We start from the raw sequence: 144,179 nt of genomic DNA, 5'->3' as shown, positions 1-144,179 counted from the left end.
GTCTTTCATAGAGGAGTTTCAGGCAACGATGGCTTCCAGAGGATTGGGTATTGCAGCTGCTGCCCCTCTTATAGGGCAAAGCCCAAACGGTAACAGTGAGCCTGCAGCTGGTATCGAGGGGCAGCTTTGTGGATGTTTAAAGGGCCACACTGCAAGAGTTGTATGAATTTATGGGATTTACTTACATGGATGATTGAGCATGCATCGAGATGCCCTTTGTGGTCACATGGCTAGTGGGCTATGCCGACTATGAAGTGGCACAGTCAGACATGGGAGGAGCCACTCAGTTTTATCAACCTCTTAAAAACATGGGGAGATGGTGAAACCGCTTCTCTGGTAGAGACCTCAGACCCCAACAGCTACTGAAATAGGGGGAAAGCATAATAAGTGTGACAGGAGTGAGCTGTTTCTGTCAGCCTCCTCTGGCGCTGCCCAATGAACATTCTGTTAGCTTTAGATAACTTTTTCCCCTTTACAAAAAACCCATCATTTAAAAACTGCATTTTGTATTTCCTTTGTCTAATATTAAAATCTGTTTAATAATCTGAAACATTTAAGTGTGAGAAATGTGTAAAAAACAAATCAAGAAAGTGCTGTAAAAAAAACTTGTTTTTTTGTACTGAAACATTTAAGAACTTTTTAGGGACCTTCAGCACAATTACCAGGATGTTTGCCTTCAGTTTATTTTCCTTGATGTGCACATGCAAAGCCATCGCCATCACTTTTATTTATATGTATTTATTTTGCTTTGTTGTGCACATTTTTCATCATTTTATTTTGCTTGAACACAGTGAGATTTTTCCATCTGCATCCGTTTTCTTTTTTGTGGAATTGTTTTAGGCTATGTTGATGTTTTGCTTCCCTTTTTTTGCATTTAGCATTTTGTGATATCAAATGGATCAAATATTGTGGCAAAAATAAAATGTTTAGGAAAATTCTTATTCATGGCATTTAAACCTAAAAAGTGAAAGGTTGTCATTACACTTTAAAAGCAGCTGTAAGAGAAGGAGGAACTTGGAGAACCTGTAATTCAGACAGCAGCCACTCGAGGTCGCTGCTGCATCACAGTCCTTTCACATACTGTCATTTTACTTACTGAAGTAAGTATCTAGTTCGAAACCACGTTTCTGTCCTACACCATTATTTTAGGGTCTTTATCTTTTAAAATAAAGGGTCTGAAGGCAACTGTTGACCTGGAAGATTTTTAGGACAATAACCTAGGTTATTGTCCTAAAAATCTTCCAGACTGAGCTCAGTCTTTCCTAATTAGAAGCAGGAAATTAGAGATCATCCGGTGATAGTTGGTATGAAAGACAGGAAACATTTGTCTTCCTGTGGTGTTGGGGATAGATTCAGTGTAAAACGCTGACAAACCAAAGAGCACTTATAGATCGACTTGCTGCTGTTGTTAGCCAAATGTCCAAGCATTTCAAATGAACGAAGTCTTTCTAGCATATGTACTTAAAGTCAGTGCAAACATTAAGTTAAAATATATCTGTCAACTCCAGCTCTGCCTCCTGCCCTAAACCATGCATCATAACATGTCTCTCTGCCATCTGTCACACTTCTGTCTTCTGGGATTTTTCGTTATTAATAAAAAGTTCGTTGTGACACGTGATTTCTTCACAGCATAAAATTTATGTGGATTAAATCACCTTAGATGCTGAACGAAAAGCGTGAAATTCATTGACACGACAGTTTAAATGGTTTTGAACTGAATGCTGTATAAACGCCTTCTCATGACGTCACGTTGCGTTAGCGTCCTGCTGCCTGTGGGAGCAGCGTTCAGTGAGGGTGGGAGAAGAGGGTTCTTATCGTCAGTTGGACTGAAGGACATTCTCACATCACATTTCACAGCTGCTATAGGACTGAGATATTAAACTGAATTTCAAAGAGTCTGTGATACTTGGTGTGAAAATAGGAAATATTTCCGTGGCTGTAATTTTACAGGACAGAAGCTGCAGCCTCAGCAGGCACCGAACTGCTCAAGATGTTTAAAAAACTCCTGCAATATGTTCGTACTGAAAAAATCGGTACCCCCGGGACAGTCATCGGGATGGTCGCCATGGCTTTCTTTCTGCGGAGTATGATGTGCGCTTGCAGAACTTTTGAATGCAATGAAATCGTCGTCGTGCCTGTTTTTTTAATATTTTTCCTGATGCTCCTGATAGACCAGACATTTCGGAGCACCGCGAAACATCCATCCACGTTTTTATGCCTTGTACTCAAGCGCGTTATCAGAGCGTTTCTAATCAGCCTGCTGTGGATTGTAGCTGTATTGATTTTCACAGACTGGTATGGTTGTTGTACCACTGATGAAAACACGAGTAAGCTGTTCTGTGAACCTGGGAGCCACACAGCTGAAGAAGAAGCTCAAAAAACTGAAGCGCAAATCAAGTCAAAGGTGAGGATTTCTTCTTGTATATATATGTGCTCTTATTCTACTTTTAATTTACAAATTTACAGCAAACACACATTAATGCTGTTATGTTTTGCATGTTTGTTGCTTCTTTTTCAGCTTGCTGGTTACTCTCTGCTCCTGGGCATGACTGTTGTCGCTTTCTTCATGACTTGGAGTGGGTGGAGAAAATGGTTTATAAAAAAATACAGTTGGTGCAACAAGAAAACTTTTTACTACAAACTGATTTTGGAAGAAGAGAAAAAGGTTCTGGCGGAGCTTTTGAGGAAAGAAGCAAATGAAACTCTGACTAAAGAAATCACGAGCAACATAAAAAGGAAAGACTGGGACGGCTGTTTTAACGTTGCTCAACAAATGATCAGTAAAGCAAAACATCAAAAACCAGAAGCAACCAACCAGCAGATCAACTGGATCAGTGAGGGGAGCTCCAGCAGAGGGGGACAGCATCATCAAGCAGCAGCACATCAGCAGGTAAAAGGCTCTGTTATATACAGATGTTACAGCTGCCAGACTCTGTCAGTCTAAATTAATGAAACTATTTCATTGTTGCATTCTGACCTGCACAGTCATCCAGGTCGCCATGAATCCAACTCTACTCATTATTAATAGCATTAACATGTGTTGTTGTTGTTTAGTTAACTATGAAACCAAAAAGACACAGATTGCTATGCTATCCTGATGTAACTCTGATTAATCTGGGCTTGAGACCATCATTAGAGCACTCTGTGTTTCCTGCCTGGTTGCAAATATGATCTATGTTTGCTCTAACTACTAACACTGTGCAGAAATACAATGAAGAGTGAACAATTAGTGCACAGAGATTCTGTTTTTTACTTTTTCTATCAGAGTTAACTTTCTTGCTAATTGATAAAAATCTTTTGCAGGCACAAAACTATGAACTTGAAGCAGTGGCACAAGGTAAACGCACCAACACTCCTTAATTCACCGTACAGCTCCCTTAACATCACCTAACTTCACTTTTACAGTGATAATACTAAAAACTGTCACTGATGTGAGGATGGTGGTCTGCATAGTTAGCACTATGCATTTTCTTGTTTTCACTGAGACTGTCTCACATTGAGGGCTTGCTTTGGCCCAGCTCCATGCAAAGCCTCTTTTGCATAAAGACACGACAGACTCTAAATGTCTAAATTTTGTCAGGAGCTGTAACTCAGTTTAGCCATTTACTTTAAAAACTAAAATGATAACAACAATAATAATCTCTTTCACAGGGTTGAAATATCTTATATCTCATAATGAGATTTTTAATATTGCACTGTTGAGGGTTGGAGTTAATTTTAATCACTTTAGAGATTGGCCACAATGTGTTACTGTATAAAACTTTCACACGTTGTTTGTCTCCTGCCCTCCTGCTGCACCATTTATGTTTTCATTTATAAAGTTGCTATCAAAGCTCAGAGTGAAGCAAATCTGTATTTAGCACCTCCCAGTCCTCTTATTTCCCCTTTTGTTTTACTTATGATGACTGATGTGATGATCAGTCTGTTGGAATCAGAATAAAATCTGTAAAATAAAATTTATGGTCTCCATCTTTTTAACAACTCTGTCGACAGTAATGCAGACGACAGACTGTGAGGCAGTTTCTCTGCACTGAAAACATTTACTGTTTATCACTGCAACAGTCTCTGGTTTACCCTTCCTTACTCTTCATATTCACAGCATTCAGGGTAGTTTGGACCCAGGCAAAGAATTCCTTCGTGACGAGAGTCTACAATAAATTTTTATCTACAGATATAATAATCTGACGTTATAATAAATTAACGATTCATCCTAAATTAATCTTTTTGAGAGCAGAGAGAATTCTGGGTCCTTTGCAACACTTGATTTTGGAGACATGACAGCAAAACAACCATACTAATATAAATATATAAAAGGTTAAATAGCAAGAACATTTTGGAACTGTTAGGATTTTTTTAACTGTGTAAATATTTTCCTGTCCTCACTTCTATATCATCATCATCATCATCATCATCATCATCATCATAATAATAATAACAGTTAACATTTTTAAAACTAGGCTGTGGATTGAAAACAGTGGAAACCTTATATGTGCAGGAGTTGCTCATGTGACATTCCCTGAAATGGCAGCTCAGGTGCTCTTACATGGTCAGAGTCCACTTGCACTGCAGGATGGATCCAAATATGATAAAAGTCTCAGATTTAGACAAAATGTCTCATCCTTCTAAAATTATACTGAAATATCTTAAATTGAGTGACTGACATGTAGATAGTTCTATAAAAGCTCAGACACGTCTCATCACATGTGCGCCTTAACTCATTAAACTTTACATCAATTAAAAACTTTTTGTATTTTTCTTCAGCTACACCTGAAACAGTTACTACAGTTGAAGTCTGACCATTAACAGTAACTCAGTAAAACATCTCTATAGCAGAGATGGTGTAAGACAGCCGTCATATATCAGTGAGGCAGAAATGAGATCAGATTGTAAATATTTAAACTGGGGACAAAACATTTTAACCTCCTAAGACCCGAACTCTTATATGGCATGCATTTTTAAATTCTCTTTGCTATTTGGGCTGTTTGGGACCTGATGAATGTAAAAACAAAGAATTTCCAGATATTTCTTTTTTCCCTATATCAACATATGAGGACATTTTCTTTAAATTTCGATAGAACAGTGTCAGTATAACATTCTCGTAAGTGGATATCAGGCCCTTGTGGAGTAAAATTTTGTATTTTGGTCTAGACATCCCAAAATCTGGCGTCCACCTAGGAGGTTAATCCAGTAATGACAGAAATATTGAAATGCTCTTAAAAACAGAGGTGTTATGTTTAAGTTCTTACTGAATAATTATTTAAAAAATGAAATAGTTTTTCAATAGTTTTTTATTTAATAAAAAAAAATCACCTGAGTTTGGATATTAATATCTCATGACGATGATGATGATGATGATGATGACCATGATTAAAAAGACTCTTTTATTCCCTCTAAATGACACAGTGTCACATGCTCACATTCCTCAGTCTATTAAAATGGAGGCTCTGTTTTTTTACATGTTGCCATGGTGAATCATGATATCAGAGCTCCTCTGATGAATCTTTTCCTCTTCTAGTCATCCATGTACTTAACTCAGCATGCTTCCTGTAACAGGGTCCAGAAGTACACAGTTCAAAGTACAACTTTAGAAGATCACAAAACACCCTGTACACGGCTCAGTAAATGACTCCTCAGGCTCAAGTTAAACAGTCAAACCATTTCCAGTATATCTTTGTTTTATGTTCATTGCTTGGATTTCATTTTTCAAGTCTTGTTTATTTTCATTCAGTTAAACAGTTCATTTTGGTTTTCACTCCAGTTTAAATATAATAAGTTTGCTCTGTACAGACACAATTCTTTGTTTTCTGACAAAAACATTTTTCTGCCCTGTAGAAAACAGAGACACCATGCCGTTATTTAACGAATCCACCTAAAAGAACATCAAGTGATGCAGCTCCAGAAACATCGCAAGTGACCACAGACATGTTATACACCTTGTCAGGCGACGTGAGGTCTAGAGAGAGAGAGGTCGGATAAAAGTTCTTAATATCCAGCCTTATGTGATTATAAATGGATTGGGATGAATCTGCAAAAAGGTTTTTGGAAAGGGAAGCAGGAGACTGTTGTTGTAGAGTAGATTGATGAGACTGAAGCTGTTCAGTTGCAAACAGAGAGTTCAGTTCCTTGCAAAGCAAACACGTTTAAAACAAGAGAAGAAAAAAGAAGAAAAAAAGTTCAAATGTTTTGTTCTAAATCTGTTGTGTTCTACAAATTATTCGAGAATTGGAAAAGGAAATAGGAAAAGACATATTTTTTTTGTTTTTGTTTTTAAATCCTATGCCAACTCTTTTTAGCTTTGTAAATATTAGCTATAATGTATGGATAACTCTTATTTTATTTTGACTTTATTTTGCAAATTTATTTAAATTAGGCTATCCTAGGATAAATGTTATTTTGTTGGTTCTAAAGATCTGGATTATTTTTTACTTTATTCTTTATTGTAATTTTTTATCCTGTTTTTCAGTTTTATTTTTCAAGACTTGGTGAATTGACCTTTATTTTTACAACTTGGCTTACACTTTTTAGTATGTTGGCTATAATGAGAAGTGTTTTTCAGTTTCTTAGCCCCCTTGACATGGTTGGGGGCGGGGGGGTTTGCGTGCCTCAATGACCCTAAGAGCTGGACCAGCAGAGGCTTAGTCTTCAGGTGGGACACCAACATTGGTCAGTTCTTAGGGTAGATGCCTGACAATCCAATTACATGACAAAAACAGTTATTCAGAGCACCCCACCACCACCCCACCCCTTTCCTGTCTCTGTTGCCATCCTTTGCCTCCTTTACATTTCCGTCTGCCCCCTCATATATGCCTGTCTAGAACCGGCCCAGGTTGCAAAATGTTCCATCCATCCTCTTTCTTCCACTTATCTGGGGCCGGGTTGTGGGGGCAGCAGCCCAAGCAGAGAAGCTCAGACCTCCCTCTCCCCAGCCACCCCCTCCAGCTTATCCAGGGGAACGCCTTGGTGCTCCTAGGCCAGCAGAGAGATATAATCTCTCCAGCGTGTTCTGGGTCTGCCTTCTCCCAGTGGGACATGCCTGGAAAACCTCGCCCAGGAGGCGCCCAAGGGGCATCCTTGTTATTATTGCAAAATCTTCATCCAGCGATTTGTTTTTAGGAGCCCTTTTTTCTCAAGTGGTGGGTTACCACCATCGCAGCTTTTGATATGTATCTACAAATTCAAATTGATCTTATATTTTTCATTAAATAATAAAATATTTCAGTTTAAATGTCTGATTCTGTGTATTGCTCTGAGTAAAATATGAGTTTGTGAGAGTTGGAACCCTGTTTTTATTTGCATTTTCCACAGCTTCCCAACATTTTCAGCACTGAGTTTGGGCCTATTTAAAGTTATTGTTTTTCTTCAGAGTGGCAGAGAAGATTTCATTATATATCTCTTGATGTTAGAAAATGACTTCTTAGAACAGTAAAACTTAAGTTCTACCTTATGTTCTAAGTAGAACTTCTAACTTCTCTAAGTAGAACTTAGAACATAAAGTATAGAAAAAGCAGCCGGATCAAATGAAGATGTGAAAGAAGTAAAGAACATAAATGAATACCAAAGACATCCACCCTCACCCAGGGAGAGGAAAAAGTCAAGATTGTGCAAAGATAAGATGACAGGACATGATGCACCAGCTTGAATAAATATTTGCAGGAGGAAACATTTGGCTTAGGAACCCTGAACCTAAACCACAAGTGTTCCTGTGAATGCACATGTGGCTGCTAAAGCTGGTGGACCTAAATGTTCACCTCCAAGTCCGTTCACATACAAGAGGGAGGGGAGTGAGTGAGTCAGCGCTCAGGGCACAGAGTTAAACACACAGTTTTAAAATTCGCTCCCACGGTCCCATAATCCCACAGTCCAGCATGTTGCTCTTCTGAAACAGGACAGGAATTTCTCTTTGGGATGGAAACCACGCCGGCCAGAAGAACAAGGAGGGGGCTACTGTCGCAGACATGTCTCCTCCTGACAGCGCGTCACTGCAGTCCCGCCCCACTCCACACCTGAACACGGCCTCCCTCGTAGCACAGCCACATGCAGGCAGAGGGGCACCCCTGCCCTGCTGTGAATTGCGGCCATCGCCACTCACTGTTGTTGTTCCTGCCATTGGGACTGGATCGCCGAACGACTCGTGGCCCCCCACAGTCAGGCAGCAGTTCCTCCAACACATGTGCGGGCTTACACGCGTTTCTTTATCTCCTGCTCACCTTTCGTGCGTCGCTCCTCTTGTCTCTGCGCTCACTATCCCCTTTAAAAGGTCAATCTGGCGGCTGATAGGCCACCTCGGGGAACGCCCCCACCTCACAAGTGCCTACAATTGTCCTCTTCGTCCACAGTGGATTAGAAGAATATTGTGCAACAACACTAAAATACATAATATTATATAAAGATGAGGATAAAACCATGCAATATAAATATCAATAAACAAACATGCAATATAAATTTCACAATAAATTCATGCAAATAAAATCAACACTATGTACCAATACACAGACTGATAAAACATAAAAACACAAATTTCCACTGTGTGACACACAGTTTGTGCATAACGTAAAATCTGTTTTTATTTTTTTTTTCAGCTTGACTACAAGTTTGTTGGTTATTTGTATCATCTGCTCAATGAAATAATTAATTTAAATGTAGAATTTTAGAAGAAAATAACAATTGTTAGTCTGAATGGCCAATAATCTTCACATTTAGTTCTTACTTTTGTCAAAACTAACTCTGTGTGTGTGTGTGTGTGTGTGTGTGTGTGTGTGTGTGTGTGTGTGATTTGAGTGTATATGATTTTACTGAAGAGCAGTCAGTGTCCAGTCAGCTGCTGGGCATTTTACTAAGGGTAATTTCATGTCCTTATTTAAATGTGAAGTGAAGGGAAGGAATCAGGAAAGTTATTTAAATAACACATTAAAAAACATCAGCTGCTGACCAAAGAGTCATATTTATAAAATCACGAGATAACATAAAGACAGAACAAAGTAAAATGACAGTATGTGAAAGGACTGTGATGCAGCAGCGACCTCGAGTGGCTGCTGTCTGAATTACAGGTTCTCCAAGTTCCTCCTTCTCTTACAGCAGCTTTTAAAGTGTAATGACAACCTTTCACTTTTTAGGTTTAAATGCCATGAATAAGAATTTTCCTAAACATTTTATTTTTGCCACAATATTTGATCCATTTGATATCACAAAATGCTAAATGCAAAAAAAGGGAAGCAAAACATCAACATAGCCTAAAACAATTCCACAAAAAAGAAAACGGATGCAGATGGAAAAATCTCACTGTGTTCAAGCAAAATAAAATGATGAAAAATGTGCACAACAAAGCAAAATAAATACATATAAATAAAAGTGATGGCGATGGCTTTGCATGTGCACATCAAGGAAAATAAACTGAAGGCAAACATCCTGGTAATTGTGCTGAAGGTCCCTAAAAAGTTCTGTAAGAATATTGTTCAGGTGATGCTTCATCCTGAGTAGTTAGCTGCAGCTTGTGTTCACTAAAGTTATAATCATGGGAAAACAAGCATGCTGTTTTTCAAGTAAAATTTCTCTTGTGATACTTTTAAAATTCAGCCTCAGAACATTTATATTTCTACTTCTGGTTATATTGTAGACTATGAAATGAGCGGCAGGTTCTGCAGTCCAAAAGAAAATGGTAACTTGACTACAATTGAGGACAAAAAACATTCACATAGCAGGTATTGACATAAAAATCAGGCAAGCAGTAGGACACATATGTACCTGTAATGAATGAGCAAAATTTGAACTGTTTCCTTTTTCAATTTATTTTCACAGCATTATTTACAATACTTATACTTCACAAGATGACCGGCAACAGAAGTCACTGTTTTGGATGAGAGGGTGGAATGCTAAGTTAGCTAGGCTAGCAAAGTGAATCCACAGACTGTGGTTGTTGCACAAACAGCACAGATCTCTGCTAAATAGTAGATAGTCTTGTTGTTTGTAGCAAGAACCCAAACCAAAATACAAAAGGGTGTCTCAGGGACCAGAGCTACACCACATGGCTTCAAGTAAGTTCCAACAGTTCGCAAAGACATGGAGTTTCACCCACACCGCTACTAGCCCCCATTACCCACAGAGCAACGGCCTAGCCGAAAAAAAACGTAGAACACAAGGCCAAAGCTGAACATAAGGACCCTTACTTGAGCCTATTGGAATATCGGAACACCCCTGTGGACAACTTAAAGTCGCCTGCAAAACTACTCATGAGCCAGAGACTCCACTCCATCCTCCCTGCAACACCAAAACAGCTGGAACCACAAGTAGTTTGCCAGCAAACAGTACGTGAGAGGAGAGAAGTCTGCCAGCAGCGCCAGCAGACTTATTTCAACAGGGCGGCCCGACCTCTGCCTCAACTACATCCTGGCACACCGGTCTAGTTCCCTCAACAAGAAGGTTCCTAGAAACCAGCTGTGGTCACGCGTTGTGCCGACACGCTCAGAAGCTACAACATAACCACAGTTACAGGACAAGTTTATCATCGTAACCGCCAACACCACCGCGAAGGCAGAAACAGTGTAGGAAGAGAGGAGTCCATTCAACCGACAGTCAACAGTCATGACAGCACTGTGGTATCCCAGCCTCCGCCTGTGGAGCCCCCTGACAAAGACACTACAACACCCAGATACACAACTCGATATGGACGTGTTACTAAACCAAGACAGGTCTTGGTATATTGTAAAGGGTGCAGGCGGATCACTGCCCTAGAAAAAAAAAAGAGAACAGCTGTTCATCTGTTTGTTGTTTCAATAATTCCACTAAATGCATCTGCTTATTATGGTAATAATTTAGCCAGTATTGAGACAAATGCTATGATAATGGATGTTGCTCAGGATGCTTATTGCTGTAATTTCAGTTGCCTGACAAATTTAACAAGCCTGAGTTGCTCTGTTGTTGATGTTTTTCTCGTCAGTCTTACAGCAGAAGTACCAGACACCATGAACTAACACAGCTGCAACCCACAGCAAAGCAATTAAAAAAGGCTCTGATAACGCGCTTGACAACAACAGAAGCGTCCCAGCGTGTTTTGCAGCACTTCGGAATGTCGTGTTTGTCAGCAGCATTAAGAAAAATATTAAATATTAAAAACTGCACACCTATAGCTTCAGTGCATCGGAAAGTTTTGGTGCTGCAACAGGAGAGGTACTGGTAATGAAAAAAACGACAATACCTACCAGGATGGGTCACGACGAATACATTGAAAGAGGTTTTTTTCGTTTTTGTTTATTTACCATCCTGTGTGCTGAGAGTGAAGCTTCCTTCCTCTAAAACTAAAGCAGTAAAATTATTTCCTGTATCTAAGTATCACAGTTTTTGTTAACATGGTGACTATTTAAAAATTCAGCCTCAGTCCTGTACTGCTGTGAAATTATCACGTCCTCCTGTCCAAGTGACTCCGTTTTCATCGATCCTCAAATTAAAAACTTCATGAACACGTGCGCCCCTGCAGGTACATAAAAGTGGTCTCGAGACATCCAACTCTACCGCTAATTTTCTGCTTCTTAATTCAGATCAAACTGAGGTTATTGTACTTGGCCCTGAAAATCTTAGAAATATTGTATCTAACCAGATTCTTACTCTGGATGGCATTACCTTGGCCTCCAGTAATGCTGTGAGGAACCTTGGAGTCATTTTTGACCAGGACATGTCCTTCAAGGTTTAAATCTGGGACTCCCCACCATTTGACCTTCTCGGATGAGAGGTGAAACGTCTTCAAGCAACTTAATCCTGACTGGCCCTTAAAAATGCATCCTTTTAAGGCCCTAGGGACCAAAAATGGTCCCGCCCCAAAAGTGCAATAAAAAGATTATATATTCATATTTTTTTCCACTTTAAATTGGTCAGTCTTTTAAAACTACTTCTCCCTGAAATATTCATATAAAGTTTTAATTATATTTTCGTTGTTTTAACCCTTTAAATCCCAGTTTTATTACATGAGCGCACTGTTTTTTTAGCCCCAAAAAACAAAAAAACTAAATATTTTCCAAAAAAAACATTTGAAGTAATATTTGTTTGTTATTATAATTAGGCCTTAAATGGACCAAAGATTGGCACCAACATTCATTTCGATCCACTTTTATTTTTTTTGCAGGAGCAGATTTGAAAAAAAATGCATCCACCTTTATGCCTAAGGACAATTCCCCAAAAAGTGCTATAAAAACTTTATATATTCATATTTTTTTTCACTTTAAATTGGTCAGTCTTTTAAAACTACTTCTCCCTGAAATATTCATACAAAGCTTTAATTATATTTTCGTTGTTTTAACCCTTTAAATCCCAGTTGTATTACATGAGCGCCCTGTTTTTTAGCCCCAAAAAACAAAAAAACTAAATATTTTCAAAAAAAAACAAACATTTGAAGTAATATTTGATTGTTATTATAATTAGGCCTTTAGATGGACCAAAGATTGGCACCAACATTAATTTCGATCCACTTTTATTTTTTTTTTCAGGACCAGAAAATGGTCCCCAGGCGGCCAATGCTGCTCCTCTAGGCCGAAAGGAGTGCATCTTCCCGGGGTAAGTCGCGACGATCACCGGGGCATGTTGCGTGGGACTCCTTTCTACAGCACACACGTCCGATACCACGTGACAACAAATACGTCATTTCCTGTTGACTAAAAAAAAAAAAGCACCCTCTCATGGCCCTAGGGACCGAAAATGGTCCCGCCCGATCAGCGGGCGAAGCCGCTGCTGCACGCCGGGAATGAGGCTTCCTTTCCCGCAGGTCTGTCTAAGCAGCCCGCTGTTTTCCAGCAGGGGTCAAATGTGAAGCAAGGGCGCCACCCGGTGGACAAATAAAAAAATTACAATTCTAAGGCCCCTAGTCCAAAACGAAACCGAAACTTAAGTAATCACCAAGACGTTAACGGTAATAATTCTGCAGTGAAAAATAGCGTTTATAATGGAAGTCAATGGGGCCGCAAACGGCCCCTAGGGCTCTAAGAGGATGTGTATTGTTAGCTTAGCCACTGAAGCTAATTTAAGGAAGTCAGACTTGAATTTTGAAATGAAATTATGCCAAACTTTTTTTTAGAGAATTTGGCTATATTCTATTCAACACAGTGCAAATGGCTTGTAACCGAAAAACTAAAATGTACAAAAATGGTCCCAGGGCCTCAGAAGGCAGAAGTCCAGACGCTTTTCTTTGCAAGATCCTTTGACAACCTATATTAAGGATTTATGATCACATTTACTCTTAAGTTGAATGGATGAAAAGAAAAATATGAAGATTTAGTATTTGCTACACTGACAGATGAATTGGTTGAAATAGGAACCTGTGGCATTTGGGTGGTTATTTGGTCATAGATCCTAGTATTTACACTCAACAAAAATATAAACGCAACACCTTTGTTACTGCTCCCATTCCCCATGGGATGGACTTAGAGACCTAAAATTCATTCCAGATACACAATATAACCATCCCTCCCAAACAGTGGTCACAAATCAGTCCAAATGTGTGGTAGTGGGCACATCTGCTATATTGAGATAATCCATCCCACCTCACAGGTGTGCCACATCAGGATGCTGATCTGACATCATGAGTAGTGCACAGGTGTACCTCAGACTGCCCACAACAAAAGGCCACCCTGGAATGTGCAGTTTTGTCTCACAGCAAAATGCCACAGATGCCACAAGCAATGAGGGAGCGTGCAATTGGCATGCTGACAGCAGGAATGTCAACCAGATCTGTCGCCCGTGCATTGAATGTTCATTTCTCAACCATAAGCCATCTCCACAGGCGTTTCAGAGAATATGGCAGCACATCCAACCGGCCTCACAACCGCAGACCTCGTGTAACCACACCAGCCCAGGACCTCCACATCCAGCAGGTTCACCTCCAAGATCGTCTGAGACCAGCCACCCAGACAGCTGCTGGAACAATTGGTTTGCACAACCAAACAATTTCTGCACAAACTGTCAGAAACCGTCTCAGGGACGCTCAACTGCATGCCCGTCGTCCTCATCGGGGTCTTGACCTGACTCCAGCTCGTCGCCGTAACAGACTTGCAGCATACTCACTGGACATGTCACCCATTGAGCATGTTCGGGATGTGCTTGACCGGCGTATACGACAGCGTGTACCAGTTCCCACGAATATCCAACAACCTCGCACAGCCATTGAAGTGGAGTGGACCAACATTCCACAGGCCACAATTGACAATCTGATAGACTCCATGCGATGATGTGTTGCACTGCATGAGGCAAATGGTGGTCACACCAGATACTGACCGGTTCTGGGTCCCCAGACCCCCAATAGCGCAAAAAACTGCACATTCCAGGGTGGCCTTTTGTTGTGGGCAGTCTGAGGTACACCTGTGCACTACTCATGATGTCAGATCAGCATCCTGATGTGGCACACCTGTGAGGTGGGATGGATTATCTCAATATAGCAGATGTGCCCACTACCACACATTTGGACTGATTTGTGACCACTGTTTGGGAGGGATGGTTATATTGTGTATCTGGAATGAATTTTAGGTCTCTACGTCCATCCCATGGGGAATGGGAGCAGTAACAAAGGTGTTGCGTTTATATTTTTGTTGAGTGTATAATCAAATATGGAGTGTGTGCTGCATATTGATCAGGTGTTTTTTTAATCAGTTTTTGCATTTTTTTCAATAAGTGTAAATACGAAGTATAAATACAAGCAAATATATTGAGATACCTACAGCTGTATTTGGTATCTCTGTTATCTGTTTATTTTCTATTATTTTTATCATTTTTATTAAACATTTACCTGACACTTTATTAGGTGCACCTTGCTAGTATCATGTTGGAGCGCCTTTTGCCTTCAGAACTTGTTGAGATGTTGAGAATCTCCTGTTCAACATCACAGTGGTGCTCTGTTGATTCCATTTTGAAAAAGCCCTTATTGGACTCCAGAATACTTTCAACGGTACTTTGAAGTATAGTTACTGAAACAAATTTAAAAGTGTCAATCTAACCATGATAAAATATTGATACTTTAACCACTCTTAGCTGTGACATAGAGGCAGCCAGCCACACCTAAATGTTTCAGATCCTTAAACAAATTTTAATAGTAGACAGTGGAAATCCAACTAAATGCTCCTAGCTCTGTCTGAAAAAGACTGCTTGTGCCACCGGTGGCCGCAATAGACTTCTTTGCTGAATTGCATTAATTCAGCCACACTGGAGAGTTTGAGCATGAACAGTTTTGGCAAATACAAAACAAGCTTTTGTGTTCCCCATTAGATGACCTCTAACTTCCTTAACTTCAATGAGAACAAAACCGAAGTGATAATGTTTGGACCAAGCGGCTATCCCAGCACCTCTAATTTTAACCTGCACAGTCTTGAACCTTTTGTCAAATCACATGCCAAAAATTTGGGGGTTATATTTGACAGCAATTTCACCTTTGAAAAACACATAAACTCAGTCGTACAGCGGTCTTTCTTCAAACCGAGGCTTTTATCTAAGGTGAGATCATTTTTGAACGGGTGATTCATGCTTTTATTATATCCCAGCTGGACTATTGTAACTCCTTATATGCTGGAGTCAGCCAGACTTGCCTGGCAAGGCTGCAGTTAGTCCAGAATGCTGCAGCTCGTCTTCTGACACGTAATAAAAGATGTGAGCACATTTCCCCGGTGCTTGCCTGTCTTCATTGGCTCCCTGTCCACTTCAGAATTAATTTTAAAATTTTATTGTTGACTTACAAAGCCCTGAATGGACAGGCTCCCGGGTATTTGTCTGACCTCTTGCAGACTTATACCCCCTTAGATCTCTTAGATCAAGTGATCTTTGGCTTTCAGCCGTACCAAGGTCGAGGCTGGTTCATAGAGGCGATCGAGCATTTGCAGTCGCAGCACCTAAGCTGTGGAATAATTTGCCCCTATACGTCAGACAGGCTCCTACTGTCAATCTTTTCAATCTTATCTTAAAACACATTTTTATTTACCGGCTTTTAATACAGCATGAGAGTTATTTGTTAATCCATATTTGGTGTTTGCTATCAATACTCGAAGTTATTTTATTATGTATGTTGTATTCTTGTTCAGCACTTTGGTCAATGCTCCTGCTGTAATTAAATGTGCTATATAAATTATTAAACTATTATTAAACTATTGTTGCTCAGAAGTCATTTTCATGTTGGAACCCTTGCATGTGTGTAGATTTTGCCCATTTTGTTTTTTGTGCTGAGGCCTGCAGTTCTTTTGATATTGTTCTGGGTTCTTTTGACCTCCTGAATGAGTCATTAATGAGTCATTATTCATTCTTTAAGTACTTTTGGTCAGCAACTATTAATGGAAAGTTTAACTGCTGTTCCAGTTTTCTCTAATTGTGGATAATAGCTCTCACCATGGTTCACTGGGGTCCCAGAGGCAGAGAAAGGGCTTTATAATCGTTTCCAGACTGATAGATATCGCAGACTTTGTTTCTCAGCTGTTTAATAAGATTTTGGCATGATGTGTTGTTGTTTGCTTCATTAGAAGGATTTTATATAAGTGATTTCTTCATTCAACATATCTGATATTTTGATAGAAAAATTTAATTCAAAACATGTTTTAGATTTTAGAGTCTTCAAAATATCAACCCTTTGCTTTAATTACTGCTTTGCTCACTCTTGGGCTTCTCTCATTGAGTTTCATGAGGTCGTCACCTGAAATGGTTTTCCAACAGTCTTGAATGAGTTCCCAGAGATGCTGAGCACTTGTTGGTCCTTTTGCCTTTACTCTGCGCTCCATCTCATCCCAAACCATCTCCACTGGCTTTTGGCCAGGTGACTGTGGAGGCCAGGCCATCCTGTGCAGCACTCCATCACTCTCCTTCTCGGTCAAATAGCCGTTACACAGCCTGGAGGTGTGTTTGGGTTCATTTTGCTGTTGAAAAATAAATAATGTTTATTATTCCAAACTGTGCCTTCAGTTTGGAATAAATTCAGCAAAGCACCTCCTCCTCCATGCTTCACGGTTGTGCATGAAAAGACTATCTTTTTACTTTTTCTGCATCACACAGAGACACGCCAGGTGGAACCAAAGATGTCAGATTTGAACTCATCAGACCAAAGCACACATTTCCTCTGGTCTAATGTCCATTCCTTCTGTTTCTTGCCCCAAACAAATCACTTCTGCTTGGTGTTTTTGACCATAAAGGCCTGATTCACACAGTCTCCTCTGAACAGTTGATGTAGAGATATTTCTGCTACTGGACCTCTGTGTGGCATTTATCTGGGCTCTGATCAGAGCTGATGTTAACTTGCGATTTCTGAGGCTGGTGACTCGGATGAATTAATCCTCTGCACTTCTGCACTCCACAACTGATGGTCTCAAACCTCATTAGGAAAGAAAGAAATTTCACATGTAAAACCTGACAAGGCAAGTGGAAACCGTTTCAGGTGACTACAACATGAAGCTCATTGAGAGAAGGCCAGTTTGCAGCGCTGTCAACAAAGCAAATGCTGGCTTCTTTCAGGAATCTAAAATATAAGACATATTTAGAGTTATTTATCAATTTATTCATTGCTACATACAGTAATTCCATATATCTTGCTTCATATATGTAATGCCTTCAGTATGTATCAACAATGTAGGAAGTAGTAAAAATAAAGAAAAACCTTTAAATGAGAAGGTGTGTCCAAACATTTGGCTGGCAGTGTACATATAAATTTTGAAGTAGTCTGATGTCCACATGTCATGTTCGGGGGGCTTTTTGTAATACCTTGGAGGCCAAAGTTTAATGAAGTTTTATGAATTTTATGAATTTTGACTTCTTTTGCTCCTTTCAAGAGTCGCCACCAAGGACCACCTCTGTCCATCTCAGAATGATGAAGTTTTATGGAGCTGTAAGGCTTTGTCCAATATTTCCACCTTTCCATCAATCCTGTCCACATGTCTAAACCTCACCAGCATTGCCTCTCTAACTTGTCCTCTGTTCCTCTGACCCATTCATTTCTAATCCAGTGATTCTGGTCACTTCAAATGAAAATCTTAACATCTCCAACTCTACCTCCTGTCTTTTTGTCCCGGAAACAGACAAACCATACATCATACATACAAGGTCTCACTCCCACCTTGTAAACTTTGCTTTTCACAAATTACTCCTTGCACTCATCTCAACTCCGCCCTACGTGCACTCTCTCCCTCCCATTCACACACTTATCTTCTGTCTTCATCTACTGACTCTCATTCCTCTTCTCTGCAGTACATGCATCTCCATCTTCCCTTCCATCTGCTGTCACTCAAACAACAGATCATAATGTTGTCTCCAAACATCAAATTTTGGACCTGGCCACCTTGCAGTATCTGAGACACCATCTCATATACTCACACTCAGTGGTTTTCAGGAGCCCATGCAGTGATCGCCATTACAGAATCTGTTCTCGATGCAGTGCAGACTGAAAAGCCATCCTTGTGAGTCTGTGTGCCACAACACCTGAAGGAATATGCTAAATATACATAATAATTGTTTTTGACAATTAATAATAATAAAAATATATATAAACATACAAAATGGACCAAAGTTTCCTGGATGATGAGGTAAGAATATTTGCACTTTGAGCATTTGTCCTCCAGGAGGCGCCAAAATAAGAGATCTGTCAGTAGATTCTTTTTTTTTTAAACTGATGATTAGATAAATACTTAAATATTGAATTCATCAGTTAGGACCTCCTACCATTTAATAAAAAAATAACTGACATAATAGCTGAAAACCATTGAAATCTTTTGGTGTCCAAAACATCTGACTTCATGTGGTCTGAAATCATCTCTTAAAAACCTCTGGAAACCTATAGATACAGATAACACAATTAGCAGAAACAGTTACAGTTCAGCATTACCTGTAACTTGAAGCATGAAAACATTTGAGGTGCAGAATGTCACCGCCGATCTCGTATTAAACCACAAACAGCACAAACAGCTAAATGTTCAGTGGAAAAAAGGAACGACAAATAACAAAATGCAAAGCTCATGTTTTTTTTATTCATTTTTACTGAAACACATATTACAGTTCAAATTGTGCATTTCATTTGAAAGTATTTATTAAAATATCAGCTTAGCACATTAAAATCCAAATCTCTGTTTTTCTCTTTCTAGACCCAAAAGCTTCATTTTTATGATTTCTGTCAAACCTGAAACTTCACAGCTTCTTTGAGCATGTTGTTTATACACAGGTGGCATTAAATGTTACAGGAACAGTGAAAACTATCTTATTAATGTCTTTAATAGGCTACTGGTAAAATTTGAGCTTAAAGAGACGGTCACACATAAAGCAACTAGAAACAAAATAGCCAACGTCAGTGTGAAGCCAGCAGGTCAAAAGTTAAACTAAACTAACAGAGTGATAAAGTGGCCACGAGGGAGAGTGAAGACTACAGCTGATCCAAATATAAAGGGAAAGTGTTCCCAAGCCAACCAAAGGCTACAAGATAGAGACAAGCTGTCAGCTACAAAGTGATGCACAATGACTCAAAGGCTTTCTGTAGAAGCTCCTTATAACATGCGCACATTTGTGAAATTCAAACAATATCATAGCGTAAAAATAGCACCATTAAAAATCTACCCTCATGTGACATAAAAAAAAAAACTTTGAAATATATGAAACATACATGTATCACCATAACATGGTATTTAGAAGCATAACATAACAATCTTACTATAGTTTCCTTTCACTTGTGACGTACAGACATATTTTTTTTCTGATAAACTGAAAATGAAACTTCTGAATTCTGATAAGACGGTCGCAGTGACGATAATTTCCTCACATTTCTGTTGTGCGTTTTTCTGAAACAGACTCCTCCATTAGTTTGCCCTCCTGTTTAAATTTAAAACACACACACACACAACTTAGATTACTTAAGTTTGAATAGAAAACAAAGAAAAACAAAGTAAAGTCAGCACAGAACAGACAAAGTGATGATAAAAATCTCTGTTCCTAATTTTATCTGTAATTAGGATCTTAAAGTAAAAACAAAAAACAAAACACGAGGTTGAAATAATACAGAATGTAAAACTGCTTTTGTAGATCCAAAACAAAATAGATAAAATTAAACGTGGAAGGTGAACAACAGACAGAATGATACATTTACCTCTGCCCCCTTATTTTCAAGAGGAATCTTGTCCTACAGAGACAGAAAAAACAGAGGATCATGTATTTTACTTGTTCTTCAGTCACATCTGGACTGAAGTGGTTTACATGTTTTTTTTTAAAAAGTCACTGGAGTCTTCATAGAGCAACATGATATTACCTTCTGTCCTGGTGGAGTTTCGTTTTCAATCAGCTTTTCAGCAACATCAAAACATTCCCCCCATCTTTCACTGTCAAGTTTCTTCTGCATTTCTTCAGTCAGCTTATCTTTTGCTGCTTTTCTTATCATCTCTTTGAGAACATTTTCTTCCTCTTCCAAAATCATTTGGTCGTAGAGAAGTTTTCTGTCGCAGCAACTTGGGCAATTCTCTCTCTTTTCACAGCATTTCTTCCATCCAAGTGGTAACAAAATGCTAACCACCAAAAAGCCAACTGAGAGTATACCCAAGCCAATAAGCTGAAGGAGAAGCAACAAAGACGATATTTTAAACTCATATTCTGAAATCACAAAAGAGGACATGTATTTAGTTAAACAGGTGATATCTGAAAGAATTGTTGTCTGTATTCTTTTCTTTTAACTCATCAGTTTCTCCCTCTTTTGACTCAGTTGCTTTGACTCAGACTCACCCGACCATTCGCCACCTAACAAACCAGAAGCATGAGTGAGTGATATCTCATCAATTGTAATTTCTTGGTGAAATTCTACCTTTACAAGTAAGTAAAACAATAGACAGTTTAAAAGGTGTGAAAATAATTATTTATGAGCTGTGTTACTGTCTTCTGCTTTTAATTGGTCAAGTGATAAAGTGTGAGCTCCACTTTAAAAGTTTGTTTGTAAAAGTTTGGTCTGGAGCATTTACATGTGCTTTATACAATGCTACAATCGTCCCAGCAAATTCACCCCAAATTCAGATGTTTAACACTCATCGAAACTGTAAAATACACAAGTACTACATCTCATACTCTAGAGGTCTGAGTTAGCATATTCAATGCTAAAGTTCACAACAGTAAAATTACAAAAGCCAGCATACCTGGTGTGCATCAGCTAATCAAGTCCTACCTATTAAGTTGCGAAGGTGAGCAGTGAGAGGAGAGAGGAAAAAAATGGAAGTGGACCAGAATAGAGCACAACAGCCTCATCAGCTAATGATGACTAAAGACTTCTGGAACAACATCCTTTGGACAAATGAGACCAAAGTCCAGATCTCTGGTGTAATGTACAGAGATGGGCAGTAACGCGTTACTTGTAACGCGTTACTGTAATCTGATTACTTTTTTCAAGTAACGAGTAAAGTAAGGGATTACTATTGCAAAATCGGTAATTAGATTACCGTTACTTTCCCGTAGGAACGCTGCGTTACTGCGTTACTAAAACCGTGATTTTTTTTGCGAGAATGTCTCATGACAGTGACGTAAGCAAGTGCGACGTTGGTGACAGCAGCTGTGTGCAGATCAACAATGGATAATATATCGAGTGCGGGAGAGAGTATGAGCGTGCAGCGTTTAAAGCGTGGAAGTACTGACCTTACTTTGAGTTTGATTCCATAAAAAGTGACAAAAACATTAGCGTCCATCGTGCGTGGGAAGAAAACTTCTTTTTATAGCGAAAAAAACCCCTAAACTTCCGAGCAAGCACCGAGTAGCTACGATGTGATGGGAAACTCACAGAGACACTCGCGCGGATTCTTCAACTGACCGCAGCACACCTACACCAGGGTAACCCTCCGCCTACCCTGCTCCTGCTTTACAGGTGAAAATAGAGCAAAAGGACCGCTGAGTCTTTGACTTTATTTATTTTCTGCTGTGTTTTACTTGCATCTGTTTGAAAGAGTGAGTGAAAACACAAAAAATATTTTATTTTATGTGCTGGAATGTGTAGAAAATAGGTTTAAATGTTAAACTAATTTATTCAAGTCAGAGAATGTTGCATATAATTAAATGTTTTGCTTGATGCATAAAGTTAAAAGATTAAAACTGATAAAACAAGTTAAAAAAAAGAGACTTTTCCATTTGATTACATTTTGTATGATGGATTATGTAGAAAAAGTAGAATTGGGCTGAAAGATCTATCACTTTATCACCTCTTCAGGTTGTAAATCGTGTTTTTAAAAAGTAACTAAGTAACTAAGTAACTAAGTAATTAATTACTTTTGAAAATAAGTAATCAGTAAAGTAACGGGATTACTTTTTGGGGGGAGTAATCAGTAATTAATTACTGATTACTTTTTTCAAGTAACTTGACCAACACTGGTAATGTACAGCACCACATTTGGTGAACACCTGAAACCAACTGTCAGGCGTGGTGGTGGAGGTGTGATGGTTTGAGGCTGTTTAGCACCTTGCCTGGCACCTTGCTTTGACTGAACTGTGAATTCCTCTGCATAATATAGTAGCCTAAAGTCAAAGACAAATTTATTTATATAGCACTTTAAAACAAGTGTTGACCAAGGTGCTTTACAATTAAGATAATCAAAAGAAATAAAAAAAAATATATAAAGACATGATAAAAATTAAGAAAAAGAATTATAAAATTAGAAGATTTGAGTAAGAAATAAGATAAATAAAAGTAATAAAAACTCATTCTGATTTAAAAGACAAGAAATAAAAGTGGGTTTTCAGATGAGTTTTAAAAGTTTCCAGTGTTGGGGAGTTCCTGATGTAAAGGGGCAGTTTGTTCCACAATTTCAGGGTAGTCACAGCAAAGGCCTGATATCCTCTGTGCTTTAATCTGGGACAGCCAGGAGCATTTGGTCCACAGACTTCAGTGATCTTGCAGGAGTGTACCAATTTAAAAGATCAGAAAGGTATGAGGGCGCTAACCCTCCTAATGTGAGGCCATCTGGCTGACAGCTAAAGGTCCGCCCAAACTGGGTCATATAACAGGAAAGAGATTCCAAGCACAGCAGCAAATTTCCAACAGATTGGCTGAAAAAGAAAAGAACCAACATGCTGCTCTGGCCCAGTCAAACTCCAGACCTCAACCTGACTGAACTGCCTGAAGAGAGCTGCTTATGGACAAATATATGTGAACCTCAATGAACTGAAGCAATGTTGTCAAGAAGAGTGGACCAGGAGTTTGGACCACAATGATATGAAAATCATACACAGCTCATTGGGTGTACTGTATAGAATCATGTAAAACATATCAAAATTTGCTTGCATCAGAGAACTGCTGAAACCATCCAGTTTCCCTGTATTGGTCACTGGACTCTGTAACCATCTGTAACTTGTAACCATAGATGTAACCATCTATGGGTTTATACTTGTAATTTAAAAAAAACACACCCCAAAAACTAAAATTTAAGCAAAATAAACTTAGTACAATCTCACTATACATTCAGATATTCAGGTCAATCTTAAATAAAGGTGTAAAAGACCACAATAACTCAAGAGAGCAACACAGACTGGTACTGTATGATGTGTGAAGAACAACAACTTTACTCACCATGGATTTGTTTTTCAGCTTCGCAATCAGGACTCGTTCCTCAGCTGTAATGTTTTCTTTGTCTTTGCAGCCTAACTGTGGATGTTCTTTATACGTATTGCAACAGCAAACAAACCAGTCTCCATCGATGAACACGGACGATACCCAAAGCAGACCAATGCAAACTGCCTTCATAATGTGAAAGCAAAAAACCAAGAAAAATCTCCACCCGCACTTACAATAAAAACAACAACAACAACAACATGTGGATGTAGACCATGAGTATTTCCAGACCCTCTTGAATGGCTCGTCTGTCCAGAGTTGTAAAAAAAATAAAATTAAAAAAGGTAGAACCAAGTAGAAAGAGCAGGTTTTTATATCAGCATCACAAGTGCAGTTTAAATCCTTATCAAGCAGATAATTGTGAACAAAAATCACAATCATTGCGACATACGTGCTGTATTGTTTGAGGGCAAATTTTGGGAAGAAGGTCTTCATCTTGGGTGCTGAAGTTGGCTTCTGCTGAGAGCTGCAAACTTAAACTAAATATTCTGAGAGGAAACTGTGCCCTTCCTGTACACAGAATCCTAAAACTGCAGAAGAGGAAATGGGGATAGCACAAAGATGAATACACAGGAAGTGTGAAACTGTATTCAGGGGGAACTATTCAGGCTGAGAACAAATTCGAACATATAAACCACAAGCGTTCATGGTTACAGGCGCACAGCTTTGTGAATGTTTTGTTTTTATTACTTCCTAAAGCCTGTTGTTTTCCTGCTTTTTTTTTCGAAGTTGCAGGAGGGGAATGGCTTTAACATCTTTACAATATGTCTGTGAACAAAGTTTTTTTTCCCATGCTGTTTGCACTGTGTATCTAATCATGCAGAGGGTGTGAAACATCAAATAAAAGTGCTGGTGTGACTGTACAGGGCTGAGTGTCTATATATGTGTTTATTTAGTAGTTCAATGGAAGGTTTCAGTTAAAAGTGAGAAAAACAAATTGCGTTCACATTTGCAGTTTTGTCTTGTGGTGGCAGATTTCTCATGTATTAATGGACTGAAGCTATAGAGATACTTGATGTGCCGTGGAATTTTCTGTGTTTAAGAGTGTTCTGGGAAGGTATAAAAGAGTTCAGGGCGATGGCCATTAGCAGAAATGATGTTTTGGCTGGGATGTTTCTCTCCATATTGCAATATGTTATTAAACCATTTCAAAATGTTCACTGGGAGTGTAGCAGGTCATTGTTAAAATTTCCATAACAATTTGGCGTTGTTGAACAGGATTCCTCGGGTGAGTTTCGCTAAATCACGGGCACGCGGTGAATGACAATTCTAAGGTAAAATTGCCTCAGTCTCACCAATCTTGTCTTTTCAAAAAAGGGGGAACCACGAGATGTGTTTCAGCGACTCACACATGCAGGAATTTTTAACAAACCAAGAGAGGGACTGCAAAGAATCTGCAACGGTGAGCTGTTTTTGACTTGGGGAGAGTTTTTAAGCAGACCACCTGGAGGGAAACCCTAAAAGAACGATGCTTAAATTAAGGACTGTCGTGGGAAGGACTATTTTGTCCTTGGGTTAATGGTTTTCAGCACTTTGTACCGAAGCAAAGGCTGCAGAGGGGACGCCTGGCTGCAATAGGTGCTGAGCTCAGCAAAGTGGCTACGGGAGCCATGGGGAAGTTGTGTCCCTAGAGGTGGTCCAGGTGAAAACGGTGAGCGGCTTTGAATTGGGAGAGTCTCCACCCAGACTACAAGGGGTGCACAGCCAAGAGAGCGCGGACTGATAGTCCAGCCTGGGGTGCGCGGATCTAGGATCCGGAGCTGGACAATTGCGTGAATTTATTGCTGGCAACGTTTTATTTCAGACTCTCAACGAGTTGGTTTTCAGTTGATGTATCCTGTGACCTCAGTGAGCTCTCTTTGGTGGATTTTTAACACTCCTTACAGCAGCATGCAAGCGAAGGGAGAGGAGGCTTTAAGGACAACGCTCCTGTTGAGTTGAGCTCAACCCCATGGTAAGGGAGCCATGGATGGCGTGGCCTGTGCTCTCGGTGGAAACTCCATTTTGATTGTGACAGAATGTGGTAAGTACGCCTAGAGTATGTTGTGTGAGAGATTTTGAAATGTTGACAAAAGAAAAGAGTTAAATTGGCTTATATGTGTGGGATGAATGATGGAAAGAGATGTGTTAAAAAAAAGTTCTGTCCTATCTCTCAGACAGAACTTTTATAATGAGTATGAATACATGCTCCTCTAAGATCCATAGAATGACATGTGGTGTGCCTCAAGGGTCGGTTTTAGGCCCTGTACTTTTTAATTTGTATATGCTCCCTCTCGGCGGTGTCATCAGGAGGCATGGAGTGAACTTCCACAGTAAGGTTGATGACACGCAGCTGTACATCTCTGTGTCTCCTGATGACACCAGACCAATGGATGCCCTTTTAACTGTATTTTAGATATAAGATCTTGGATGACAGAAAACTTTTTACAGCTTAACCAGGACAAAACTGAAGTTTTAATCATCGGTCCCGAGGCTCAGAGAGAGAAACTCTTGTCTAAATTAGAGGCATTTTCACTATGTCCTTCGCTACAAGTGAAAAACCTGGGTGTTATTTTTGACTCTGAGCTTGGTTTTATCCCACATATTAAACATGTAATCAAAATTGGATTTTATCATCTAAAAAATATAGCCAGAGTCCGCCCTATTCTCTCCCGGGCCAACACGGAGATGCTGATGCATGCTTTTATTACCAGTCGCATTGATTACTGTAATGCCCTGCTCTCTGGTCTCCCCAAAAAGAATATTTCACCTTTACAACTTTTACAAAACTCGGCAGCTCGTGTGCTGACGAAGACCAGAGGGCGGGCCCACATTACACCGGTTTTAGAATCGCTGCATTGGCTCCCCGTGTGTTTCAGGATCGATTTTAAAGTTCTGTTATTGGTTTTTAAATGTCTTAATGGTCTTGGGCCTTCTTATCTCTCAGATCTGCTTTTACCATATGAACCCTCGCGGACCCTGAGGTCCTCTGGTACTGGCCATTTGATTGTCCCTAAAGTCAGGACACATACTCACGGAGAGGCAGCGTTTCAGTGGTATGGTCCTCGTCTGTGGATCAGCCTGACGGAGGAGCTCAGGGCTGCAGAGAACGTACATGTTTTAAGAACAGGCTCAAGACCCACCTTTTTAATTTAGCGCCGAATGAATGAACCGGCGTCCGGGAGGCCATTCCAAAGAAATGGTCTCTTAGTGGATGTGAGTGTGGTGAGTGGTGTACCTACCTTGCTGTAGTTGCGTATGAAAAAAAAAGAGGACAGGAGAAGACTAGAAACTCAAGAACGATATTCCAGTCCTCCCAAGAACTAGTAAATATTCATTTAGAGATGAAAATTGTACCAGTTACTTTGTTCTGCGTTATCCATAAAGCTTCACTTTGGTCACATTCCCTACCTCTTCCAAGAAACTGAAGTAGAGCTTTGCATCAGAACATTTATGTGAATTTGTGCCAACGAAGTAATTTTAATCTTTTGTGAATTCTGAGTAGGTGATTACCTAAAGTCAAGAGAAAAACTAAAAGCATCACTGACCTGTGATACATCAGAGCTACAGACAGATGAGGATGAAGAGGGATTTAGGAAAAGAAATTAAGCCAAGGTTTGATTTTTAGAGATTTATGGCAAGTATCAAACTTAAAAAACAAAAACAAAAAACCCCCCACTTGGCTAGCCATTGATCAATGGCCTCCTTGACTCCGCACTCAAACTAGCGTTCCTCCCTGTCCAGGATGTTACATCCTCATCATTGAAGAGTAAACAGACTGCAGAGTCCTGGCCTGATGAGTTAGCTCTTCTGTGTTGTGCCATCTGCTTTGCCAGAGGTTGTTTGCAGCCATTCCCCAACTCTCTGTGAATAGTCCGTGGACGTTAATCAATGGTCTTTGATCAGTGGTCATGACAATTTGCATATTAATAATAACAATGGATTGGATTTATATAGCGCTTTTCAAGGCACCCAAAGCACTTTACAATGCCACTATTCATTCACACACACTGGTGGAGGCAAGCTACGGTTGTAGCCACAGCTGCCCTGGGGCAGACTGACAGAAGCGAGGCTGCCATATCACGCCATCGGCCCCTCTGGCCAACACCAGTAGGTGGTAGGGTAAAGAGTCTTGCCCAAGGACACAACGACCAGGACAGAGAGAGCTGGGGGATCAATCCGGCGACCTTCCGGTTGCAGATGCGCTTCCCAACCCCCTGAGCCACGGTCGCCCCAATGATCAAAGAACTGACCTCACAGCCCATTGTTCATTTGGTGGTGCTAGTCTCAGTCATTGTGCAAATGTGCTGTTTAAAAGATTGGGGAAACCTGCTGAGCCAGTCTGCTGAGACTTAATAAGTCACCTGGATGACTGATGAAATGTTTCTCTCACTGAAAACGCAACGTCCAGATGAACAGAATCAACTTTTTGGGATTTACTTACCTGGATGATTGAGCACGCATCAAGACTAATTTGTACTTACTCAAGTACACCATTACTTTTTGAACTTGAATAAATAAATAAATACATTTTCCAATCAAGACTTGGTCATGTGATTGGCTCATTCAGCACAAGGCAGTAGAACTATATATGTTTAATAATGTTATGAAAAAGGTAGGAAAAACAAATGCTTTGGAGAACCATCCTGTATCTACATGAATAGATACAGGTTGGGATGGCTATAGCTCAGGAGGTACAGCAGGTCATCTGCGAATCAGAAGGTTGGTAGTTTGATCTCTGGTTACCACAGTCTGCATGCTAAATGTCCTTGGGGAAGATAGCTACTAACCCCAAGTTGCTCTCTGATGCATCCATCAGAGTGTGAATGTTTGAATGTTGGTTTGGAAACACTTAAAAGCATAGAAAAAAAAGGATTGTGTAAATGTGGTATGTTGTATAAAGCGCTTCGAGTGCTCCCCGAGAGTAAGAATCAGTCCATTTACCATAAATTTAAACCAAACATCCCCAACTACTTGTTTCTCTTTTGGATCTTTTACTTTTAATGACAAACCTAGATGTTCAAACAGTTTATGCTTTGGGATGCATTTCATTTGTTATTTGAGGCATCAGCATGTTGAAGCAAGACAGGGAACACACCCACACACATAAAATACCAACCTATTGCTCCCACAGTTTTAGTCCATCAGCATGCTACTTTGAAAAACCAGCAACATGTTCAAGCACGACAGGGCGGCATTTTTTTTACAAGATGTGTGGCCTCAGGTCTTCAGCACTCTTGTGGAGCTGTGGAAGGCCATGCATCCGGGGTCTTTACCTGCCTCACTGGGGGCATTATAGCAGTCTATCACCCTCGTTTTCAAGAACATTCGCTGTCTTACACACACAGAAAACGCAGTGTTTGTTTGTGTACCTTTCTTTGTCTTATCTTTCAGGTGCTGTGTATGGTTTGAGTGTGTTTCGTTGAAGATGCAGCATGTCTCTCTGTTTCAGCCTCAACCCACCTCCTGCTTCTTTTCTCTCTTTCTGTCTCTTTGCATTTCATATTCCACACAGATAATATTATGAAAACAAGATTAAAAGATGAGCCTACAAAGAGTGGATAGTGCCATAGTGCTCCTCTTGTGAAAGAAAATGTGTTTGCATGACAAAGCATTCAGTCTATGATTCGGTTTGTTAGAACAGTTTTCTTTTTAAAAGGCCATGGAAGTGTAACATAGTTAAATAGAGTTCAAGTTAAATCCCGCTAAATGGGACATTGGCACCACCTACTGTTGCAAAAGTCACCCTGCAATATTTACAAAGGGTAAGAAATTCTGGGTAATCCTCAGAGCAGTGGAGGATTCCCGTAGAGGTAAGGAATGTGCAAATGTCGTGGACAAAACAATCATGTAACCTGTAACAGTAATATAAGTTGATCCAGTTATTTTTGGTGTCCCAGCGCTCTGAGTATAGTTTTGTATTCATGTCATGTTAGATTTGTGATTACGTGTTCTTGTGTTATTCATATTTAGCTTTTAGTTGAGGTTAAAGGCAGGAATTATTTATTATTGTGTCCTTGGTCTCTATGTTTGGGTTCTTGTCTAGTTTTATGTGTTTTAGGTTTAAGTTTGTGTTATCATGTCTAGTTTCCATGTTTCCTGTTTTATTTTGTGAAAAGATGGCGTAACATGACTGACTTTTTATTAATGAAACCGTGTTGAAACTAAAAATTCAGATCAGGAATGGATAAAGATGAAAAGCCCTGAACAGACAAACATTAAGCGGTTACAGATCATTCTTCTTTATCAAAGTACTACTCCAATACATATCTTACAATATAACTTATTTATGTTTTATTATCGAATTAACTCCGCAGATAAATTTAAAATGCACGCGTATTGTGTACAGCTATCTAAAATGCATTGGAATACAGTAATCTAGTCATCGTTAACGTTATGTCTTCGTATAGGCTACTTGTTTATTTATTTTTATCATTATTAGATTTTAATGGGTTTCAGGGATGTATTGACAAGTGTCCTGCTCCTGCAAGAGAAGATCAAATACAGGTTGAGCCAGCTGTCATTTTCCTCACACATCATTTGTCTTTGTGAATCCACATTAGCTAGTAACCTATTTATTTCCTGTCCAAGAGAGCAAAAAAATCGGAGGACACGGAGGAACACACAAAGATCAACAGGTAGGTTTATATTGTGAAGATATTTTCACCTCCACCAAGGTCACATAAATCCCCAGCATTTAAATATGAGAACATAGAGCACCGGTAGAACCTGTGTGTGCTCAGAAACCCCAACAGTAAAGACAAAGAGTGTTAGCGTGTTGAGCAGGAAACATACAGGGAGGTCCCCATCAGTGTTCAGGGGTCCTGTTGGGACCCAGCAGAGGCCAGAAAGCACACTTACCTTTACCAGTATAGACACAGTATTTTATATGATTGCATTTTTTTTAGAACAATAAAGTCAGAGTTAAATCTCAGTTAGGTGAATTGATCCAGAATTGATAAAATCATGCTATAATTAAATCTGAGTGAGGGATGAAAATAATACTTAGACTTTAGCTGTTGGTCAGTTTTCCTTTCAAGCAGTGGCACATTTGTCTAACAGCAGCAGCTCAGTCAGGTTTGAAAGTGATGTTTGATCTGGCAGAAATTTACCCCGGATGCTCTTCCTGACACAACTCCATATCACAGGAAGCCAAATGTATCCTGTTTTTCATACCAAGTATCACAGTCTCTGTTAACCCTTGAATTGTGTTCATGGATTTAGTTACTCAGCTAATGTTTATAGTTCTAGTCAACATTTAATTTAATTAAATCTTATTTAAATACACTTACAATCATACAATTTTACAGTTTTACCCGTATTTAATAAAGTAGAGTTTTAATTTTTTTTAGGTTCTACTGTTACCTGTTGAGTTTCATATTAATATTAAAGCCTTGTGAACTGACTGTATGGCTACGGCTCCATCCTATTGCAATAGGTGCCTCCCACGGGTCAAAATAGCACCAAATCACAACGACAGTTGCCTCAAGGCACTTTATATTTTAAGGTATAAAGTGTTGTAAGCAGTGTTTGGTGTAATGCGTTACTAAGTAAAGCGTTACTGTAATTAAATTACTTTTCCACTGAAAAAGTAGAGTAACTAATTACCGTTCATTTTTAGGTATTTTAATTACAGTTACTTAATTAGAATACGTTACATTGTAAAATAATTAAACTCGCTGAATATCATTGTTTAATTTCAATAATTTATCTTCTAAACGTAGAAGTAAACTCTTAACATCGCTGTAGTGCAGGTGCACGTCATTTCGTGCCAGTTTACAGATTTTATTGATTTCCCTTATTTCAGTGTCTCGGTGAAGTTAAATCTTGGATGGCCTCTAACTTCCTTAACTTCAATGAGAACAAAACCGAAGTGATAATTTTTGGACCAAGCGGCTATCCCAGCACCTCTGATTATAACCTGCATAACTAGAACCTTTTGTCAAATTGCATGCCAAAAATTTGGGGGTTATATTTGACAGCAATTTCACCTTTGAAGAACACATAAGCTCAGTCGTACAGCGGTCCTTCTTCAAACTGAGGCTTTTCTCTAAGGTGAGATCATTTTTATCTTTTAAAAACTTTGAACGGGTGATTCATGCTTTTATTATATCCCAGCTGGACTATTGTAACTCCTTATATGCTGGAGTTAGCCAGACTTGCCTGGCAAGGCTGCAGTTAGTCCAGAATGCTGCAGCTCGTCTTCTGACACATAATAAAAGATGCGAGCACATTTCCCCGGTGCTTGACTCTCTTCATTGGCTCCCTGTCCACTTCAGAATTAATTTTAAAATTTTATTGTTGACTTACAAAGCCCTGAATCGAGCATTTGCAGTCGCAGCACCTAAGCTGTGGAATAATTTGCCCCTATACGTCAGACAGGCTCCTACTGTCAGTCTTTTCAAATCTTATCTTAAAACACATTTTTATTTACTGACTTTTAATACAGCATGAGAGTTATTTGTTAATCCATATTTGGTGTTTGCTATCAATTCAATTCAATTCAATTTTATTTATATAGCGCCAAATCACAACATAAGTCGCCTCAAGGCGCTTCATAGATACAGAGAAAAACCCAACAATCTTATGACCCCCTATGAGCAGCACTTTGGCAACAGTGGGAAGGAAAAACTCCCTTTTAACAGGAAGAAACCTCCAGCAGAACCAGGCTCAGGGAGGGGCGGAGCCATCTGCTGCGACCGGTTGGGGTGAGAGAAGGAAGACAGGATAAAAGACATGCTGTGGAAGAGAGACAGAGGTTAATAACAGATATGATTCAATTCAGAGAGGTCTGTTAATACATAGTGAGTGAGAAAGGTGACTGGAAAGGAAAAACTCAATGCATCATGGGAATCCCCCGGCAGCCTACATCTATTGCAGCATAACTAAGGGAGGATTCAGGGTCACCTGGTCCAGCCCTAACTATATGCTTTAGCAAAAAGGAAAGTTTGAAGCCTAATCTTTTTTTTTTTTTTTTTTTTTTTTTTTTCCTAAATGACATCAGAAACAGCAGTATGCGACATTACGTGATGGCAGAGCTTCAGTTCATCCTTTGTCATTTTTTTTTTTTTTTTTTTTAATAAATAGGACAGGGGGAATGAATGAGAGAAAGAGGGGGAGAGAAAGAAAGAAAACCAAAGGGGAGAAGAGACGGTGAGAAGGGGGGGGAAGAGAGAGAGAAAAAAAAACAAAAAACAAAAAAAAACAAAAAAAAACAACTCCTGGGTCACCTGTATGGAGAAAAAACAAAAAAACAAAAAAAAACAAACAGAGGAGACAGCAAACAACAAAGAGCAACATAATAATAGAGAAAACAAAGCACCATCACAATAAACTAGCTAGTCATAGATATCAATAGTTACTAAATAATAAACGATATTGTGCAGCACGCAAGATAGACAGCGCACAGTGTGCTTTGAGGCAGCAGCCAAGAAAGCTTTAGTCCGCGTCTGTGAATACCCATGTGTGCATACCTGTGTGGATCAGCATGCTTGCATTCCAAAGGTTTCTCCATGTAATGATCTGCTAGGGAGTGTGGGGGGGCCACAGCCCCGTCCTCCAGGGTGTGAAGCGGGTATGGAGGAGATCAAAACTCCAGACATCCAGAGGCCCCCAGAACACAAGAGACCATGGAAGACCAACAGAGGGGCAGCCGCGCCACTGAAGCCTAATCTTAAAAGTAGAGATAGTGTCTGTCTCCTGAATCCAAACTGGAAGCTGGTTCCACAGAAGAGGGGCCTGAAAACTGAAGGCTCTGCCTCCCATTCTACTTTTAAATACTCTAGGAACAACAAGTAGGCCTGCAGAGCGAGAGCGAAGTGCTCTAATAGGGTGATATGGTCGACAATATCGAACGCTGCACTAAGGTCTAGCAGGACAAGCACAGAGATGAGTCCACTGTCAGAGGCCATAAGAAGATCATTTGTAACCTTCACTAAAGCTGTTTCTGTGCTGTGCTGAGCTCTGAAACCTGACTGAAACTCTTCCAATAAACCATTCCTCTGCAGATGATCTGTTAGCTGTTTGACAACTACTCTTTCAAGGATTTTTGATATGAAAGGAAGGTTGGAGATTGGCCTATAATTAGCTAAGACTGCTGGGTCTAGAGATGGCTTTTTGAGTAAAGGTTTAACTACAGCCAGCTTGAAGGCCTGTGGTACATAGCCGATTATTAGAGATAGGTTGATCATATTTAAGATCGAAGCATTAATTAATGGCAGGACTTCTTTGAGAAGTTTTGTAGGAATGGGGTCTAAAAGACACATTGATGGTTTGGAGGAAGTGATTATTGAAGTTAACTCAGAAAGATCAATTGGAGAAAAAGAGTCTAACTTAACATCAATGGTACTAAGAGTAGCTGTAGATAATATTACATCTGTGGGATGATTACTGGTAATTTTTTCTCTAATGATAAAAATTTTATTTGTGAAGAAGTTCATGAAGTCATTACTAGTTAACATTAAAGGGATGGTTGGCTCAAAAGAGCTCTGACTTTTTGTCAGCCTGGCTACAGTGCTGAAGAGAAACCTGGGGTTGTTCTTATTTTCTTCAATCAGTGATGAATAGTAAGATGTTCTGGCTGACGGACAGGAAGCAGCATGTGAGGCTGGGAAAGAATGTCTCGGACTCCCGGACCATCAGCACCGGCTCCCCTCAGGGCTGTGTTCTTTCTCCTCTGCTCTTCTCCCTGTACACCAACTGCTGCACCTCCACCCACCAGACTGTCAAGCTAATCAAGTTCGCAGATGACACCACTGTTATTGGGCTCATCTCGGACGGGGATGAGTCTGCCTACAGGAGGGAGGTTGAACGTCTGGTGACCTGGTGCAGCCACAACAACCTGGTGCTGAATGCCCAGAAGACAGTGGAGATTACTGTGGACTTCAGGAAGCACACAGCCCCACTCCCCCCCATCATCCTGACTGACACCCCCATCACCGCTGTGGACTCATTCCGCTTCCTGGGTACCACCATCACCCAGGACCTGAAGTGGGAGCCCACCATCACCTCCGTCATCAAGAAAGCCCAGCAGAGGATGTACTTCCTGAGGCAGCTGAAGAAATTCAACCTGCCAACACGGACGATGATGCAGTTCTACACTGCAATCATCGAGTCCATCCTCACCTCCTCCATCATCGTGTGGTACGCTGGAGCCACTATCAGGGACAAACAGAGACTGCAGCGTGTTGTGCGCTCTGCTGAGAAGGTGATTGGCTGCAGACTCCCATCTCTGCAGGATCTGTACACCTCAAGGACACTGCGGCGTGCAGCTCGGATCTCAGCTGACCCTTCTCACCCTGGACACAGTCTGTTTGACCTGCTCCCCTCAGGCAGGAGGCTCCGGTCCATCCGCACCAGAACCTCTCGCCATAAGAACAGTTTCTTCCCCTCTGCTGTTGGACACATGAACAATAACCACATGACTGTCCCCGCCACTAACACATGACCCTACGCTGTGTCACTGCATCATTTCATGTTTGGCACCGATCACCACCTGCACTCATGTATATATCTTTCTGCGTAGCACTCATGTATATATCTCATGTATATCTCATGCACATATCTTTCTTTCTACATAGCACTTTAATTCTTATTGTTTGCACTGAAGCACCGCAGCAATTTCCTAATGTTGTAAACCTCAACATCTGGCAATAAACCCCATTCTGATTCTGATTCTTTGCGGAGGGCTTTCTTATAAAACAGCAAACTATTTCTCCAGGCTAAATGATGATCCTCTAAATTTGTGACACGCCATTTCCTCTCCAGATTACGAGTCATCTGCTTTAGGGTACGTGTTTGAGAATTATACCACGGAGTCAGGTACTTCTGATTAGAAACCTTAGTTTTCACAGGAGCTACAGTATCCAGAGTCGTACGTAGTGAGGAGGTGAAATTACTAACAAGATAATCGACCTTTGTTGGGGTAGCGTTCAGATAGCTGCTCTGCTCTATGTTGGTACAGGGCATTGAAGATGATAACAGTGGGTGGATTATATTCTTAAACTTAGTTACAGCGCTTTCAGAAAGACATCTACTGTGATAAAGTCTACTCTCCACCGCTGTGTAATCAATTATTGTAAATGTAAATGTTATCAGGAAATGATCAGACAGGAGAGGGTTTTCAGGAAACACTGTTAAATGGTCAGTTTCTATGCATATGTTAAAACAAGATCTAGAGTGTGATTAAAGTGGTGGGTGGGTTCTTTTACATTTTGAGTTGCAGAAAGGTGCGACAAATAAGGTGCCTAAGAAATACAGCAAGCTGTCCATACCTGAGGCCTTGGAAACTGCCAAGCAAAGACTCACAGCCTTGGCCAGCCGCTTGAGGAGGTACACCAGAGAGATAGAAGGCAGGAGAATAAACCAGCTGTTCTCCACAGAACCAACAAAGGTGTACTCTCAGTGGCAAGGGAACAATAAGAGAACAGCACCACCAAGGCTGGAGACGGAGCAATACTGGAAGAGCATATGGGAGAAGGATGCAACCCATAACGGCAATGCTCAGTGGCTAGAGGATCTGAGGGCAGACCACAGCGACCTCCCTGAACAGGGTCCAGTAACCATCACAGTGGCAGATATCCAAGAAAGGGTCTCCAGTATGAAGAGTTGGACAGCACCAGGGCCCGACATGGTTCACACCTACTGGCTGAAGAAGCTGACTGCACTACACGAGCGTCTGGCAGCACAAATGAACCAGCTGCTAGTTAACGAAAGACACCCGGAATGGCTAACTGAAGGCTGGATGGTCCTGATCCCCAAGGACCCCAAGAAGGGACCGGTCCCCTCCAACTACCGACCAATAACCTGCCTCAGTACTACATGGAAGCTCCTGTCAGGTATCATATCGGCTAAGATGAACAGGCACATGGGTCAATACATGAGCGGGACACAGAAAGGAATTGGCAAGAATACCAGAGGTGCAAAACACCAGCTACTGGTAGACAGAACAATCAGCCGAGACTGCAAGACCAGACTGACCAACCTGTGCACTGCCTGGATTGATTACAAGAAGGCCTATGACTCAGTGCCCCACAGCTGGATACTGGAATGCCTAGAATTGTACAAGATCAATGGGACCCTAAGAGCCTTCATCAGGAACTCAATGGGGATGTGGCGTACAACACTAGAGGCCAACTCCAAGCCCATAGCACAAGTTACCATCAAGTGCGGGATCTACCAAGGAGATGCTCTGTTCCCACTGCTGTTCTGCATAGGCCTGAACCCCCTCAGTGAGATCATTAACAAGACTGGCTACGGATACCGACTACGGAACGGAGCAGTTGTCAGCCACCTCCTGTACATGGATGACATCAAGCTGTATGCCAAGAGTGAACGAGACATCGATTCACTGATCCACACTACCAGGCTATACAGCAATGACATTGGAATGTCGTTCGGACTGGAGAAGTGTAGTCGGATGGTAACAAAGAGAGGGAAGGTAGTCAGAACTGAGGGGATTGAACTACCAGAAGGCAAGATTGCAGACATAGAGGACAGTTACAAGTACCTGGGGATCCCGCAGGCAAATGGGAACCATGAAGAGGCCGCTAGAAAGGCTGCAACCACCAAGTACCTTCAGGGTCAGCTGAATGGTAAGAACAAGATCCGGGCCATCAACACGTACGCCCTGCCCGTGATCAGGTACCCTGCTGGGGTAATAGGCTGGCCAAAAGAGGAGATAGAAGCCACTGACATAAAGACAAGAAAGCTCCTGACCATGCATGGAGGGTTTCACCCCAAGTCCAGCACCCTGAGGCTGTACGCTAAGCGGAAGGAAGGGGGCCGGGGACTGGTGAGTGTCAGCACCACAGTCCAGGATGAGACAAGGAACATCCAAGAATACATTGGGAAGATGGCCCCAACTGACCGAGTGCTCAGTGAATACCTCAGGCAGCAGAAACCCAAGAAAGAGGGGGGAGACGAGGAACCATCATGGAAGGACAGGCCCCTGCACGGTATGTACCACCGGCAGATAGAGGAGGTGGCTGATATCCAGAAATCCTACCAGTGGCTGGACAAAGCTGGACTGAAAGACAGCACAGAGGCACTAATCATGGCAGCACAAGAACAAGCTCTGAGTACAAGATCCATAGAGGCTGGGGTCTATCACACCAGGCAAGACCCCAGGTGCAGGCTGTGTAAAGATGCCCCAGAGACAATCCAGCACATAACAGCAGGGTGCAAGATGCTAGCAGGCAAGGCATACATGGAACGCCATAACCAAGTGGCCGGCATAGTGTACAGGAACATCTGTGCCGAGTATAACCTAGAAGTCCCGAGGTCAAAATGGGAGATGCCCCCAAGGGTGGTGGAGAATGACCGAGCTAAGATCCTGTGGGACTTCCAGATACAGACGGACAAAATGGTGGTGGCTAACCAACCGGACATAGTGGTGGTAGACAAACAGAAGAAGACGGCCGTAGTGATCGATGTAGCGGTTCCGAATGACAGCAATATCAGGAAGAAGGAACACGAGAAGCTGGAGAAATACCAAGGGCTCAGAGAAGAGCTCGAGAGGATGTGGAGGGTGAAGGTAACGGTGGTCCCCGTGGTAATCGGAGCACTAGGTGCGGTGACTCCCAAGCTAGGCGAGTGGCTCCAGCAGATCCCGGGAATAACATCGGAGATCTCTGTCCAGAAGAGCGCAGTCCTGGGAACAGCTAAGATACTGCGCAGGACCCTCAAGCTCCCAGGCCTCTGGTAGAGGACCCGAGCTTGAAGGATAAACCGCCCGCAGGGGCGTGCTGGGTGTTTTTATATATGCAAGATGCTAGCAGGTGCAAGATGCTAGCAGGCAAGGCATACATGGAACGCCATAACCAAGTGGCCGGCATAGTGTACAGGAACATCTGTGCCGAGTATAACCTGGAAGTCCCGAGGTCAAAATGGGAGATGCCCCCAAGGGTGGTGGAGAATGACCGAGCTAAGATCCTTTGGAACTTCCAGATACAGACGGACAAAATGGTGGTGGCTAACCAACCGGACATAGTGGTGGTAGACAAACAGAAGAAGACGGCCGTAGTGATCGATGTAGCGGTTCCGAATGACAGCAATATCAGGAAGAAGGAACACAAGAAGCTGGAGAAATACCAAGGGCTCAGAGAAGAGCTCGAGAGGATGTGGAGGGTGAAGGTAACGGTGGTCCCCGTGGTAATCGGAGCACTAGGTGCGGTGACTCCCAAGCTAGGCGAGTGGCTCCAGCAGATCCCGGGAAAAACATCGGAGATCTCTGTCCAGAAGAGCGCAGTCCTGGGAACAGCTAAGATACTGCGCAGGACCCTCAAGCTCCCAGGCCTCTGGTAGAGGACCTGAGCTTGAAGGATAAACCGCCCGCAGGGGCGTGCTGGGTGTTTTTTTTATATTTAAATATATATATATATATGAAAAAAAAAACACAACGCCCCCTCCCCCAGTCCCACACAGATCAACACAACCATCAAACATATTAGAGGAATATAACAGTAACAAAAGTAGATTTAAACAGGCAATACCTCTAGACTAGCAAAATAAGAGATAAAGGGTTGCTACTTGTGAAAAAATTTGGCTGTGCAACCTCTCAACGTATATTTCATTTTTTCAAGTTTTAAAAAAAACATGACATCTTTAAGCCACCGGGAAACAGTAGGATACTTAACAGACTTCCAATGCAACAATATTAGACGTCTCGCTAATAGGGATGTGAAGGCTATAATATCCTTTTGTGTGGAATCAAGTGTAAGTGAGCGAACAGGAATCCCAAATACAGCAATCAGAGGACAAGGATGAAGAGTTACCCCAAGAACAGTTGACATAATAGCAAAATACTCGGTCCAGAAACCTTGTAGCTCAGGACACAGAAAAAACATGTGGCTAAGGTTACAAGGAGAACCGTGGCATTTATTACATTTATTTTCCACTTCTGGATACAATTCAGAAAGTCTAGACTTAGAGAAATGCACCCTGTGTATGACCTTAAATTGAATAAGTCCAAGACGAGCACAGGAGGTGGAAGATCGTACCCTCGCTATAGCCTGTTCCCAAGACTCCTCATGTATTCGAATTCCCAGTTCTCCTTCCCATTTACACTTAAGCTTAACATTAGAGTGGTTACTAAAAGACAGAATAGCATCATAGAGTTTCGAAATGGTTCCTCTGTGATGAGGAACAAATGATAACATAGTTTCCCACTGCTGTTCTGGAGGTAAAGAGGGGAAATTTGGGAAACACTTGGCAACAAAATTTCGAATTTGAAAATAGCGAAACAAATGGGTAATAGGGAGATTATAACGAGAAGACAAGTTGGGAAAACTATCGAAAACACCATCCACATATAAATGTTTGAACTGTTTTATACCCTTGTCACACCACACTGAGAATGTCGAGTCCAAAAGTGAAGGGGGAAACAAATGGTTGTCACTTAGAGGACCCGAGGAAGACGGCATTACAAAATTAAAGTGACTTCTAAACTGAAACCAGATTTTGAGTGTGTTAAGAACCACCTGATTATCAGTGTACAGAGAGGGTCTTACAGGTAAAGAGGAATAGAGCAAAGCCGGTAAAGAAGAGCCCTTACATGATGATAACTCCAATTTACACCACGAGAAACCAGAAGATTTTAGCCAGTAGCAAAGTTTATGGATGTGAGTGGCCCAATAGTAGGCTAAAAAATTAGGTAATGCAAGTCCTCCACTAAATCTGCATCGCTGCAGCAAAGTTTTAGAGACCCTAGGTGGCTTCCCTCCCCAAATGAAAGAACCAATAATCTTGTCCAGTGAAACAAAAAAATGTTTCGGCAAAAATAAGGGAATTGACTGAAATAAAAATAAAAATTTTGGTAAGATGTTCATTTTAACAACGTTAATCTTACCGATTAAAGAAAGGGGGAGATTACCCCATCTTTGAATATCAGATGTGATCCTTGATATAAGAGGAGACAAATTTGCTGATTTAAGGCCAGCTAGAGAGCGAGCCACGTTAATCCCTAAGTACTTAAACCCAGATGGACTGAGACGAAAGGGTAGATCAGACTGTTGAAGTTGACGTGCTGCCGTATTAACAGGAAAACACTCACTTTTCCCCAAATTTAATTTATAACCTGAAAACGAACTGAAGTTCTCCAGAATACTTAAAACAGCAGGGATGGAGCATGCCGGGTCAGTCATATATAATAACAAGTCATCCGCATACAATGATACTTTATGTGTAATTCCATTACGGATGATTCCCCTGAATACAGAAGAAGATCTCAATGTAATAGACAGAGGCTCGATGGCAATGGCAAAGAGTAAGGGAGACAAAGGGCAACCTTGACGACAACCACGACCCAGCGCAAAATAATCAGAGTAAACATCATTAGTATGAACACTGGCTTTAGGGGACGAATAAAGAAGCCGAATCCAGGAAATAAATTTATCGCCAAAACCAAATTTCTCTAAAACTGCAAACAAGTACTCCCACTCCACCCTATCGAAAGCCTTTTCAGCATCTAAAGAAATCACAAATTCAGGAAGTTCAGATAGACGCTTTGAGTAAATAACATTAAAGAGTGTACGGGTATTAAAAAACAATTGCCGTCCCTTTATAAAGCCATTCTGCTCTTCAGATATAATTCGAGGAAGCACATCCTCAAGGCGAGATGCAATTACTTTAGCCAATACCTTTGCATCGGCATTAAGCAGAGATAATGGCCTGTAGGAACCACAGGAGGTTGGGTCCTTGTCATTTTTGAGAAGGAGCGCTATGGTTGCTTGTGTGAAAGTAGGTGGTAATGAACCCGTTTCCAAGGATTCGTTAAACACAGACAAAAGCAACGGTGCCAATTTACCAATAAATGTTTTATAAAATTGAATTGGAAACCCATCTGGACCCGGGGCTTTATTAGACTGCATAACTGTAATAGCTTTTAATACTTCTTCAACAGATAATGGGGAGTCCAATTGCCCCGCATCATTAGCACCAATAACAGGGTTTGAAAGATTATGAAGAAATGCATTCATTTTAGCTTTATCCGTGGGAAATTCGGACCTGTACAACAAAGAGTAAAATGTTTTAAAGGTAGAATTAATTTCCAAGGGATCTGTAGTAATATTGTCATAAGAGTGTTTAATACTGGGTATCACACGCGAGGAGGCCTGACGTCGTAACTGATGTGCCAACAAGCGACTAGCCTTGTCACCATATTCGTAATATGAGCCACGACTGCGTAGTAATAAGTGCTCAGCCTCTTTGGTTGACATAAGATCAAATTCTGCTTGCAAATCAAGGCGCTGCTTCAGTAATTCTGGAGAAGGGTTCAGTGTATAACTTTGATCAAGGTTACTAATTGCAGCTATAAGTTCTTTAAGCCTGGCATTAATCTTGTTGATCAATTATTAAGTCATGTATTAACAGAGACTTGGAGGAGAGAGACCTAATATTTAATAATCCACATTTCACTGTTTTACTCTTTGGTTCAGATGTGGATACTGTATTGTTCTTTCTTTGTAATTGTTTATGTTTAAGTTGTTTGTTGCTGGTTTTTAGTTTGTTTTTTGTCTGTTTGGAAGCTGACACAGTCTCTATGGAGATGGGTTTTTTTTGGGGGGGGGGGGGGGGGGGGGGGGGGTAGCAGGAGGAGAGAAGCTGTGCAGAGAGGCGTGTAAGACTGCAACTCTGCTTCCTGGTCCCAACTCTGGATAGTCATATTTTGGGGGGTTTAATAAATTTGTCCATATTTCTAGAAATGAGAGCTGCTCCATCCAAAGTGGGATGGATGCTGTCTCTCCTAACAAGACCAGGTTTCCTCCAGAAGGTTTGCCAATTATCTATGAAGCCCACATCGTTTCTGGGACACCACTGACAAGGCAAGTGGAAACCGTTTGAGAGAAGGCCAGTTTGCAGCGCTGTCAACAAAGCAAATGCTGGCTTCTTTCAGGAATTTTCAGGAGTTATTTATCAATTTATTCATTGCTACATACAGTAATTCCATATATCTTGCTTCATATATGTAATGCCTTCAGTATGTATCAACAATGTAGGAAATAGTAAAAATAAAGAAAAACCTTTAAATGAGAAGGTGTGTCCAAACATTTGGCTGGCAGTGTACATATAAATCTTGAAGTAGTCTGATGTCCACATGTCATGTTCGGGGGGCTTTTTGTAATACCTTGGAGGCCAAAGTTTAATATCTAAGGTTTTATGAATTTTGACTTCTTTTGCTCCTTTCAAGAGTCGCCACCAAGGACCACCTCTGTCCATCTCAGAATGATGAAGTTTTATGGAGCTGTAAGGCTTTTTCCAATATTTCCACCTTTCCATCAATCCTGTCCACATGTCTAAACCTCACCAGCATTGCCTCTCTAACTTGTCCTCTGTTCCTCTGACCCATTCATTTCTAATCCAGTGATTCTGGTCACTTCAAATGAAAATCTTAACATCTCCAACTCTACCTCCTGTCTTTTTGTCCCGGAAACAGACAAACCATACATCATACATACAAGGTCTCACTCCCACCTTGTAAACTTTGTTTTTCACAAATTACTCCTTGCACTCATCTCAACATCTCATCCCAACAACAGACTGTTCTCTCTGTTGAGGTCAGGAAAGCGATTCCGCTCCCTGAAGACCAACACAGAGAGACTGAGGAGGAGCTTCTTCCCGCAGGCGATACGGTCTCTCAATCACACCACCACACAGTACTGACCCACACATATGGTTCTTACACACACACACTGGACTTTCTGGACTTTGTTTTTGCACAACACTGGTCACTATATTCTTCATTTCCGGTTAATACTTGTACAGCTGCTGTTATTGTGTATATATTTATTTATATTTAGATTTCTTCATACATTCTTATATAGTTCTATATTGTATATTTTGTTGTACAGTTATTTTATTTTCAACTTTAATTTATATATTTTATCTTATTCTTCCCAGTTAAATTTACCCTTCATTTTAATTTGTGTTGTACAGTTATTTCATTTTTAACCTTAATTTATATTTTATTCCTTCCTAGTTAAATTTACCCTTTTTAATTTTTCATATTTATTTCCTTTCTTATTCATAGCCTTTTCCTTTTTTGTTTTCTTTAGGTCACGAGCAGTTGTCCAAGCATTTCACTACATATCGTACTGTGTATGACTGTGTACGTGACAAATAAAATTTGAATTTGATTTGAATTTGAATTTGAACTCCGCCCTACGTGCACTCTCTCCCTCCCATTCACACACTTATCTTCTGTCTTCATCTACTGACTCTCATTCCTCTTCTCTGCAGTACATGCATCTCCATCTTCCCTTCCATCTGCTGTCACTCAAACAACAGATCATAATGTTGTCTCCAAACATCAAATTTTGGACCTGGCCACCTTGCAGTATCTGAGACACCATCTCATATACTCACACTCAGTGGTTTTCAGGAGCCCATGCAGTGATCGCCATTACAGAATCTGTTCTCGATGCAGTGCAGACTGAAAAGCCATCCTTGTGAGTCTGTGTGCCACAACACCTGAAGGAATATGCTAAATATACATAATAATTGTTTTTGACAATTAATAATAATAAAAATATATATAAACATACAATATGGACCAAAGTTTCCTGGATGATGAGGTAAGAATATTTGCACTTTGAGCATTTGTCCTCCAGGAGGCGCCAAAATAAGAGATCTGTCAGTAGATTCTTTTTTTTTTAAACTGATGATTAGATAAATACTTAAATATTGAATTCATCAGTTAGGACCTCCTACTATTTAATAAAAAAATAACTGACATAATAGCTGAAAACCATTGAAATCTTTTGGTGTCCAAAACATCTGACTTCATGTGGTCTGAAATCATCTCTTAAAAACCTCTGGAAACCTATAGATACAGATAACACAATTAGCAGAAACAGTTACAGTTCAGCATTACCTGTAACTTGAAGTATGAAAACATTTGAGATGCAGAATGTCACCGCCGATCTCGTATTAAACCACAAACAGCACAAACAGCTAAATGTTCAGTGGAAAAAAGGAACGACAAATAACAAAATGCAAAGCTCATGTTTTTTTTATTCATTTTTACTGAAACACATATTACAGTTCAAATTGTGCATTTCATTTGAAAGTATTTATTAAAATATCAGCTTAGCACATTAAAATCCAAATCTCTGTTTTTCTCTTTCTAGACCCAAAAGCTTCATTTTTATGATTTCTGTCAAACCTGAAACTTCACAGCTTCTTTGAGCATGTTGTTTATACACAGGTGGCATTAAATGTTACAGGAACAGTGAAAACTATCTTATTAATGTCTTTAATAGGCTACTGGTAAAATTTGAGCTTAAAGAGACGGTCACACATAAAGCAACTAGAAACAAAATAGCCAACGTCAGTGTGAAGCCAGCAGGTCAAAAGTTAAACTAAACTAACAGAGTGATAAAGTGGCCACGAGGGAGAGTGAAGACTACAGCTGATCCAAATATAAAGGGAAAGTGTTCCCAAGCCAACCAAAGGCTACAAGATAGAGACAAGCTGTCAGCTACAAAGTGATGCACAATGACTCAAAGGCTTTCTGTAGAAGCTCCTTATAACATGCGCACATTTGTGAAATTCAAACAATATCATAGCGTAAAAATAGCACCATTAAAAATCTACTTTCATGTGACATAAAAAAAAAACTTTGAAATATATGAAACATACATGTATCACCATAACATGGTATTTAGAAGCATAACATAACAATCTTACTATAGTTTCCTTTCACTTGTGAAGTACAGACATATTTTTTTTCTGATAAACTGAAAATGAAACTTCTGAATTCTGATAAGACGGTCGCAGTGACGATAATTTCCTCACATTTCTGTTGTGCGTTTTTCTGAATCAGACTCCTCCATTAGTTTGCCCTCCTGTTTACATTTAAAACACACACACACACAACTTAGATTACTTAAGTTTGAATAGAAAACAAAGAAAAACAAAGTAAAGTCAGCACAGAACAGACAAAGTGATGATAAAAATCTCTGTTCCTAATTTTATCTGTAATTAGGATCTTAAAGTAAAAACAAAAAACAAAACACGAGGTTGAAATAATACAGAATGTAAAACTGCTTTTGTAGATCCAAAACAAAATAGATAAAATTAAACGTGGAAGGTGAACAACAGACAGAATGATACATTTACCTCTGCCCCCTTATTTTCAAGAGGAATCTTGTCCTACAGAGACAGAAAAAACAGAGGATCATGTATTTTACTTGTTCTTCAGTCACATCTGGACTGAAGTGGTTTACATGTTTTTTTTTAAAAAGTCACTGGAGTCTTCATAGAGCAACATGATATTACCTTCTGTCCTCGTGGAGTTTCGTTTTCAATCAGCTTTTCAGCAACATCAAAACATTCCCCCCATGTTCCACTGTCAAGTTTCTTCTGCATTTCTTCGGTCAGCTTATCTTTTGCTGCTTTTCTTATCATGTCTGTGAGAACATTTTCTTCCTCTTCCAAAATCATTTGGTCGTAGAGAAGTTTTCTGTCGCAGCAACTTGGGCAATTCTCTCTCTCTTCACAGCATTTCTTCCATCCAAGTGGTAACACAAAGGTAACAAAAACAAAGCCAACCAAGAGTGCACCCAAGCCAATAAGCTGAAGGAGAAGCAACAAAGATTATATTTTAAACTCATATTCTGAAATCACAAAACTGTAAAAGAGGGCATGTATTTAGTTAAACAGGTGATATCTGGAAAGAATCCAGTCTGTGTTCTTTTTTTCTTTTCAACTCATCAGTTTCATCGACAATTGACAGTACAGTTACAAAAACCAGCAAATCTGGTGTGCATCTGCTAATTAACCCCTTCCTATAAAGTAGGTGTGAAGTCAGAGTAGAGAGAAAAAAATTAAGTGGAACAGACTAGAGTGCAAAAGCCTCATCAGCTGATGAAGACTTCTGGAACAACATCCTTTGGATTAATGCGACCCAAGGGTTAGGTGGTGAACACCTGAAATCGACTACCAAGCATGGTGGTGGAGTTGTGCGGGTTTGAGGCTGTTTAGCAACCACTTGTCTTGTCACCTTGCTTTGATGGAAGCGTGATTTCCTCTGTATGCTAAAGTATCCTAATGTGAGGCTGTCTGGCTGACAGCTAAAGCTTCGCCCCAACTGAGTCATACAACAGAAAAGAGATTCCAAGCACAGCAGCAAATTTCCAGCAGTGGTTGAAAAAGAAAAAACCAACATGCTGCTCTGGCCCAGTCAAACTCCAGACCTCAACCTGACTGAACTGCCCGAAGAGAGCCGTTCATCAACAAATATCTGTGAACCTCAATGAACTGAAGCAATGTTGTAAAGAAAGGTGGACCAGGGATTTGGACCACAATGATATGAAAATCATACAGAAAACAGCTCATTAAGTGTAGTGTGTAGAGTCACGTGAAAACATATCAACATTTGGTTGTTTTGTTCCAAACATTGGATGGTTTCAGCAGCTCTCTGATGCAAAGTCTTCCTGTATTGGTAACTGGACTCTTCAAGGTCAGATGTAACCATCCATACCATCCATTTATACTTGTAATTTACAAGTATAATTAGTGAAAGAGATCTAAAATTTAAGTGAAATAAACTTATTACAAACTCCCTATATCTGCAGATATTCAGCTTTATCGTAGATAAAGGAGTAAAAAAACACAATAAGTCGAGAGAGCAACACAGAGTGGTACTGTATGATGTGTGAAGAACAACAACTTTACTCACCATGGATTTGTTTTTCAGCTTCGCAATCAGGACTCGTTCCTCAGCTGTAATGTTTTCTTTGTCTTTGCAGCCTAACTGTGGATGTTCTTTATACGTATTGCAACAGCAAACAAACCAGTCTCCATCGATGAACACGGACAATACCCAAAGCAGACCAATGCAAACTGCCTTCATAATTTGTAAACACAAAACCAAGAAAAGTTTGCACCTGCATTTGCAAAAACAACAACAACATGTGCATGTAGGACATGTGTATTTCCAGACTCTCTTGAATGGCTCGTCTGTCCAGAGTTGTAAAGAAAATAAAATTAAAAAAGGTAGAACCAAGTAGAAAGAGCAGGTTGTTATATCAGCATCGCAAGTGCAGTTTAAATCCTCGTCAAGCACATAATTGTGAACAAAAATCACAATCATTGCGACATACGTGCTGTATTGTTTGATGGCAAATTTTGGGAAGAAGGTCTTCATCTTGGGTGCTGAAGTTGGCGTCTGCTGAGAGCTGAAACTTAAACTAAATATTCTGAGAGGAAACTGTGCTCTTCCTGTACACAGAAGAATAACTGCAGCCTCTTTTTTTTTATCTTCCTGGGCTTTGATCTTGAGAAGTTCTTCCAGCATTTTTTCTTATTTCTCTGAATATTTCTTCTGTATGTTGTTCTTAAAAAAAGAAAAAGAAAAAGCTTCTAAATTACAAACTATTGAAGAAATCAGCCAGATAACACTGCAGCTGCAAAGAGTGAACAAAATGTAGCACAATGTAAAGCCTTTTAAAAACATGCATGTTTTTGTGACCACTTTCACATTTGACCCAGTCCTTCAAATCTCAGTAGAAAGAATCTTCACTTGGAAAGATTTTGGTTAAATCAAACAAAAGTGTTGCTAACCAAGCTATGGAGACAATATTGTCATCATTTAAGACAATATGCAAACAAAGACATATGATGTGGGATTGACAGCTGACTTTTTAAAAAACTTTTGTAACTTGTAGGGCAAAAGAGGATGAAGATCAGGGTCCAGCACATGGAATAATTCAGTGAATTCAAATTAATTTGTTTGAGTGAATCTTAAAACTTCAGAAGAAGAAATGAAGATGGCACAAAGACGAAGACACAGGAAGTGTGAAACTGTATTCAGGAGGAACTATTTGGGCTGAGAACAAATTTGAACATAAACCACAAGTGTTCATGGTTACAGGTGCACAGCTTTGTGAATCTTTTGTTTTTTCTTACTACCTAAAGCCTGTTGTTTTCTGCTTTTTTTTTTTAACCTAGTTGCAGGAGGAGAATTTTGGCTTTAACATCTTTAAAACATGTCTGTGAAGTTATTTTTATACTATGCTGTTTGCACTTTGACTTTGGTTCAGTTAAAAAAATGTGCAGTGTGTAACTTAGCATGCAGAGGGTGCAAAACATCAAATAAAAGTGCTGGTGTGACTATACAGCACTGATATGATATAATGAGAAGTCAATATGATCGAGCTTTCATTCTGCTGTGCATTCTCAGCTAAACTAAACTAAAAGTTCCTTCAGCATTGCGTACTGAGGCTGACTCCGGGTGACAGGAAGGAGAACAATCTATAGAAAAGACAAATGTGTTTTTTCCTGCTTTCCTCTCACGTTCTCTTTCTGTCTTGCTGTCAAACACAAAATTCTAAAAAGTAAAATTATTGTCACAATAGTAAACAGATACTAATCACACTGTCACATCTGTGGTGCAGATGTTACAACCACATCTGCACCACAGATGCCACAAAGTTTCGGTTTTCGAATTAGTTTATATGTACTGTCATATCTCTGTATAACAATGAAATGCAGAGCTGCTTGTTTTGTTATAGTTTGTGTTCACAGCTCTTTTTAGCTCTCTCTTTGCATTGCAACGTCATTATTAAAATAGTGGTGCTCAGTTAGGCTTTGTCAGGGTCAGGGCAGGTCTTTGTTTCTCTCTGTGTTCAGTTGCATGTTGCATGGAGGGTGGATTCTACTGGGTTTCCGTCCCCGGGTGGAGCCGAGTCTCCAGGTTTGCTGCCACACACCTGAAGCAAGGCCCAATTTCTTTTCTGTTGTCTTGGTCGCACATTTGTAAAGGTATTTTTTTTCACCTGTGTATCAACACATCAAGCAAAGGTGATAACAAAGTCACGGCAAGTGCTCCAACTAACAACAGTGCAGGTGGCAAATATAGACCCAGGACTGGAAGGGGAGTGTATGAGGTGTGATCCCACTCCTGAAATTCAGATAAATTATCTCCACTTGATATTTGGGATCTGATTTTTATGTGCTCTCAAAGTATCTCACTATTTAATAACTGCATTTTGAATACCAGGAACAGCTAATATCATTTCTGCAGCAAAGTGCAGTCTCATCCCACTCAACTGATACTCAGCAGCAGCAGAGACGTGGAGATACATCAGAACTGAGGAAATGCAGAACAAGGAAAATACAGAGTTTAGAGCAATGAAAGTAGGTTGAAGGTGCATACGTTAGCATCAGAAAGAAATGAGATAACACTGGGTCTTTTATCCCAGTGAGAAAGTCAATATATTTCCCCTGATATCTCTTATGTAACAACTGGCTCTCAGAGCGGTCTAGATGTGGGGTGGCTCTCAAAGGGTACCAATGCACAACTGACTCTGTAGAAGCTGTGGTACCAAAGTCAGGCCAGACTTAACTGCCACAGAACATCAGACAGACGAGTATATGTGTTAAAAGAAAATTGTACATAGTGTGATCAGCTACATGAAATGTGCCCTTTTTAGGATCACTAAGCAAACCACATGTCTATGTGACCTGCCACATAACAACTTTTGAGTGATAAACTTATTTTAGCAACTAACAGCTTCCTCTATTCTGAGAACATACAGATGTAGAAAAGGGCAACCTCAGCTCTGAGTTCTTGGAATAACTTTGTTATTTTTGTACACACGTGTAACCAGCTTGTATAAATACAGAACGCAGACAGTGAGAGAGCGCCAGTCCGTGAGTGTCTGTCTGCGTATGAGCGCTCTGTGCCCGCCTTTGCAAATAAATCAACTGCAGTGTGTTTGTGTTTTCTAACTCAGTTGTCTCAGCTGCAGAACTGTTTGGGAGATTCTTAGGAATCCCCTGTCAATATGGCACATACACTATACTGCTAGAAATATTCGCTTGTCTGCCTTCACACGTGTTGTTCACACATATATTTGAGTGGCATCTTATTATTAATCTATAGAGTTTATTGGATGTCAGCGCACCCTTTGCAGCTATAACAGCTTAGGCTCTTCTGGGAAGGCTTTCCACACGTTTTACGAGTGTTTATGGGAATTTTTGACTGTTCTTCTAAAAGCGTATTTGTGAGGGCAGACACTGATGTTGGACGAGAAGGTCTGGCTCACAGTCTCCACTCTGATCCCAGAGGTGCTCTGTGCAGGACTCTGTGAAGGCCAGACTTGCTCACCCATGTCTTTATGGAGCTTGCTTTGTGCACTGGTGCTCAGACATGTTGGAACAGGAAGGAGCCATCCCCAAACTTTTCCTGCAAAGTTGCGAGCAGGAAATTGTCCAAATTGTGGTGGTATCCTAAAGCATTAAGAGTTTCGTGACTGAACTTGTTGCACAGGTGGTATCCTGTCACTGTACCACACTGGAGTTCACTGAGCTCCTGAGAGTGACCAGTCTTTTACAAATGTTCTGCATGCCTGGGTGTTTGATTTTATACACCTGTGGCTGTGGAAGTGATTGGAACATCTGGATTGAGTTGTTTGGATGGTTGAGTGAATACATTTGGCAATGTAGTGTGCAGGGGGTGGGGAACTCCAGGCCTCAAGGGCCGGTGTCCTGCAGGTTTTAGATCTCACCCTGAGTCAACACAGCTGAATCACATGACAAGTTCATTACCAGGCCTCTGGAGAACGTCAAGACATGTTGAGGAGGTCATTTAGCAATTTAAATCAGCTGTGTTGGAACAAGGACACATCTAAAATGTACAGGACACCCGCCCTCAAGGCCTGGAGTTCCTCACCCCTGCTATGTTGTGTAGCTGAAAAACAGGGAGAGGAGAGATCTCCCACCAACTTTGAATATCTCAAACAATACAATTTATATGATCGTATTAAATTGTAAGATTAGTAAAATCATGAAAAATATTCAAGTCATTTCAAATCAAACTTTTATTAGTCACAACTTGTAGTGTACAGCGACTCTGACAATAGCGATATAATAAACTTGCAAGCGTATTTGACCGTGTATTGATATCACATCCTATGAATATTTCATCATCACGCACCTTTATCGCAGTAACAGACAGGAAGATTGACAGAAATAATGTTTTGTCTTCTTGCAACAATTATTATATATTTGCAGCCGTATTTGCCAAAATACAATGTAATATACAACAATGTAAAAAAAAAGAAAACATACAGCAAAGAAACAAAAAAAAGAGGAAGAGAGAGGTAAAAAGCTGCCCGGCGTAGTTCATATAAAATGTTAAAAATGTTAAACTGTATAGTAAAAATGAAATGAATCTGTAAAAACAAGATATACTTTTAGCTGGACTTTGAAATTTTGATTTCAGGAAACTGCACCATGATTCAGCATTTCACAAAATAAAATCAATCAGCGCTGCATATGTTGATGTAGACAAACCTTTGGATTCGGTGGTGGTAGCATCTCCTGCGGCCGCATCTGTAGCTCATCTTTTAGTTGTTCTTGTTTTTTAGAAAGTTTTGGTTCACTTGACTTTTCAACCATTTTTGCAGCTGCGTCGAGACATTCTATCCAGTCCTTTTGAGTTTCACTTATTTGGTTAAAGATTGTTCTGGTTAGCTCTTCTTTTGCTGCTTCTGTGAGAATCTCTTTCAGTAAATATTCTCCCTCCTCCAAGATCACTGTGTCAAATACAATTCTTCTGCTACAGCAGCATTCACAGCATCTCTTCCAGTCGAACAGTGACATCAGGGCTGCCAGAAAAATGATGCCAAAGAGCAGAACGAAGCCAATGTTCTGAAAAGGAATCGTGAAGACATCAGGCTGATCGGTCAGAATAAGAACAATGTACAACCTGAAAATAAGGTAAGAACTACTCACCCTTGAGTAATTTTTCATTTCAATGATGATTATATTTTCCTCAGCTGTGATGTTTTGTTTGTCTTTGCATGCTAAGTTTGTCCGATTATTAGACTTTTCTAGATTACAGCAAACATACCAGTCTCCATCCATGAGCACAGAAACGACCCACAGCAGACCAACACAGCCTGCTTTGAGAATACGAGTGAGAAGAACTCCACATAACTCTGTCCTACAGCATTTAGTCTGCTCCTGCCGTTGCTCCTGCTCCTGTGATGCAACAGCAGCAGGTGATGGTGACGGTGAGTCACCATCTTTTTTTGAACTTTCACATCTACACGCGAACGTAAACTTGCAGGCTGTCTTAAATTTCTTGTCTGTCCAAAGTATTAAGATGAAGATAATACAAGTTGGCAGAGCCATGTATATGCCACAGTCAGGAGTTCCTTGTTTGCAGGTGCACGCCATATCTCTCTCAAGCAAAAGATTGTAAGTAAAGCTGCCAACGATGGTGACAAAGATGCTGAGTTCCCGAAAGGGAAAATTTGTCAGGAAGTCCTTCATCTTTGGACAACAGTTTACTTCTGATGAGAGCTGCAGCTTGAAATGTAAAGATGCATCAAGAAGACCACAAGCATTTCCTTTTTGAAAAAAAAAGAAGAGAAAATCAAACTGTACAATGTAGAAAGCTCTTCTGAAAAGGGGAGGGCTTAGAGGTATTCTTGAAAAATCAGCTCTCTGTGCAACATTTCTGATCATCAGAATAATATTGTTTTTTTTTATTTTTAAATACAATGATAAAAAATGAAAATAACTTAAAATTATTACATATGTAATACATTTTACCATTCTTATTACTATTATTTGAATTATGGATAAAATGGGGTTACATGGTGGTGCAGTGGTTAGCACTGTTGCCTCACAGCAAGAAGGTCCTAAGGTTGAATCTATGGGCTGGTTTTGCATGTTCTCCCTGTTCCCTGCAGGTTCTCTCTGTGGATTCTGGCTTCCTACCGCAGACCAGAGACATGCAATTCATGTATTTCCTGCAGTTGTGATGTGAGCATGAATGAAGGTTGTCTGTCTCCCTGTGTTAGCCCTGTAATACACTGGAGACCTGCCCAGGGTGTACTCTGCTGTTCATCATGGGACAACTGGCAAAGGCTGCAGTAGATGGGCTTGATATTTGTTCATGGAGATGACCCAAAACAGCAGTCAGTGTAGCAGATTATGTAAAGTGGCTGAGGTTTGCATCTTGCATCTGCTCAGAGCAACAGTATATACCTTCGAAGCATATATGCACAGGAAACCGTGGATTTCCTGTTTTTTTTTTCTTAAAGCATATTTGCATTTCATTGAGTTATTGTTAATGTATAAAATCTCAATCTTTAAACGTTTTCTTGTTGTCTATTAAATTAGAGTTTTGCTACAATTTTCCTTCGTGATCATGCCTGTGCTTCCTTTAGTTTAATGTTTTATACACTAATTTAAATGATGGATGTGCTCACTGTACAATCAGCTAGATTTGGCATTATCAGGTCTTAATTTAAGAGCAGGTGTGACTGCCAGTTGTTTGTTATTTCTTTGTTTTTTGTTTTTATTTTAACCGGAAGTGACCATTTTACAGTACTAAGCTACAAACTAATGATAGAAGACTTAGGTAACAAGCTGTTCATCAGTGCAGAAACAATCTAATAAAATATTAATACCTTACTCACCAAAACCGAAATCTTTGGATGTATTATTGTACGATCTACTGTACAATATAAAGCGCCTTGAGGCAACTGTTGTTGTGAAGTCTGACGCTAAAGTTTAAGCCTTAATAGCCTCCAGATTGAAAAACAATAACAAACATGGATGTTAAAAAGACCATCAGTGAATTCCAAACCTTGTTCTTGTGTGTCAGCACAATAAATTTCAGGTTAATGCCCCAAGCCTACCTGATCTCCTGCCTTTTGCACCCGTATCAGGGAGCGTTGGGGCTTAAGAGGTTCACAGACCTTCACCTTTTATTTTCTAGTAATATCCTGAAAAATAGTGAGGTGACTTGAGATAGATTACATCACTTTAACTGTATCTAAGCTTTAATTTTCTGTTAAGCTACAACATGACTGAGGATGGTCTCATCCCATCAGCGTCGCTGAGGTGGGTCTGTCAGTTTTCAGTGGACCACAATCTAAAAATGTTTCCTAATTTTTTCCTAGTATTTCCTACTATTCAGTGCATAAACCTAAAGAGTTAGTGAAAGTGAAAGTCAGAAGCAAGTTGACAATAAAACAAATTTGTAAGTAGGAAAAGGGCGGAACAAAAAATACAAAGCACAGTTAGCTGAAATCTGTAACTAAACTTCTCAAATGGCTCTTATGGGTCTCTAAAACAGAACTGCAGACAGCAAAGGCCACGTTGTGTATACTGGGAGGATGCAGGCATTATTTGACATAACAGATTTCACCCAGTACCAGGACATGCTGAATATTTACACTAAAATTCACACATAAATTGTTCCCTCTATTCTTTCAGAATACATGAAAATAAAGTATTTAGCTGTGAAGATGGTGCAGATACAGAGACGGGAGGGAGGCGTTTTATGTTCACATACTCTACATCTTATTGTGCAAGGAGGAAATGGCATTAAAACCACACGGGTTTGCTTAATACCTTTTCATCTTGAAGGTGCCAGCTTCTCCAGCTCTGCAGTGCATGCTGTTTACATTTCCCCTCACTCGTCTGTATGCAGCGCAGTACGGTGGTTAGCACTGTTGCCTCACAACACATAATATCTTTACACATCTGGGTTAAGTTACCCCATTATGTGTAATCTGTGTAAATGGTGGCACAAAAGTGGTTATCAACTCAATGACCAACCCAAGGCTTCCCAATCTAGCTAAGAGAGCTTTCACACGAAAAACAAAGAAAATCAAACTATGTAAATATGAAGAGATAAAAACAAAGATTGAAAACAGCAGCTATTGCAGCCAAAGCTTCTGAATAGAAACGATCCTAGTTATGGGCTCATGACCTACTGATAAAAGTCCTTTTTTTAAGAATTGCTATATCATCTATTATGAATCCATCAGACTTTTTTTTTTAAATTCAGTTTAGTTTGAGTTAGTTTCATTGTAGTTTCATTACTACACCAGGGTGCCAGTTTCTCTGTTACTGCTCCCTTCTTGACAAAAAGCAGCAGCTAACCTTTGTGGCACCGGACAGTCAGAGCAGCTCTCAGTAACATGTGGCCAAGTTTACAGCTCAGGCCTTTTTTTTCAGTCAAATGCTATTCATGCCTCTCTTTGCTACAGCAGTTGCTGAGTCTGTGTTTCCACAGGCCCCGCTAGTTTAGAGACTTATTCCTCATGATGAGCGAAATTAAGACAGAACATCTTCAACCGGTCTTTAACTCACTAACGAGGGAAGCTTTGGTCAAAACCAGGCAGTGGAGCAATGCTCATCACCTGTCTCTAGCCCAAATCCTTGAACGAGCAGCTGTCCTCGTAGCCTTTTATTCCCATTACAGTTACAGTTCACACAATACAACACAAGTAAGCACCACCCTACATAAAACCCCCCTTGGTTACAAAGACAAGGCACTATGTGTGTGTATGTGTGTGCACGTGTATGCGTGTGTGTCATGGGGGTGCGTTTGTGTGACCTCCTGCTCACCAAAAGGGTCATAAAAGCAGGAAGCTTACAACAGAAGAAACAGATCTTTCAGATAGGATGCATCTACAATAAAACCTCCCCCAGCACAGAGTGGCTGGAGAGGTGGTCAAAGACAAAGGAATGGCTTTGATCCTACTGCGTGAACTAAGGCTTTACAAATTTAAACACCACAATGACACATTTAACAATTTGACTTAACAGCAGTTCATCCTCCCAAACCACTGGTTCCAAATCCTTCCCCTCATAATTCCTCAAGATGCTCCCTTCATTTCTCATGTGCTCTCACCAGCATCATCTGTCACAGTTGTCACACTCTGGTCCTCGAGGGCCGGTGTCCTGAAACTTTTACATGCATCCCTGAACACACCTGAATAAAATTAGTAGATCATTAGCAAGACTCTGTACAACTTGAATGCATGCTGAGGTGGAAATTCAACTGGATTCATGTTACAGCAGTTCAGTTCAAATGAAATAAACAAACAGTAAGTCAACCCCCTCTCCATCTCCTGCTTTTATGATAAACTCAAGCTGATCTGGCAGGCCCATTACCTCAAGCCTCGAAACTCCCAGCATGCTTCACCACCAGAGCTTATGTTCAGTCCAGCCCCATCGCTACCTTATTCAGGTTCCCCCCTCTCATCAGAATTTCTTCTGATCTCTTCTTCTGTCGCTCCTTCCCCATATTTGCAACAAAGCAGCCTCAATTCATGCCCAAGCCATCTGCAATAATCTACTCGCAATGCTGTCAGAGCTAAAAGTAAGATGTGGTCTCAGCTGGTGAATTTAAACCTAAAGGGGAAACCTCCCTGAGTTGTGAATGATAACTACCTGCACTTTGAGCTTTTACCCTCAGGGAGGCATTATAGACAAAAAGATGCTACACAGCAGTATCCTGTGAACTCTGCAACCCCAGGAACTGAATATCCTGACATTTTTTTTAGAGATAAAAGCTGCAATGATCTGAATTTATAAGCAGATAAACTTTCATTGCTACGTAGTTTATCCTGCATCCTTCGTATTTATGTGGTCTGAATCACATTACTGAGTAATTACTGTAACTGTTCAGTAATCTAATTCTTTAAATGATTCTGCACATCATTGAGTAACATAGGACTGCCTCTAAATACTACAAAACTACAGCATTCTAATTACCATAAAACCTGTGTTGATTATTTGTTGAAATGAATTAAAGACTGAAATGAATGAGATTATGTTTTTATTTATTTATTAATCTGTATGCATGCTCAATCATCCAGGTAAGGAAATCTACAAAGTTAATTCTGTTCATCAGTGGGAGAAAATTTCTTCACTCGTTCAAGTGACTTCTTCAGTCTCAGCTGACGGCAGGTCTCTCCAACCTTATAAACAGTACATTTGCGCAATGTCAGTTCCTTGGTCATTATTATGCAAATTGTCATGACCATTGATCAACAGACACTGATCAATGGTCATGACAATTTGCATATCAAACCCCCTGAAAAAGCTGTCCAGATGAACAGAATGACCTTTTGGGGATTTCTTTCATGCAACAATTTTTGCTCAAGATTAAATTTTTTTTAATTAAACCAGTAAATTTCCATTCAAATTCAATTTATCACATGATATATATTATATGTATATAAATGAATGGCCAGTATTTGATATGTTGGGTTTTATAGTGTTAAGCTTTTCTTCTTCTTCTTTTAGGACCAGAGTATACTGATCGAACATACAAAGGTTGAAATGCACGATTAACAAAATGAAAGAAAATGAATAATTACAATGAAAAAAAATGTCCATCCAACCATCCATCTTCTACCGCTTTATCTGGGGCCAGGGCATGGGGGCAGCAGCCTAAGTAGAGAAGTTTTTATTTTTACTGCATGATTATTGGCAGCTGTTTCCTAAAAGTAAACACATGAACAATCCCCATGTGAGTTTATTACGGCTTAAAATTGAAAAAGAAAGAAAAAATATTATTCTTCAAAAGAAAAACAATTTTTTTAGGCTGACAAAACAAGACCAACCACATTTTTTCTCTGTTCTTTATAAAACATCCATCCATCCATTTTCTTCCGCTTATCCGGGGCCGGGTCGCGGGGGCAGCAGCCCAATCAGAGAAGCCCAGACCTCCCTCTCCCCAGCCACCTCCTCCAGCTTATCCGGGGGAACACCAAAGCGTTCCCAGGCCAGCCGAGCGATATACTCTGTCCAGCGTGTCTTGGGTCTGCCCCGGGGCCCAGGACGCGATATACTCTGTCCAGCGTGTCTTGGGTCTGCCCCGGGGCCCAGGACGCGATATACTCTGTCCAGCGTGTCCTGGGTCTGCCCCGGGGCCCAGGACGCGATATACTCTGTCCAGCGTGTCCTGGGTCTGCCCCGGGGCCCAGGAGGCGCCCAGGAGGCATCCTTGTCAGATGCCCGAACCACCTCAGCTGGCTCCTTTCGATGTGGAGCAGCAGCTGCTCTACTCTGAGCCACTCCCGGATGGCTGAACTTCTCACCCTATCTCTAAGGGAGAGGCCAGCCACCCTTCGGAGGAAGCTCATTTCTGCCGCTTGTATCCGCGATCTCGTTCTTTCGGTCACTACCCACAGCTCGTGGCCATAGGTGAGGGTAGGGACGTAGATCGACCGGTAAATTGAAAGCTTTGCTTTTACACTTAGCTCTCTCTTCACCACGACGGACCGGTGCAGTGTCTGCATCACTGTGGCCGCAGCACCAATCCGCCGCAGCACCCTTCTCCCATCACTCGCGAACAAGACCCCGAAATACTTGAACTCCTCCACCTGGGGCAGGAAGTCATCCCCGACCCGGAGTGGGCACTCCACCCTCCACCATGGCCTCAGATTTGGAGGTGCTGGTCCTCATTCTCGCTGCTTCACATTCGGCTGCGAAGTGTTCCAGTGCGAGCTGGAGGTCTTCACCCGATGAAGCCAACAGAACCACATCATCCGCAAAAAGCAGAGATGAGATTCTGAGGCCACCGAAGTGAAAAAAAAACTGTGTACTTTAGAATTTTTCACATGAGTGTTAAAAAAAGAAATCATTTTTGATTACAGCTTTGATTAGAGGTTATTAATAATGTAATGAAGCATCTAACAGTGTGATTATTTAATCTGGTTCTTTGCTGCTCGTGCTCCTTATTCAGAAATCCTCGGTGTAGCACCCGCTCTAATCAGTTCCTCAGCAACATTGAAACACTCTTCCCATTGTTCAGCACGTATTTTGGTCTCAACTTCATTGCTCAACCTGCATATTTCCTCAGCTTACCTTTCAGAACACTTTCCTGCTGTTCCAATGTCAGTTTGTAATACAAATGTTTCCTCTCTGAGCTCGAAGGTCTCTTCCATTAAATTATTGACCACAGGGCACAGAAATGATACCAAAGAGCAGAAAGAGAGCCAATAGTCTGAAAAGGAACCAGAAAATGTTAAATGAAACCAACAGCTACTTCAGCAGTTGTTTATCTTTAGCTTGATGTAAAGCTTAGATTAGCTGCAAACACCTGGGGAGCAGACATATGAGTGACTAGAGACCTTCTTTATTGAACTTAAGCACATAAGCTTCATCTCTTGCAGTTGCTGTAGTTATCTCTCCAGTTGCTCCTCCATCATGTTGTGCTCCTCATCCTTCCAGGTGCTGCAACTCATGCCTTGGCTGTTGTTGATGGTCTTGGTCCTGTTGTTACTGTTCCATTAGCCATTGTCTAATTCTCTCTTTTTGCTGATCAGAGAGTCTTGGTTCACTGGAGTTTTCAGTCATTCCTCCAGCAACACCAACACATTCTCTCCATCTTTCTCCCTGTACTTTGTCAGTGATGATTGCTTTCATATCATCTGCTAATGCTAATCAAAGTCTCCTTTACAGGGAGTGCAGAATTATTAGGCAAGTTGTATTTTTGAGGAATAATGTTATTATTGAACAACAACCATGTTCTCAATGAACCCAAAAAACTCATTAATATCAAAGCTGAATGTTTTTGGAAGTAGTTTTTAGTTTGTTTTTAGTTTTAGCTATTTTAGGGGGATATCTGTGTGTGCAGGTGACTATTACTGTGCATAATTATTAGGCAACTTAACAAAAAACAAATATATACCCATTTCAATTATTTATTTTTACCAGTGAAACCAATATAACATCTCCACATTCACAAATATACATTTCTGACATTCAAAAACAAAACAAAAAGAAATCAGCGACCAATATAGCCACCTTTCTTTGCAAGGACACTCAAAAGCCTGCCATCCATGGATTCTGTCAGTGTTTTGATCTGTTCACCATCAACATTGCGTGCAGCAGCAACCACAGCCTCCCAGACACTGTTCAGAGAGGTGTACTGTTTTCCCTCCTTGTAAATCTCACATTTGATGATGGACCACAGGTTCTCAATGGGGTTCAGATCAGGTGAACAAGGAGGCCATGTCATTAGTTTTTCTTCTTTTATACCCTTTCTTGCCAGCCACGCTGTGGAGTACTTGGACGCGTGTGATGGAGCATTGTCCTGCATGAAAATCATGTTTTTCTTGAAGGATGCAGACTTCTTCCTGTACCACTGCTTGAAGAAGGTGTCTTCCAGAAACTGGCAGTAGGACTGGGAGTTGAGCTTGACTCCATCCTCAACCCGAAAAGGCCCCACAAGCTCATCTTTGATGATACCAGCCCAAACCAGTACTCCACCTCCACCTTGCTGGCGTCTGAGTCGGACTGGAGCTCTCTGCCCTTTACCAATCCAGCCACGGGCCCATCCATCTGGCCCATCAAGACTCACTCTCATTTCATCAGTCCATAAAACCTTAGAAAAACCAGTCTTGAGATATTTCTTGGCCCAGTCTTGACGTTTCAGCTTGTGTGTCTTGTTCAGTGGTGGTCGTCTTTCAGCCTTTCTTACCTTGGCCATGTCTCTGAGTATTGCACACCTTGTGCTTTTGGGCACTCCAGTGATGTTGCAGCTCTGAAATATGGCCAAACTGGTGGCAAGTGGCATCTTGGCAGCTGCACGCTTGACTTTTCTCAGTTCATGGGCAGTTATTTTGCGCCTTGGTTTTTCCACACGCTTCTTGCGACCCTGTTGACTATTTTGAATAAAACGCTTGATTGTTCGATAATCACGCTTCAGAAGCTTTGCAATTTTGAGACTGCTGCATCCCTCTGCAAGATATCTCACTATTTTTGACTTTTCTGAGCCTGTCAAGTCCTTCTTTTGACCCATTTTGCCAAAGGAAAGGACGTTGCCTAATAATTATGCACACCTGATATAAGGTGTTGATGTCATTAGACCACACCCCTTCTCATTACAGAGATGCACATCACCTAATATGCTTAATTGGTAGTAGGCTTTCGAGCCTATACAGCTTGGAGTAAGACAGCATGCATGAAGAGGATGATGTGGACAAAATACTCATTTGCCTAATAATTCTGCACTCCCTGTAATGCATTTCGACTTGTTGTCACATATTTTGTGTGTAGCTTGCAGTAACACTTTTTGTTTTCTATAAATATTGTTGTTGTCACATTGGCCTTTTTGTGTGGCCTGTGTATGAGAATGCTAAGGTGTCAGGTTGACATTTGTGGCTGGCAACATCATTTAAGATTACTTTTCAAGTTATGAGTAGTCATGTGGATATTCTCTCTGTTGGCCTCACTTGCTATTGGACAAGGGGTGCCAGCTGGACCCCGCGTCCTGATCAGAATGACTCTCCCCCCGTTGGCCTCAATCAGCCTGCTCGCCTAAGATGGGCTCTAGGACACTGAAAGAAAGACTTTGTGTGGGGTGACACAGTTGTCAGGGATGACCAACCTCTTCAGGTGGGGGTTATGTAGCAGGCCAAGGGGAGGAACCCAAGGGCTCATAGGACTGTTGATCTTGCATTCAGTGTTATTACAACTATTCCAGTTGTCTTGTGTTGATCTACCGTTATTATTGTTAATTTATAATGTAACTGCAGCTGTTTGTTCTGTATTGAGTGTGGCTAGCAATTCCCACCATGACTGAGACCAGTTAATGACCTCTGATCACTGTTCTGTTCGGGATATTACGCTATTAAAGCTACATCCCTCTATATGTAGACGGCATGGAACTAAATTCCCCATTCATAAAGTTGGAACAATCTCACCAACCTGAAATTAGCAATCCAAGAAATCTAATGAATGAAAATAATAGTAAAACTGTAAAGCTTTCATGTTTACTGCCACTGCTCTACTTCTGTAAATAAGCCATATGCAGAGCACAGACCAGGTTTTGTCTATGTGTGTGTTGCAGATGCATTTTTAAGGCAAAAAAAAGTATTATATTGTATTGCTAATGATCCCTGAATGGCTCCAATGTGTGTGTGTGTGTGTGTGTGTGTGTGTGTGTGTGTGTGTGTGTGTGTGTGTGTGTGTGTGTGTGTGTGTGTGTGTGTGTGTGTGTGTGAATTTGTCAATATTTTTATGTTTGTTCATGAATCCAAGACTGCACATTTGCACTCCCCCCCCTCGCTTAAACAGGTCTGGGAGTTTGAGGGTCCTGCGCAGTATCTAAAGCCATTCGTAGGACTGCGCTCTTCTGGACAAAGTTCCTGGGAATGCTGAAGTCACTCGTCCAGTTTGGGGGCAACTGCACTGAGTGCTCAGATTACTACTGGGACTACAGGTTGCCTCCACCCCCCACATCTTCTTAAGCTCCTCTGCCCTTGGTATTCCTCCTGCTTCTTGTGATCCTTCTAGCTGGTGCTGATGTCATTCGTTGTCCCTACATCTATCACTACAGCCATCTCCCCCTGGTTGTCCACCACTACTGTCTGCAGTTGATAACCCATCACCAGTTTGTACGTTGACCCTCTCTAAATACCAAGGCCTGATTTGCTAGAGTCTCTTTAATTTTCACCTCTCTTTTAAATGAGGATGTATGAAATAGGTGCATTGTTTGTTTTGCAGCTGAAAGTTGTGGAAAACCTACAGAATATTTTTGTGGATGTCCATATTGCATAATTGTGGCAGTTTTCCTTTCAGAATTCAACATTTTGGCACACACACACATACACACACATACACACACACACACACACACAGGAAAGAGAAAGAGAAACACTGTTAATGTGCATGGAACCGTTGGAAGCGTGTCAGAACATGTTGGCACAATGTCAGACCTGCACAGGCTTGTGCTGCCATTAAAGCAAAGGCAGGGCAAGCACATATGTCCTTGTTATGGCCCGTCTAGGCGCGGCCAGACCACAACATAAAGGGTGATCCATCCCCGTCCAACCCCAAGCAACACGTCACACACTTAATATTTTGTGACTGATTTATTTACAATAAGTGCAGTTAAACAAAGGAAGGGAGCATATCATAACTTCAGGGTGAACCCAAGGCCAAAACAACAAACAAAAAGTAACCTATCTCAGGAATAAACACAACTTACCTGCTCAAAAGAACTAAACCAAACGACAATCACTTCCCTCCCTGCCTAACAAAAACAGGAGAAAACTGATCAAACAAAAAGGCGGTCCACCCCTACATGCTCTTACATTAACATAATATTTTGACACAGTGAACGGTCTGCCGGTTGGGTTGAGCCGAGGATGAATGAATTGGCAGTCCCAGGCGGTCTCTTCTTATCCGCTGCCTCCCAGTCCTCAGCCAATCGGTGTGAGCCATCCACCCTGGATGCACCAATCCCGGAGGAGCACCTGGACACTCAAATTCACACATGATTACGATCTGTCGTAACAGTCCTAATTTGAAATGCACAAAAGACATGATTAAATGTGCTTTATAGTACCTGATATGGTACATCAGGATTTCTAAGCACTTTTGTTTGTAGTGGTTAAACCTCAAAGATTACAAAAAATATTTTAATGAAATTGTATTTTATTTTAGGGCTGACAACAAAATTTGTACAGAATGGCAAAGAAATAAAAACAAGGTCGATGTAAATGATTAAACTCAGATTTATGTGCAACTAAAGAACTTATTACTACTGTTTGTGACATAAATTACATTCACCTTGCTCAGAGTAAAAATAAAGCGGGAACAAAATAAACCATAACTGAATCAACAGCATGTACAACAGGTTTCAGTTAAAGGTCTGCAAGATTTTATACTCAGCTTACAAAGTCAAAGTAATTTACATTTCTGCAGCAACGCCAAGACATTATCTCCATATTTATATATTTTGTCAAAGAAAATTCAAAGTACACTAAAAAAAATCCTAAAAGGGCCACACAGAGGAAGAAAGAAGAGAAGTTAAAAGTTGAACAGCACAACTATCAAGAATACAAATACAGTTACTGTTGTTCCTGCTGTAGTTCTCTCAATTCTTTTTGTTGTTTTTTAGAAAGTTTTGGTTTTTCAGAATTCTCAATCATTTCTGCAGCAACATCATATTCATTGCACTGATTTTCAGCTATTTTGTTATAGATTTTTCTAGTCAACTCCTCTTTTCCTGCTTCCTTCAGAATCTCTTTCCAAACGTTCCCCTCCTCTGTCAAGATCACCAGGTCAAAAAAAGTTCTTCTGCTGTCCCAGCAGTTGAAGCATTTCCTCCAACAGCACAATGACTTGAGGGCCACCAAAAGAATGATGAAAAAGAGCAGACCAAAGCCGTATCTCTAAGAAGGAAATATGAAAGAAGAGTATGACGGTGTTTTTCAGATCACTGTTTTATGCTGTGGATAAAGGATGAAATACTCACCCTGGAAACATTTTTCTCTTCAGTGATGATTTCTTTTTCCTCACTTGTGATGTTAGTTCTGTCACTGCAGGCTATCTTTGCTTGTTGTTCAGACCGACCCACGTTACAGCAAACATACCAGTCTCCATCAATAAGTACAGAGACAATCCACAGCAGACCAACACAAATCGCCTTCAAAGTGTGACTTATTACAACTCCAAAGAACTGTGTCCTGCAGCATTTACGCGAGCATGGACGTGTACATGCACATGAATACCGGCAGGCTGTTCTCATTTTCTTGTCAATGCAGAGTATTAAGATGAATATAATAAAGGCTGGAGAAAGCAGGTATACCCAGCAGTCAAAATCTACACCTTTGCAAGCACAGCCAACATTCCTGTCAAGCAAAACATTGTAAGTAAAACTGCCAATAATAATGACGAAAATGCTGATTTTCCTAAAGGGAAAATTTGCTAGTAAGTCCTGCATCTTTGCTGGAGAGTTTGCATCTGATGAGAGCTGGAATGTGAAATATAAACATATACTGACAGTTGAATTCAGTTTCAGGTAACAGGTCTGAGCATGTCTGCATTATTCAGGTACTTATCAAATGGTATGCATTAACTTTAAAGAAAGGCAAGCACCTGTGATATGCTGCCAGCCCACACACAAGCACACACACATATTTGTGTATGCTGACATCCTTCTGCATCTTGTTAAAAAATCTTAGTAATGTTTTTCTGTAATAACCAAAGTATTGACCATTAGTTGACAGTTCCTTTGCAGGAAGTTTTATTCTATAACTTCCCACCTTGTCATTTAGTTTGTGACCGGTCATATTGTTGTGGAGGAGTTTGTTTTAACCTTAACCACAAGCTTTCCCAAAATCTAACTAAGTCTTTTCAAATGTCTAACCAGAGAAGAAGTGAAAGTAAAAAGCAGGGGCAAATGAAATAAAAAGTATAAAGGTCCCAATGGGATGCTGCAGATTTAAAATGCAAAATGTGTGCATCTTTTTTCTTGTCAGTGGGATTGACTCCATTCCAAATACCTCATTTACAGGGAGTGCAGAATTATTAGGCAAATGAGTATTTTGTCCACATCATCCTCTTCATGCATGTTGTCTTACTCCAAGCTGTATAGGCTCGAAAGCCTACTACCAATTAAGCATATTAGGTGATGTGCATCTCTGTAATGAGAAGGGGTGTGGTCTAATGACATCAACACCTTATATCAGGTGTGCATAATTATTAGGCAACGTCCTTTCCTTTGGCAAAATGGGTCAAAAGAAGGACTTGATGCAGGGATGCAGCAGTCTCAAAATTGCAAAGCTTCTGAAGCGTGATCATCGAACAATCAAGCGTTTCATTCAAAATAGTCAACAGGGTCACAAGAAGCGTGTGGAAAAACCAAGGCACAAAATAACTGCCCATGAACTGAGAAAAGTCAAGCGTGCAGCTGCCAAGATGCCACTTGCCACCAGTTTGGCCATATTTCAGAGCTGCAACATCACTGGAGTGCCCAAAAGCACAAGGTGTGCAATACTCAGAGACATGGCCAAGGTAAGAAAGGCTGAAAGACGACCACCACTGAACAAGACACACAAGCTGAAACGTCAAGACTGGGCCAAGAAATATCTCAAGACTGGTTTTTCTAAGGTTTTATGGACTGATGACATGAGAGTGAGTCTTGATGGGCCAGATGGATGGGCCCGTGGCTGGATTGGTAAAGGGCAGAGAGCTCCAGTCCGACTCAGACGCCAGCAAGGTGGAGGTGGAGTACTGGTTTGGGCTGGTATCATCAAAGATGAGCTTGTGGGGCCTTTTCGGGTTGAGGATGGAGTCAAGCTCAACTCCCAGTCCTACTGCCAGTTTCTGGAAGACACCTTCTTCAAGCAGTGGTACAGGAAGAAGTCTGCATCCTTCAAGAAAAACATGATTTTCATGCAGGACAATGCTCCATCACACGCGTCCAAGTACTCCACAGCGTGGCTGGCAAGAAAGGGTATAAAAGAAGAAAAACTAATGACATGGCCTCCTTGTTCACCTGATCTGAACCCCATTGAGAACCTGTGGTCCATCATCAAATGTGAGATTTACAAGGAGGGACAACAGTACACCTCTCTGAACAGTGTCTGGGAGGCTGTGGTTGCTGCTGCACGCAATGTTGATGGTGAACAGATCAAAACACTGACAGAATCCATGGATGGCAGGCTTTTGAGTGTCCTTGCAAAGAAAGGTGGCTATATTGGTCGCTGATTTGTTTTTGTTTTTGAATGTCAGAAATGTATATTTGTGAATGTGGAGATGTTATATTGGTTTCACTGGTAAAAATAAATAATTGAAATGGGTATATATTTGTTTTTTGTTAAGTTGCCTAATAATTATGCACAGTAATAGTCACCTGCACACACAGATATCCCCCTAAAATAGCTAAAACTAAAAACAAACTAAAAACTACTTCCAAAAACATTCAGCTTTGATATTAATGAGTTTTTTGGGTTCATTGAGAACATGGTTGTTGTTCAATAATAAAATTATTCCTCAAAAATACAACTTGCCTAATAATTCTGCACTCCCTGTATTATCTGTCTCGGAGTTTAACTTTGCTTGACAGTGTAACAAGTGAAAAAAAACAAAACTTGTCAGACCAGCAGGATTCCTACTGAACAACGTTCAACATTTCCTGAAGGGTGACTGGAAAACATATAAACTGTTTCTGCTGGCATTGTCCCAACTTCCCTGTGTAATATACTTTACTCAGTGTCACATATACAGACACAATATCTAAATCAAAAACACGAGGACTTACATGCACGAGGACTTTGCAGTTATTTATTTGTAAAAAATGTTTGGAATCATGTATGATTTTCGTTCCACTTCTCACGTGTGCACCACTTTGTGTTGGTCTTTCACGTGGAATTCCAATAAAATTGATTCATGTTTGTCGCTGTAATGTGACAAAATGTGGAAAAGTTCAAGGGGCCGAATACTTTTGCAAGCCACTGTATATTTCTCAAGAAACCTCCAGCAGAACCAGGCTCAGGGAGGGGCGGGGCCATCTGCTGCGACAGTTGGGGTGAGAGAAGGAAGACAGGATAAAGACATGCTGTGGAAGAGAGACAGAGGTTAATAACAGATATGATTCAATGCAGAGAGGTCTGTTAATACATAGTGAGTGAGAAAGGTGACTGGAAAGGAAAAACTCAATGCATCATGGGAATCCCCCGGCAGCCTACGTCTATTGCAGCATAACTAAGGGAGGATTCAGGGTCACCTGGTCCAGTCCTAACTATATGCTTTAGCAAAAAGGAAAGTTTGAAGCCTAATCTTAAAAGTAGAGATAGTGTCTGTCTCCCGAATCCAAACTGGAAGCTGGTTCCACAGAAGAGGGGCCTGAAAACTGAAGGCTCTCCCTCCCATTCTACTTTTAAATACTCTAGGAACAACAAGTAGGCCTGCAGAGCGAGAGCGAAGTGCTCTAATAGGGTGATAAATACTAACATTTATATAGATAATAATAATAATATAATATATATAATATATACATATAATATATATATTATATATATATTATATGTTATATTATTATATTATTGTATTATATATATAATCCTGGTCAAAAATGACTCCAAAGTTCCTCACAGCGTTACTGGAGGCCAAGGTAATGCCATCCAGAGTAAGAATCTGCTTAGATACCATATTTCTAAGATTTTCAGGGCCGAGTACAATAACCTCAGTTTGATCTGAATTAAGAAGCAGAAAGTTAGCGGTCATCCAGGTCTTTATGTCTTTAAGACATTCCTGAGTTTAACTCATTGGTGTGTGTTATCTGGCTTCATGGACAAATAGAGCTGGGTGTCATCTGCATAGCAGTGTAAATGTATGCTATGTCTTCTAATGATGCTGCCTAAGGGAAGCATGTATAATGTAAACAGAACTGATCCTAGCACTGAACCCTGTGGAACTCCATAATTGACTTTAGTGTGTGAAGAGGACTCTCCATTTACATGTACAAATTGGAGTCTATTAGATAGATATGATACAAACCACTAATAGGATATTATGGTCAACAGTATCGAACGCTGCACTGAGGTCTAGCACAGGGGTAGGCAACCTTTCTGATGACGGGTGCCGTTTAAAGTTTCCTCAGAAGTCAGTGTGCCATATGATTGCATTAGTAATAAATTTAATAACGCTCTATATTAACAGTTACACACTATATAGAACAAGTTTAAAGAATTATGCGTTGGCTCCTTCTCTGGGTACAAACTGAACTTCAGTAAAAGTGAATGTTTTCCTGTTAACGATCTGGCTCTTCAAATACAGAATGGTGCTGCACCTTTCAAAACAGCCAAAAATGGCTTCAAATACCTAGGCATAAATATAACAAGAGATCTGCATAATCTCTATGAAGAAAATTTCTGTCCGTTATTTGAAAAGGTCAAATCAGACTTAAAGAAATGGAAGCCACTTCATTTGTCGTTGGCAGGGAAGGTAAATTGTATAAAAATCTCCCCAAGTTTCTTTATCTTTTTCAGTGTATCCCACTTTACCTTCCAAAATCATTTTTCAAATCTATTGATAAAGCTCTGATCTCATTTATATGGGATGGGAAAAAACCTAGAATACGCCTCGATCTGTTACAGAGGCCTAAAAACCTAGGCAGCTTAGGCCTTCCAAATTTCCGCCATTACTATTGGGCCTCAAATGTTCAAAAAATCATATACTGGCTCAATACCCCTGATGAAGACTGATGCCAAATTGAAGCGGCGTCTTGCATCGCCACCTCTCTTAGCGCCTTGGTCACCTCGAGCCTTCCAATCTCCTCACGGCAGCACACTACCAGTCTTATAGTTATTAACACCCTCAGAATATGGGCTCAATTTCGAAAGAACTTTGGGTTTGAAAATCTTCTTCATTTAACCCTTATACACAATAATCACCTTTTCCTTCCCGACAGATTAGACTCTGAATTTGCTCTTTGGCAGAGATGAGGCCTCCATAACTTTTCTGACATGTATATAGACGGTGTCTTGGCAAGTTTTCAGGATTTGTCACATAAATGTGACCTCCCTCGGTCCAGCTTATTTAGATACTTCCAAGTTCGTCACTTTCTTCAGCATCATAACCCTGACTTTCCAAATAAAACTCCACTTACTGCTCTAGATGATCTGTTGAAACTGATATTTAAGCCTAAAGGCCTTATCTCAAGAATTAGTAATAGTATAGCCTCCTTTCAGAATATAACAATGCCAAAGATCAAAGCAAACTGGGAGAATGAGCTGGGGATAGTTTTGGAGGAGGAGACCTGGGAGAGCGCTCTTTTAAGAGTAAACAACAGCACTTTCTGTGCCAAATTAAACATTATACAGTTCAAGATTCTTCACCGCATTCATTACTTCAAGGCAAGACTGGCTAAAATATTTCCAAACATAGATGCAAGGTGTGAGAGATGTAGAAATCCCTCTGCAGATGTAACACATATTTTTTGGTCATGTCCATCTTTAAAAGCCTTTCAAAACATTGTCCAAAGCATTGAATGTTGAGCTTCAACCCAATGCAGTTATGGGTATATTTGGTGTCACAGATAGACGACATAGAACACTAAGGAGGAGTTATAAAAAACAAAATCGCTTTCACTACTGTTAGAGTTTGTATTTTTGATTGTCATTTATGCTTAGAAATATTTAACCATAGATGCTTAGAGGTGTATAATCAATTGTGTAGTGATAAGTTGTGTGATCTTTAACAGGCTACAGAGGCTTGGTGTGTATTCCACACTAGAATGCACACCTACATCCTGGGAGCATGGGAAGAGGTCGCATCTTGTCTTAATTGTTTTATGGTAGGATTAACGTAGCTACGTCTGTTCTAGTCTAAGTGCTTTTCTGTTTAGATGAACTGCTGGACTTCCTCACCGAGGGGGTCTAGTCTACCCTCTTCCTGACCAAGGATGTTTGACCCTTTGATCAGCAACACACACACACACACACACACACACACACACACACACACACACACACACACACACACACACACACACACAGGCAAGGTACTCTTTGTGTGAATGTAGACGTCATATGTTAATGAACCTATGCATATTCATGTAACCACAATAAAAGGAGTGCTATGGGAAGCCTGGCTGAGAGTCTGATGGAGGTCAAGTGGTGGAACGACGCTTGGCTCTAGCCAGGTCTCCCTCATGCATGAGTAAACCAGAGAACTCTGCCTACTTGTGTCTTGCTTTGCAGTGTAATTATATTGTCTTCAACGTTCCAGCGGATGGGTTCAAGCTACAAACCTATCAACTACACTGCTTGCACGCGGAAGGATATTGTTGCATTGGAAGTCAAAAAAGCCACCCAAAGCGGCTTTGTAGTTTAGTAACCTGACACAATTTATACAGTTGGAAAAGATGAAGTATGCTCTCAAGGGGTCGAAGGAGAGATTCTTTGCTGTTTGGGATACATTGCTAAAAGATTTAGAGAAAATTAAAACCATACCCACCTGAAAGATGCTTGACAGCTGCCGTAAATCCTTTTTTTGTGTGTGTGATTGGGATTAATTTTGTGTAAACTATTCCCCTTTAAGTGCACATCTTCAAATATGGTGAATTTCCTTGTACCTCACTTTATTCATTTCTTTATTTTAATTTCTTTCCCCTTCTGGATCGGTGTCCAACATGTTCTTGGGGTGGGGTAAATATATAAAAAGGAGCATTGTGGCCTTGCTATATCTATGTCTTTGTACTACATTGTTGATGCTCAATAAAAAAAAAGTAAAAAATAAAAAATAAATAAAGAATTATGTTTGTTCACAGATGTTGGCAGCTATCAGCGAATAGTTATCAGCTATTTTGAAACAAAAAAAGACTTTTTATCCATAACAGCAAATGAACTGTACAACAGAAAATGCAAATGCTATTTATGGTCTCCTCACAACAATGATAAGAAAAATAAACTGGGCCAACATGGCATGTTTGTTAATACAGAGACACACATGTTAACGTGATCTCTGGTCTCCCACTCAGAGACACAGGTCTGCGAGTGTCCAGCATTCAGAGGCTACCTGAGGACTCATGTTAGAGAAAATCTGCTCACACAGACATGTAGAGCCAAATACTGTCAATAAGGCCTCTGCAATGTTCTGAAGACAGTTAAACTTGTCCAGTGATGTCCAGCAGGTGAACATGCAGCTCCATGAACACGCACAGCTGTGGATTCCAGCTGCTTCGATGTTGCATTAACTGGCATTAACTCAGCCAGTTAATGTGAGACTAATCTAGCTGCTCATTAAAGCTTTCTGGTTTGATCAGAAAAGAAAACATTGGTCCAAACACCTGAAAGTCCCAAAAACGCCTTGTGAATTCTGTCTCGAGTCTGCAGATGTATCTGTGTGTTTCCACGGTGCTGATGCTGCGCTGAGCGGACAGCTCCTGAAGCTTTTGAAGTGTTGGAATGTGAAAATTTCAATTTCGCTTGAAAAAACTGCCAGCTAGCAACGTCCCTCTCACCAGTAAGCTAAGTTATTTTTAGCCAATTACAAGTTGAATCTGGTAGTTGGGGTTGTTAGCTAAGATACCGTCATTAAGAAGCGGCACAACTAATGTGTCTATGCGAGCTACTTTGCGATGTGCACCGCTGGCCCGGCCATTTATTTTTTAATGCACCTTCTCAGATTAATTCACTGCGTGTCGTGCCCAGGGCTGGACTGGGACAAAAAATCAGCCCGGGCATTTTGATTAGAGACCGACCGCCAGGTATTAAAGCCATAAAGCCTGTGAATGAAAACAGACGCTGTTGTAACAGTGATGTACAGTCTTGTTGGTATATGTATGATTTCTATACATTTTACATCAGATAAAAACTTTGGTTGTAAGATTCAGATAATTATTTTTTAAAAGCGAGACATTTTAAATGAGAATAAGAAAGAAAAGTATTTCTTTGTGCCCCCCTCTCCCTGTTAATGCCCTACTAGACCCGCCCCTGCACAGTTACCAGCTGTCAGCTACTTAGAAAAGGATCCTGGTGTTATTTGCCTCTCAGAAACAGTTCATAACTTCCCTTCAACTCATTCATGTCACCTAAAAGGTAAACCTGTTTCTCCATCACCTGTTCAGCTCTGATGATTCAGTAAGGACATCTCCTGGTTTCATCTTCATGTTTCCCTCTCACCACATATCCAAACCGACATCATGACCAGCAGCTTTACAGCTGTGGCTCCAGCAAACATCAGCTGATACTAGAAATTAATATTAAATAAATTCTAACAACAGCTGATCAAGCTTAAACGTGCTGCTGTTGTTTAATGCGACGTCCGCTGGTTTCCTCTTTCTGGCGCAAAGTCAGAATCAGAATCAGAATCAGAATACTTTATTGATCCCTGGGGGAAATTATTTTTTGTTACTACAGTGCTCCATTTTAAACCAACATTAAGACAAGACAGACAATACGCTAACTAAGAATAGTACAATATATACATATATATACATACATACATACATAAGTCACTTATAAATAAATAGTTGGAAAAGAAACATGTGTAGTTGTAGCAGCAAACAGTGTGTTAAGTGGATGCGTTGTACAGGGAGATGGCCACAGGCAGGAATGATTTCCTGTGTCGTTCAGTGGTGCATTATGGGTAATCTCAGTCTCTCACTGAACGTGCTCCTGTGACTGACCAACATGTCATGGAGTGGGTGGGAGGTGTTATCCAACATTGTCTTTATCTTGGACAGCATCCGCCTCTCCGACACCACATTGAGGGAGTCCAGCTCCATCCCCACAACATTGCTGGCCTTACGGATTAGTTTATTAAGTCTGTTGGCATCCGCGACCCTCAGCCTGCTCCCCCAGCATGCAACAGCATAGAGGATCGCACTGGCCACAACAGACTCGTAGAAAATCCTCAGCATTTTCTGGCAGATGTTGAAGGACCTCAGTCGCCTCAAAAAATAGAGACGACTCTGGCCCTTCCTGTAAAGTGCTGTGGTGTTTTTAGCCCAGTCCAGTTTATTGTCAATGTGAACTCCAAGGTATTTATAGTCCTCCACAATGTCAACACTGACCCCCTGGATTGAAACAGGGGTCAAGTGTTTCCTGGTCTTCCTGAAGTCCACGATCAGTTCCTTGGTCTTTGCCACGTTGAGCTGCAGATGATTCTGTTCACACCACGTGACAAAGGAGTCGACCACAGCCCGGTACTCTGTCTCATCATCCCTGCTGATGCATCCAACCACTGCAGAGTCATCAGAAAACTTCTGAAGATGGCAGGTCTCTGTGCAGTGGCTGAAGTCTGTGGTGTAGAGGGTGAAGAGGAAGGGGGAGAGGACAGTCCCCTGTGGTGCCCCTCTGTTGCTGATTACCTTGTCAGACACACACTGTGGGAGACGTACATATTGTGGTCTTCCTGTCAGGTAATCAACAATCCAGGACACCAGAGAAGCATCCACCTGCATCGCTGCTAACTTATCACCCAGGAGGGTCGGCCTGATGGTGTTGAAAGCACTAGAAAAGTCAAAAAACATGACCCTCACAGTGCTCGCCGGCTGGTCCAGATGGGTGTAGACACGATTGAGCAGGTAGATGATGGCGTCCTCAGTTCCGAGACGAGGCTGATAAGCGAACTGAAGGGGATCCAGATGTGGTCTTACTATGGGTCGCAGCTGGTCCAGGATGAGCCTTTCCAGGGTCTTTATGATGTGGGAGGTCAGTGCCACGGGCCTGTAATCCTGTGGCAACCCCGTCATGCTAGCTAGCACACAGTACGAGTTATTGTAACTGACAGTAAAAAGTCAGCACAAGGAAAATAAACTCCACCTAAACTTGGTTCATATCTGACCCAGATAGACTGCAGGTTATAACTTCTTACCTGAAGTTCAGTTCACCTGACACTCGGACCGGCGGCCGCCTCGGGTCTCTGCTCCTCCTGCCTCCCCTTTCCCTCATCCACCTGCTGGCCTCCACCACTTCTTACTGAATCTGTGGAAGCTCCTCCATAGCCACCACCAAACAACTGAGTTATTTTTACACACCGGCCAGCATCTGGCCAATCCACCACCTTTCATTGTTTATACCGTTACAAAAAAATAAAATAAAAAAATCATCGGCCCACCAAGCAAATGCCCGGTATGCCCGATGGCCAGTCCAGTTATGGCCGTGTCATCAGTTAACCCTTGTTAACCCCTGCCTAGGGTTGCCGACCCCTGGTCTAGCATAACACCTGGAGCTAAGGGGGCAAAACAATCGCATGAGTGCTGCTGTTTGACTGAGGAAGAATAAAGTAGTCATGGTAAGACAATCACATGACCGCTTAAAGACAAAGCAACAAGGTGACATATACCAGTTTTTAAATTTTGTTGATAGGCCACGTAAAACCAGAGTCACGATAAACAATATATACGCAGTGTTTTTTCCTCAATAGTTTTGTCACGTTTACTGTCTAAGGACAGCGCAGCGAGCACTCTCTGCTCATGAGCAAACCCCCCCCCCCCCCAAAAAAAACAGGGGAAGTTTTAGGAGTGAGAGAGAGAGAGAGAGAGAGAGAGAGAGAGAGAGAGAGAGAGAGAGAGTTTTGAGATGTAAGAGATTTGTGACGTTTAGCGTGTTTGCAGTGTGTAGTTAATGTGTTGTCTTGTGTAGTTAGTGTGTAGTGTTGTGGATAGTTTTGTGTGTCAGAACAATGAGGCGACTGCTGTCTCCAGGTAGAAACAGGAGTGACACACCTGCTGCTGTCAGACCTGCAGGTATCAGGCTGTGATGTTTCCTTTATAGTGGACAGAAATTATTATTTTGGAGTGGCACAAATAATTTGTGGCATCTTTTTGAAGAACAGCTGATTGTTCTGTAAATAGTTTGAAATGGTTATTTAAAAAATCAAGGTCAAAGGTAAATGGCTGCAAATAACTTGTTGTTTGCAAAACTTGTGCATAGGATTTTAAAATTGACAATTTATATTTGGATTTAAAGTTATGAATTATGATTCATCAAACATGTTTGTGGTTGTTACAGTAAAAAATATAACTTTTTCTACTCTGATTTTATGTTTTTTGTCTGATTTTAGCTCAATTGTGTTAATACAGTCTGTCAAAATGAAAACATGACTGTAAATTCAGACACGTGAGGTTGTGCTGAAAAGGATGAGACCAAACAAGGCAAAGTAAATCGTTTTTAAAGGTGAAATGTGGAGGGAAAATCAAAAGTAGTTAAAAATGGCCAATTATACCCTGGACCCCTGAGGGTTAAACTTTTTCTAAAGTAACGCAATAGTTACTTTTCAAGTAATTGATTACTTTTAGAATATTGTAACTCAGTTACTAACTTTTTTGAAGAAGTAACTAGTAAATATAATTAAATACTTTTTCAAAGTAACTTGCCCAACACTGGTAATTAGGAAGTAATTCTGCAACTTAGTGCAGATGAATATTAGCTGGTTCAGTCCCAACTGGTGGCAAATGAAAAGGTGTCTGATTTATGTAGCTCTGCATTTTCAAAGTTTTGTGTTCCAGGTGCTGTGTGTTTATTTTTCGCACAGCTGTGGCAGATGGAGATACATCGTTCATTTATGTTTCTTTTAGTCTTACTGGCTTCTTTAATACAAATATGAAAAGCAGTGACGTACATTTAAAAAAACAAAATAACTGCTGTTAGTAAAAGACTGTGTGCAATAATTGTTCTTAATGCCTTTGCATTCATCTGGTCAGCCTTCTCAAATCTCCAGTAGCCTTTGTTCTGAGTCAGATGATTTACGGTGCTGAAAAAGAAAAGAAATATAGAGATTTCATTAGAAAGAAGGGTTTAGCTGTGAGCAAATGTGACTCAGCCAGCCCAAGACCTGTCCATCTAATCCAAAGTTCATTTAGTGTTTATGTTCAACCAGAATCTCACTTCAGAGATGCCAGCATCTGAACAGTCTCAAACCAGCAACATTCACTTGATTAATCAGCTGCTCTAACTTAAAACTACTTGCCTGTTATATCTGCCAACACATCCTTGCATATAGGCTAGAATCTGCTCCGGTTACAAGTCTTCAAATCAATAAATACTCGATTACTATTAGAACATGGGCCTTTTCAATTTGTAGAAACCAGGAAAATATGATGAACTAAAGTGAAAGAAACACGAGGAACTGCAACAGCTTAGATGAAAAAGTAAAAGCCTATGCAGCAGTGACCTCTACTGACTGCTACACAGATGCAAGTGTTTCAACCTTAGAAAAGTGATGGCAGAGATACTAGCCAGAGAAAATGTTCATTTAAGTCAAAAAAAGTGTGCATTTTTAGTGCAGGGGTTTAAACAATCCCCAATTAAGAAAAAGATTTCCTGCTCAAACACAGATGGAGACACAAACCCCTCTGGATCTATGTCAGGAAGAGCATTCAGCGTAAAAACTCTGCCGCATAGAGAGTGGGGAGCTACCCCTTGTGTTGACCCCTTGTAAGCAGGAAGAAGTTAAAAGTAGCTTTATTTCAGTTTCTGGCAGCAGACGTCTCGGCACCGGTGCACCCAAACTGGTCCCACGATGTTTGGAGCATGAAGTTGTCCAAAATGTCTTGAAGCATTAAGAGTTGCTTTCACTGGAACTAAGTGGCCAGTGACGTATAATTTATTATAATTTATTTTATAATTTCTCTTCAGCAGTGACTTTCTTTACACCACTGCATTCAATGCTTTCCTTTGTGCTTGGTGATATAAGGCTTGAATGCAGCTGCTTGGCTATGGAAACCCATTCCATGAAGTTCTCTATGTACTGTTATTGAGCTAATCTGAAGGTCTGTAGTGACTGATTCAGGAAGTTGGTGACCTCCAGAGAGTGAGAGTGATCCATTCTTTCGCAAACATTTAAAGAAGTAGTCTGCATGACTAGGTGTTTGATTTTACATCTATGGCCATGGAAGTTATTGGAACATCGGAATTTAGCAAATCGGATGGATGATGTATATATATATATTAGGGGTGCAACGATACACAAAATTCACGGTTCGGTTCGATACTTTGGTGTCACGGTTCGATATTTTTTCGATACAAAAAAAATGTTCATGCCTTTTTAATTTATCATTTATTAAAATTATAAATATATATTTTAACTCAAAAGTACAGTTTTTAAATTTAATGTTGCTGAAACAACAAAGTAATAAAAAAATAAATCTATCTGATGGAGAAATCTCTCATCTTTGGAAAAGAGAGTTTATTACAGAGAAATGTCTCTTTCCAAAATAAAAGCTATACTATCCGCTTCTTCTGGGCTATATTCTCAGCAGCATATTAAACATATCAGGTCCCCATAAGGAGAATCATGTGCTAACGGCTGTCTAAATGACTCGGCTAAAGTTAGTAGCATGCTTGTTGTTTTTGTCTTTGCACTAGGATGATGTCGGCGTAAATGTGCAGTCATATTCGTTGTGTTCCCACTAGTGCTGTCAGCGTTAATCTGAAATTACGTTAACGCCACAACACGGCAAATCTCAGTTAACGAGCTACCGCGGATCGCCCCGTGCGTGGGGCTGGACGGCCAACACGTTAACGAGCTAACTGCGCTAACACACTAGTTCCCACCCATGTCCATGACGCGCTTACCTTCAGGGTCATACGTCACATGAAGACCAAAATAGTTCCAAACGCCACATCTGACAGCATCGTCAGAAGGAAAGTTGATAAAATAAATTACAAAATTTTGTATTGTTCGATACATATGCGTACCGAACCGAAAGCACTGTATCGAACGGTTCAATATCGATACGAGTATCGTTGCACCCCTAATATATCTATATATTTCTCTGCTATTTCTCTGATTCCAATGATGTTTCTGCGGTAAAATTTCATCAAAAGTATGGATTACTGCATTGAGAATCCTGTAACCACTTACTAACTCAGATTTCGGGAGGAAGGTTTATAAAATGCCAAACACTTATACACCACTTTGCGTTTAATCATTTGTTTTGTCGTGTAAAAAATGAACTAAAGTGCGTTCACCTGAAATTGTACTGTTCCGACCTCCTCCAGTTCAAATGGTGAGTTCTCTTCCCTTTTAATCAGTTCTTCTGCAGCATTGAAACATTTTTCCCATTGTCCTTCCTCAATCATTGTCTTCAGGAAATCAGTCAGCTTTTCTTTGGCCTTTTTCCTTAAAAGGTCTTTCCGCACCAAGCCCTCCTCCTCCAAAATCAGTTTGTAATAGGTTTTTCTTCTGTCAAAGCAACTTGATATTTTTTTACAGCATTTTCTCCAGTTAATTAATGATATCAGTGCTGTTGCTCCATTGACAAACATGAGCAAAAAGTAGCCAACTCTCTGAAAAAGAAACACAAAATGCATTCATATTGTTGTGTTAATATGACAGGTTCAAACATATGAAACAGGAAGAAAATACCACTAACCCTGGACTCGTTGTTCAGCTCAGTGATGCGTAGTCGCTCCTCAATAGTGAGCTTCCACTTGTCTTTGCAGGGTAACTGTACCTCTTCTGTTCTGTTAGAGAGATGGCTCATACAGCAGACATACCAGTCTCCACTGAAAAACAGATATGCAGCCCACAGCACACTAACCAAAGATGCCTTTAAAAAGCGACGGAGAAACGAACCGCAAAACCTGCAGCATTTAGAGCCACATGTACCAACACATGTGAATCTAGAGACTCTCTGAAAGGAGCTGCTGGTCCACAGCATTAAGAGAAATATTATTATAGAAGGCAGAAACATGTAAATGCTGCAGTCAGACACTTGTGATTTGCAAGTGCATTCAAAGTTGCCGCTAAATAAAACAGAAATGGTAAAGATCACAATGATGACAATGTAGGTACGCCGTTTTCCCGAAGCAAGATTTGTGATTAAGGCCTCCATCTCTGATTCGATCTGCTGGTATCCTGCTTATACCCTCTGAAAATATACAGTACTAACAGGAAACCAAGCACTTCCTGTTTTCAAAGTATGTGCACATATAAAACTGCAAACATCCTGATTATAAGACATTGTTTTGCACCTTTAGACAATCATAAACAGTTATGAGTTCTTCAAACAAAGTAAATCAGCACATTTTTATGTGACATAAATTTGTACCATGACTTCTCAACAGAGTTTGAAATTTGAGGCAGCAGAACCAGAGAGTGTGAAGCATTCAGTTTCATATAATTCATGATCTGCTCCAGTAAAGAGTCGATGTTTGCTGACAGTGCTGGAGGTAAACACGTTATTGTAATCACATTACATTTGTCTTTAACACCCGCATTCTGTTATTAATAGAATAACAATGAGACTTTTGCTACATACAGTGCACGGTTCAGCTGTGAATAATAAGAGAGAAGCAGAGATGATGACTCCCAGGGTGGAATGGTCAAATATCGGCTGGCTCCATAAATCACTACAGAATCCCATCTTGACATTTACACTAGAATAAACACACTTACAGCCTGGTCCAAAATGATTTTAATTTCAATTTCTCCCATTTGAATAATTGCATGTGGGATATGTGCCATTCATTTAGGTATTTTAAGGCTTAAAGTTAGCAGTGTGATTACTCGGATTATCAGACATAATATGGCTTGCTGTGGGGTACATACTATTCAAGAAATTTGTGCGATCCACCTTCTAGTTTTTCATACAAAATGTATTTGTTTGGACAGTTTTTAAGCTCCGTGTAACCCACACTGTCGGAGCATCAACCTTCACAAAAACCTGGAAGTCATGCACATTGTTACCCAAGTCTATTTTGTGCACTACATATATTTTTGATTTTCCCTTTGTTGTAACTTTTGCTGCTTCATGCATCGTACCAACCTTTGGGAAACAAGGAGTCGCAGGAAACAACATGACCCAAGGCGGCAAGGTCTCGCTGGCTTTGAGTCATCCATGGAAAAGGAGAGGGCATGAGTCACTCAGTGCTGTGTCTTTGTATTCACAGTCGCCTCAAAAGCTTTTTCTGGCCTGCAAAGCAGTTGAATACTTGGATACATGCGATGGTACATTGCCCTCTTCTACAGAGTTCATCGCTTTCTTAAAATGCTCCATACTTCTTCAAGTACCACTGCTTAAGCAGGGGTGTCAAACTCAATGGCACATTTTAGGTCGCGGGCCAAACAAGATAAACATTTATGGACATTTGGCCAGAGGGGCCGATGGCGCGATATGACAGCCTCGCTTCTGTCAGTCCGCCCCAGGGCAGCTGTGGCTACAACTGTGGTTTGCCTCCGCCAGTGTGTGAATGAATAGTGGAAAAGTGTTATATAAATGCAATTCATTATTATTGAATCCGTTCAGAAAAGATTTTAAGAAATCTCCCAGTCTATTCTATTCACTTCAATTTTATTCATATAGCACAAAACCCCAACCGCAATCGCCTCAGCATGCTTAAAATCTTTAATCCTGAGCCTTCAGCTGGTTTATATTTGTCAGGGAGTTTTCTCCAGTTTTCCATTTAGTGGACGACTTCTCACCTTGTACTCTTGGATACTTTAGTAGATGTCAGCAGCTTATAACTACCAGCTGAATTTGGCTTATATGTCCATTAAATTCCAGTAAACATTTAAGTTGATATGGTTTGGAACTGTGCATGGAAATAAGGTGAGCGTATTAATTTGCTTAACAACAGTGGGTGTGGTGTAGCTTTAAATTCATATTATATTTAACTATAAAGAAAAACAAAAGAGCCACATAGTATAAATATATATGTTCATTAAAGTTTTTATTGCATGATTATTGGCAGCTGTTTCCTAAAAGTAAACACTGACATGAACAATCCCCATGTGAGTTTATTACAGCTTAAAATTGAAAAAGAAAGAAAAAACATTATTCTTCAAAAGAAAAACAAATTTTTAGGCTGACAAAACAAGACCAACCACATTTTTTCTCTGTTCTTTATAAAACATCCATCCATCCATCTTCTTCCGCTTATCCGGGGCCGGGTCGCGGGGGCAGCAGCCCAATCAGAGAAGCCCAGACCTCCCTCTCCCCAGCCACTTCCTCTAGCTTATCCAGGGAAATACCAAGGCGTTCCCAGGCCAGCCGAGAGATATAATCTCTCCAGCATGTCGTGGGTCCGCCCTGGGGCCTCCTCTCGGTGGGACATGCTCGAACACCTCCAGGAGGCGGCCAGGAGGCGTCCTTGTCAGATGCCTGAACCACCTCAGCTGGCTCCTTTTGATGTGGAGGAACTTCTCTCCCTATCTCTAAGGGAGAGGCCAGCCACCCTTCGGAGGAAGCTCATTTCCACCGTTTGTATCCGCGATCTCGTCCTTTCGGTCACTACCCACAGCTCGTGACCATAGGTGAGGAACGTAGATCGACCGGTAAATTGAGAGCTTCGCTTTTACGCTCAGCTCTCTTTTCACCACGACGGACCGGTGCAGCGTCTGCATCACTGTGGCTGCAGCACCAATCCATCTGTCGACCTCCGGCTCCCTTCTCCCATCACTTGCGAACAAACCCCGACATACTTGAACTCCTGCACTTGGGGCAGGAACTCATCCCCGATCTGGAGTGGGCACATCTGAGCATTTACATTGTGGAGTAATGCTGCTAAGTGATATTCTTTACTATCATCATTGTTATTGTTATTACTATTATTGTTATACTGAGATGTATATATACGCTGCATATATAAATACAGCCAGCAAAAGACACGTCACAGCAAAGAGTGTAAATACAAAAGATAAGACTGTGGCAAAATCAGCTTCTTTAGGGAAGTGCTGCTTAAAGAAAGACAACAAAGGCTTTAATTTTTAACAACCTTAAAAAACAACACAAACTTATAAAATGCCCCCAAAAATGACAAGTACAAAGGTTTTAAGGGTAACTTCTACTATCTCACATTACTAACTGCTCTAATCTAGAGAAAAACAACATTTAAAATGAGAATTTTGGAGGTTTTGTTCTGTCAGCTCCTTTTCTGTTAAAGCTCACCTCTGATACACAAATACATCAGAGTTCCCAGAAAGCTGACTCTGGATGTAGCATTTTGTTTAGATCAAAGTTTTTAGATGAAAGTTTTTATCCCCTCATTCAAAATTTTGAATGCATTTATTTTTGCTGTGTTTTATCTTTCAAGTTTTCATCTGAATTCCAAACTTACAGCATTTTACTGCTTATTTGGAACATTTTTAAATTTATTCCTCAATTAAATGTTGTGTAGCTGCAATATAAACTCCACCTGTAGAAGAACCTCTTTATGTTCAAGATGTCGAAGCATTCGGACGTATGTAGCGGCACAGTGCTCTAAACTGCACAGTTGGCATTGAGCACCTATAATTTTGTTATACATGTACAGTACAGTAAAGTGCTATTCTATTCTATTCTATTCTATTCCAGTGCCACCTCTCATTATATTTACTTCAAATGTTAATTTAAAAGTTAATTAACATTAACAGAGAACTTTTTCTCCCTAATAAATAAATTAGACTTCTAGATGAATTTGAAGAACTGGGTTAGCTAATGACAAAAAACCCTGAGCCCCCAAAGTAAACCTATTATTATGAGATCATATTTCTGATTTGGCCTTACCTTCAAGCCTTTATCCTGTTCAACTAAATCAGTTAAATTTGTAATTCTGTTATAATTAAAATAGAAATCCTGAGCCTTGAAGATATTTGCAATTTGAATGTAAGTAAGCAATGAATATTCACAATATTCCATTATGAATATCCTATTAAGCCCCGAGAATATTTCAAGCACCATTTTTTACAAGCCAGCTCACCTTCACAAAGAACATATGTGGGACCAGGATGCATCACAAACTTCCACCACAATTTACCAAAAGCAGTGCAAATTAGCAGGGCACAGAAGAGCAGACCTGATGGGTGATTAATATCCTTACAAAAATAACATGGTGAAAGTGCAGCTTTTACACTCTGGAAACAACAAGGCAGTTCATATAAAAACAGGCAGTGGATGAGAATGGATATGTTCTGATGTAAGGGTAAAGTCCTGATAGGAACTCGCAATTCTCAACAAGACAGTTTATGTTGGATGTTGCAAAGTTTTGTGCATGTGCTGCAGAGAAAATACATGCAGAGCCGTTTTGGTGCTGCGCATTCCACAGTGAATCCAAGAGAAACACCCGTAATCCAGAGAACCTGTGCACGTTCCTGTTCCTACACTCCACTATTTTCTTTTATCCAGTTGCGATATTTGGTAACTTGGGTATAGATGCCAGGTTTGTTCTTGCGAGCGCAGCCTTCGCCCCAGCTCGTCACACCAGCCAGGAAGACCCGCCCCTTGGTGCTGGTGAAAGACAGGGGTCCACCAGAGTCACCCTGAGAATCAGAGAGGAGAGAGATTATTTTCAGCTTGAAGGTTTTCTGTGAGTCCCAATAAGCATTAAAAAAGGACATATTAACCGATCCCCGATAACCGACATGATCCCCTTTTTTGGGACTTTTGGAAAAACACTCTGTGGACTGATGAGACATAAACTGAACTTTTTGGGAGGCGTGTGTCCCATAACATCTGGCGTTAAAGTAACAGCATTTCAGAAAAGGAACATTATACCAGTACTTTTGGGTTTTGCAGGACAATGATCCAAGATAAACCAGCAAGTCCACCTCTGAATGTCTTAAGACAAACAAAGTGAAGACTGTGGAGTGGAGTAGTCAAAGTCCTGACATGAATCTGACTGACATGCTGTGGCGTGACCTTAGAAAGGCATTTCCTACTTGAAAACCCTCCAGTTTACCCCAATTCTGCAAAGATAAGAGAGCCAGGTTTCCTCCACAGCGCTGTAAATTACTTTGATTGCCATTAATTGCAAATGCTTGATTACAGCTGCTGCTGCCATGGGTGGCCCAACCAGTTACTAGGTTCACTGTTTCACACAGGGCCATGCAGGTTTGGATTTTCCCCTTAATAATTAACACCTTTATTTACAGACTGCATTTTGTGTGTTATCTTGTCTAATATTCAAATTCGTTTGATCTGAAACATTAAAGTGTGACAAACACAGAAATGTAGTTTATTTGTTTTAAATAAAACATCTGTCTATTACAAGCATTCGAGTTTGTACCTGGCAGGCGTCCACGCCTCCTTTGAGGACTCCAGCACACAGCATGTTGTCGGTCACCGGGTCTGTCAGGAGACTCTTGCACACTGTGCTGTTGATGATCCGGACTGCTGCCTTCTGCAGTACAGCCGCCCCGGAACCTGATAGACAGCAAAATTACTTCTAACAGCGCTCTGGTTCTTTGTCATGATCTGACTTTCAGATGCTTAAAGTTTGTTGTTTATTTTTTTGTTTTTTAGATCAGTCACCTCTTTTATTCATCTTATCCAGTTACCCAAAAACATTTTAACGGACACACTGTGCACCGTGCCATGTTAAATTTTCGGCTAACAGTTTTTAGGGTACAAAAATACTCTTATACCTGTAAAATGTAAAGTGGTGTATAAACACAGGGCAACTTGAGAAGCTCCCAGCAGTCCTATTGCAGTGAGGGAGAGTTTAGGCTCTCTCTCTAACTTTAAGTTTTGTCTAAAGGGAACGTTTTAAGCCTAATCTTAAAAGCAGAGAGTGTGTCTGCAAACTGAAAGGTCCGTGGAAGAGGGCCTGAAAAATGAAGGCTGTGCATCTCATTTTACATGTAAATATCGCACATTTGAACCAGCAGTCTGAGAGTGAAGTGCTGTGGTAGGGTGAATTTTATGTTGAGGAACATTGTTATCTTTACTATTAGGTCTTTCAGAACAATGCTTAGTGTTGAATCCACTGGCTGGCTGGGCAGACACATCTGTGGGATCAGTTAAGTTTGTTTGTGGGAACGTTTCATTGCAGACACATTTAAAAACTTCCACAACACTTCCAGTGTGGGATATTCGGACGTTTCAGACAAGCTGTGTTCTCGTCATTCTCATCATCTCACCTCCCTCCCTGGTAGCTCCCCAGCCAGTGATCCAAGCCTCTTCTCCTACTGGGAAGTCATGCGCGGGGGAGGGCAGGCAGATGGGCCAGATGTTCTGGTTGAGCGTGACGCTGTTGTCCAGTTCCATGAGAGTGATATCGTTATCGTAGGTCTCAGGGTCGTAGCCCGGGTGAACGATGATCCGCTTCACGCCCCGCTTCATGGTCCACTTGCTGGTCTGACTCTGCTCGTGAAGACCCAGAAGAGCCTCCCATTGGTTAGCCTGAGAGAATCTACATGAAAAAACAGCCAAGGAATTCTTTCAGTTCATTTATGTCATTTGTCTGATTTTACATTAAAAAGCACATACAAGTACATTAAAAAAAACAAAAAACTGTAAAATTTGTGGTACACAAAATTCAAAGCTAGAGCTCCACTAGAAAGGATGTGACTTGTGTCTGGTTTTGGGAGGAGTAGTTAGAGATCAAATGAGCAGGATGTATAATATACAGGAAAAGACATTATTTTGTAGTTAGTGATACTGAAACAGCCGGTCTGTAATCATGCTTCTGTGATATATATGAAGTTATTGGGTTCTGAACTGCAAAGAAACAGTTGAGTGCATCTCATAGTTTTCGATCACTCTACACATGTCCCCCACTTATACCCATGCCTCTACAAAGTGTATGCAATCTAGTTGAAGGAGTGTCCTTTATTTCAACAGCGGTGAAAAAGTCACAGTGACTCAAATGTGGTGAACAGCACTGGTGGTGAGCAAAGATTGATTCAGTATCAGTAAGGCTCTCGTGTTTTCAGTGCACTCTAAGCTGACAGATGACGGCACAACCACAGTCCCAGTCGTTTCTACCTAAAGTTCATCTCTGACACAGTGTTCACAATCTAAACAGGGATTCACAGTACAAAGTGCCACGAATGATGAGTGCTCCACAGGCCGCTGGTCTTGCTGCTCACTTGTAATGACATATTCACACTTTGAAAGTCTGAATTCAGCCTCTAAGGACAAAATGTCTCTGTTATAGTTGGAGATTGAATTCTCATCAACGGTGATGCTTAACAGAGAATTTTGGTCTGAAACAAAAGCTGATGTCTGCACAAGTCTGACGTCCACATTAAAAATAGAGAGCACTCAGTGTAAGTGGTGAGAACAGGAGAGAGAGATGGGCAAAATTTAAATAAGGTTTTTGGTTTTTCTGAGGTCTGTTTCTGGAACTTTTTAATCACACTTCATATCAGTAAACACTCAGCCCCGTCATTTCAGATAGAGGAGCTCCTACTTGTCCTGAACGCAGTGGGCGGCGGTCAGCAGCCAGCGGTTGCTCAGCACAGAGGCTCCACACACATGTCCCATTCCCTTGAAGTGGAGGCTAACCTGCCAGGGCCACTCGCCCTCCCGAGATGCTTGTCCTCCCACGATGCGAGAGCTGCGGTACGGCCTTATCCCGCACTCTGAAAGCACACATATGTGCAGGCGTTACCGCCACTAAACTCCATACCACAACCATCTGTAGGCAAGTGTGTGGTTAACTTACCACAGTTATCCTCATCAGAGTCGTCGGTACAGTCCTGCACTCCATCACACTCTGGGTTCATTTTACTGATGCAGAGTTTGTTTTTGCATTGGAAGGTGAACTCTGAGCATGTCTGCAGCACCAAAGCTGAAAGACGAGAGACACGTGCAGTATCAGTGAGCAACTCTGACCCACAGGTATCCTTTACCTCAAAATGCTGTTTGATTAAAGATTTTCATGAAAACCATACATTTTCAGAAGTTCTTATTTGAACTTTACTTCTTACATTTTTCACATTTGGACTCATCAGACGCATCACCGCAGTCATCTTTTCCATTGCACTTCAAATTCTCTGCAATACAGCGGCCATTTTTGCAGGAAAACTGCCCTTTGCATGTTTCTGTAAAACAAGAGAAAAATCACTTATTTACTACCCTCCACTCGAGTGTTTAATTTGACCTGTTGCTATTTTAATTCCAGAGCTCTTTTAAAGGAGTCAGTTTCAACAAAGACAAACACAGGCTAGTCTTCCACCTTTCTTCCACATACACTGCCTCTGCATGTCAACAGATTCTTATGGAAATGTGATTGCACAACCCTCTGGTCTGATTTGCCTGCTGGGCTTCCTACATTCCTCAACAAAACTGGCTATACCGGCAGAACAACCTCTTGCATTATCTGCCACCTTGCATTTATAGTCCAGTTTTTATTACAGTACTGTTTATGCACATATTACTTTAAAATGTATGGAGAAAAGAGTGATAAAATTTGCCTGTTGCTTTGGTGAAGTTTCAACTAATTCTTTGTATCAGTACTTATTGAAAAAAGACATCTTTTTGGCTTTTATTATTTCCCTCAACTTGAATGTCTTTATACATTTTTTTAATGCAGACCCTCAGTTTATTCTCCTTTTTTTAATCTCCTCAGGTTTCTTCTGATTGGCTGCCCCTCCCAAATATAAAGGATTTGATTGGCAGGCAGGTGGGGCTAGTGCAAATGCAGTCAGACCTACTTATCTAACAAGAGCATATTTGGGATATCCTCTGTCACTGACAACACTGCCTGAGTTTTTAGTGCAATAAACTTTAAGCGATGTTTAAAATAAACATCAACTGCTGAAATAGCTCCAGTTTATTGTTTCGCTGCACTCACCACAGTTTTCTTCGTCCGTGTTGTCTCCACAGTCGTCCACCCCATCACACAGCCAAAATTTTGGTTTACAGTGACCATTTTTACACTGTATCTGAGACGCGTCACACTCTAATGAGGCACACAAAGAGAACCCAACATTGTTAGGGACAGAAAAGGTGAAAGACCATTTTCGATGTGCTCCTTTAATTTCATTCTTTTCAGACAGAAAGAAGTTTGACGGTTTGGACTCACTGCAGTTGATCTCATCGCTGTCATCTCCACAGTCGCCCCAGCCGTCACACCGCAGAGTGTTATTGATGCACAGGTTGTTGCTGCACGTGAACCTTCCTGGACAAGCTGATAGGACAAACATAATATTACCTCATTTGTTCGCCGGCTTCAGAGAACGCTACAGTCCTTAAATTAAGCATGTATCCTTACGATTGTTCGGGGTGAAGGCCTCGTACTCAGCAGTGAAGCCCTGATCAACGTAGGAGGAGTCCGACTTAAATGTAATGGTCATCTTGTTGCTGTTGATGGTGAACACTGGGCTCTTCAAGTCGCTGCCACACAGCCTATAACAAAAAAACACAAAACAATGTAACTAGGTTACATATTTTACACACACACACACACACACACACACACACACACACACACACACAGAATTCTACTTTATTGTCATTGCACATGTCACAAGTGTGAGGCAACAAATTGCAGTTTGCATCCATCCAGAAAGGGCTTTTGCAATAATATAGATATAATACAGGATATAGATCTATTATAGGTATGTTACACATATGAAGGTATGTTATGAAGATACTATAACTTTAAGTATGTACCGGCTGTAGCTGTAGTGAGTGTACAAGCTATGTACAGGTTATACATATGGTTAAACAGTTGTAAACAGTTATAAAACTGTAATTATTGTATTGGACAGTATGATTGTCTACACAGCATTTACAGTAGTACACTTATCTACTTTTTCTGTCATTCTCAGTCCGGTCCTTGTACCCGACCATTGGGACAAAATGTTTTGGTTTATTAAGCCACTCATTAATCATAAGTGACTAATCATGACTAACTCATCAACCATTCAAACATCAAGGCAACAAACTCATGCAGCAACATTACTGCAACAGTCAGTAAACATTTGGACAGAAATCAGAATAATCAGCAAGTATCCAAAGACCTCTGAAATTAAATAACTGACTTGCTGAAGTCACATGTTCCTCCTCGCTCGCTCCGTTCAGCTGAGCAGCTGCTGCTGTCGGTCCCTAAGTCGCGGCTGAAATGCAGAGGAGACCGTGCCTTTTCAATTGCGGCTCCGATGCTCTGGAATAACCTTCCCCTCCAAATTAGACAAGCGTCATCAGTGCAGGTCTTTAAGTCCAGATTGAAAACCTATTTTTATTCCCTGGCTTTTAACTCTGTAGGAAACTGACACCTTCTTATTTATTTTATTGTTTGTAATGATTTTATGGTATTTTTAATTTGGTTGTTGTTTTGATCTGTGTTGTTCAGCACTTTGGTCTGCCTGGTGTGTTCTTAAAGTGCTATACAAATAAACGATGATGATGATGATGATGATGATGAAATGATCTTCAGGAAGCCTGGAGAACTATTCCTGAAGACGACTTCAAGAAATGATAAAAACACTTGCCCAAGAATAAAAAGTAGCCATTCCAGGTTTTTGCCTCATAGGCTACGTTCACACTGCAGGCGAAAGCGTGTCAAATCCGACTTTTTTGACCATACCCGATCATGGTGTGACATCGTGAACGGCACAAATCTGATTTTCAAATTCGACCTGGGTCACTTTCGTATGTGGTGCTGAATCCGATACATATCTGTCTAAGGAGTTTGGAAAGAAAAGCGTCTGGACTTCTTTAAGTTACTTGAAGACGTTTCACCTCTCATCCGAGAAGCTTCTTCAGTTCTAAGGTCAAATGGTGGAGAGTCCCAGATATAAACCTAGTGGGAGTGACCCCCCACAGAGGGACAAAAGGACCCCCTGATGATCCTCTAATCGCCTGAGCCAAGGTGTGAAAGCGAGTGTGGGTCCCAATCCGCCAGAGTTTCGGGTGTGCTCATTGTGTAACCTGGCCCCACCTTATCATGTGATTTCCTGAGGTCAGATGGCCCAGGATGTGAGTGGGCGTTAAGACGTCTGGGGAGGGATCTCAAAACTGGATTATCGATTGCAGACAGTTGGTGTCGTAAACCCCGCCTCTGTTCAAAGATGGTCGCTCACAGTGGACATAGATGGCTTCTTTCACTCCTCTTTCAAACCATCTGTCCTCTCTGTCCAAAATGTGGACATTGGCATCCTCAAAAGAGTGACCTTTGACCTTTAGATGCAGATGGACTGCTGAGTCTTGTCCTGTGGAGGTGGTGTCGCATTAAATCCGTCTTTTACGTCACCGACACAAGACAGACACCAATTATCAGCACCTGAGAAAACATCGTGAACGCTTCCTGGCCATCCAGTGAAATTGTTGCGAAGACAACGTTGGAGAAATGCGAACATTTTCTTTGTATATAATCTGCAGATTCTGACAGAAATCTGCAACTATCCTGTGAAGCACCGCTCCTCTCTAAACAGCAATAATGATCATTATTAGGCCATATGTAAATAACAAAATAACTTTATAACTTAAAGCAAAATTGGGAAACGTAAAATCCGAAACAAGTCTTTATATTAAGGGTCATCAGTCACACAATGCTGTTTTGGTCTGGGTCCAAACAGAGCGCGTTGTGTGTGACGTCTTCTTTTGAGCATGCGGAGCTCTCTGAGGGTTCACACTAGAGCGCGTTTGCTGTCACATTTTATTTGTAGTGTGAAGAAGCAGACAAAAAATCTGATTTGATCAAAGAATCGGAATAGAGCACGAAGACCTGCAGTGTGAACCTAGCTATATACTGTATTTCCATGTATTTCACTTCAGCTATTTCCCATTCTTCAAGCTAAATATAAGGACATTGGTGGTAATGTAAGACCTTTTAACAGCACTGTATACTAAGAATAACCTTTCTTTAAAAGGCATAACACTGCTCGTTACTGACCTTTCACCATTGATCTCAACATAGTCATGGCCGCAACCTTCAGTTTTATTTCCCAGCGAGAACTTATTGAACAGAACCTTCAGAAATTTGTTGTTTGCAACCTGAAAAACAAAGTAAAAAACAAATGAAACAGGAGTGTAAAATATTTAAAACATGATCAACTAATAAAAATAAGTCCAATAAATAGATTTTCTGATTTGTGCTTTTAATAAATTTAAAATGAGCAATGATGGAAAAATGTCATTGTCGTCATCATCATCATCTATGGGGTTTATCTTTATAAATAATAATTATATTGTTTTGCTAAAGACTCAGTTGGTCAGTGTAAGAGAAAAGTTCGTTTGGTTCTAGGTCAGCTAACTGAAAAGTGTCATTTCAGTGGAGGGAATGAAATTCAGTTTGTGTTCAGGTTGGCAGTGAAGCATTTGCACCTGGAGGCAGAATTTAAAGTTGCATACAATCACTAAATGTCCTGCAAATTATTAATTAAACAATAATCAAGCCAAAATGCAAGAGTGCATAGAAAAATAAGTACACTCCTATTAAGAGAGTGAGTACTCGAGTAATTGAGCATCATCCAGAGTGAGTGCCTCTATAAAAACAGGTGTTTTGGCAGTTTGCTGGTCTTTGCTGGTTGTTCAGGTGTCTGTTACCATGAGTCTGCTGGAGTGCGGTCGTGGGAACAAATAGGATGCTGTGCAGAAGCCTCAGTAAAATGAAGGCTCACCTCGATGTTCCACACACATGTGGTGCGAGGAGGGTAGTTGGACGGGAAGAACGGTGAAGAGATGGAGCCTTTCTCTCCAGTCAGCGTGCCGCCACAGTCTGAGGGACGCACAGTTCATACTGACATGTTAGATCATCTACAAAGACTTTAGCTGCAGAATTAATAAAGTTTATGTCGAGATAGCATCCTTTAGATCTGACCTTTAACACATCCATCCATCCATCCATTCATTTCCGCTTATCCTTTTCAGGGTCGCGGGGGGCGCTGGAGCCTATCCCAGCTGTCATAGGGCGAGAGGCGGGGTACACCCTGGACAGGTCGCCAGTCTGTCGCAGGGCTAACACACAGAGACAGACAACCATTCGCACTCACATTCACACCTAGTGACAATTTGGATTATCCAATTAACCTATCCCCACAAGCTGCATGTCTTTGGACGGTGGGAGGAAGCCGGAGTACCCGGAGGGAACCCACGCAAACACGGGGAGAACATCCAAACTCCACACAGAAAGACCCCGGCCTGATGGTGGAATTGAACTCAGGACCTTCTTGCTGTGAGGCAACAGTGCTAACCACCGTGCCGCCTTTAACACAATTACTATTATTATTATGTACTGATTGAAAAATTATTACTGTAATCTCTGGGCTGGAAACATTAGGCAGTCTTAAGATTTCTGCTGCTGTTGCATTTTTTCCCAACACACATTTAAGTCACACATTTCAAGTCTTTCATGCCCTGTGGAAATATTTCACAAAGAGCTGACAGCTGTTCAGAAGACGTTTGATTTACTTAGTGTAGTCTGAGGAATCGGAGAGTAGTTTGCTCTGAAGCCGGGGAAGTTTTTCTCCTCATTAGTGACCAGCATCAGCAGCATGACGTTTCCAGAGGAGATGAAGGACAGCGGCTGGTGAGGGTATCCACACTGTCTGAGCGGACAAGGGAGAGACAGAAAGAAACCTTTAGTGCTCCTGGGGCCGGGTGCATAACGCATGTGTCGGCACAAAAACGTTTTAATGCCTTTTCCCCAACACAAACTGGTGTTGTACGAGGCATGCCCTCTCCCTCCTCTGCGTATGCCTGACATGTCCCTCTGATTTCCTCATTCCGTATCCTGTCCAATTATGGTCACTCTGAAACAACTAAATATATATCTCCATATCTTTACATTCGTTCCATAGTCTCTGCCAATTTTTTAACCTGAGCCAGTGTTTCAGGGTAAACAATATTCAGGAACCCGGTTACTTTAGTCTGAACATCCCTTTGTGTTAAAAATGAGCAGCTATTAAAACACAGAATAAGAATATCAGCCTGTTTTGTCTTGTTTTCTCTGAGATAGCTGACACTTTAAATTCTAGGAAGAGATCGTTCGTCTCACTCTGTCATAGCGCGTTTCTCTATGGGGACGAGCGAGTCGTAGATTTTGATGAAGTCTCGCTGACAGTCGTCCTCCAGGATCAAGTCATCAAAGTCGAGCTGGATTCGGTGTTGCGGGTCTGCCCGAAACTTCCACTGCAGGTAGGCGTTTGAAGGGTACGGAGAGTTTGGAAATCCCGGAGACTCAACGTGCCCGGAGTTTTCGATGTGGATGTCGATGCTTTTCCTCTCTGAAAATATGACGAGAAGAACATGTTTTGGATGAAGTATACCAGTTGTGAAACAAGCAACTTTAATTTTTTTGGAACATTTTAACAAGTCAAACTTTACATAGAGAATTACAGAAAAAAAAGAAGTTCCCACCACGAAACTGGTTTATACCTGAAAGCTTGGTTTTGGTCAAGCGTGGATCTATAGCTGTAAACACAAAGATAAATGTGTTAGTAAACCACATATATCAGTTCCTCGTTACTAATTAAAACAACAATAATCATTTTTGCGTTTTTGATTAAACTTTACTCGATGTTTTTAACAAAACCTTGGAGGAAGAATTCAGAGCAGATGTAGCGTCAATATTTGAGAACAGACGTATCGTAGCGGGACGTCTTGATGTCTCACTGTCGTCATTGGAAACAAAAGCTTACTGCTTAGTTTTGCTGTACAAGCAGCAGTGCTGCAGTTTTTTGATCATTTGTGAATCGCAGTGAGACACAAGTAAGCTCCTGTCTGTCACCAAATGTTATAGTTATGATTATACATATACACCAGGACTATGACTCTTACTACATATAACTATATATCCTCCAAGGGTTTATGCAGTTTCACCACTTTAGGAATCTATTCGCTCCTCAGTCTTTAACAGTGTCCAGCATCATGTTTGTATGAGACAAAGAAGCTTCTAGAAGATGTTTCCCCATAAGAAAAGATAAGAGCTGAGTTGAAGAATCCATTAACCATTAGAAGAAGAACCATTCATCGTTAAAATGTCTGCATGTAAGTTAAATATACTTTTTAAATTAATTTAATAAATTTTTTTTTAATTAATTAACTAATTTTTCCAAGAGTTGTCAAAGACAGCACAGTGCTCCAGGTTTAAAGGGTCATATCAGAGCGTAGATTTTACTTTTCAGTGCAGGCAGATGAAGAACAGACATATGGAGAACAGCTGGTGGTTAAGTGCCCATAGTGAATACAAAGCTAATAATAATTTGATGTAAAAAAAAAAGCTTGAAAATTGTTTTGGATGAACAACCTTGTAGAAAACTAATCTGTGAGCCGTCAAACCTTGTGTCACGATGTCGTTGACACTCAGGGCGTCTGTGGGTTTCAGCAGGAATCGTCCTTTTCCGCCCTCCTGACTTCCTGCTGGAGGCTGCATAGAGTCGATGGCTTCATCCAGCGAGGCTTGCTGGGGTGGGGGGACATCAAACTCTGATTCGTAATAAGCCACAATGGTGTTCGACCCTCTGTCGCCCTCACTGCACAACAGGACACACAGAGGATTTGTACAGGCTTCATTCAGTGCAACAGAGAAGCAACTGCGCATTACAGCTATGTACCAATCAGCCGCCTCAATACAACAATCAGATTAGTACTGTGTAGGTCCATTTGCTCTCTGAACTATCAGAGCGTGGACTGCACTTATTGCCTTTATTTCTGACCCCTTAAAAGATCTTCATTGATATTCACTTTTCCCGTCACTGGTGATATTGTTGTGGCTGGCTGGTACACGCTGTCTCTTTCACAGTACCTGAAGGCCTGAACGGACGAATGGTTGAAGTATCTGTCCAGCAATGAGTTTTTGGAGTACATCAGTTTGAGCTGAAGAGAAAAAGGTCACATTATGGCACCTATTACCTTTATGGCCTCAACAAATAGAGAAACACGTGACAGAGGAAGACACAGAGCAGAAGTGGTTAGAAGTAACATCAAGGTTACAACTCAGACTCGCAGCACACAATCATGTAGTGACGCAGAGTGTGCTGTAATGGATTTTGGGGAAGTAGGTCCTATTAAAAGGCCTGAAAAGATTAGTCTCACTGGAAGTGTAGGAGTGCTATCACCTCTGCCTACTGATAGTGCTGATAGTTGTTGGAGGGTTCTATGTTAGAAATTTGTGTTTCTAAGTTGAGGGTGTAATGGATGCTGGTGAATGAAGACAGCTGCACTCCAAGATACCAATTACACACACACACACACACACACACACACACACACACACACACACACACACACACACACACACACCACTATACATGCATCTATATTTCAGATTGTTCTTGTATGTCTTCTAAATATTTATTTCTATCACAGAGCAAACCTGAAGGTCTCATGATGAATGTATAACACCGCATATATGGAAAATTCCCATGATGCTTTGGAACTGTCAGGTCTCACCTGTTTGCAGACCTGAGCAGCCAGGTTAGTGAACTCAGAACTGCCAGGCTCCTCATACTGTGGCAGGAATTGCTTGTTGTTGATTTCCATGGAGCCGATATAAATTCTCTTCATTTTCACATGCTGGGGCTCTGAAGACACACAGAGATGTTTCCAATATCTTTATACACAACATTCTGATCACAACTGTATATAATTGTTATGACAATTTTATGGGTGAGTTTCCCTTGTGGACTGGACCTCTCTCTCTTACAGGACAAATAACACTGCTACAGTCGTGAGAGGAAAGCTGGGGTAGTTTCTTCACTCATTAGTGAGACGTCCTGGCTTTGCCGAGGGTATTTTTATAGTGACAAACTCTTCTTTCCAATAAATGAAGATCTTCTAAATTAGCGAGACACCATTTCCTCTCCATTATCTGCATCAAGCTGTGTAATTGAGATTTATATCAGGGAGTCAATTATTCTGAATTTGAAGCTTTTGTTTTCATAGGAGCCATAGTATCCAGAGTCATACGCAGCGAGGACGTAACACTATTAATGAGATAATCCAGTCCAGGTAGCTGCTCTGTTTCAATTAGACCTTACACCTGCCAGACAAGGTGTGTCCTAGGATGCTTAAGGCGTGTGCTGCTGAACTTGGGGAGCCGCTACAACGAGTCTTCAACCTCAGTCTGCGACTGGGGAGAGTGCCCGCCCTCTGGAAGACATCCTGCATCGTCCCGGTCCCCAAAAAGAACCGGCCCAATGAGCTGAATGACTTCCGACCGGTGGCACTGACGTCACATCTTATGAAGACTCTAGAGCGGCTCTTCCTCAACTTCCTCCGACCACAGGTACAACATGCCCAGGACCCACTACAGTTTGCATACAAGGTGGGTGTCGGAGTGGAGGATGCCATCCTGTACCTCCTACACAGAGCCCACTCACACCTGGATGGGGGAAAAGGCACGGTCAGGATACTGTTTCTTGACTTTTCCAGTGCCTTTAATACCATCCGGCCCTGTATGCTTCAGGAAAAACTGAACAGGATGGAGGTGGACCCCTGCCTGGTGGCCTGGATCTCCGACTACCTCACCGACAGACCACAGTACGTCAGGCTGAAGGACATCACGTCTGACACTGTGGTCAGCAGCACAGGAGCACCACAGGGAACTGTGCTGTCCCCTCTTCTCTTCACCCTGTACACCTCTGACTTCTGCTACAACTCTGAATTATGCCACATTCAGAAGTTTGCAGACGACACAGCCATCATGGGGTGTATCTGGGATGATCAAGAAGAGGAGTACAGAAGTCTGGTGAGGAACTTTGTCGCATGGAGTCACACAAACCACCTGCAACTCAACACCTCAAAGACTAAGGAACTGGTTGTGGACTTCGGGAGGTCCAGAGAAGGTCCACTGCCGGTTCAGATAGAGGGGGAGGAGGTGGAGGTGGTCAACAAGTACAAGTACCTCGGGCTGTGGGTGGACAATAAACTGGACTGGTCATGCAACACAGAGCACCTGTATAAAAAAGCCCAAAGCCGACTGTACTTCCTCAGGAGGCTGAGGTCTTTTAACATCTGCAGGAAGCTCCTGAGGATGTTTTACCAGTCGGTGGTTGCTGGAGTACTTTTCTATGCTGTGGTGTGCTGGGGGAGCAGCACAGCAAAGAGGGACTCATCCAGGCTGGAGAAACTGATCAGGAGGGCTAGCTCTGTGGTCGGCATGAAGCTGGACACTCTGGTGACAGTGGCAGAGAAAAGGACATTAAAGAAACTGCTGGACATTATGGACAATGCTGGGCATCCTCTGCACACGGCCATAAACAACCAGAAGAGTCTGTTCAGTGACAGGTTGCTTCTCCCCAAGACAAGAACTAACAGACTTAAAAACTCCTTTGTCCCACACGCCATCAGACTGTTTAACTCCTCTCTGGAGGGGAGAGGGAGGGGAGACAGGAGGACAAAGGAGGGGGGAACAACTAAGCTGTAGTGCCTCTTCACCTCACTGTACAATACCTTGTGCAATACTTTTTGTAAATAGTCAACAGTGCAATAGACTCAATACTTGAAATGTGCAATTCACTTGTATTTTTATTTTTATTCCTATTTATTCTATTTATCCCCTTTGTATATTTTATTTATATTTGTCTCTGTATTTATATATGTGTGTATGTATGTGTGTGTGTGTGTGTGTGTGTGTGTGTGTGTGTGTGTGTGTGTATGTATGTATGTATGTATGTGTGTGTGTGTGTGTGTGTGTGTGTGTGTGTGTGTGTGTGTGTATGTATGTATATATATATATATATATATATATATATATATATATATATATATATATATATATATATATATATATATAACAATTCTGTAACTGTAACTTCGGTCGTTGCTGTGCTTTTTTTTGGAAGTTGAATTTCCCAGAGGAACCCACCCGAGGGATTAATAAAGTTCTATCTTATCTTCTCTCTCTTATCTTATATCCTGTCTGACATCAAGGCGCTCAGATATGTATTTTCAAATCCAACCCCCAGCATCAGGTTAGCTGAATGTAGTTTGATGAAGTCAGCTTACGGCAAAACAGCCCGACCAGCAATGCAATCACAGCCAGAACACCAATCACCAAGGCGACTCCTATCCCTGCCCCCTTCTTGTTGCATGACTTCTTCTCCACGTCCTTGGGATCTGGAGCCTGCAGAAATGCTTCCTCAACGTCATTGTCCTGCATACAGAGATAGTTGGAGAAGACAAAGTTTATCAATTGGTTCAGGACTGTACAAAATCTCAAAGTGGCCTCAACATTTTTGTTTTGTTCAAGGCCAAAGTTTGTTTTTTATCTTTGTTTTTTTGTGTGTGTTTTTTTACACAGTCTGGCGTGCAACGTTATCAGGTAGGAATAGCAGGTTAGTAGACAGCAGACTGTGGGCTATTTACTCGACTGCAGTATTGGATGGTGTTTTCCAGTGACAGCAGCACAGCGCTCGGTCTAAATTCAACAGTCCCCCAGCTTTTTGAAGATGCTGCTGTTCAGCATGTTTGTATTCACTACAGACTCTATATAAAAATGTAGAAGACTCACTGTGAGATTTGAAGCCTGAACCAGCAGTTTGCAGTTTTTAAGGATTAAAATGTCCAAATTGGACCACAGAGTGGACTCCTAACTTAATGGGAAACATAGTGACCTGAGTAAGTTATTATATCCATGTCACAGCCTGACTGAGAATCCAGCCATCTTCTTTTGCTCATCCTTATTCCGGGCAGCTGGAGCCCATCCCAGCTCTTACACCCTTGACTGGTCCATTAACAATAGTCAGTAAAAGGCACCAAGCAAAATGGAGTGCTCCATCTGATCCCTAATTTCAAGTATTAAAGTTAACAAAAAGAGGAGTTATAAAAACAGCTATTATGACAACTAGAAAACTAGCCCCACAGGGTAAACCAGATTTTGTATAACAGATGTAAACGTGTTTATTTCTGTTGTATAGTTGTGCTCTTTAATACGGGAGTCTGTGGCGACTGACTTAGTATTTTGGCACCTGGTTCAACTGTGCTTCCTGTTTGCAGGTTAGTGACAGATACATAAGTTCATCCAAGTTCATCTCATGTAAATTTGACTTCTGTCAACTTGTTTTTTTTTTTCACAGGTTTTGTGTTTGTACAGCCACAGCTTTTCAGATTACTTTTCAAAACTGCCTGTTTTGTTCAACAAACATGTTTGATGCACATTTTACACAAAACTACAAAAAAGAGAAACTTGAGGCAGCATGTGCATATGTACCTCCATTCCTTCCCATCAGTCTTAAGCAAATATGCATACATTAACTTTTTCCTCCCCTCATGTCACTGCTGACATTTTGAAAATAAAATGATCCAGCAGTGTGAATGGGAGAAAACATCTAGAACTATTAACTAGTGCTACAACAAAGTGGAGTCAGAATATACAGTGAGCACAGCAGACTGTAAGCACCAGGGACATCGCCCCAACCTGATACTTTAGTTCAAAGTTGATGATAAATTTGTGAAAAGGTGTTGCCTTCAGTTTTTAGTTGTACTTATGACTGTAAAGGCAGCAAATGAGGACACAGTGTGTTTTCCAATGCACTGTAAACCTGTTCAGCTGTGTCAAGCAGGGTGTTGCTGCACAGGAATGTCTCTATGACTGTTATGAAATGCCAGCATGTTGTATCCTGGACACACCATTAGATCTCTAATGCAGTGCTTTAAAGAGCTGGTTGGTGCCTCATTATAGGGTGTGACATAAATGCTCTCCCTTCAAACAATCCAAAAAATCATTTGTCTCAAAGGCAAAATTGTGTGAAGCAACTATGCAACTAGCAACTGTGAACTAACCCTTCCACAAACCCTGACATAATGTGCACATCTAACCACAATGTGTGATTAACATTAATCTCTTTAATAAACTAGATATTACACGCTTACATAGAAGATCCAGAATGACTGACCAAACAAACACTGTTTGTCTTCAGAAGATAGAATTGATATCAGTATAGTTTTGCGCAGCTTTTCTACCAGGTTCTTGAATGAGCTCCAGCTCTATTCTGGATTTTTGAAGCCATTTGGTAAAGAGGTTAAGGTCAGTATTACTTTACTAATTAGTTACTACTTTCATGGGGGAAAATACTTTGTGAGCCTTATTTTTTTAATGTTACAACTGGCAAAGGGCAAGAAATAACCAATCTAGTCCAAATACTAATCACTCCACTGACGTCCACACACCTGCAGAAACACTGGTGGTGAGATAAGAGTTGTAAGGTTGCACACCCTGACGGTGCACACCCTGGACCGGGTGCCTAACAGTGGGGTTGTTTGTGCCCAGGTCACTGATCACAGGGGACCTTCAACTGTGTCCACAGATTATTTACTGACAGGTGTGGAGGAGGTGAAACCATCTACATTCTTTCGATGCCTGAGCAGTGTTTAGTCTACTTCTGGTTTCACATTAACAAACATACAAACACATTTACAGTGAAACTGTATAATGTTGCCACATTAATCAGGCACTGGAACATAACTGCTTTTGGGGTGGAAATTTGAGATTGATTGCTTCAATCCATCTCCATGTCGGTTTCTCAAGTTAAATGTTTGATCAGAAAATGTTAATCAGCTCATTATCATATAAAACACCAGAAATCAGAAAAGAACAAACGCTGATGTCGTTTCCAGCTCTTTGATTATTAAAACTGAACCAGGCGCCGTTCTGTCATTTAAACAACTAATCAATAAAACCAAAATCCACCCTCAAAGAGTGAAAATATGCAGGTTCAATGCCAGAGGCGCGCCAGGTTTCAGTGGAGTTCAACAGAAACCAGTGCTCACATTACTCGAACAGATCGCACTTAAACTAATAAAACCCGCAGTGTGACGTGGGAACAGGTTCAGCCTGTGTTGTAAAGCTAATCCAGAAATCCTTCTGCACATTGTGCATATCAGTACGTTCATAATTCCGATATAAATCAATCATATTTATGTTTTTTAAAACCTGTTCCTGGTGTGACGTCACTGAGAGGTTACCATAACAGGTGTTGGACTTACCCGTTTGGGACGGAACTTTTGTCCTGAATCCAGGGAATCCATTAGTCCCTTTGACTTTTTCTTTTCTTTCGTTTTTTTTTTCCCTCTTTTGTCGCTTATCGATTTTTGTCCAACACTAAAATCGCAGCGCGGTCATGGCGGCGACAGGTGAGCAGCGGCAGGTGTCTCTCTCTCTCTCCCTCTCTCTCTCGCTCTCTCTTCCCAGCTGAGCAGAAACGTAAACAGCTGTCTTCTTCTTCTTCTTCTTCTTCTTCTTTGGATTTTTGTCTTTTTCTGACAGGTTAGTTAAAGATGCTGTAGCCTGGCCAGAGTCGGTGGTGTTTCTGGGTCGGTGTCAGAGCGGGTTCTACAGCGAGAATGAGGAAACAGGGCAGGGCGGAGATCAATGGGGGGGCCAGAGAGGAGGAGACTGTGTGCTGCGGGTGGAGCACACACCTGTTACTTCATCTACAGACTTCCCATCAGCCGCGGCTAAACTCATCAGCGTATGCACCTCGTATCTGGCTTCATTGCAGTTTTGACATAGTATTTATTTTATTTTATTCTATTCTATTGTTTTTGTTATTTTATGCTGCTCTTAACTTTGTGCCGTCCGCTTTCTGCCGTGACCAAGCACATTTCACAGTTGTGGGACTAATAAAGGTTTATCTTATCTTATCTTTTATACAGTGTGTACAGTGTACCTTATTTATACAGCGCTAAAACAGCAATGCACTTTATTCTGCAGTATTCAACAGATCCTGCGTTATTATGATATTACATTAAATTCAATCCAATAATCAGATGATCTCCCATGTGCACGCAGCATTTCACTTCAAAATGAGGTATTAAAAACCAACCAGTTGTATGTACAGCAAGTAAAATGTTGTAATATGAATAAGGAACACTAGAGGTCAGTGTTTATTCAGGTCATGTCCCTGATACTGTGACACAAATGATCACGTCAAGAAAGCATTTTTGTCCTTTTCATTTATTCTGTCGTAGCCATTGTACAATGAACACATCTGGTGTGTGTCCCGTTTGCCTCCAGATGATTAAACCTGATTACTTTAAAGCTGTTAGCGGGACAGTACTGCAGCTGGTAGAGTCTAAGCTACTCCTGATGGAAACTGCATCACAATAAAAATAAAAACAAAACAAAAAAATCCATATTTGATTCAAAACCAAAAGGAAAATCTGACATTTAAAATTAAATAAATCAAAAAATAGTTGCTATTAAAGCTAAATTCATTTATTTGATCAATAAATGTAAAACATATTGTTGGGTTATTTATTCAGCCAATTATAAAAGGGACTAAATCATATTAATATACTGATGTAATAACCCTAAAGCAACCATTAATAAAAGTAATTCGGAGAAGTTATTTTTTTAACTGTGATTTTAATGATTGTGTTATTTATATATTGCCTCCTCAAGTACAGAGCGATCTGCAGGTGAAAATGTTGCTCTATTCCTCAGTTAATTAAGAGGCCAATTAAACTGCTAATCTATTGAAATTATGCTCATTAATTACAAATCACTGTACTGCTTATTCTATTTACATTATGAAATAATTTTCATCATGTTTGTAAATGGAAACATTTTTCAAGCCGTTTGGAAAATGAAATATTGACTAATAATAATAATAATAATAATAATAATAATAATAATAATAAATATTATTATTATTATTATTATTAACTGGGCATTTGTGGTTCGTATAGGCATCCTTCATTTATCAGATATGCAGAGTGGTCCACTGTGGGGACTCCTTGTGACAAGGGAGCAGCTGAAAACATGCCAACACTCCCGATTTTTCCGGGAGAATCCCGAATTTCAGTCCCCCCGTCAAATAGAAGTGTGAGATGGTCGAAAATTTACGCCAGCGTCCGGTTATATTTTAGACAGCAAGGAGCAGACGGTGACGTAATTCTGAAGGCTAGACCGTCCAATTTCACAGTCGCTTATTTCCGGTCTACCTGGTAAGTATGGCTGAAAATATCTTCTTCAGTGATATTTAAAAAGATTTTTACTCAAAGAGTGTAAAGACATTGATAAAGAATTACATGTTTCAAGTTCAGCCTACATCACCTGTGAAGTGCATAACTTGGAAAAAGCCAGATCAAACCAGACAACAATCAACCACTTAATCGATCAGTTTAGCAAGGTGGCAAGAGTGGATCAATAACTAATGACTAAACAATATAAGGAGGCCATTATGAAGTCATTCTGTGATTAAAATCATGAAAATTACAATCAGATCAAATACAATGCTAATAGCATAAGTCATCCATAAAAAACATAAAAATGTATTTTTTTATTTTTAAAAACAATAAAAATACAGCGACAATATTACCCAGAGAGGTGGAGATGTTTTGAATTCAGTTAGGTTAACACACATAAGCACCACATTTAGTTTATTTATATGAGATTAAATTGAGTAACTAGGATATATACTTTGAGCGAACTACAACTATGTTGCTGTTTTTCACATATTTTTAAAAGATACAGTACCGCACTATGTCTGCTCAGTCATGCTGCTCATGCACGAATTTCTAAGTGCTCCTAGTGGGAGTTGCAGCCTGCACAACACAACGCCCACTAGGAGCATTCATGCCTGCATAAACTACCTTTTGCCTTTAAGTCCCATTTCTATGACTCATTTAAATCCTCTTCTAACTCTGTTGATGCCTCAGAGGTGTAAAATTGTCTCTGTGCCTGTCGAGTTAGTCCTTAAAGATTTTTAATACCAAAACAATGTTTTGAGCTGTTGCAACCTGATAATAACTTTGGTCCTGCTTTTTCTAGAATTTGTGCATACTGGATTATTTATAGTTTATAAAACATTTGTTTGCAATTTTTACATCTGCAAAATCAAAGGCCAGCTGAGGTTAATATATTTAAATCTTATTAGAGATGCTGCCATTCAACTGAGAATCTTATCTTAATGTAACAGTTTAACTGTTAAAATACTGCATTTGATGCCTTGTAAATGTGCATGTCATCATTTTTGGTATTAGGGTCATTAAAAAAAAAGTTCAAAAAATGTCAACATCTGGTTCCATTTCCAGGAGGAATGTGTGTAATCCATAAGCTTCTACACTCCAGTCTTCTGTTTTATCCAGCTGCGGTATTTGGTAACCCGAGTGTAGACGCCGGGTGCGTATATGCGAGCGCAGCCTTTGCCCCAGCTCGTCACACCTGCCAGGAAAAAACGCCCGCGGGAGTTGGCGACAGACAGGGGCCCGCCGGAGTCACCCTGAGAGAGAGCAGAACATTACAATCAACTATTGCTGTGAAATATCTGCGACTGAGCTGCGTCCCAAGAAGCATCACATTACAAACAATTTTGAAATCCACTGTATTCTTAATATTCTGTTTTTTGATATTGTCAATGTGTTTATACAAAATGCTACTGTATTTAATCAGTGCTGAAGCAACAGTCACCCCAATGCACTTTATACTGTATTATTCAACAGATCCTACATTATTATAATAGTCAGCTTTAGCTTTTGGGTGCTACTACAGGTGCCTTTGACGGTGCAAAACGTTTCGTCGACATTGTTGTGTTTGTTGGGTAGAAAACTTACAGTACAGCACTTCAGAGTCACACTGCTAGCGATTGAAGACTTATGTATATTTGACCAGCTGAACGCATTCTGTACTGTACAGGAGACACGGCACGAGATTGATTGACAGTGGCCTACGGCCAATCAGGACACACAACACAATGCGCTGTAAAAAAAAAAAAAAAATCAGCGAAACAGCGAGGCCACGTAAGGTGAACCGCGTTATGGTGAGGGACCACTGTACTGAAAACCAACCAGTTGTATCTGTTGTAAAATGTGCCAGGACTATGTGATGTAATATGAATAAGAAACACTAGAGGTCACTGTTTAATCAGTTCATTCCCTTTATACATGTCATGTCCCTGATACTGTGACACAGAAGCTCACATGAAGAAAGGATTCAAGAAAGCATAGCTATCGTTTAACAATGAACACATCTGGTCTGTTTCCTGTTTTTCTCCAGATGATTCAACCTGCGAGCAGAACAGTACTGCAGCTGGTAGTGTCTATAATAAGCTACTGCTGATGTAAACTGCATCACAATTAAAAAACAAAAAACTTAAAATTAAATAAATAAATAACAATAGTTGCCGTTAAGGCTAAATTCATTTATTATGTTTCATATACATACATTGGTTGCTTCTACTGTGTAAGTTTCCCTTAAGTTGCAACGTCTGGTGCCGAAAACCTTTATACCATTTATTAGTAATTACCTTTGCAGACTGGTCTTAAAAATAATCAGAAGCTATTGTGAGCTGCATAACTCACCCAGTGGGTTTTTTTTAAGGTTTAAAGTTTTAGGCATGGCCCCCTTAACAGCACAGGCAGCATAGACTCTACATCATCAAATGGACTCATCTGTGATCATATAGCTGTGTGGTACCACACTCCCAATACATTTCACTTCTGCTATATTATTTTTAACCTGTTTAGCATAGCATGTAGCTATGTGGAGCCTTATGGACTTAGCTTGCTAACCAAGCTAGCACTACCTACTCTCTTCATGCACTTCCTACACTCTTCCAGACATGGTCACTTTTGGCTCCAGAAAATCACATATTATAGAGCTATGAAGCTAACACTGAGGCTGATGAGTAGCTCACAAACCAGTAGGTGGCAGTGAAGTGGCTGTATGCATCTTTTATATACAGTCTATAGGTTCCTCTTTGAACTAAGCACCCTTGTTTAGTAAATTCATCAAACAAATGCAGCTGTAAAAACCAAAACAGCAGCAAAGTACTTCACCTTTCCTCTCACTATTACGAGTGTGTGTGAATTATCTGTACCTTACAGGTGTCCACGCCTCCTGAAAGGACTCCAGCACACAGCATGTTACCTGTGACCCTGTAATTCAGTAGAATATTACACAGCCAGCTTTTGATGATCTTAACTTCCGCCTTCTGGAGGATGGCCGTCGCGGCACCTGACAGACAACAAAGTCGTGTTCTATAAAGCTTGTTGATGAATGACAAAGCAATTCACTACTGTTTGATCCTGTTTATGCTGTTTTAAAGGCAGCACATAAATCCTAATTTCAAAGTGGGGTTTATAATCAATCGTAGCTTCTAACAAGTTGCTAAAACCTTGAACTCATTTGGTTACCCTCTATTCTTTACTCAAGTCAAGAAAACCTTGCTTCCAGTGGTACACACTTTTGAGTAAGAAATACAGGCTAGGCAAACACATTTATAGGCAGCTGTAAAACAAATATGATGTCAACACAAGCTCAAGTTGTGGATTATAGCTAGAATAATTACTCTTCTGACCCTGTCTGTTGCTAGGTCAGGTTTTTTAGCATGCTGTATTGCTCCTGAGGTGGATTCCTCAAGTGATAGATGACAAGCCTTCCCACCTTGACGGATTTTCCATCGTTTTCCACTTGAGGATCTGATGCACCTTACGGTATTGTAGGCCTGTATCACCCACATGTTCACACACAGTTGGTTATACATAAGACCACTGACTGACATTTTCTCAGTTGCATTTTTGGACTATAGGCTACCCCTTGGACAAGTTTTATTTGGGACTGTCAATAATAAGAAAATATTCTCCACATTTGAAAGGTGTGTGAGATCTTCCTTTGAATGGACACTGAATTTGAGAAATCTGTTTTCTATAACAGTTTAGGATTCAGGTTACCAGGGTGCACCCAACATTGAGAACTGAGAGCTAAGACTTGGCCAAGTCTTTATATTAGTAGTTTTATGTGCTTTTACCTTTATTTGTTTATTTTTCATTTCTTTCTTTAGTGAAGGTTACAAATGATCTTCTTATGGCCTCTGACAGTGGACTCATCTCTGTGCTTGTCCTGCTAGACCTCAGTGCAGCGTTCGATACTGTCGACCATAATATCCTATTAGAGCGATTAGAACATGCTGTAGGTATTACAGGTACTGCGCTGCAGTGGTTTGTATCATATCTATCTAATAGACTCCAATTTTTGCATGTAAATGGAGAGTCCTCTTCACACACTGAGGTTAATTATGGAGTTCCACAGGGTTCAGTGCTAGGACCAATTCTGTTTACAAGCTTCCCTTTGGTAATATCAGAAGACATAGCATACATTTTCACTGCTATGCAGATGACACCCAGCTCTATCTATCCAATGAGTTAAACTGCAGGAATGTCCTAAAAACATAAAGACCTGCATGGCCGCTAACTTTCTGCTTCTTAATTCAGATCAAACTGAGGTTATTGTACTCGGTCCTGAAAATCTTAGAAATATGGTATCTAACCAGATTCTTACTCTGGATGGCATTACCTCGGCCTCCAGTAACACTGTGAGGAACCGTGGAGTCATTTTTGACCAGGACATGTCCTTCAATGCACATATTAAACAAATATGTAAGACTGCTTTCTTCCATTTGTGCAACATCTCTAAAGTTAGAAATATCCTGTCTCAGAGTGACGCTGAAAAACTAGTTCATGCATTTATTACTTCCAGGCTGGACGACTGTAATTCATTATTATCAGGAAGTCCTAAAAACTCCCTGAAAAGCCTTCAGCTAATCCAAAATGCTGCAGCAAGAGTCCTGACAGGGACTAGAAAGAGAGAGCAGATTTCTCCTGTATTGGCTTCCCTTCATTGGCTTCCTGTTAAATCCAGAATTCAAAATCCTGCTCCTCACATACAAGGTCTTAAATAATCAGGCCCTGTCTTATCTTAATGACCTTGTAGTACCATATCACCCTATTAGAGCACTTCGCTCTCACACTGCAGGCTTACTTGTTGTTCCTAGAGTATTTAAAAGTAGAATGGGAGGCAGAGCCTTCAGTTTTCAGGCCCCTCTTCTGTGGAACCAGCTTCCAGTTTGGATTCGGGAGACAGACACTATCTCTACTTTTAAGATTAGGCTTCAAACTTTCCTTTTTGCTAAAGCATATAGTTAGGGCTGGACCAGGTGACCCTGAATCCTCCCTTAGTTATGCTGCAATAGACGTAGGCTGCTGGGGGATTCCCATGATGCATTGAGTTTTTCCTTTCCAGTCACCTTTCTCACTCACTATGTATTAACAGACCTCTCTGCATTGAATCATATCTGTTATTAATCTCTGTCTCTCTTCCACAGCATGTCTTTATCCTGTCTTCCTTCTCTCACCCCAACTGTCGCAGCAGATGGCCCCGCCCCTCCCTGAGCCTGGTTCTGCTGGAGGTTTCTTCCTGTTAAAAGGGAGTTTTTCCTTCCCACTGTCGCCAAAGTGCTTGCTTATAGGGGGTCATATGAGTGTTGTGTTTTTTTCTCTACCTATGAAGCGCCTTGAGGAGACTTTTATTTTGATTTGGTGCTATGTAAATCAAATTGAATTTAATTTTTTCCACACTTGTGTAAAGTGCCTTATCCCTGTGGTTGTCAAAACTTATGGTTCGCTAAAGGCAGCTGGTTCTTTTCAGTCACATTCCTGTCTCTGTCTCTCTTAAACACACCCCTGTGCTCCTATAGTTGAACCTATTGGCCCATTAATATAATCTATTCAGTAATTCCCCTTACTGTGTTACATTGTCATCACCTTCCAGTGTAGAAAGATATTAACTTTGATACAGTGTTTCAGTACTTCTTTATTCTCATCTCACCTCCCTGCAGGGTAGTCCCCCAGCCGGTGATCCAAGCCTCTTGGCCTGATGGGAAGAAGTAGGTGGAGGAAGGCAGGCAGATGGGTCTGATGTGCTGGGTTAGGCTGACTCTGGTGTCCAGCTCCATCAGCGCGATGTCACTGTCTTCAGTGTATCTGTTGTAGTACCTGTGAGGGATGATCTGCTTCACACCCCTCTTTACTGTCCACTCATTGGTCTGGTTCTGCACTTGCAATCCCAGGAAAGCCTCCCATTTGTGAGCCTGAGACAGCCTGCACCATGAAAACAGTCAGGGATGTAAACAAATGCTTTAATTGCAATTGTAATGTAATTACACTTCAAATGAAGATGGTTCAAAAATATTAAACAAGGATTAATGCTGAGAAAAGACATGCAGTATTTAATAATGACGCAGTAAACTATCTTTTGCCTTCATTAGGTCACATTTGTTTGATTTAAATTCTCTTGTAATTTTGTTGATGTCTCTACTTTCTAAAATTGTCACTGTAACTAACTGACTAAATTCTTAGTTTTTAACACCAAAACAATGTTTGGAGCTGTTGCAGCTTCATAGTAAACTGACATAAAGCTTGCTTTCAAAAAAAAAAAAGATTTTTAGACACAAAGAATTTTTTGAAGCATGAATAATAATAACCACTGCAGCCAAAAAGAGAGCCTGACGAGCCCAGTTGTAAGTAAGCTTTTAAGACTCGACTGTACACCGTGTTCCTGTTTTCCTCTGAAACAATAAGCTCCGTTGGAGCAGCCTTTCAACACCTCTCTCTGTCTCTTGCTAGCAAACTTGAACCAGACAGTAAAGCTAGTTTTCGGCTACGAGCCCGACACGAACCCGAAGTATTAGCCAGAGGTCCCTTTACTACGGTTCAGAGCCGCAGACGTGGCCGAGGTAACAAAAGAGTACAAACAAAAAGAAAACTATTTTCACTAGCTGTCAAAAATGAATGTGTACACTTATGTCTGCATTTTTATTTTGTTAAATACAAACAAATATAGTAGAAGTGCTGACATGTGTCTGGCCAGAAAGAGAGGACCAAATTATTTATTTGGTAGTTTAATGAAAGGCTTCAGTTGCAGTTTTGTTTTGTTATACAATATTTGAAATTGCGCCCTGAAATCAAACAAACACTACATTTTAGGAAATATTTGTGAGTCTTTTCTTGTTTGTTTGTACTACTTGAACACTGAAGTGGCCCTCCAATGTGATGATGGTGCCAGCAGTGGCCCGCGGCTGATTTTAGTTTGAAACCCCTGCTTTAAAGGAATTTGAATCCTTGTGCCGAGGGAGGGGCCTTCCATATCCTGTGGAGTGGGAGGGGTACAGACTGGAGGAGCATCCCCAGGCTGCCACCTTGTATAAAGTGATGCCTACAGACTTCCATTGTGAGCATGTGCGGCTTCCAGGAGGTTCCCATTAAGGGTAGAAGAAGAAGGGGTGGGGAGGTGGGGTGCACTGCTATGGTCCCGCCTTCTCTCCAAGCATCTTGCCACACTCTGCCTCTTTCTCTTTTCACTCTGTTGTTTGTTTTGGTGTCTGTATTCATGCGAGTACTCTGCCTGGGTTCCCGCCCTGCACACCTGAGGAACATCACCCACCTAGTGCTGACGAGTTGTTGCTGCGACCTCTTTGCTGGATCGTTGACCTACCTCGTTAGTGACTTTCCCAGTGTCTCATCCCTGGTGTATAGTGAGAGAGTGTTCCTACGTCTGAGAGAGAGCTTTTATTGTGAACTGGATGTGTGAGCCTTCCCTCTATGTCCCCGGAGCCTTTGGATAACAATCCCCTGTGTCTGTGCTTTTTGGATTAAGTGACTGTAAAATAAATCCTTTGAAGTTTTAAGAAAGAAGCAAGTCCCATGTCTCGAGTCCTGCCAGCTCCATTGGATGCGACAAAAAGTTTTACATTTACAACAAGAAAGAGCAGGTGAGGTGGCTACTAGTTTTCAGTTCAATTCAACTGTGACACATTTGTAAAACCAAACCACAACAACAGTTGCTTCAGAGCACCACGTTGTGAGGTAAAGACCCAATAATAATCAAGAAAAAATCCCAAACAGTAAGACAACTCAATATCATTTGGTGACAATGGTAAGGAAAAACTCCATTTTAATAGGAAGAAACCTCGGGCAGAAAAAGGCTCGGGGAGGGGCGGGGCCACTTTTAAATACTCTAGGAAAAAGGAGTAAGCCTGCAGTCTGTGAATGAAGTGCTCTATTGCAGTGATATGATACTATGGGCATTAGATGGGGTCTCATTATTCAAGGTCTTTTATGTAATGAGAAAGATTTTAAATTTAATTCTGGATTTAACAAGGATCCAATGAGTGAGAAACATGCTCTCTCTTTTCTACTCCTTGTCAGTACTTTCGTTGCTGCACTTTGGATCAACTGAAGTTTTTTCAAAGTGGGACATTTATGTCCACACATCCCACAGATGCTAGATCGTTAATCCCCCACTGTTCCTTCCTTGGACCATTATAGGTATGTGGCGAGTTTCCTGCTGCAGGCGCAATGGACGCACCTGCGTGGCATCTACAAACCACTCCCCGCCACAAGGTACATAGTGACCACTGCAGACTGGGAACTACAGGAGAGACAGTTTTGGAGATGCTCTGACGCAGTCACCTAGCCATCACAATTTGGCCCTTGACAAATTTGCTCAAATCCTTACACTTTACAACATTTGCAGCAATATTTATCACTTAAAATAGAGCTCCTACTTGTAAACTGTAGTGTCTTGGACGCAGTGGGCAGCAGTCAGCAGCCAGCGGTCACTCAGCACAGAGGCTCCACACATGTGTCCTAGCCCCTTGAAGTGGAGGCTCACCTGCCAGGGCCACTCGCCCACATTAGCTCCCCGACCCCCCACAATACGAGTGCTACTGTACAAACTCGTACCGCAATCTGAAAGCAAACACAGATCTTAATACACTAGAAAAATCACACTGCAACCATCTGTGGGTGAGTGTGTGGTAAACGTACCACAGTTAGCCTCGTCAGAGCCGTCCTCACAGTCCTGCTCTCCATCACACTCTGGGTTCAGTTTACTGATGCAGAGTCCATTACTGCAGTGGAAGGTGAACGCTGAGCACACCACTGAAGCTAAATGAAAGGAGACACACATGACATTAGTCTCTAAGAAAATTCTAATACAAAGGCATCTTTTAGGTCAAAATATCAATTAAAATGTTTTTTTCATGAAATCTAATCTTAATTTTTAGTATCTCCAAATCATTTATATTAGCTTAAAGTTTTGTCATTCTTCACATTCATCAGGCCAGTGTTTCCCAACCACTGCTCTGGTGTTCCATCCATCCATCCATTCGCTTATCCTTTTCAGGGTCGTGGGGGGTGCTGGAGCCTATCCCAGCTGTCATAGGGCGAGAGGCAGGGTACACCCTGGACAGGTCGCCAGTCTGTCGCAGGGCCAACACACAGAGACAGACAACCATTCGCACTCACATTCACACCTATGGGCAATTTGGATTAATCAATTAACCTATCCCCACTAAGTGCATGTCTTTGGACAGTGGGAGGAAGCCGGAGTACCTGGAGAGAACCCACGCAAACACGGGGAGAACATGCAAACTCCACACAGAAAGACCCCGGCCTGATGGTGGAATTGAACTTAGGACCTTCTTGCTGTGCGACAACAGTGCTAACCACCGTGCCACCGTGCTGCCCTATAAAATAATTGCACCAGAGCAATTATTTTGCTCTGGTGTTATTTATTTAAAATTATTTAATTTTAATTAACTGGTGCAAAAAATACAATTTAATGATTACAGCAAATACTAAAATCATTGTTGGGCATCTGTGCTTTCAATGCAGTGACTGGTAGAGTAATTACTCTTTCATGTCAGTAGGTGGCAGTGGGTAGCGAAAAGTGAGCTTGCTAAGTTAAGACAATAGATTTCGTGATGCATGTGGTACGTGGCAGTTGGAAGACATACAACAAAGCTGAATAAATATTTGAAAGGAAAAATTGTAGACTCCAAACTGGGGCCTGGACAACATTCTAGTCCAGAAGAGCCGAGTATGAGTGGTGGTCAAAAGAAAGCAAAAATCGGTGGGCTCGAGGCAGTACAGCGAAAGTTATCTTTTGTTTGGATTTACTTTCACTGGAGATCCAACTGCACCAATTCTATTATGTTTGTGTGGGGAAAAGCTCTCAAACAGTGCCATGGTCCTAAGCAAGGTTAAACACCATGTGCACACAAAGCATCCCTCACTTCAAAACAAGGACGCAGACTATGTTGTTTGCCTACGTGAACATGCTGAGAAACAGGTAACTTTAATGAGAAAAAACACAAAGGTGTCTGAAAGAGCTCTCAAGGCTCTCAGATAGCACTTGTGTTATGAGAGATCTCAGATAACACAATTGCCAGACTTTCTAAAAACTAAAAACAGAGTGCGATTAAGAGCTGTTGAGGAAGCGCTTCATGTTTGCCGTTCTTCAATTCCTGCCAGAGTGTCATCTTTGTGTTCTGCTAAACAGGCCCAGGTTTCACACTCAGTGTAAAAAGATCAAGAGACTAACTTGCCATTATGTGTACTGTATTAGGCTAGAATGTGTCATTTTGGTTTGGTTGGTGGTGAGCCGTGGGATATTTTTAATCTATAAAATGTGCCGTGACTCAAAAAAGGTTGAAAAACACTGCATCAGACACCCGTCTTTTCCACGACAGATGCAGATCCTATTTTTGCATCAATATTGCCCATTCACCAACAAAACTTTTCACTTTTCAAAAACTATTTGAAAAGTGTTTTTTTCTATCAGACCTTTGACCCAAAGCTCCTTTGAAAAAGCCAATTTCATTACAATGCCACAGCTTAGGCTGCTCTCATTTCCAGAAAGCTCTGAGTACATATGGAAGTTAATAAATCACAACAAAAATTTCTGGCACAACTTCACATGCTTCCAAGGTGCATGGAGAGGATGAAAAAAAATCACAATGCGGGGACTCCAGCAACACTTAAAGGGAAGAGGAACAAATTTATTGACTGACCAACACGTTTTGGCTTTTAAGACAGGTGGAGATTATGTGTGTTCCCCCCATCAATAGAATAGAATAGAATAGAATTCAACTTTATTGTCATTGCACATGTCACCAGTACAAGGCAACGAAATGCAGTTTGCATCCATCCATATTAGCCATAATATAGATATATTACAAAATATATATTAGCAATAATATAGGTATATAGATATATTACAGAAATGGGACTGTTATGGGTTTGTTACAATGTACACGGTATGAAGGTATGTTATGAATATGCTATAACTATAAGTATGTACAGGCTGTAGTTGGTATACAAGCTATGTACAGGCTATGAACAGGATATAAATATGAAACTATACATACATATGAAATATAAAGCTATACAGAAATATGCAAGTTATAAACAGTTATAAACAGTTGTAGAATTATAAGGATCTAGTCCAGTATTTACTTGGGCGTGACTTAACCAATTAACCAATACCAACCTGTTATATGTCAGCTGGTTTATCTATGAAGATGTGATTGGTTAATTTAATTTTTTTTTCAGTTTCCTGCCTTTTATTTAAGCAAACTTCTACTATGTGTTACTTTGACCCTGATGAAGGCCACAAGCCAAAACGTGTTGGACAGTCAAAAAAGTTGTTCCTCTTCCCTTTAAGTGTTGCTGGAGTCCCTGCATTGCATACATGTGGAAGTTACAGTGAAACCAGTCATTTCTTGCACTAAATATTAGGGGCTAACTTTAACTCTTTTTAAACGTTAGACAAAGAGATGTTTGATGGACTTACTGCAGTTGATTTCATCGCTGTTGTCCCCACAATCGTCCCAGCTATCACATTGAGAAGTATTGCTGACGCACCTGTTATTGTTGCACTGGAATTTTCCTGGACAAGCTGATAAGACAAACACAAAATCAGTTCATCTATTTACCTGATTCAGAAAATATGTTAGTCTTACAAGACATGTAGATCAAGTCGATCAAGTAAATCAAGTTTTTGTTTTCCTCTCTCATGCTGACCTCCCATAAGGAGCCCAGTATGAGTAGATGTCTCTTTTTGCCCTCCTCCACTTGCTCATTGTATTGTACATTTCAATCTTTTTTTCCAAATTACCACCTGTCTCTGACCTGTCTTCCCACGTCATGTCTTTGCTATGTATGTATGATCACGGGCAGAGATGGGCAGTAACGCCTTACTTGTAACAGTGACAGTGACGTAAGCGAGTGCGACGTTCGTGACAACAGCTGTGTGCAGATCAACAATGGATCATATATCGAGTGTGGGAGAGAGTGTGAGCGTGCAGCGTTTAAAGCGTGGAAGTACTGACCTTACTTTGAGTTTGATTCCATAAAAAGTGACAAAAACATTAGTGTCCGCTGTGCGTGGGAAGAAAACTTCTTTTTACAGCGAAAAAAAACCCTAAACTTCCGAGCAAGCACCGAGTAGCTACGACGTAATGGGAAACTCACAGAGAAACTCGCGGATTCTTCCACACCTGCACCAGGGTAAACCTCCGCCTACCCCACTCCTGCTTTACAGGTGAAAATAGAGCAACAGGACCGCTGAGTCTTTGGTTTTATTTATTTTCTGCTGTGTTTTACTTGCATCTATTTGAAAGACTGAGTGTAAACACAAAAAATATTTTATTTTATGTGCTGGAATGTGCAGAAAATAGGTTTAAATATTAAACAAATTTCTTCCAGTCAGAGAATGGTGCATATAATTTAATTTTTGCTTGATGCATAAAGTTTAAAAAGATTAAAACTAATAAAACAAGTTTTAAAAAGAGACTTTTCCATTTGATTACATTTTGTATGATGGATTATGCAGAAAAAGTAGAATTGGGCTGAAAGATCTATCGCTTTATCACCTCTTCAGGTTGTAAATCGTGTTTTTAAAAAGTAACTAAGTAATTAATTAATTTTGAAAATAAGTAATCAGTAAAGTAACGGGATTACCTTTTTGGGGAAGTAATCAGTAATTAGTTACTGATTACTTTTTTCAAGTAACTTGACCAACACTGGTCACGGGTCTGTGCGTGTGCGTGTGTGTGTGTGTGTGGGATCCAATTTTGATGCAGGTGTAAACATTGCATGTAACAAATAAAAGGCTTGATTGATTAAACTTTACAAAAAGACAAGTTTGATGAACTCACTGCAGTTGATTTCATCACTGTTGTCACCACAATCGTCCCAGCCATTACAGTGAGAAGTATTGCTGACGCACTTGTTGTTGTTGCACTGGAACATTCCTGTACAAGCTGAAAAGTCAAACAAAAATCAGTTTATCCATTTATCTGGTTCAGAAAATGCGTTAGTCTTTCGTGTAATCACTTATTTAAAAAAGAAAAAAAATCATCTTAGTGATCGTTTGGGTTGAAGTCGTTACTCATCAGTGAAACCCTGGTTTATACATAGAATGAGTTAAGCTAAGTGTTGATTATGTTGTTTGTTGCTTTTGATGGTGACCACTATACTTTACATATATATTTATCTCAGTAAGTACAAATAATGGATTGCATTTATATAGCGCTTTTCGGGGCCCTCAAAGCGCTTTACAATTGCACTATTCATTCACACACTGGTGGAGGCAGCTACAGTTGTAGCCACAGCTGCCCTGGGGCAGACTGACAGAAGCGAGGCTGCCATACTGCGCCATCGGCCCCTCTGGCCATCACCAGTAGGTGGTAGGTGAAGTGTCTTACCCAAGGACACAATGACTGAGACTGTCCGAGCCGGGGCTCGAACCAGCAACCTTCCGGTTACAAGACGAACTGCCAACTCTTGAGCGACGATCGCCCAAAGCAGAATAGTTTCAATTTCTGCTGGTCTTGATACAGTTTTCTTTATCTGTGTTGTCACCATAGAGATCCAACCCATGACACAGGCATTATTTTGGTTTATATGGACTTTTTTTTATATTGTATCTTAGAAGTATCCCACCCTAAGCTGACACTCCAAAAGATGGGATAGTAAAGAACGGACTTAGATAGACTGAGTGTGACTGCCAGTTCTTCTTAAACAATTTCTAGTTGAGATTTAGTCCACATTTGCTGCTAAACCTTCCTTTTAGACTTCACAAAAGGAGAAGTTTGATGGACTCACTGCAGTTGATTTCATCACTGTTGTCCCCACAATTGTCCCAGCCGTCACATTGAGAAGTCTTGCTGACGCACCTGCTATTGCTGCACTGGAACATTCCTGTACAATCTAAAAAGACAAAAAAAATCAGTTTATCTATTTACCTGGTTCAGAAAATCTGTTACTTTTTCCATGTAAACATTCATTTTAAAAAGAAAAAAAATCATCTTAGCGATCACTTGGGTTGAAGTCAGTACTCATCAGTGAAATCCTGCTTGAGATGTGGAACAAGTCAAAACTTAAACTTAGTAGTCATTATGTTGTTTTTTGCTTTTGACAGTGACCGTTATACTGTAGATGCACATTTATCTCAGTAAAAAACAAATCCACATTTGGTGCTAAACCTTCTTTAACTCTTTTTAGACTTTAGACAATGAGAAGTTTGATGGACTCACTGCAGTTGATTTCATCGCTGTTGTCACCACAATTGTCCCAGCCGTCACATTGAAAACTCTTGCTGACGCACTTGTTATTGCTGCACTGGAATCTTCCTGGACAAGCTGATAAGACAAAAAAAAATCAGTTAATCTATTTACCTGGTTTCTACCTACTTTAGAAATTGCTGCAGTCCTTCAGTCAAACTTTTTTTTTTAAAGACAAAAATATCTTAGCAATCAGTTGGGTTGAAGTCCACAATGAAATGCTGGGTGACACCTAAGAGGAGTTTGAGTTAAACTTAGTGGTCAGCATGTTGCTTGTTGATTTTGTTGAAGATCATTATATAGCATTACAGCACAAGGTGAGCAGACTGGACATTTAACTGTAGAGATATTGCGCAAATGCAAGAAGGTTACAACTCATCCTCTTATGGCCTCTGAGAATGGACTCATCTCTGTGCTTGTCCTTCTAGACCTCAGATCAGTGTTAGATACAAATGAATATCTGCTTTTCTCTGGTCTACGGAGCTTGGAAAGAAAAGCATCTGGATTTCTTTAAGTTTCCTTATAGACTCTGCTAAATACCTTCAAAAAATTACTGTCTGTACTTTTCACATTTCACATATGTGGCATACAGGCGATCGTGGCTCAAGAGTTGGCAGCTCGTCTTGTGATTGGAAGGTTGCCAGTTCGAGCCCCGGCTCGGACAGTCTCAGTCGTTGTGTCCTTGGGAAAGACACTTTACCTACCGCCTACTGGTGATGGCCAGAGGGGCCGATGGTGCGATATGGCAGCCTGGCTTCTGTCAGTCTGCCCCAGGGCAGCTGTGGCTACAACTGTAGCTGCCGCCACCGGTGTGTGAATGAATAGTGCAATTGTAAAGCGCTATATAAATGGAACCCGTTGTTATATGCATTTTCGTCACATATTCCCAGTGAAAATATTTGTTTTTAAAAAGAAAACAAACAAAACAATACAAATTGTATCTGAATTTACTTTGTTTAGCCAAAGGAATCTGGGAGTAGCTTGCTTCAAAACCAGGGAAGTTTTCCTTCTCATTTGTGACCAGCGTCAGTAACATGACATTTCCAGAAGAGAAGAAGGACAATGACTTTTGAGGATTCCCACACTGTCTGAGAAAAGAACACAGAGACAGAAAGGTTAACCTTTAAAGAGGAACTTTACAGAAGCCTGAAAAGCCTGTTTTATTTCTGATAACACACAGCAGAGATACCACAGTCCTGGGGCAGGATGCATAAAGGATGTGTGTGAACAAAATTCCTCTTCTTGAACATACACTGGAATTTATAGTAAAAGACTGGTGTTTTAAAAATACACAGCTATCCCATATAGTTTAGACAAGGTTTATACATGGTTTTGTTATGTTTTTTTATAATTGTCTTTTTACGTAAGTTAAACAGGAATTAAAGAAGTTTGCATTTAATTTCCAAACACATCTACTTCATTGTGAATGTTATAATTCCATCAATTAAAAAATTTGTGCATGTTTCATGCATCTGGCCTGCATGGTACATCTGTGCATCCCTATAATAAGGTGAAACGTCAAACACACAGAGGTCACCAAACGCAAGACCTTCAGTTAAGATGGACATACATAAATCTTTAAATGTCTTATTTAGCCGGAAAAGGGTGGAGTGCCCACTCCGGGTCGGGGATGAGTTCCTGCCCCAAGTGGAGGAGTTCAAGTATCTCGGGGTCTTGTTCGCGAGTGATGGGAGAAGGGAGCCGGAGATCGACAGACGGATTGGGGCTGCAGCTGCAGTAATGCGGACGCTGCACCGGTCCGTCGTGGTGAAGAGGGAGCTGAGTGTAAAAGCGAAGCTCTCAATTTACCGGTCGATCTACGTCCCTACCCTCACCTATGGCCACGAGCTGTGGGTAGTGACCGAAAGAACGAGATCGCGGATACAAGCGGCAGAAATGAGCTTCCTCCGAAGGGTGGCTGGCCTCTCCCTTAGAGATAGGGTGAGAAGTTCGGCCATCCGGGAGGGGCTCAGAGTAGAGCAGCTGCTGCTCCACATCGAAAGGAGCCAGCTGAGGTGGTTCGGGCATCTGACAAGGATGCCTCCTGGGCGCCTCCTTGGTGAGGTGTTCCAGGCATGTCCCACCGGGAGGAGGCCCCGGGGCAGACCCAGGACACGCTGGAGAGATTATATCTCTCGGCTGGCCTGGGAACGCCTTGGTATTCCCCCGGATAAGCTGGAGGAGGTGGCTGGGGAGAGGGAGGTCTGGGCCTCTTTGCTTAGGCTGCTGCCCCCGCGACCCGGCCCCGGACAAAGCGGATGAAGATGGATGGATGGATGTCTTATTTTTTCTGACCTAAAAACCCAAACATTCAGTCTACTCAGGCAACAAACAGAAACTTTGAGATAACTGACAGTTTAAATTCTGGGAGAGGGATTATTTGTCTCACTCTGTCAGAGCACGTTTCTCTATGGGAGCCAGCGAATCATAGGCTTTGATGAAGTCGCGCTGACAGTCGTCCTCCAAGATCAGAGTGTGAAAGTCGAGCCTAACTCGGTGGCCGGGTTCCGCCCGAAGCCTCCACTGGAAGTTGGCATTTGGAGGATAAGGATAGTCTGGAAACCCCGGAGAATGCACAATTCCACGATTCCTGACATGGATGTTGAAGAACTTCCTCTCTAAAAATATGTTAACAAAGTAACATTGCATCATTGTTACTGTGCAACAGGATATGAAGGTCTTATGCTTTGTAACGTATTCACCTAAATAAATAGACTCTTTTACATTTTGAGGCAACTTAAATCTGTTTTAAATTATTTTAAGAAAATTTAAGCTTTACATTTAGAAATGCTTGAAGAAAACCCAGTACTCACTAGTTAATTTGGACCTGGTCAAGCGTGGATCTATAACTGTAAACACAAAGATAAATGTATTAGTAAATCACATAGATAATAAACTTTGCAGTCCTAAACACCTCTCTGCTTCTTCTCTCCTCCTGTTAAAATTGTGGCCATTTGAAAAAATAAATAACTTGTAACCATTTTACAGATGTAACATTATCTACAGCTAATTTCACTACCATTGGTAATTATTTAGAGTCTTTTTATTCAATTGATCTTTCTGAGTTAACTTCAGTAATTACTTCCTCCAATACCCATTCCTACAAGACTGCTCAGGGAAGTCCTACCATTAATTAATGTTAATGAAAAGTTTCAGGTTTCAGAGCTCATCACAGCACAGAAACAGCTTTAGTGAAGGTTACAAATCATCCTCTTATGGCCTCTGACAGTGGACTCATCTGTGTGGTTGTGCTAGACCTCAGTGAAGCATTCAATACTGTTAACCATAAAATATTATTACCGTGATTAGAACATGCTGTAGGTATTACAGGTACTGTGCTGCAGTGGTTTGAATCATATCTATCTAATAGACTCCAGTTTGTGCATGTAAATGGAGAGTCCTCTTCACACACTGAGGTTAATGAAGCGCCTTGAGGCGACTTATGTTGTGATTTGGCGCTATATAAATAAAATTGAATTGAATTGAATTAATTATGGAGTTCCACAAGGTTCAGTGCTAGGACCAATTCTGTTTACATTATACATGCTTCCCTTAGGCAGCATCATTAGAAGACATAGCATACATTTACACTGCTATGCAGATGACACCCAGCTCTGTCTGTCCATGAAGCCAGATAACACACACCAATGAGTTAAACTGCAGGAATGTCTTAAAGACATAAAGACCTGGATGGCCGCTAACTTTCTGCTTCTTAATTCAGATCAAACTGAGGTTATTGTACTCGGCCCTGAAAAGCTTAGAAATATGGTATCCAACCAGATTCTTACTCTGGATGCTATTACTTTGGCCTCCAGTAGCACTGTGAGGAACCTTTTTTGACCAGGACATGTCCTTCAATGTGCATATCAAAAAATATCTAAGCCTCCTTTATTTGCACAATATCTCTATTATTAATTCATTAAATCTCAAAGTGACACTGAAAAACTAGTTCATGCATTTATTATTTCTAGGCCAGATGATTTCATCTTATAATCAGAAAGTCCTAAAAACTCCCTGAAAAGCCTTCAGCTAATCCAAAATGCTGCAGCAAGAGTCCTGACAGGGACTAGAAAGAGAGAGCAGATTTCTCCTATATTAGCTCCTTGTTAAATCTAGAATAAAATTGAAAATCCTCTCTTAAATAATCAGGCCCCATCTTATCTTAATGACCTTGTAGTACCATATCACCCTATTAGAGCACTTCGCTCTCGCTCTGCAGGCCTACTTGTTGTTCCTAGAGTATTTAAAAGTAGAATGGGAGGCAGATGACATTGACTGTGACAGAAGTTATAAGTGTAAGTAGTAAAATCACAGTCTAATGTGGATGGAAAGATGGCGCTGTCTAGTCCATGTGACACTGCGAGTATTTCACCTGCTAATATACTGCATACAACCTTCTTGACTCTCACAACCATGCAAGGGGTGAGAACTTTCCACCTCACCCCATTAAGTTAATACAGTGTCCTCGCTGAGTGCTCTTGTCTGAGGCTCCACTAAACACAATTAACTTCAAGGCACACATACTGCCTAAGTGCTGTAAGTGCAAAACAAACATTGCAGTTTACTGAGTATATAGCATGCTTCATGCAAAGTGTACACAGTCTCCTTTTTTTTTCCACGTAGTTGCTTGCGTCAAACTTTACATCTATCAAATTTAGTAGTTTTACTAATTTACTAGGATGCATTAGTAGGCCATTATTCTTCTTGCAAGAAAGCGAATTTTGCTTCCCAGCTCATCGTCATCAAAATATATGGACTGCATATGCTGAATGTAGCTTCCCTGGTGTATTTTCACTTGTCAGATCTGAGCACGCTGTGAGAAGTAACTCACTTTTGCATTCAAACATGCAGTGCCAAACAGTTTAATAGCCAAAACAACATTGAACAGCACTATCTTGCACACAAGACTGTATTGTTGTTCAAGGTCTATGGATGTAGGTTGCCGTGCTTACATTGAGACTCTCCTTATCAAAAGATACCAATGATGCTTGTAAGTACTTATGATTCATATTTATGAAGCATTACAAGCACAACAATTATCGTGTTTGATCATTTTTTCTCTTAACAATTGCATTCTTTCTTACTCAGTTTTGGATTTCTCAATGATTTCACATTATCTCAATTATGGCAAATTTATTGAAAAGATGTAGGATCCATCCATCCATCTTCTTCCGCTTATCCGGGAATGGGTTGTGGAGGCAGGAGCCTAAGCAGAGAAGTCCAGACCTCCCTCTCCCCAGCCACCTCCTCCAACTTATCCGGGGGAACACCAAGGCATTCCTAGGCCAGCCGAGAGATATAATCTCTCCAGCGTGTCCTGGGTCTGCCCTGGGGCATCCTTCACGTCGGACATGTTCGGGGCACCTCGCCCAGGAGGCATCCTTGTCAGATGCCTAAACCACCTCAGCTGGCTCCTTTCAATGTGGAGGAGCAGCGGCTCTACTCTGAGCCCCTCCCGGATGGCTGAACTTCTCACCCTATCACCAAGGGAGAGGCCAGCCACCCTTCGAAGGAAGCTCACTTTGTATGATCTTGTTCTTTCAGTCACTAGATGTAGGATTTGTTTGGCAATAAAGTTGGTAACAAATGATGAAAAAACCTGTGGAAAACTGAACTTAATAAATCTGTGAGCTGTCAAACCTTGTGAGATGATGCTGCTGATGTTCAGGGTGTCACTGGGTTTCAGCAGCCCTTGTCCCTGTTGGCTCCATTCACTTTCTGCTGGAGGCTCCAGAGATTCAATGGCTTCATCCACAGTGGTCCGTTCAGGGACGGGGACATCAAACTCCGACTCATAATACACCACAATGCTGTTGTCCCCGCTGTCACCCTCACTGCTCCACAAAACACAGAGAGGATTTATACAGACTTTATTTTTAAAGTGCCCCACTGAACAAGAGAGTTCAGTATTTTAGGTACAAACCAATCCACCATATTAAAACCAATCATACTCTGCAGAATCCCGAATGGAGCTGCAATGCCAAACTTAGCAATGGAAGACACACCTGAGTGACGGGCTGAGGTTGAACACCAACAAGACTGAGTACTTAGAAGCCGGCCCCCAAACCAACCGGAACATCAGCGTTGATGGAAAAGATCTGGCGAAGGTGTCTCACTTCAAGTACCTCGGATCGATGATCAGCAACGATGGCAGCATCCTGCCAGAAGTACAAGCCAGGATTAATGCGGCCTGGATGAAGTGGCGCTAAGTCACTGGTGTTCTGTGTGACCGACGAATCCCCGACTGCCTCAAGTGAAATATCTACAAGAGTGTAGTGCGCCCTGTGGCCCTTGATGGATCCGAATGTTGGCCGGCAACCGCAACGCATGAACAGGCCCTTCCCACAATGGAAATGCGGTTGCTGCGATGGTGCCTGGGCCTGACACGATGGGACCACATCATGAACATCAGCATCCGAAAGCGGCTGGGCATCACACCGATCACAGAGAAGATGCAAGGAGCGCGACTGCAATGGTATGGGCACATGGTCAGAAGTGATAAAAACTCAGTGGCAAGAACAGCACTGCGACTCAGCCCCCAAGGCCGGCGATCAAGAGGCAGACTAAAAAGGTGATGGATGGATAGAATCAAAGATGACGTGAAGAAGATAGGTGCCAACCTGAACGATGCCCTTGATCGTGCTGAATGGAGGCGGCTTTGCAGAAAAGCGGATCCGGCAGAGTGGCAATAATGCTAGGAGGAAGAAGATCAAATCATCTGCAGATTCATAAACTTTTGCATGTATAACCAGCACAGAAACTGGGTGGGGCTACATGGCATAGGTTTCCATGGCCAAGGCACTCCTGTAGCTGCAATGTATTGATGTCTCAATACTTTTGTGTATAATGTATCTACGCATGCCTCTGAGCATTACTGAGCCCCGGGCACACAGCAGTGATTGTCCTTCCTTTGACCTTTTGGTCAGAACGAACTACTGGATATCAGGAGCAAGCAACAGACCAGCTGTTCTGGAAGCGCAGTCATAACCATTACATCTTGATACATGTCAGAGTTGCACTGACTCTAATCCATCTTAGGAAACATTACCTTCAAGAACTGACAGTTCAGCACCCTAACATCTTTAACTAGATAAGCTGATCACAGTGAACAAATGACAAACACACAACACTTAGCAGTCAGCATGACACCATGGCCAACTGACAGGCACAGTCAAGTTCCTGTTTCACAGTACCTGAAGGCCTGGACGGAGTTGCGGTTGAAGTATTTGGCCAGCACTGAGTTTTTGGAGTAAATCAGTTTCAGCTGAAAGAGAAAAAAGTCACACATCATTGCAGTGACTTCCTTTAATTGCCTCAACAAAGACAGAAACACACAACAGAGGAAGCCACAGGTTTGTGATAACATCAAGATTACAATACAGATTCATAGCAAGCAGTCATTTTGATCCAAATCGACAGGATGGCATGGCGCGTTATCTTTATGGAAGCATCAGAAGGTAGGTACACTGTAGTCATAAAGAGACTGTAACAATCCTCAGACAGGCTGTGGTGTTTAAATGATGTCCAGTTGGTACGAAGTGGTCCAAAATGTATCAAGAAAATATCCCCCACATCATTATAGCACCAGCAGCCTGAAGTGTTGACAGAAGGGATGATGGAGTCATGGTTTCCTGTTGTTTTACACCAAATTCTGACCCAAATGTCACAACAGAGACTTAGAACTCAAGACTTTTTGAATTTCTTAGAGTTGATTTTACAGGCCAATTTATGAAACTGTATGCGAATAGAACTTTAGGATTGTTGTAATCTCACAATAAATGCTTTTATAGTGCTTAACAAATTTATTCGGCCACCATCCACCCTAAGGTTTATGCCGCAGTTGCCCCGAATTAGCAGCATCGGTAATTACCCAAATTATTTTTTATGTTTCCCCCATGGTTAGTCAACCAGTATCAGCAGGCTCTGTGACAAAAATTCTATATTTTTTCATCTTAATGCCATTTTTTATGTCATTGAGATGCTAAATTACTGTTATTTACTTTTGTTGGTGTTTTAGTGGTTGAATGTTATGCTTGATTAATTTCTGACTTGTGACAGTGTGCTGCCTCAAATTTGGGTATAAAAATGTCAATTCAGTTGGAAATTCCTCACTGTTGTTCAAAATGGTCAAATATAAAGAACTCACTGAAAAGGAAACCGTCTGCATTAAAGCACTTTGTGATGCTGCTCTTTCTCACTTTTATGACAGGTGTGTATATTTCATACTACTCTTCTTTGTTTCCTGAATAATTCTTTCTTCACAAGATAAAAACTGGAATCATCATAAAGTCCATAACGTGTCATAAAGCATATATGCTGTGAGTCTGTTAGGTCTCACCTGTTGGCTGACTTGAGCGGCCAGCTGAGTAAACTCTGAGCTGCTGGGATCTTCATGCTCTGGCAGGAATCGCTGGTTGCTGATTCCCATGGAGCCGATGTAAATTCTCTGCACCGTGTCATTGTTGTGTACTAAAGACACACAAAATGTTTAAAATATTTTATACACAACCTGGAATTTTTTCAAAATTTACTCAACTAAATTGAAAAAGTTCATTTTTGAACACTTAGATAAAAAATGTCACAGTTAGCTGTGAAAGCATGTTTTTCAGAAAAGTTACCCGAGTTATACCAAAACCTTCAACTGCAGCAAGTTTCACTTTATATTAACAGGAACTAATACAAAATATTTGTGGGAAAGTAACACACAGACCATAATACAGCACATACACAAATATTAGAATACTTAATATTGAAACACAGCCTCCATCATGACTTGTGATAGTTTGAAGAACTGCAATTATATAGCAAATAGAGAAATGAATGTGTTATCAAAACTGGCTGCAGTGGGGAATTGTTTTGCCATTAGCTTATAGTCAGCAGTAGACTGATTACAGAACGAGCCATCCTTTATTTACAGTTCTCCCATCATCCTGGAAAGAAGGTTCATGTTCTCTGTAACCCCCACAAATGTGGCATTGATAGAAAACCCAGCATGTCCTCTTGACAGTACGATAGGACTGAAATAGATTGTGTAAAAGGTGAATGACATAGAGGTCTCGGATTCATGTCCTACACAGAAGACAAAAATGAATTGCTGGGTCTTAACCTGACTTGACTGCTGTCACTTTTTAGTTATGGGGTCACAAATGCCAGCTCTGCAAAATGAATCTGAAAGGACTGCACACAACAGCAAAGTTCAAATTCTAGTTAGTGTCCTTATTTTATATTTGGCTCCATTTTTATCTATTTACTTATCTTTTAGTTATATATATATATCTGTTCTTAGTAAGTTTGTTCTTATATTCCCTTTTATTGTAGTGTAATTAGTGCCTTCAACCTGCTGAGATATGTGGTACTTTGTTAAAGAGCATTTTATTTAATCATGTCTTAATTTCCCTGTTTCTATTGTAAAGGGCGTTGGTGTACTGTTGGTTTTTTAAATGTGCTATATAAATAAAGTTGTATTGTATTATGTTGTATAAAGGCAGCTTACAGTGAAAGGGCCAGGGCAGCAGTTGACTCATCACAAGCAGAATAGCGACTGCTATCAGCAGGGTGACTCCTATCCACACCTTCATCCTGCAGAGATGAAGTTACGTAAACAGTTACAGTTTATGTAACTGTAGACAGAGAGGGAGACCACTGTTAGAGTTTATCAGTTGTTACAGACTAAAAAATATTCCACTGAAATACAAAAAATGGTATTATGAGGAAGACAATGACACGCAGACACTGCAGAACTGAAGACGGCACACAAGGACTTTATCAGCCACAGAGTGCTGCAAGGATATTTAAAGGAACACATACAAGATTTGGCTATTAAAACATTTAAGCTATGACAAATATGAACTACGAAAGGAAGCCTTTAAAGGGACACTGACCACAACAACAACAAGAAAAAGATATTTGAGGAGTGCCTTGAAATTTTAGATGAAGTAAAGTGTAGCATCAATGATGACAGAATGTTAACAGGTTTTCAAGACTATGCACACATATCTGTCTAACACAGCTATAGGGTCGGGCTGCATGTCTGCATTTCTTTTCAGAACATTTGCAGAGGAACCCACTGCAGCCCAGCACAGATGCATTTAGTTCTTTGTTGACTGAGACACTGTGCTGTGCTTTATAACGCCTGTAGAAGAAATCACAGCACAGGTGGTGCCATCTCCACAACGATGCACTTTGTTCTAAAGTGTCTGCATATGCCACTGACTGTAGTTCTGCCTTTAATATGATTTATATTCTGACTTTTTAGAGAGCCGGCTCTTTCGGCTCCCAACCGGCTCTTCAGGTTGTTTTGTTGCTTTAATTAATTTATTATCAACAACAATATGAAATTATGCACAAAAGGAATTCCGGGTTGGGAAGCTTATCTTGTAACCAGAAGGTTGCTGGTTCGATCCCCAGCTCTGTCTGTCTTGGTCATTGTGTCCTTGGGCAAGACACTTTATCTGCCGCCTACTGGTGTTTGCCAGAGGGGTCGATGGCGCGATATGGCAGCCTCGCTTCTGTCAGTCTGCCCCAGGGCAGCTGTGGCTGCAACTGTAGCTGCCTCCACCAGTGTGTGAATGTGAGAGTGAATGAATAGTGGCATTGTAAAGCACTTTGAGGGTCTCGAAAAGCGCTTTATGAATACAATCCATTATTATTACTAATGTAAAAACAAACATATAAATCTAAACGGTGGCCCCTGGAGACAAAACACAGAGAGAAAGAGAGCCAGGGACAACAACCAGAGACAACATAGTCACATTAGAAAGGTATAGTAATCGTCCGTGTTGATCATCCACAATTATTTTCAGCTGCAAATGATAAAGAATTCAGAAGGTTTATTCATGCAGTGAATCCTATGTATGCAATTCCAAGCAGGAAAACACTCTCACACTTTAATTTATATTTAATTGTGTTGTGGTTTGCAGTGTTTTGTGTTGTTTCACTTTAAATTTGTTTAAAAGGAAAAAGCTGAAAATTGAAATAGTTAAAAGTTGAAATGTAAATACTTGGTTTTTATATTTTATAATTTATTTATTACATTTTATGTGGAGTGAATAAATACAAGTATATTTACGGTGGCCCCTACAGACAAAGCACGTACAAACTTCAAAACAACACAAAACACTGCAAACCACAACACAATAAAATATAAATGAAAAGATGCAAAGAAGATGCACATTCTCTGTCACATAGGCCTGGGATGATTTTTTGGGAGAGTGTTTTCCTGCTTGGAATTACATACATAGGATTCACTGCATGAATAAACTTTCTGAATGCTTTATCATCCACAAATGAAAATAGTTGTGGATGATTACTATACTCTTCTGATGTGACGTTGTTGTCCCTGCTCTCTTTCTCTCTCTTTAACTCCCACTCTGTTCCTGTGCTACTGCGAGCGTAACCACGGCCCCTCCCCCCTCTGCACTAGAGACCTAGACACTAGAGAATGAACTTAAGACTACCAAAGAGGACTTAAACATGAAACATAATACAAAATGACATCAAAAAACAAGAAAACTCAAAACACTGGGTCAAGTAACCCAGGATGGTGACACACAGGGATTAGTTTACCTCCTTTGTTTAATCCTGTGAAGCAAGAGAGGAAAGGTTCATGTCATAACCATCATTTGCACATTTTTGAATGGAAAGTAGAAGAAATGAGCCATTTTTCTTTTACCTATTCTAAAAAATTGTTACAGCTAAGCAAGATGGGGGAAAAGTTTAACAACTATTTGGGAAATTGTCATTTTTAAAGTAAACTATAGTGATATTCATCGGTGACTGCCAACAACAGGCAACTCATTGGAATCCTTTATGAGAAAGACTATAAGACTGTGCACAGACTATTTCCTGGTGTATAAACAGCTGAGAGGAGGAACCACATGCATCCTTTAAATGCCTGTGCAGTTATATTCGGTTCAATGTTATTCATACAGCACTAAATCTTAACAGTCACCTAAAAGTCCTTTGTACAGAACCTCTAATACAGGCTAGTATGTCCACCTGGTAATACGGTGGATTTTTAATATCAATTTTGCATTCAATAAAGAGGACCACTGCTATCCATACCAACAGACCTGGATAAATCTGTAATCAGGTCTTTGGAAAACACCTGACCAACTCAAGAAACCAACTGAACTGAAACACACAAAACCTCAGCATCTGAATTCAAGCATTTCACAAAATGTGACGCATATCAGTAAACCACAAACAGTCAAAGTGGAAACACCAGAATAATTTCTAAACAAAGTACAGCATGGAAAGCGAGCAGTACAACACATGCATAAGTGCATGCGGTTTATGAGGGTTTGAGAATGAGCCAGATGATCTGAAAGAAGCTGAGGTCCAAAAAGAGATGCAGATAAGAGACCGCGCACGGCCACTACTCAAGATCAGCTCAGATATTTGCTTCTGACAAAAAACAAAACGTATGAAAAATATAACTAATACTAAAACTAAAAGCAAACTAAAGTCAAATGTTTTTAATAATAAAAACTGAAATGATTCTGGAAACTTACTGAAAGAGAAAAAATAATAAATAAATATGCAAATATAAGAGATAAATGTAATAATGCTACGAAATAATCTTGTGTTTTAAAATGGCTCATTTGATTGAAAGATTTCAATATTTCTTCGTTTGAAGCACAGAACATCCTACTTGTCCATTACTTCTGTCAGTGTGGGAGCAGCACTGCAGAGATCCAGCTACAACCATTCTCATCCAGCAACCACTCGCACCTGGATGTTGTGCGATATAGTTTGCTGTGTTTAATATATCTTCCTACCCACCCTGGAGTAGGAAATTTCAATCATTCTTTGAGTTAAGCAGCAGGCTCTAGTTTGTATATACTGGTCTTGATTGTATATATTTCTGTCTTACTATTTATGTTTTATTCCTGCACAGTTCCCTCGGAGCACCCATAAATTTGTTTTACATGTACAATGAAAATAAAGGGCTACTCTTCTTCCTCATTGTCACAGCAACACTATGCTACTGACATGTGCATTTAAATAGTTTTTGCGTAATAACTATTATAGGCTGATTAGTCATGTGATCAGTGCTACATATGATTACCTGCTACTGACAAATACATTCCTTTATTCTATAAAAATACTGCACCTGCATTTATTTAGAGTTTGTGTTCGGTTGGATAGAATTGGGACACGTCTCTGGAAACCATCCAACCTCTCCTGACTACCAGCAATGCAAATTTGTCCTCTGTAGAGCACCTTTCTAAACCTGAATATCTCCCATGCACTGCATACTACAGAATTGCCTCCTTTTGGTATCTACAGAGGACATTTAGGGCTTTCCAATGATACCAAATGTGAAGGGGTGGAGCTTTGGGAACTTTAGTTTTTTCATTAAGGAACATGGCAGCCATCGCTGCAAGCACATTTTATGGGAAGAAGAAAAGTAAGTGCATAAAACTTCTTATTGAGCAATTTTTAGCTATAAATGTTGTTAGCATATTTTAAACAAGTCTCTTAATAACACATTAAAACATAGTATGCTTAATTCTAACTTCATTTTAGTATAGTATTGAAGTGTTTAAAAAATGGCCTCCATAGTGGACATTTGTAGTCATTTCTTCCATTTTGTTCTGTTTTTTTAAATGACCAGAAAAGGAGTCCTTTTTAGAAGCAGAAAGAAACTTATTGCAGTTTGATGAGGGAAACCCAGATCTTGAGTTGTCTGATGAAGAAGATCATAGGGAATAAGCCCTTGAAGAAGAAAGAAGGAGGAGCATCAGGGATGGTACTCAGACCTGAACTTGCTGTCATTAAGTGGTTGGACAGTTGTCATGGCATCCTCTGCCTATGGCAATCAACCTCAGGACAGATGCACAAGATGGTCTAAGAAAAACAAAAGGTTTGTCCATGTGCCAAGTCCACTGGCAATTGCTGAGTACACTACCAATATAGGTGACATGGACCATATTGAATGTTGAGATTCTACAGGATGGTCTCTCACACTCAGAAATTGACAGTATGTGCAGTTTTCTACTTTTTGATCTGGCAATCACCAACTCGTGGCTTCAGTATAGCAGTGACTTGCAGTTTTGGGGGAAGAAACCACTACAGTTCCTTGAGTTCAAACTTCTCCTTGGTGAAGAGTTGAAGAAAATGTTTGCCATCAAAGTTCATTTTTACACGTTCGGCCTTCCAATGTCCTCTGCAGTGGACGTGTGATATCTAAAAAATGTAAACTTTTTTTTCCCAAAAATTTTTTTCAGTCTTCTAATTACCTTACAAACATTGGGGGATTTAAATTTTTTTTTGATTGGACAACATTTTTTTTCCTGGTAGTCAGGATAAAGCAGCTATATTATTAAGAAAGGGTTTATGAATCTGCTGGGATTGAGTCACTGACAAACATTAGAAATATCTGTTTCAACCACAGACTTTAATGACCTGAAAATAGTAAAACTACTTTTCTGTAAAAATGTTTTGTTTCAACAAATTTCCCTTTGTCTTTCTTATAGATGACGTTGGTTCTCTGGCTAACCACAAGGTGACTGTAGGTAACTGTGACGTCATTATTTTTTGTTCCAAGTGCCATCTTTTGCCATCATTTGTCCCGGCTCAGGTTCTTCCTCCAGTCAATGTAGAGGAACCACAGAAGTACAAATTTCACTGTGTAAATGTGTCATGAAGGCAGGAAACTGCAGTGTTTTTGATTTGGTATGACCAGTGTTGGAAATCCCCGTTTTCTTTCTTTTCTTTCTTTGTAATTAAGCTTCTCTTCCACTTCTGAGAAGCATACTTGTTAAGCGAGTAGTGTGCTGAGAGTGCTTAATGATGTATGTACTCCACAATCTTTGTGCTTGTAGAGAATTTAAACAGTGCCTCACATATGCAACAGTGGAACTTGCTAAAGGAAAAAAATGTTTAATAAATAAATTAATCAAAAGGTGCGAATGTCTGCCGCAACAATAATCAACAAATTAAGATGACAAATTAATTGTAAAAATGTAGCAAGATGTGTGAAACCACGTGTTTTTAAGGTATTAGATAAGGTCAGGGGCGGATCTAGAAGGGTGGCATGGGGTGCCACCCTAGTTTTGCATATGACAGTGTTGTTTGTTAAAATAAGATAGCATTAACACTTTGAGTGCAGTTACAGTTTACAGTGAATCTAAATTCTAAAACTGAATTTATTGCATAGTGTTAGGTTTGTCCTTGTGCTGTTCTCCTCTGTCTTGTGGCGGACAATTTTTTTTACTGGCACAAGAAGTTTGTGGAGCATCTTATTGTGACACCTGATTGTTCTCTCATTTTAGTTTTAGTAGTATTTTTAAATGGTTGTGCCAAATTTTAAAAATGCCAGCTGTATTGGCTGCATTTTCAGATAAAGTTGTATATGTTTACAAAATGTGTGCACAAGTTTTCAAAATGTACAATTTATATTTGCATTTCAAGTTATAAAAATTATTTACTTAACATGTCTGTGGTTTTGACAGTAAAAAAATAACTACTAGGATTTTATGTTTTTTGTGTGATTTCAGATCAGTTGTGTTAATACAGTATGTCAATGAAAAAAACAACTAAATTCAGACACAAGAGGTTGAGCTGAAAAGAATGATGCAGGAAAACAAGGCAGGAAAAAAATAAATACAATGAAACAATTTGAGGGTGAAATACAAATGTAAAATCAAAAGGAGTCAAAAATGTCCATTTATATTTTGTTATTTTGTATCTCAGAGGGTTAACCTAACAAAGTTAGTCATGAAAAGTTAGGTTTAGATTTTTGTTCATGACGCTGCAGATTTCTGACATTTTGTGTAAATTTAAGCATGTACAATTTGTTTTTTTTCTAACAAAAACAGTGTGAAACTGAAGTTAGAACTGTGTTTGTAAAGCAACCACCCCATGTTCTGTTGCTTTCTGGATTTTATACTTATTGGGCTACATATTTAGTCATTTATTATATAGGCTATACCAGCGGTCCCCAACCCCCGGGCCTCGGACCGGTACCGGTCTGTGAGTCGTTTGGTACCGGGCCGCGAGAGTTGAGGCTCAGGTGTGAAATGTATAGTTTTCAGGGTTTTTATCGGTTTTCAGCGTTATTTTGTTATCGTTTTTATCGTTTACTCGGTTTTCCTGGGTCTTTTCACGTGTGAATAAATCTTCTTTTTTACGGTACCGGAACTAGTTTTATTTTGTTGTATTTATCCGCGACACCTTAAAGGCTGGTCCGTGAAAATATTGTCGGGCATGAACCGGTCCGTGGCGCGAAAAAGGTTGGAGACCGCTGGGCTATACAGTACATAAAATCAAAATTTGCATGTGTTATGTAACTAAAGTGTTTAATTATATGGGCTACAGAAAATAATTCAGTTATAGACTATATTTATATGAAAAACGTGTATGCTTACTGTAATTGAATCATTTTAACCATATGCAACCACCTGCATATGTGTTTGAAAAAAAAAGACACCCTATTTGACTTCCCTCATGATGCTGGCACCCTCATGCCACCCTAAGAAAATTTCTCTAGATCCGCCCCTGGATAAGGCATTTAGTCTGTAATGGTGATCCTGGTAACTTAACACAGCTAAATTTCCTGGGAGCAGAAACAGCTGGAAGGTGGCTGTGAGTGGGAGAAGCGCTGTAAACGGTGAAATTTCTCAGAACGTCTGTTTTTTTAATTGAAAATTTACCTGAATGTAACGTGGGACAATGTTCCCTCAGTGCTCCCCTGTTAGCTGGGTAGTGTTCTGTATTAGGAAGTGTTTCAATCCTTTTGCACATTGACGTGGAAAGCCTTGATTAGAGAGGATGCCCACTCCTGCTGTGTGGTTTAATCAAACAGGGAAGTTGAGCAGGTGCCGGTTACACCATTTTCAGGGTAGCATGTATGAAACATCCCATAACTGACTGAATTTAGAAAGTTTAATGCGTTTTGTAATATTTACATTGATACTCTAGATATTGGCAGTTGACCGTGGTGCTCAAACCTTTTAATTCAGCTACTATTGTTGTTTGTTTTTTTAATAATATATTATCCTCATTTTTAAATCAAGGCGTAGGCCTGTTTTGTGATATTCATGGCTTCTAGACTTCAGGAAGTCATCGACTGCAAATGATATTCATCCAAGTATTAAAAACAATGCTTATATTTAAAAACTATGTTTGTTAATTTTGTTACTCTGTTTATAAAAACGGTTGTTATTCCTTATAATTTACTAAGAACTTGTATTTATTAAAAGCTTTTGAATTTAAGCTTATTTTTACTTTAATCACATCTTAACTGCTTCATTTAAAATCTGCTGAGGTGGTGTACAGAGGCAAAACTACAAAATTAGTGTCTTAATTCAACACATTATGAGCCTTCCTGTATACACGTAGGAACTGTTTCATAAAAGATTCTAAATACAGGCATGTCAAAAAAGCCAATAATTTCGGCTTTTTTATATTTTTTACAGCATTTTAAATGTACAATAAACAAAGCAGGAAAGTATTATACAGTAAACCAGAGTTAACATAATTTAGTATAAATCTGTCATACAAAAAATTATGAGCCAGGAGTAATTACTGCACTAAATTACACTTCGTTTTATACCTGTAGCAATTTATTTGAATAGAACATGCTGCTCGCCTTAATTGGATGTCCGAATTTAGGATTTGAGGGAATGAAGGCATGCATGGTGCAGAGGCTCACAAAGCTTTTGTTTGAAACTTACATACAGTTCATATTTTCTGCCTATACACAATATTGCACAGTTTAGGTCAATTCTGACCTGTGCCAAGAATTCCCTCATAAGTATCTATAGCAAATTTAGGACTGTGGATACATTTAGAACAAGCTATCTGACATTATTAAAAGGATGTTAATGTGAGTCCTTAATGTTTCAGAGGAGGGAACGTCTATCTTTTAGAATTTACAACACTTGTTATTGGAAAAAGACCACATCAAGTCCTGTTTTACTAAAGACATGACAACATAGCAGCCACAATGATTTAAATATATTTTTATCAAAAATGAAAAGTGGCATGAACGTTCTGAACCTCTCACTGCTGTATCGTCAAAAACATCCTATTACTTTCCATTTATAACAATAAATATAAGTTCAGTATTAATTAACACTTTGAAAACTAGTTTGTGCTTTCAAATCACAAACTGGGGGAGGGGGGCAAATGGCTGCTCGGCGGTCGTCATAATTTCCCCCTGTTGAATGGTCTAGTTTTAATCTCAGAATGAGCTACATTGTGGGTGATTGTCCATGCAGGTGAAACTTTAATATACTCATTTGTATATATAGCATAAATACAGAATATTTCTCTAGCTTTACTGCCCACTCAGAGCAGTTTTAACAATACCTTCATGAAGCTCTTTTATGTTTATGCTTCTAGAACATTTTACAGCCAAAGCTGATTTAGAATCACTAGTTTAACTAGTAACCTTGTTAATATGAGGCAGCGGTGCTAACCACTGCACCACCATAACACCTTTTTTTCAAATCTTGTGCCTGTTGCATCTCTGACCTCTGTAGCGCTTCAGTTTCATTTGTGCACCATATACTGTTTTACTGACACATCATTCAAAGACCAACAGGTACATTAGAACCATCAGTCAAAGGTACAAGAGGCACCAAGTCATGAAAATACTTTAAAGGTAACTGTACCATTCAGAGAGAGTCAGAATAGATTGCTGAAGAACATTAGCAGGTTTAATCATGTTAAACATCAGATTAGTTGACTGCATGTACAAAATGAATATAATTGTATGCATTGAGACAAAAACATCAACAACTCACCTTTGACTTATTTTACAGCTCAGAGGTGTTTGTGTGGCTGACAGGTGTAGATGTAGCTCCTTGTTTTAGAAAACTTCAGCAGATGTTTAAAACTCTGCACATATGGCAGGTTGTAATCTACAGAACTAAGTCACTTTGATCCTGATACATCTGAACCAACAGGAAACCAAGTCTTTCTTCGGGGTGTGACTTCAGTTGACACATTCTCACCACCCACCACTGCTAGTGTAAAAAACTAACAAACAAAAAAAACAAAACACGAAACATGAATCGTAGTGAGATGTGCATTCATTTACTGTTGTCTGTAGTACTGGTGTGAGACTTAAGACTTGGTGTTCATGTTTGGTGTGGAAGAGAGAAAATAAAAATAACTACATGAAGGGAGAAAGAAACAAATCAATGCAAATATCAGTGAAACCGTCCAGATACAGTAAAGTCTGATCCAAAATGCTGCAGCAAGAGTCCTGACAGGGACCACAGAGAGAGAGCATATATCCCATATGTGGGCGACCGTGGCTCAGGGGGTTGGGAAGCGCATCTGTAACCGGAAGGTTACAGATGCACTTCCCAACAGAGGCTCTCTGTCCTGGTCGTTGTGTCCTTGGGCAAGACACTTTACCCTACCGCCTACTGGCGGGCCGAAAGGGGCCGCTTCTGTCAGTCTGCCCCAGGGTAGCTGTGGCTACAACCGTAGCTTTCCTCCACCAGTGTGTAAATGCGAGAGTGAATGAATAGTGGAATTGTAAAGCGCTTTGGGTGCCTTGAAAAGCGCTGTATAAATCCAATCCATTATTATATCTCCTGTATTATCTTGTTGAACTTGTTGTTCCTAGAGTATTTAAAAGTAGAGTGGGAGGGAGAGCCTTCAGTTTTCAGGCCCCTCTTCTGTGGAACCAGCTTCCAGTTTGGATTCGGGAGACCTTGGATCTCTACATTTAAAATTAGGCTTCAAACTTTCCTTTTTGATAAATCTTATAGTCAGGCCTGGATCAGGTGTCCATTAACCCTCTCTTAGTTCTGCTGCAATAGACCTAGGCTGCTGGTGGCTTACTATGATGCAGTTTGTATTAAATAATTAATCATTGATAATGATTAAAAATAATTTTGATCTCTGGGTGTGTTGCTTTTGTCCTTTCTTCCTCCCCTCACCCCTCACCCATCAGAGCAGATGGTTGCGCCTCTCTGAGCCTGGTTTCGCCGAAGGTTCCTTCTGTTAAAATGGATGATTTTTACTGACACTGTCACCAAGTGTTTGCTCATGGGGTCGACTGATTGTTGTGGTTTTCTCTGCATTATCGTTGGTCTTTGCCTTACAATATAAAACACATCAGTTGACTGTTGTTGTGAATTTGTCTTAACTATTTAAATAAGTGAAGAGGACAACCGATTCAAAATCTCTGCACTCCTGAATGTGTGAGAGATGCATAGGAAGAAAAAAACTCTGCACATTGACTTACTTATCACTATAGTCTCAGTGTTTTGTTCCAACTCACCTTCATGAGGTATAAAACATCCAAAAACATTCCAACTCACTAAAGTAGAAATGGCCACAACTCAGTACAGCAGCCAGAGAAATGGAGATGAAGAACATGACCCGCTCACACTTAGTGTTGGAATGCTGTTTGTTGGACTGAGCCTCTGCTCAAAGTAAAGCCTCACTACAACCTTTGATGTCCTGTAGCCAAGTGCATTTATGCTGACATTTGCATAAATCATGATTAGCACAGTCTAACAAATCTAATAACAGAACACCACTTGGGTTTAGATTGGCCCAGCAGTTCCTCCCAGTCACACACCCCCAGCTCTCACTGTTACATTGACCGAGACAAAGATTTGGCTTTTACATCTACTGAATTTTTGGTATTTGTTTTATATATCTATGTATATAACTGAAAAAGTTAATTTCCCTTTTCTTTGCCTAATTATATCTATAATGGTCGTCATCCTCATTATCAAACAGAGTTTGAGAAGTAAATGTTACCTCATCAACTGTGTCCATTGATTACCTTAGATACAGACCACAGCAGACCGATAAAATTTCATATGGTAAATGGCCTGTATTTATATAGGCGCTTTACTAGTCCCAAAGGACCCCAAAGCGCTTTACATATCCAGTCATCCACCCATTCACACACACATTCACACACTGGTGATGGCAGCTACATTGTAGCCACAGCCACCCTGGGGCGCACTGACAGAGGCGAGGCTGCCGGACACTGGCGCCACCGGGCCCTCTGACCACCACCAGTAGGCAACGGGTGAAGTGTCTTGCCCAAGGACACAACGACCGAGACTGTCCAAGCCGGGGCTGGAACCGGCAACCTTCCGATTACAAGGCGAACTCCCAACTCTTGAGCCACGATATAATATATAATAAAAAGAAAATAGAGAGACTTGAAAATTCTAAACATGTGTAATTCCAGAACCTCTGATAGATTCATCCCATGCAGAGAAATAGGACAACCGCAGGCCGAGTCATATATAAACGGTGGTCTGCACATCCACACAAAATCATTTTCAAATAAGACATGATGGGACATGATGCAGAGAATAGATGGCGGTATTTTAACAGACTGGATCACTACATGATTCGTTGTGACTGCATGTTTGATAAAAGGTGAGAATTTACTGAGGAAACAAATAGCCTGCAGCCTGACACCTGTGAACAACTGTGGTTTCCAGCATGAAACCAGTTTTCTTTTTCTTTGAATTTCCATTGCAGTTGCTTGTGGTTTGATCTGCATTATAGCTCATTTGCCTTCAACCAAACTCATGGGAACCACACCAGCACCTTACCAGTACTTGACACATTTGTCATTTCTGCTAAATCCATCAAAGTGACTCACTCATTATGTAGGTCAGAGATATATCAATGTTGTTTTTTTTTTTAAATGGGCCATCTGAATTAAAAAAAGAAAAAAAGAAAGAAAAAAGAAAAGAATAAAGCAGTGTGGAAACAGTGTGGACCATTTATGTAGAAACACCAACATGATTTTCAGGATCAAGTGAAGATTTGTTCTTTTATGTAGATGAATTAAAATGGGTTGAACAAGAGTTTAAACATGTTTTTTAATTGAATAACTAATTTTACCTGCTTTTATTTATTAAATAATTTATTTATTACCTGCTAAGTATTTATTAAAAGTCATAATTCACTTTAAGCAATAAGAAAAGGCAGAATATTATGCAATAGATTTTTATGTCTATCAGCTAGAGATGATTTCAATCATTTTACCCATTATGAAATATGTAAAATAGTAAGTAATCAAAGCTTTGAACTAAAGCAAAGTAAAATACTGGCCTCCAAATACAGTACAGCCATCCAGAGTACAAGTTAAAAGTAGAACAACACAGAGATGCTTAAAATACAAACATATTCATTTTGCACAGGAAAGTACTCAAGTAATAGTATTAAATTACATCTGAACACTCGGCCTATCACCACTGGAGGAGACAGTGATGTTGGTCACTACAAACTTCCCCTCCCAGTTTGTAAATGATACCAGCATTACTAAACTGTTTACTGGCCATGTTCAGACACTGATGACTTTTGACTAGTCTGTAGTGCAGTGCAACCACGAGACAGGAAGCATGTACTGTACCGCTCTCCAGAGGTGTGGACTCGAGTCACATGACTTGGACTCGAGTCAGACTCGAGTCATTAATTTTATGACTTTAGACTTGACTTGAAAAAATGTTCTAAGACTTGTGACTTGACTTGGACTTTTACACCAATGACTTGGGACTTGAATTGGACTTGAACCGGTTTACTTGAAAAGACTTGATATTTTACCCCAAATATAAAATTTAACATGCATATTATATAGAGATTGAAAATGTGACGTCATTCACGGGTAGAACCGCAAAGGATTCTGGGAACTCGTGGCAAGCAGTACTAGGCTTTCAATTAAAATCAGTTATACAGCGATAAAAAGAAACACAAAAATGTCAAGAAGCTGTTGTATTATTAACTGCAATAGCCGGTCGCATGACAGCCACGGGAAGCCGACGGGTAAAGAGATCGGTTGTTATCGGATTACGTCGTTGAAGAGAAATTGTTCATGTTTCCGAAGTAACAAAGACGCGACGGGTGTCCTGGATTGCAGCCATTCAAAGATCAAATATAACGTCCTAGAACACTCCAGCTCACAGGTTAGTCTGCTCCAAGCATTTACACGAAGGTCAGTCTGCTGTTGTAGTTAATGCGTCATTTTCATAACATAACTGGTGATATAGGTTACAAGCAAGTCTGGCGCTGAACAGAAATTGTCGCGCTATGCTCCTTTATTTATTGTGCATAAATAGTGAATTGTCCTGACACAATATTGCGTTTCGCTTCTGTTATTATGGTACATTGACAAAAACATATACTTTTATTCACAGGATAAAACAGGTTTTTTGTATCACTAATTGCCCAGTACGATTACAGCATACAATATTGTTGTCACTGCTACATTTCTGTGATGCGTACCAGAAATTATTTCCACTACTAATTAATTACCGTTGAGCTCAAAGGTCCTATTAATAAACGGTTAACGAATGTGTATTTATGACGACAATTTGTGAGACTGGTAAACTTATGATACGTACGATGGTCTTTCGTTCTACACGGTGCATTTCAAGGTCCTGCACCCATCCGTCGGTAAACTGTACCTGGGCTTGTTACAGTGACCGGAAGTTACTAAACTTCATGAGTGTGTGCACTCACTCCAAGAACCGTATGATTATAAATATGCATATAAATATGCTACAATGAGATAGCTGACTTCATCTAACTAGCAAATGTTGTCCAGGCTACGTTGGTGATGCAGTTTTTTTAATGTGTATGATATTTTTGTCATGCGATTTTAAAGCTGGTCCTACAACCGCATCCAAGAATAACATGCAGCTTATCTCAGAACTGTCGGTGAAAATTATTCTTGGAGCTAGGTTTAATTGAGCTGCATTTTATAGAGGTGCAATTTTACAATTTGTGTATATTTTCTAAGTTCACTATTTTGTCATGTGTTGAGAAAAACACAGATTTTAAAATTACATGGTCTAATATTTACATTTAGCATAACTGCAACATGCTTTTTTTTTTTTTTTTTTTTAAAGACTCGAAAGGACTTGAAATTCAAAGTTTCAGACTTGAGACTTGACTCGGACTTTTACACCAGTGACTTGAGACTCGACTCTGACTTGCCTGACATTACTTGAGACTTGACTTGAGACTTGAGGATAAAGACTTGAGACTTACTTGAGACTTGCAAAACAATGACTTGGTCCCACCTCTGCCGCTCTCTGTCATCAACTGTGTCCCACATACTGTGATGAAGACACTGACACCACTTACTAGCAGGTTAAACTGTTTATGTGAATGTGAGGTTATTTTTATTATAACATTTCATTAGTAATATTATCATACTACACTTTATGTTAATATTACTATGGTTTATGAAAGCACTTAAGCTATTCACGTGCTTGTCTTCCTCTTGAGCTGGCGTCTTCTGCAGTGATGATGGTTAGGGGAGAGCGGGGTAAGTTGTCACACTTTTCACACTGACTAACTCTTACTGAGCACCATACATCACAACGTAATAAATGTTTCACCAAATGAAAGAAGGAAGTCTCGGGCACATATGATGTATTCATTACATTTTCATATCTTATCTCATTACGGAGTTGTAGACTGTTGAATGGAGAATGTGTACTTGTGACAATTTGCCCCATCGGCAGGTAAGTTGTCACACTAGATTATCTTAAAATAAGAACACGAATACTTAATTGTGATTATTGATTTTAATTGTTAAATTCAAACCAAAACTGGAAATTTGAACAATTATGCCAAGAGAATTTGGAAAAAAACAATTATTTCAATCCAATACACATTTTAATCAAAACATTAAGTAGAAAGAAAACTTTAGTTTGAACTTTAAACTCAAATGTTCTCTGGCTTGCACATAAATCCATCATAAATGAATGGAATGCTGCAAATAACTTGCTTTACTTAACATGTTTATCCTCTGAACAAAACAGATGCCCTATTTCTGATTAATCAGACTCAACTTCAGAGTCACAATTCTGGCACACATAAATTGCCTGGCCTGAGGTGCAAGCATCATGGGCCCATTAGTTGCATTTTACGCATTTTACCCAGGTCTCTTTTGGACGACTGTTTGAAAATGGCTCCACACAGACAAGGCAGAAGCACTCTTCATCATCTGATGATGACTCTTGAATTATTTTTCTTCTTTTAGCTGCGTTGTTCTTCATAGGTCCAGATGTTTTCCCCCCTCGCGTCCCTCTCTTTTGAAACAGCTTTTTGCTAGATTCAGCCTTATTCTTTTCTTTTTCTAGTTGCTGCTTCACTGGCGTGTCGGTTAGAATTGCTGATTTGCGTTGTTTTCTTCCTTTGCTGGATGGTTTTCGGCGGCCAGCTTTTGGATATGGCCGGATGTCCTCTGGAGTTGGTAGTCCGCTGTCAGTAATTGCAGTGCTGGGTAAGGGTGAGCTCGTGATAGAGATGGTGCTGGAGCTTGGCAGTTCAGAGTTGGTGCTGGGGCCTAGCAGTGCAGAGTTGGTGCTGGGGCCTGGCAGTGCAGAGGTAGTGCTGGGGCCTGGCAGTGCAGAGGTAGTGCTGGGGCCTGGCAGTGCAGAGTTGGTGCTGGAGCCTGGCAGGGCAGGGTCCGGAATAGGGCGATCTGTGATGTAGGATGGTGCAAACTCGGTTTCCAGAAATACATTTCTGTTGTAAGGTTGAATCCCAGCCACCCTAAAACCAGCCTGAATGTTCAATGGGGTTGCAGCCAGAGGATATGCAATTGCCACAATCCCAGGAATGTCATAAATAGACATTGTCTTCCCAGGGTTGTTCCTCATCCAGGCATCACACGTGCTGTTGATGTGCCTCTTTAGTGGCCCGTAGACAGACCTGTCTAATGGTTGGAGCCGATGTGAGCAGTGGGGTGGGAATGACAGCATGATTATGCCATTTTCTTTGGCATAATTGAGTCCATCAATGGACAGATGAGACTCGTGGTTGTCCAAAAGGAGTAAACAGGGCTTCTCCTTTGAACACTTTGTATGTTCATTGAAATGTTGCAGGAAGTCAACAAAGTGTGTGTCTTTCATCCATCCAGAGGAATTTGCCCCTCCTTTGCTGCCGGGTGGCCCGTTGATCAGGAAATGGTCATGGAAGTGGACACGTGGGAAAATAAAGTATGGAGGTAAACTATTCCCTATGGCTGAGACAGCACAGGCCAGTGTGACAAGGGTTCCCCTTTCAGCAGAGGTCAATGACCCTACTTGTTTGAATCCACGTCTGGCCAACACTTTGTCTGGTTTATGTACAGTGGTGACCCCAGTTTCATCAACATTCCAAATGTCTCCTGGTCCAAACTCATATTTGCATAACACTTTCTCTAAGTTGTCAAAGAAAGCATTGACATTCTCTCTGTTGAAGCTACTTGCCCTGGCAAGGCTAGTTGCTTCTGGCTTTCTCAGTGACAATGTTGTATGCTGCTTTAAAAAGCCTGTAAACCACTCTTTGCTGGCCTTTTCTTTTTCTGCCCACAAAGGCACAAACTTCAGTTCGTGTGCCACAGCAAACTGGTAGGCAAGCTTTCTGACCTCACTTGGTGACAGACCAAAATAAATGTCAGCTGACCTAGTAATATATTCAACAAGCTGCTTTTCCAAATCAGGGGAAAAAATCTTCCTTGGCGTTGTATAACCAACCATTGTTGTTGGCATGGCTGTCTGACTTTCAATTTCTTCTCTGGTAATCTTTTGACAATACCGAGTTAGAGTACGGTAATTTATGTCAAAATCCTTTGCTGTACTTCTGATTGATTTGTTCTGCATCTTTACCTGCCTGACTGCCTTTAACATAATGTCAGGTGGTGTTCTGCCACGCTCTGTCTTTCGTTGATAATTTCGAACCATCTTACTTTCTTCCTTCCTTCCTTAATTCCTGCCTCTCCTTCCTTTCTTCAAAAACCTTATTACAAATACAAATGAATTACAATATCAATTTTTTGGAGCATTTATTTGTACTGGGGCAAGTTGTCACATGTGACGACTTGCCCCAAAGTTAATGAGACAACTTGCCCCAAACTGAC

At 40.6% G+C, this 144,179-nt stretch overlaps 5 protein-coding genes across 5 annotated transcripts; 1 reads left to right on the top strand and 4 right to left on the bottom strand.

Moving 5' to 3' along the window:
• The first annotated feature begins 1,861 nt into the window (after window positions 1-1,861).
• LOC146611409 (uncharacterized) lies at window positions 1,862-6,144 on the top strand. Its single transcript, XM_085345141.1, has 4 exons — window positions 1,862-2,404; window positions 2,519-2,890; window positions 3,304-3,337; window positions 5,833-6,144. Exons 1-4 carry the CDS (start codon window positions 1,991-1,993, stop codon window positions 5,871-5,873), a joined length of 861 nt encoding a protein of 286 aa, XP_085201267.1. The 5' UTR covers window positions 1,862-1,990; the 3' UTR covers window positions 5,874-6,144.
• A 13,596-nt stretch (window positions 6,145-19,740) lies between these two features.
• On the bottom strand, window positions 19,741-23,989 carry LOC146611408 (uncharacterized). The gene is made up of 4 exons (XM_085345608.1): window positions 23,513-23,989; window positions 20,228-20,524; window positions 20,069-20,101; window positions 19,741-19,794 (listed from the first exon to the last, which is right to left on the bottom strand). Exons 1-4 carry the CDS (start codon window positions 23,987-23,989, stop codon window positions 19,741-19,743), a joined length of 861 nt encoding a protein of 286 aa, XP_085201734.1.
• Window positions 23,990-44,333: 20,344 nt separating this feature from the next.
• LOC146611407 (uncharacterized) lies at window positions 44,334-47,678 on the bottom strand. The gene is made up of 4 exons (XM_085345607.1): window positions 47,211-47,678; window positions 45,809-46,105; window positions 45,650-45,682; window positions 44,334-44,351 (listed from the first exon to the last, which is right to left on the bottom strand). The coding sequence occupies exons 1-4, from the start codon at window positions 47,676-47,678 to the stop codon at window positions 44,334-44,336; spliced, it is 816 nt and encodes a 271-aa protein (XP_085201733.1).
• A 35,942-nt stretch (window positions 47,679-83,620) lies between these two features.
• Window positions 83,621-101,175, bottom strand: LOC146611406 (suppressor of tumorigenicity 14 protein-like). The gene is made up of 19 exons (XM_085345667.1): window positions 101,121-101,175; window positions 98,142-98,289; window positions 95,586-95,716; window positions 94,939-95,009; window positions 94,473-94,666; window positions 93,570-93,605; window positions 93,190-93,418; window positions 92,604-92,740; window positions 91,814-91,911; window positions 91,087-91,187; window positions 88,462-88,595; window positions 88,273-88,377; window positions 88,042-88,149; window positions 87,176-87,289; window positions 86,911-87,036; window positions 86,656-86,827; window positions 85,382-85,653; window positions 84,529-84,665; window positions 83,621-83,782 (listed from the first exon to the last, which is right to left on the bottom strand). Exons 1-19 carry the CDS (start codon window positions 101,160-101,162, stop codon window positions 83,621-83,623), a joined length of 2,517 nt encoding a protein of 838 aa, XP_085201793.1. The 5' UTR covers window positions 101,163-101,175.
• Window positions 101,176-104,197: 3,022 nt separating this feature from the next.
• On the bottom strand, window positions 104,198-143,040 carry LOC146611405 (suppressor of tumorigenicity 14 protein homolog). The gene is made up of 17 exons (XM_085345605.1): window positions 142,271-143,040; window positions 126,816-126,901; window positions 125,661-125,791; window positions 124,516-124,586; window positions 122,963-123,156; window positions 120,136-120,171; window positions 119,712-119,940; window positions 118,274-118,410; window positions 117,296-117,400; window positions 116,865-116,969; window positions 115,916-116,020; window positions 114,550-114,654; window positions 111,741-111,860; window positions 111,479-111,662; window positions 108,742-109,013; window positions 105,956-106,092; window positions 104,198-104,359 (listed from the first exon to the last, which is right to left on the bottom strand). The coding sequence occupies exons 1-17, from the start codon at window positions 143,038-143,040 to the stop codon at window positions 104,198-104,200; spliced, it is 2,949 nt and encodes a 982-aa protein (XP_085201731.1).
• Between the last annotated feature and the right edge of the window lie 1,139 nt (window positions 143,041-144,179).

This window comes from Diplotaxodon limnothrissa, linkage group LG20 (assembly GCF_057381915.1).
Source record: "Diplotaxodon limnothrissa isolate DT_005_m linkage group LG20, D_limnothrissa_male_GT1.1, whole genome shotgun sequence".
Taxonomy (NCBI): Eukaryota; Metazoa; Chordata; class Actinopteri; order Cichliformes; family Cichlidae; genus Diplotaxodon; species Diplotaxodon limnothrissa.
The sequence above is the reverse complement of the archived record's forward strand: the minus strand, read 5'-3'. Positions and strand labels throughout refer to the sequence as shown.

Coding starts and splice junctions, on each gene's coding strand:
- LOC146611406 (XM_085345667.1), bottom strand. CDS start 101,162: ATGGATTCCCTGGATTCAGGACAAAAGTTCCGTCCCAAACGG. Junction 91,188..91,813: donor CATGTGTGTGGAACATCGAG/GTGAGCCTTCAT, acceptor TTTGTTTTTCAG/GTTGCAAACAACAAATTTCT. Junction 88,150..88,272: donor CAGCGATGAGATCAACTGCA/GTGAGTCCAAAC, acceptor GTGCCTCATTAG/AGTGTGACGCGTCTCAGATA.
- LOC146611407 (XM_085345607.1), bottom strand. CDS start 47,678: ATGAAGACCTTCTTCCCAAAATTTGCCATCAAACAATACAGCACGTAT. Junction 46,106..47,210: donor AGCTGAAAAACAAATCCATG/GTGAGTAAAGTT, acceptor CTTCTCCTTCAG/CTTATTGGCTTGGGTGCACT. Junction 45,683..45,808: donor AAACTCCACGAGGACAGAAG/GTAATATCATGT, acceptor CTGTCTCTGTAG/GACAAGATTCCTCTTGAAAA.
- LOC146611408 (XM_085345608.1), bottom strand. CDS start 23,989: ATGAAGACCTTCTTCCCAAAATTTGCCCTCAAACAATACAGCACGTAT. Junction 20,525..23,512: donor AGCTGAAAAACAAATCCATG/GTGAGTAAAGTT, acceptor CTTCTCCTTCAG/CTTATTGGCTTGGGTATACT. Junction 20,102..20,227: donor AAACTCCACCAGGACAGAAG/GTAATATCATGT, acceptor CTGTCTCTGTAG/GACAAGATTCCTCTTGAAAA.
- LOC146611405 (XM_085345605.1), bottom strand. CDS start 143,040: ATGCTGTCATTCCCACCCCACTGCTCACATCGGCTCCAACCATTAGAC. Junction 116,021..116,864: donor CAGTGATGAAATCAACTGCA/GTGAGTCCATCA, acceptor TTGACTTTTCAG/CTTGTACAGGAATGTTCCAG. Junction 111,861..114,549: donor CAGCGATGAAATCAACTGCA/GTAAGTCCATCA, acceptor CCTTTCATTTAG/CTTCAGTGGTGTGCTCAGCG.
- LOC146611409 (XM_085345141.1), top strand. CDS start 1,991: ATGTTTAAAAAACTCCTGCAATATGTTCGTACTGAAAAAATCGGTACC. Junction 2,405..2,518: donor AAGCGCAAATCAAGTCAAAG/GTGAGGATTTCT, acceptor CTTCTTTTTCAG/CTTGCTGGTTACTCTCTGCT. Junction 2,891..3,303: donor AAGCAGCAGCACATCAGCAG/GTAAAAGGCTCT, acceptor AATCTTTTGCAG/GCACAAAACTATGAACTTGA.